The sequence below is a fragment of the Malaclemys terrapin genome, chromosome 2 (genome assembly GCF_027887155.1).
Source record: "Malaclemys terrapin pileata isolate rMalTer1 chromosome 2, rMalTer1.hap1, whole genome shotgun sequence".
NCBI classification, from domain to species: domain Eukaryota; kingdom Metazoa; phylum Chordata; order Testudines; family Emydidae; genus Malaclemys; species Malaclemys terrapin.
In genome coordinates, this window is record NC_071506.1 from 161,952,626 (window position 1) to 162,078,694 (window position 126,069).

At 44.4% G+C, this 126,069-nt stretch overlaps 1 protein-coding gene across 7 annotated transcripts; it reads right to left on the reverse strand.

Annotated features, from left to right (window-relative positions):
* Positions 1-9,414: 9,414 nt before the first annotated feature.
* On the reverse strand, positions 9,415-121,462 carry TENT4A (terminal nucleotidyltransferase 4A). 7 transcript variants are annotated; one of them, XM_054019194.1, is made up of 14 exons: positions 120,472-121,462; positions 95,774-95,897; positions 93,142-93,188; positions 91,916-92,036; positions 88,923-89,030; positions 66,092-66,220; positions 63,134-63,347; positions 51,832-51,958; positions 44,606-44,706; positions 43,853-44,022; positions 29,089-29,203; positions 28,845-28,902; positions 28,213-28,371; positions 19,007-19,095 (listed from the first exon to the last, which is right to left on the reverse strand). In XM_054019194.1, exons 1-13 carry the CDS (start codon positions 121,239-121,241, stop codon positions 28,233-28,235), a joined length of 2,223 nt encoding a protein of 740 aa, XP_053875169.1. In that variant the 5' UTR covers positions 121,242-121,462; the 3' UTR covers positions 19,007-19,095; positions 28,213-28,232. The 7 variants fall into 7 exon arrangements, with proteins under 7 accessions (XP_053875166.1, XP_053875165.1, XP_053875168.1 ...); XM_054019191.1 differs by lacking the exons at positions 28,845-28,902; positions 29,089-29,203 and adding an exon at positions 9,415-12,307 and having other exon boundaries at positions 18,931-19,095; XM_054019190.1 differs by lacking the exons at positions 28,845-28,902; positions 29,089-29,203 and adding an exon at positions 9,415-12,310 and having other exon boundaries at positions 18,931-19,095.
* Positions 121,463-126,069: the final 4,607 nt, after the last annotated feature.

The following is a 126,069-nucleotide window of genomic DNA, read 5'->3' on the forward strand; positions in this document are numbered from 1 at the left end:
TTTCTTAAGGTGCTGGACATGTTGTGAGGTGGAGAGAAGTGAAGTTTAGGTAGAAGCAACCTCCTATGTTCCTAAGAGAGCAGGTCTGGGTGGTTGGGAAACATCCATTGGGATCTTGTTGCCAAGTCCATGAGCATGCTGAACCAGTGCTGGCGAGGCCATACTGGGGCGATCATGATTACTTTGGCCCTGGGCCCTGTCCCTCCTGATTTTCAGGAGGGTCCTGCTGATAAGCAGGATTGGCAGGAAGGTGTTCGTCAGGTCACCTGTCCAAGACAAGAGAAAAGCGTCGGAGAGCGATCTGCTGTCGAGCCCTTGAAGGGAGCAGAACCGATGGCACTTCCTGTTCCGCCTGGTGGCAAACAGGTCCACTTGGGGAGTACTCCACCTCTGGAAGATCATTCTGACGACATCTGAGTAGAGGGACTACTCGTGGTGAGAAAAGAACGACCTGCTGAGGCAATCCACAAGCGTTTTTTGGATGCTGGGGAGATGTAGGACTTAGATATGTATGGTGTGCAGGACACAGAAGTCCCGCAGTCAGAAGGCTTCTTGACAGAGGGTCAAGGACCGTGCTCCTCATCTGTTCAAATAGAACATGGAGGCTGTAAAGTCCATCAACACCTGTACCACCTGATGGGATAGTTGAAGAAGGAACATGTCACAGGCCAAACAGATGGCTCTGCGCTCCCTGACATTTATTTGCAGTGCCAGCTCTTTCTGGGACCACAGTCCCTGGGTCTTGAGTGATCAGAGGTGGGCTCCCCAGCCCAGGTTAGACGCGTCTGACACTAGCACCATTGTGGGTTTTGGGATTGCAGATGGTATTCCTTTGAACATATTTACCAGGTTGGACCACTATTTCAGAGTGGTAAGTACTCGCGGCGGAATTGTGAGGACTCTGTCCAGGTGATACCTGGCTGGGGTATAGACCGACACCAGCCACATCTGGAGGGGCCTGAGATGTAGTTGTGCATGTTGAACTACATAAGTGCACGTCACCATGTGCCCTAGCAGCCTGAGGCATACTCTGGCTGTGGTGATAGGGTGGTTGGTGAGTTGGGCAACGAGACCGGCCATTACCTTGAATCTAGGTCCTGGGAGAAAGGCCCTACTTCGGGTAGACTCCAGAACTGCCCCTGATGAACTCTGCTCTTTGCACTGGGACCAATGTGGATTTTTGTTTATCAAAACAACCCAGTGCTTGGCATGTGGTTTGCACAAACCGGATACTGTGCGGGACTTGTACCCACAAACGACTCTTGATGAGCCAATTGTCTAGGTAGGGGTAGATTTGAACACCCTTGCACTTCACATAGGCTGCGACCACCGCCATGCATTTCATGTACACCCTTGGCACTGTAGCCAAACCAAATAGAAGCATTGCAAACTGGAAGTGGGTTTGTCCCACTACAAACCGCAGGAACTTTGTGTGTCTGTGGAAAATGGAAATATGAAAATACTCATCCTTCAAGTTGAGGGTGGTATGCCAGTCTCCAAGAAAGGGATAACGGAGGCCAGGGAGACCATGCGGAACTTCAACTTCTTGAGATATTTGTTGAGGCCTCACAGGTCCAATATGGGGTGCAGACCCCCCTTGCCCTTCAGTATGAAAAAGTACTGAGAGTAAAATCCTTTTCCTTTTAGATAAATCATAGAACTGGAAGGGACCTTGAGAGGTCATCTTGTCCAGTCCTTTGCACTCAAGGCAGGACTAAGTATTATCTAGACCATCCCTGACAGGTGTTTGTCCAACATGCTCTTAAAAATCCCCAATGATGGAGATTCCACAACCTCCCTAGGCAATTTACTCCAGTGCTTAACCACTCTGACGGTTAGGAAGTTTTTCCTAATGTCCAACCTAAACCACCCTTGCTGCAATTTAAGCCCATTGCTTCTTGTCCTATCCTCAAAGGTTAAGAACAACAATTTTTCTCCCTCCTCCTTGTAACAACCTTTTATGTCCCCTCTCAGTCTTCTCTTCTCCAGACTAAACAAACCCAATTTTTTCAATCTTCCTTCATAGGTCATGTTTTCTAGACCTTTAATCATTTTTGTTGCTCTTCTCTGGACTTTCTCCAATTTTCCACATCTTTCCTGAAATGCGGAGCCCAGAACTGGACACAATACTTCAGTTGAGGTCTAATCAGCGTGGAGTAGAGTGGAAGAATTACTTCTTGTGTCCTGCTTACAATACTCCTGCTAATACATCCCAGAATGATGTTTACTTTTTTGCAACAGAGTTACACTGTTGACTCATATTCAGCTTGTGATTCACTATGTCACCCAGATCCCTTTCCACAGTACTCCTTCCTAGGCAGCCATTTCCCATTTTGTATGTGTGCAACTGATTATTCTGTCCTAAGTGGAGTACTTTGAATTTGTCCTTATTGAATTTCATCCTATTTACTTCAGACCATTTATCCAGTTTGTCCAGGGCATTTTGAATTTTAATCCTATCCTCCAAAGCACTTGCCACCCCTCCCAGCATGGTATCGTCCGCAAACCTTTAAGTGTACTCTCTCTGTCATTATCTAATGTATGGGGACTTCCTGTATGGCCCCTACTTGCAGGAGGGCTTGCACGTCTTGAGCGAGAAGTTGCTTGTGAGAAGGGTCCCTGTAGAGGGAGGGGGAAGGCGGGGTGGGGGGGGTGTAGAAATAAACTGCAGGATTTACCCCACTCCCACATTGCTGAGGACACAATGGTCCGATGTTATAGCAGCCCAATCTGGGAGGAAAGGGAAAAGGCAGTTTGAAAACAAGAGGGGTGCAGGATCCTGGCTGCAGTTTGGGAGGTCACCCTTGGGTGCATCCTCAAAATGCCTGCTTGTTTCAGGCAGGTAGTGGAAAGAGCCCGAGTGGGAAGAAGGGGCTGGTTGTTGGACCTCATGGCGCTTATAGCCCTTGTCCTTCTTGTGGTAGGGCTCTGGTCACACCTGACCGCTTGGTCTTTGAGGTTGTAGCAGCTTGAACCTCTTTCTAGCATGGGCTGGTGTTTAGAGACACAGCAGCCTCACTAAGGAATGTGAGTCCTTAAGCCAGTGGTCCCCAACCTCTTTGTGGCCAGTAGCACATTTATGTTTTCAGAAGAGTGTGGCGGGTGCCAACAATTCTTCAAGGCTTATTTTGTATTTGGACATTAAATATGAAAAACATCATATATAATATTACATAATATATGAATCCAGAGAGAAGCCGCGAGGCCAGAGAACACCGGCGCCCGCAGACCCACAGTACTCTGTCTCCAGCAAGCATGGGGCCCCAGCTTCTCTCCCCTGCTGGGTACTAGGCGGGCTACACACCTGCCGGGGATAGAGAACACTGGCGCCCGTAGCCTGCAGTCCCAGAGTTCTCTGTCCCCGGCAGGCACGGGGCCGCAACTTCTCTCCCCTGTGGGGACCACTGCTTTAAGCCCCTGTAACCTTGTGTACGTTTGTTCTGCAAACAGGTATAGACCCTCGAAGGGGAGGTCCTGGATTGATTGTTGAGCCTCTGTTGACAGCCAGAAAGACAGCAGCCACAACGCTTGCCTCATTGACACTGCCGTTATGATGGACCTGGTTGCTGAGTCCACTGCGTCGGAGGTGGCCTGAAGGAAGGCCCTTGCCACATTTCTCCCTTCATCTAAAATGGCCAGGAACTCTTACCTGGAATCCTCCAGCAGCGAGTCCACCAACTTGGCCACAGACTGCCAAACATCGAAATCATACCTCCTGAGTAAAGCCTAATGGTTTTCCACTCAATAGTTGGAGGCTGGCAGATGAATAAACTTTTCTGCCAAATAAATCTAGTCTCTTTCTGTCTTTGGCCTAGTCTACAATACAGGGTTAGGTCTAATTTAGCTGTGTTAGGTCCATTTAAAAATGAATATGTCCACACAACCAACCCCATTCCGTCGACCTAAAGGGCTCTTAAAGGAAGAGGGGAGTAGTGCTAAAATGGACTTTGCTGGGTCGAATTTGGGGTAGTACGGATGCAAATCGACGGTATTGGCCTCCGGGAGCTATCCCAGAGTGCTCCATTGTGACCGCTCTGGACAGCACTTTGAACTCTAATGCATTAGACAGGTACACAGGAAAAGCCCCAGGAACTTTTGAATTTCATTTCCTGTTTGGTCAGCGTGGCGAACTCAGCAGCATAGGTGACCATGCAGTCCCACCAGAATCAGAAAGCGTAGAATGTTTCTATGCTCCCCCTATCATCTCCATCCCTGAGGTTATCGCAGATTAGAAGGCGGAAAAAACCACACTCGTGATGACATGATTTCCGAGCTCATGCAGTCCTCTTGTACTGATAGGGCACAGCTTAATGCATGGAGGCATTCAGTGGCCGAGTCCAGGAAAGAATTAAGTGAGCGCGAAGAGCTGAAGCAGGGCGCGATGCTGAGGCTAATGGAGGAGCAAACAAACACGATCAAGTGTCTGTTGGAGCTGCAGGAAAGCCAACAAAAGTACAGACCCCCGCTGCATCTACTGTGTAACCGCCTACCCTCCTCCCCATGTTCCATAGCCTCCTCACCCAGACTCCCAAGAACGCGAGGGAGCGGGGAGGCTCCAGGCACCCAGCCACTCCACTCCAGAGGATGGCCCAAGCAACAGAAGGCTGTCATTCAAACAGTTTGATTTTTAGTGTGGTTACAATAAGCAATGTGGCCTGGTCCTTCCCTCCACCCCCACCCCACCCGGGCTACTTTGTACGTTAACTAATTTTTTTTTTAATTAATAAAAAATATATCGTTTCAAAATAATAGCTACTTTATTTTGAAGGGGGGAGGGTGGTTGGCTTATAGGGAATTAAAATAAACAAAAGGGGCGAGTTTGCATCCAGGAGAATCACAAACAACTGTCACACCGAAGGCTGGCCAGTCATGAAACTGGTTTTCAAAGCCTCTCTGATGCGTAGCGCGCCTTGCTGTGCTCTTCTAATCGCCCTGGTGTCTGCCGCGAAATGATTGTCTGCCATTGCTTTCATGGAGGGGCGACTGACGATGACATGTACCCAAAACCACCCACGACAATGTTTTTGCCCCATCAGGCATTGGGAGCTTAACCCACAATTCCAACGGGCAGCAGGGACTGCAGGAAATGTGTGATAGCTACCCACAGTGCATTGCTCCGTAAGTCTGTGCTAGCCACGGTAGTGAGGATGCACTCTGCCAACTTAATGCGCCTAGTGTGGACATACACAATAGACTGTATAAAATTGATTTCTAAAAATCGACTTCTATAAAATCGACCTAATTTCGTAGTGTAGATATACCCTGTTTTTGGGAGTTGGGCTGGGTGGCCCCTGCCTATCCCTCTCGTTGGCCACAGAGACCACTAAAGAGTTTGTAGCCGGATGGGAATATAAATATTCAAACCCCTTTGCTGGGATGTAATACTTCCTCTCTGGCTGCTTGGAAATAGGCGGGAGAGAGGACAGTGTCTGCCATAAGGCTTTCACCAGCTTTACTAACCCTTTGTGTACCAGAGTGCCACCCTAGACGGGGCCACTGCAGCCAGAATGTCAAATAAGTGTCAGAGGGTTCTGCCAATTCCTCTGCTTCCAATCCCAGGTTTGCCGCCACTCGCTTTAGCAGCTCCTGGTGTGCCTTAGCATCGTCCTATAGCACTGTCTGGGACGGTCCCGCTACTGCCTCATCAGGTGAGGACGACGAGGAGATGAGGGCAGGGAGAGGGACTGGCGGCAAAATCGACCTCTGCGGCTTCTCGTCGACGGCGCTTACTCCCACCTCCACTGGTGGAGTAAGAGCGTCGATTCGGGGATCGATTGTCGCGTCCCATCGGGACGCGATAAATCGATCCCCGAGAGGTCGATTTCTACCCGCCGATTCAGGCGGATAGTGTAGACCTAGCCTTAGGGGACTATCTAATTTATCTACAGTACTATTAGGAAACTATTAAGAGAACAAAGAACTACTTACCTAAGAACTATTTACACAATGAATGATAAGAACCACTGGGTAAGAGTACTTGCTGAAGGAGACATTCCAGCACTGACTCTGGTGGTAAGAAGGAACTGGGCACCAAAGCCAATCCCTACATATACCACTGAGGGAAAAACTTACAGCATCAGTGCATATGAAGAGCACACACACCTAACGTGGAATGGACATGAGCAAGTAACTTGAAGAACTAGATGTTTCCACATTAAAACTAATTACCATTCCTTCACTTCCAAGCGATGTCTCAATTGTTTCAGCAACAGATAAGACGAGGTGTCCAAAACTGACTTGCCACATCACAGAAAAGCAATGTCCAAGTGGAACAACTGACAACTTACTTAGAAAAAAGAGAGCATGGCAACAAACTGACATATGGCAGGAAGAATTAACCAGCACTGCCATCATAGCTATCACCGTTGCTACCACCACAAGATGGGTAGATGAGATTTACTATTACATTGTAATAGTAAATAGGGGACAGGTGAGCAAAGCCCACAGGTACGTGGGGAACATGGAGACCGGGGAGACAGGTTGGAAACAAGAGGGAGTGTGGGCTATATTGTCAGAGAGAAAGGGGGGACAGGACAAAACTGGGAGGAAAGATCAAACCAGTATCTTAGATGCCTATATACAAATGCGAGAAGTATGGGGAATAAGCAGGAAGAACTGGAAGTGCTAATAAATAAATACAACTATGACATTGTTGGCATCACTGAAACTTGGTGGGATAATACACATGATTGGAATGTTGGTGTGGATGGGTACAGCTTGCTCAGGAAGGATAGACAGGGGAAAAAGGGAGGAGGTGTTGCCTTATATATTAAAAATGTACACACTTGGACTGAGGTAGAGATGGACATAGGAGACGGAAGTGTTGAGAGTCTCTGGGTTAGGCTAAAAGGGGCAAAAAACAAGGGAGATGTCATGCTAGGAGTCTACTACAGACCACCTAACCAGGTGGAAGAGGTGGATGAGGCTTTTTTCAAGCAACTAACAAAATCATCCAAAGCCCAAGATTTGGTGGTGATGGGGGACTTCAACTATCCGGATATATGTTGGGAAAACAACACAGCGGGGCACAGACTAGCCAACAAATTCTTGGACTGCATTGGAGACAACTTTTTATTTCAGAAGGTTGAAAAAGCTACTAGGGGGGAAGCTGTTCTAGACTTGATTTTAACAAATAGGGAGGAACTCATTGAGAATTTGAAAGTAGAAGGCAGCCTGGGTGAAAGTGATCATGAAATCATAGAGTTTGCAATTCTAAGGAAGGGTAGAAGGGAGAACAGAAAAATAGAGACAATGGATTTCAGGAAGGCAGATTTTGGTAAGCTCAGAGAGCTGATAGGTAAGGTCCCATGGGAATCAAGACTGAGGGGAAAAACAACTGAGGAGAGTTGGCAGTTTTTCAAAGGGACACTATTAAGGGCCCAAAAGCAAGCTATTCCGCTGGTTAGGAAAGACAGAAAATGTGGCAAAAGACCACCTTGGCTTAACCACGAGATCTTGCACGATCTAAAAAATAAAAAGGAGTCCTATAAAAAATGGAAACTAGGACAGATTACAAAGGATGAATATAGGCAAACAACACAGGAATGCAGGGGCAAGATTAGAAAGGCAAAGGCACAAAATGAGCTCAAACTAGCTACGGGAATAAAAGGAAACAAGAAGACTTTTTATCAATACATTAGAAGCAAGAGGAAGACCAAAGACAGGGTAGGCCCACTGCTTAGTGAAGAGGGAGAAACAGTAACAGGAAACTTGGAAATGGCAGAGATGCTTAATGACTTCTTTGTTTCAGTCTTCACCGAGAAGTCTGAAGGAATGCCTAACATAGTGAATGCTAATGGGAAGGGGGTAGGTTTAGCTGATAAAATAAAAAAAGAACAAGTTAAAAAATCACTTAGAAAAGTTAGATGCCTGCAAGTCACCTGGGCCTGATGAAATGCATCCTAGAATACTCAAGGAGCTAATAGAGGAAGTATCTGAGCCTCCAGCTATTATCTTTGGAAAGTCATGGGAGACGGGAGAGATTCCAGAAGACTGGAAAAGGGCAAATATAGTGCCCATCTATAAAAAGGGAAATAAAAACATCCCAGGAAACTACAGACCAGTTAGTTTAACTTCTGTGCCAGGGAAGATAATGGAGCAAGTAATTAAGGAAATCATCTGCAAACACTTGGAAGCTGGTAAGGTGATAGGGAACAGCCAGCATGGATTTGTGAAGAACAAATCATGTCAAACCAATCTGATAGCTTTCTTTGATAGGATAACGAGCCTTGTGGATAAGGGTGAAGCTGTGGATGTGGTATACCTAGACTTTAGTAAGGCATTTGATACAGTCTCGCATGATATTCTTATCGATAAACTAGGCAAATACAATTTAGATGGGGCTACTATAAGGTGGGTGCATAACTGGCTGGATAACCGTACTCAGAGAGTTGTTATTAATGGTTCCCAATCCTGCTGGAAAGGAGTAACGAGTGGGGTACCGCAGGGGTCTGTTTTGGGACCGGCTCTGTTCAATATCTTCATCAACGACTTAGATATTGGCATAGAAAGTACGCTTATTAAGTTTGCGGATGATACCAAACTGGGAGGGATTGCAACTGCTTTGGAGGACAGGGTCATAATTCAAAATGATCTGGACAAATTGGAGAAATGGTCTGAGGTAAACAGGATGAAGTTTAATAAAGACAAATGCAAAGTGCTCCACTTAGGAAGGAAAAATCAGTTTCACACATACAGAATGGGAAGAGACTGTCTAGGAAGGAGTACGGCAGAAAGGGATCTAGGGGTTATAGTGGACGACAAGCTAAATATGAGTCAACAGTGTGATGCTGTTGCAAAAAAAGCAAACATGATCCTGGGATGTATTAACAGGTGTGTTGTGAGCAAGACACGAGAAGTCATTCTTCCGCTCTACTCTGCTCTGGTTAGGCCTCAGCTGGAGTATTGTGTCCAGTTCTGGGCACCGCATTTTAAAAAAGATGTGGAGAAATTGGAGAGGGTCCAGAGAAGAGCAACAAGAATGATTAAAGGTCTTGAGAACATGACCTATGAAGGAAGGCTGAAAGAACTGGGTTTGTTTAGTTTGGAAAAGAGAAGACTGAGAGGGGACATGATAGCAGTTTTCAGGTATCTAAAAGGGTGTCATAAGGAGGAGGGAGAAAACTTGTTCACCTTAGCCTCTAAGGATAGAACCAGAAGCAATGGGTTTAAACTGCAGCAAGGGAGGTCTAGGTTGGACATTAGGAAAAAGTTCCTGTCAGGGTGGTTAAACACTGGAATAAATTGCCTAGGGAGGTGGTGGAATCTCCATCTCTGGAGATATTTAAGAGTAGGTTAGATAAATGTCTATCAGGGATGGTCTAGACAGTATTTGGTCCTGCCATGCGGGTGGGGGACTGGACTCGATGACCTCTCGAGGTCCCTTCCAGTCCTAGAATCTATTAATTGTTTTCCTGATCTCAAAAAGCGTTCTCATCTGAACAGGTGATGTGATAAACTACAACATTACCATCTCCATTAGATCAGTGGAATCTTAAGTAACACTTTGGATGAGAAACCAAGATACCTGCCATACTCCTTCCCTAAGTGTTTCATCCTTACCTTAAGCATGCTACCTCTCCTTGCCGTTTATTTTACCCTGCCAGGACAACCCTACCTTTGCACCAGTTGCTGAGAGCAAAATGGCAAGCTACAAAAAATCCTGTATGTTAGCAAGGTATTTTTCCTTTAAAATAATTCTATGAGAATGAAGTGGGACAAAGAAAACAGAGCTGAACTTTAACTGAATATTTACTTAACTGTTTGCCAAAGTTATAATATATGGTTGCTTTAATGAGAAACCATTGTCACTACAGACACTGAACTACAACTAAGTGTTCAATGCTGTAACACACCTGTTCTAGTACATTTCAGCACCTTTGAGCCAGATCTTCCCTTCCTACTGTTCTGGGAAGGTGTAAGACTTTTAAAAGACATTTAAAAGACAATAGAAATATTGTTTCATAAAAGCACTGAAGTAGATGTTAGAAATAAAGATTAAAATGTGGGGTTAAGTGTGAATTAAACCCTTGCATTAGATTTCTTGTGAATATCTATCTATCCACACAGAACAACAACTGGTCTCCAAAGTTTATTAAAAATCAAAGAATAGAAAATTTTACATAAAAATATGTCAATTTTAGCTTCCACATTGTTGTCCCCACAAAAAAATCTAAACATGATTTTTAGCACATAACCACAGCGGTAGCCAGGCCAATTTATTTGGTACACCATGACTGACATGGACCATGATACCTGTTTCTTTTTTAATGAATTTTGCTTTAAAATGGACGCTAGTTAAAACACCAACTAAAGCCTCTGAAGTTTCCATAATGTAAGTTTACGCTCAATATTGCTAGTGTGGAAAGATTAGTACTAAAGGCCTACGTATCAGCCCTTAAATATTGGTTAATGAATATGTTCACAATTTTTAAAAAATAATTTGTGGAAAATCTGGATCATTAAGTAGTGCAGACAAATGTGCTACTCTACTTTGGAATGTTGCCCCCTCTCATCTCAAGGAGATCTGTTTGCAACTGACAGACGTAGTAACAATATGGGCTAGTACTGCTTCAAAGGCATACTGCACTTTATAAAGCTTCATCATGTTAGATGCCTCATTTTTATCTTAACATTCAGATATCAGTTTTAAAATATTCCACTTCTGTACATTAGATGTCATGGTAATAGAATTTTTTCAGCTTTTTCCACTAATTGGACTTCAGATAACCAACCTGTAGTGTTCAGCAGGGTTAAGAACCCTCACTTTAAAACTGGGAAGTCAGAGGGCATATGAAATGCAGCCAACCCCCAGGACAACTGTGGTGCTCTAAAAACTCAGGGTCAGGCAGGATGTATATTTCCTTGTTCAAAAAAGTTAACAAAGACAATGGTTGTCATGGCAATACACACTTGCATAGTATACCTGTATGCATCTGTAAATTAAGTGCCAGCCACAGATTGTGTCCAACACCGGGCTGTGCTCTCCTCCAATACTTTAAAAGATGCTTCTTGCAATGCTTAGAGCAGCTGAAGTACTTTATAGATTTGCTCTTAACAGAACGAATGCATACTGCTATACAGATTCCTTAATGGAATCAACATATTTCCTTTCTCCACATTCCTCAAGCTGGGTACCTTTGTTTAATAATGATGTTCAGCCCCAACCATTAACGGGTTACATTACTAAATCTGACAGAAGCATATAGTTCACAATTCTTAAATTTCATGTCAAAACTTAACCCTTTTTCAACCTTAAGACATTATATTTCTGGCACTTTAAATGCTGGATTTGTTGTCTATTACAAGGAATAAATTAAAACCCACTGGTCAGAGCAAGACAACTGATAGAGGCCAGACAATGAGCTAAAATGCATGGTCAAAACACTTTGGAGCTTAATACCTTCATAAAACCATATGCCAAATCAGCACTTTCATTGTGAATCAAGAAGCCTCAAATAGTACCAAAAATGATGTCATGTTCGCAACACTGCTCAGACAACCTGCCAAAACTATGAACCCAACTTAGATAATACAACCTGGAAAAGGATCTGTAAATTAAAAAAAAAAAAGCCTCCTCCCTTTAGATACAACTTATGTGACAAAATGAAATTAAATTAAGAATTCTGAATTATTGCACAAATTATACTTTTTCAATATTTACAGAGCAAAAAAATTTTGAAATCTGAAATAAAAACAGGAGGGGCAGCAAAACTATTTTATCATGAATAAAAATGTCAAGGACTGAAGTTCCTTTGCTCCTCAAACAAAAAAGCGAAACAAAATCCCCACAAAGGAAGAGATGTAGCTACAGAAAAAACGCTACAGTATTTATAACGTCCTTGCAGTTCTAAGGCCAGAGCTGCTTCGGCACTGTATGAGTCGTAATGGGAAGGCAAAAAAACAAACACAAAAACCTTCCACATTTAATAAGGCTTCACAAATAAGCACAACTACTTTAAGATGGACTTGACCACCACATGAAGAAACATGCAAAAAGTCAGCTGCAGATATTTGGCAACACCCACAAACTGATGTGCTGAATGCTGGTCTCCATTCTGCCGTCTAGTATCGTTCACTCAGCTTCAATTTGTAAAATGGGAGAAGATCATCCTGGCATTAGCCATTATCTGCTGAGACTAATAGGCAAACTGTCTCTGTGTTTTTTTCTTCGCCAGATGTTACGATTATATTGGTGGTGTCCTCTGTTGCCAATTGGCTGCCTCACACCTCCACTGCTGACTGGACTGTAGCCATTCCCTTGGTTAGGATTATGAGCTCCTTTCATAGAGAACTTCATTCCATTGTGCTGCTAAAAATACAGAAGTGTTCAGTTTAGTACTACAGTCAGTTGAAACAAAGTGCATTAATTCTCTAACCAGCTGTACTTTCTCAATGTGCTACTCACTGTCAGAACATGCATCAAAACAAGTAACAATATCTTTCCACACTTGACTAAAATGTACAAGAAACATCCCATTTGAGAAACTAGCTAAGTTAACTAACTTGCACTACCACCACCATGGAAGGGAGTATGCTCCTCAAATGTAAAGGTACTAGGTCAAAGGCAAGTGTCCTAAGCACCCTTTAGTTTTGCATTAAATATATTGACTAGAGATGTAATTAATTTGTTTCACATTTAGTTAATTTTCTGAAGGGACTTAGTAGGAATACAAGTAAATGCTAAATATCGGATCAGTTACTGTTGGAGAAATGTTTACTTTTTCTAGCAGTTACCACACTGGTATCTGAGATACCACACAAGTCCTTATGCTTGGGATAGGTGTTAACTATGTTCTCAGATACCATGGCATGGTAACTGCTGGCAAAAGTTTCAATGGCAGCCAGTGTAAATCTGCTACCATCGTGGGTGACATGGGTATATTCTATTCACCTATAGACAGTGGACAGGTATCCTCCCTAGTGGGTCCAAATTAAGTGAAATACTGCTTGAATAAGGTATTTTTGTAATAACATTCAAGGTATTTTATAATAACAAAAAAGGTATTACTTTTGATAAAGGTAACTTCAGCTCAAGTCAAGTCATGAGGCCTTGGAAAGAAGTATGGTATGAAGCATGACCCGTAGCTCCATTTTATGCAGACAAATAATTTTATAGAGTATTTAAATGTCTTCAAAAGGAGGACATTATCAATCTAAGTTATCAAAACTATTCATTACCTTTTATCACCACCTATTTTAGTTCAATACCTAAAACAGAGTTTCTTAATCTTCACAACAGGCTTTCATAATTGCAGAGAATTTTATACTGGTAGTTAATCACCTGCATACATGTGTGTACAAGATCTACAAGACTTAGTCCATTAATTTCTTAGAATAATAAAGAAGTTTCTTCAACTAATTGATTATACATTTCCACATGAGTCTGAAGTAACAGCAATTGTGTAAATCTTAGAAACTGTGTCTATTTGTACAACTGAGCCCGCATCAAGTTTATCTAGCCCATATTTTATTATTCAAACAACATATTAAAATGGATGAGAGGCCAACATAACTGCATCAAGTAGAGAAAGATGAAAAAAGTGAACTTGGAAATCTGAGGGAATTAACAAGCTGAGGTTTAAAATGAGCTGCAGGATGGCAAGAAAGCAAGTGTAGCAGGAAGTACAGAGCTCATTCCATCTCCTGTTGAGGCCAATAGTAAATGGGAAGACTCCTTCAATGAATGCACAATAGGGCTCAAACAATGCCAATAGAAAACACATTTTTACCTTATCTAAATTAACTCATTTGGAACTAGTGTAGGACTATGGCGCAGCATGTATATTCCTGCCTTTATCCAGAAGTAGTCATTCAGACCACCTGCCTAGGTGCTATGATAATACAAATAATAAATCTGTGTGTCATGAAAAATTCAGAATATAAAAATGCGAGTCAACCTAACCAGGCATCTAGAAAGCTTTGTTCCTGGTGTTTGATATTACCATATTAATTTCAGCCTAAGTTAGCCAAATAAAGCCTGACCTTGATAATACACCCATTATTATTTGCACAAGACATCCTGGCAATCCAGAGACTAGAAATGGTTATACTTTATTTAAAAATAATAATAATAATAATCAGGAAAGACAGGGAGAAGAGAGGGAACACCTGAAGCACCAACTCTGAAGACTGGAGTGTCCAAATATTTACCCAAATATATTAATCACCAAAAGATCAAGTGTTTGCCAAAAGTATTTCTTCATCAATCTAAGGATTTTGGCTCAAACACTGAATGTTACCAACATACCATGTGGGATTTTGTTTTTGTTTTTAAACCAGACAACTTCTGAGACGCTAGATTTTTAGTAGTTTGCTTTTGAAGCAAAAAGTCATGCCGTTCAGTGGTGTTCTCATTAGCAGCAAACTCAAGGAAATGTTTATTAGGAATTAAGCCAACACTCTTGGCTCCTACACAGTAAATTTTCTATTCTAAACAAGTTTGTAAATAAATTAATCAGTTATTACGCAAATAATTTTACCTATGTATCAATGAAATTTAGTAAATATATTGAAAAATACAAAGGAAAACAATGAATTGTCCTTTAACATTCAAAATACCCATCAAGACCAGCAAGCAGACACATCAGCAAACAGATACACAGGTTTCTTTTGTTACTAAAGGTGCCCTCTAGACAGGACCTCAAGAAGAGAGCAGATAGCTGATCCTAGCTCTGTAAGAAATACTTCTGGTAGTGAAGCACCAAGTCTTGAGGCTGAAGGAAACACCCAAGGAATATACCATAAACCTAGCAATTCTTTTAACTGGAGAGGGGAAAAATCCTACAAAGAGTTAAGAATCAGAAGACAACTTCTAGCTGCACTTCTTGGCCTCACCTGTACAAAGCTTGCTGAATTTAAATAACAAGCTATAGATGCAAACAGATTAAAAATAGCAGTGTTTGGAGAGATCCAAGGCAGGCACAATTGTCCTTCTCACAGCATTCCCAAGATGTATGTAAAATACTAGAACTCTTATCATGGATGGATGCAAAATTAATCTAGATTTTCTGTCATGAAGAGTATTTGTATTGGACTTTTAATCGCCAAAAGCTTGCTGTCTTCAGTGTGGCTGAAGAATTAGCTTCTTACCCCTAATGAGCAAGCCTCCTAGTCTCACGATAGGGGCTGAAGAGTGATGGAAAACTTAAGAGTCGTGCGATCAGGTACTGGCTACAGAGTGACCAGAAGTCAGGAAGTAAGCCCCTTCTTTGTAGCTTGATAAAGACCAATTATCAATTTTATCTGTAATTTTGACATCTTTAGATCCACTGCCCTGGACAGAAATAATAATTCATGTTCACTTATCCAGTCTAATTGAGTGGAAGCAGAGTTCCTCTTTTTTGAAATTAAAAGCCTGTTGGTAAATATGCATGAACTGGCCACTCTCTTCCCCAGACTAATATAGCCAAAACTAAAGAGAAAACTAGAACAATTTGAGACACTATGATAGTGTGGCATTTTAACTTCAGGCTCCATCCTCTCTTGCCCCAACCGGAAGACAATCAAATCCCATGTTAAACCAAACTTAGTATTTCATATCCTGTGTGCATACATGTCTGTCTGTCTAGCATAGCAGATTTATATGGGAGTAATCAAAATTACAAGCAAACTATTATTTGTTCTCCCATGATAAATCCACTGCTCTGTACAGAAGTTCATTCTCATGAGAAGTAGTAAACAGTAACCATAGCCCACTAATCGTTTAGGGAGGATAACAGTGAACAGTCATTACAAATAAAATAAACAACAGCTTTTATCACCAAGACAGTTGCTATCCAGTTTCCAGTGAAGAGAAACTGCAAATTGAGGGCATGAATGTATAAATGCATCAGGTCAACTTGACTAACATTATGACATATTACAGTGTTTCTCAAACTGGGGTCCACGGACTCCCAGGAGTACACTCGGTTCCCTAGCGTGCAGGAGGTGCTGGGAGGGAGGGGGATGAGTGGGACAGGGTGCACTCAGGGGAGGGGGGAAGAGAGGTGCGGTAGAGCAGGAGCAGGGGTGAGGCCTTGGAGGAAGGGGTGGAGTGGGGGCTTGGGGAATCCGTGAAAAATTTAAAATCAAAATGGGGGTCCTCGGGTTGCTAAAGTTTGAGAACCGTTGACATATTAGATGACATTTATGACACTGGATGCCCTTGAAACTAGGATATGTTTCTACATCTTTTTCCTTTCCCTTCTGTCCTCCAGGTCAGCAAAATGTAAAGACTACTATATTGGAGCATTTGGAAAGCACCTATCTAAAGAGGAAGAAACTCAGAATCAGAATTTAAAAAATGATTAATTTCTTCTGATTTAGGGAATCCCAAACCAGAAGATTCACCTTGCATTCAACAAGACCACCTATCAATTCAGAGACTTTTGTAGGTCAAAGTGAAACCCTGCATTCACATGAACAAGGTGGCTGAAAGACATTGTCCTGAGAAGGTATGGGAAAGTAAAGGAAACACTAAATACTGTACAGTACTGCATGCTTTTCCAAAATCTTTAAGGAAAGGTGTGGCCTCAACTCTCTGTATTTGATCTTTTCAAAGGTGATATTTGGTACAGTAGCCCACAAAACAGTCTTGACAAACATTTAACTCATGTCTACACCATTTGAAGAGAACGACTTTACATGTATTCAATCCTAACCCAGATTATAGGCCCCAATTCAAACCTACCTTCTCTGGTATCTTTGTAGGATGTAGGATATATATATATATATATATATATATATATATTTTTTTTTTTTTAAATAAAAACTCTTGTTTGGGAGAAGCCAAAGAAAGATCAGTGGCAATGTCCACTAAAACCTGCCTTAAGAATGGAAGAGATTGGTAAAAGTAATTCTTCTCATCCGCTTCGGACTCTACTGAACTGTTGCAGAATCATTTTATTTTATCTATTTGGTTAGTCCTGATGTTTACTGCCAGTGTCTATCCTAGGGAAAAAGCAGCAATATCACTGCTGGGCTGATGGTATGAGTGACTAGCACAATGAAGCACTGGCAGATGCCAGACAAAGCCAGAATAGACTATATGAAGAAATCAATCTGCTGTTGGTCTGCGATTATAAAAGCAGTTCGATTCATTACTTCAGAATCAAGCTGAAGATATCAGTTCCTCTCCCATTTTCCTTTCTTGGGCTCAACCAGAAGACATACTAGCAACGTCCTTTCAAGTTTGTCCTTTCAAGTCATTTTGTTTGGAAAGACTGAGGCAGGCCAAATGTGAATATGGCAAAAATTAAGAGAGTTAGAGTTTTCCAAATAGTCCTGCTTCCTTTTAGGGTACTTTGAGTCTAAGATTTAGTAGGGACCTGTGGCTTTAAGGAAACCATGGAATCCTAGCTCACATCCAAGCACAGTCACATGAAGTTTCTTCCATCTCCTCATATGATTAGATTAAAGCTAGTCAGTGAGCTGTTGATTCAGGAAAGAGCACATGGAAGGCATGTGCATCTTGCCCTGGTGAGAGAAGGGCAATGTGCAGGAGCTGGGAATATGGGTTTTAGTTGTCATTGTGATGACTACTGAAGGAGTTTTCCTCCCCTGATCTGAACATGCTTGCAGGATTTTTGCTATGATGCAGATTCCATCAGGGATCAGAAAGGCAATGCTGGTTCAGAGGCTACTCTGCTGCTGTCCCCACTGCACTTCCAAACTGTTTTCCAGCAAAGTGGAATAATTACTTGCTATGGAGGCATGACTGTGTTCCTGCAAGTGAGGTAGGCCTATGTCAGGAGATAAAGCTGCCTTGCTAAATCCTTGGCATGACCCCAGTCTACAAGTAGCAAAGCTGGAGCAGTTATGCCCTTGGCTACAAGAGGAAGTGCACCAAGGTTTTTCCAAGAGGTAGTAAATGAGACAAAAGCTTTGGTGCCAAGAAAATCTGCCCCAAGGGCAGCTGCCTTCCATTCCAAGGGCAAAGTTTCTTTTGAGTACAGGAACAGTAAACCTTTGCTGCTGCTGGAGCTTATCTACTGACAAGAGCTGAGAATCTACCCTGGGGCTCCTCTACAGATGGAGGCCAAACTATACTGAGTGGGAGAAAACTGCTGAATTGGGGGGGACCCCAAAAAAATAAAGGAGTAATTTTCCACAGGAATCATTCTTTGCAAAAAGACTCATAGAACATGAGCAAACATCTGTACAGACATTCCCAAGTTAGTCAGTCTATATAGCTTTGAGTATCTGCTATTAATAGTACTTGGTCACAGGTGAAAAAGTGTAAATGCAAATTACTGCAGGAAATCCTTCAGCTCTCAATAGAATCCAGATGACAACTGCCCTCAAACTTCTCCATAAAGAAAAAAAAAGGTACAAAAAGTAGTCTCAGGATTTTATTGTCTGAACGGTTTCCTTATAATTAAGGCCCAAGGAGAAGTTACAGATCGTTTTTGAGGGGATAGCCTCGTGAATACCTGAATTACTGGAAGACATTGAGATAACTATTTACAAAATTTACAGTTGTTCTTTGCGGTCTTACACAAAATCCTTCAAGTATTTGGTAACTGAAGGATGAACTCTTATACCCCAGCCACATTTATATCACTAACTTCTCCTTTGGAAACTAGATTAAGATTTATATCCTCTGTTGGCAAGGTTAAGATGTTAAACTACCTTTATCAAAAAGGACTGTTAGGAAAAAGGTTGGTTGGATTGCAGTTTATGTATTAACCAGAATGGGCTACGTAAAAATAGCTCATTTTATTTTTTATAAATAATTTACTTTATGATCTCAGATCTCACTTGCAGTATGGGTTATCAATTATATAGTCTAATTAAAAGCAAAATATTTATTACATTCTTGCTAAGATATGAAGAATTCACCATCAGGAAAGTTGTTTACACATGCTATGACCAACACCACATAAAGGGGAGGATAGTTTAAGGAAAAAATCCATGGAATCAAATTAAAATTTAAGTAAAACAAAAGCATACCTTCTGATACAAGTGGGAGCTTGGCAGAGGATTGGGGGATGCAGAGGGAACAGCAGGAGAGGGCATGTGGTGAACAGTTTTCAGAGATGGTGCCCCTTCAGTGTCAACCTGTCTGCAGGGAAGTGGAGGACCAACGATGGTAGGCGGAGGGACAGTAAACCTTGTCTAAGTAAAAGAGGGGTGAAAAATATGTCAGTCAAGTGGCTAGGATACACTATACAGGAACTCAATGCACAAATTCTATTTAAAAAACTATGACATACTATATGTAATTATCCAATATTACTACTAACTACATTTTGCATTTAAACAAACATTTCTTGGCATTCATTCACAGTTTCCCTTAAGGCTTCCAGTGTCGAAAGGGTTGTACGTTTCTACTTTTCAATTTGCAGAAGTGTGGACATTATAGTTTCTGGACACATTACTATTGAACTTTATACAAGTCAAATTAACAGAAACAAAACCTGAAAAGAGAGTTGTCCCTTTAGCTAAATACAAAACCAAAATACTCAGGCAGTCTTTCTCAAACGGACACTGAAATAAGCCTTGCATCACACTCAGAAAATGGAGGTTACTCACCTTACACAGTAACTGTCTTTCTTCGAGATACATGTGAATCTCAAGCCCTTGATTGGAGATTTTACACTAGCAGTGTCCGTTTGGCCTGTGCATGTACTCTATACAACCTCGTGCTGCACACTGAGGCCACAGGTGGTTGCATTGGCAAATCGCTTTCAGATTCTTTATCTGAATATTCAACAAAGAACAGTTCAAAGCAGAAGGGAAGGAGGGCAGGTAGTGGAGCACTCATAGGGACACACATCTTAAAGAACCACAGTTCCTGCACATAAGGAGTAAGCTCCTCTTCTTCGAGTAGCTTCCCTATGAGTGGCTCCACCTCAAGTAGCTCCCAAGCAGTACCCCAGTAACCCAACAGGGAGAAGAGAGCTTCGGAATCAAATCCAAGATTGAGTAAGCAGAACCAAGTGCTGCATAAGATCTGATAGCATGAACCAAGGTACAGTGCTTTAGAAAAAGTATGCACTGTGGGTCATGTAGCAACTTTGCATCTCTTAGATACTGGAATGTTTTTGAGCAAAAATGTGGAAGTGTGCTATTATTCTTTGGGGAGGTAAAACACCAGCTGCATTGTAGTGAGAAAATAATTCACCCAGAGATCCCCCCTCAAAAAAATCTCTGAATAAATAGTGGGCCCATTGGATCTTTCTGTGATGGTGACAAGCAATCAGGCTTATTTCTGAAATTGTTGAGTCCTATCCAGATAAAAAGCCAATGCCTGTCTCACATCTAATTTATGAAAGGAGGTCTCATGCTGACATTTATGTGGTTTAGGGAAAAATACCAGTAGATGAATAGACTGGATAAGATGGAAATCTAAAAACACCTTAGCTAAGAATTTTGGGTGCAGCCATAAGGAGACCTTGTCCTTGAAAAATACCATAAACGGGGAGTCTGCCATCAAGACCCCAACCCTGTGACCAGACAGAATAGCTACTAGAAAGGCCATCATCACAGATAAGTGAAGCCAGGAGCAGGTTGCCATAGGCTCAATTGGAAGTCCCATTTAAGTACAAGATTGAAATCCCAAGTTGGAATAAGAATAAGATCCTCAACCTGGGGGAAAAGGTTGCCAAAACCCTTAATAAATCTAGATGACACAAGATAAGCAGATCTAGAAAACCCCTCTAAAAGAGAACGAATTGCTGATATTGCTGCCAGATGAACCTTAGAGCTTACTGATAACTCTGAATTTCATCAAGTTCAGCAGATAACTCAAGGTATCTGAGAGTGGAGACTGTTCAGGCACAAGGTGATGACACTGACGACATTAGTGGTGAAACCTTTTCCATTTCTGAAGGTAAGCAATTAGAGCTGACTCCCTTCTACTGTTTAGTAATACGTTTTGTAAGCCTGCCAAGCAGGCAGAATCTAATCCCATGAACTATCAAGGAGCCATGAGTGGAGGCAGAAGACCCCTATGTTGGGGTGAGGCACACAACCTGCATCCTGGGAGGATTGGAAGCTTGAATGCTGAATGGACACTCAGGTGAAACAGGTAAAGATACCAAGCTTGCCCCAGCCGGGTTGATACTATAAGGATAACCCTGGCCTTGGTCTGTCTGATCTTGTTCATCACTCTTACAGTTAGTGGTGTTGGAAGGAATACATAGAACAGGCCTTTCATCCAAGGAAAGAAGAAAGCATCTCCCAAAGAGTGATGACCTATGCTTTCTGTTGAACAGAATAAGGGATACTTCTTGTTGCTGAATATGGCAAATAGGTCCACCTCTGGAAGTCCTCACCTTTGGAACATCCCACGAAAAATTTGACAGTCCAAATCCCATTTGTTGTCCTGGGAGAGGCACCTGCTGAGCATATCAGATGAGACATTCTGGACGCCAGGAAGGTAAACAGCTGAGATCTGAATCTGATGGGCTATACACCAGTTCCACAACTTCATAGCTTCACCACACAGGAAGGGGTATTCTCCCTGTTTGAGGATACAAAACATGCATGTCACATTGTCCATCATGATCTTGATTGATTTGACCTTGCTAAGCGATAGGAACTGAAGGCATGTGTTCCTGACTTCCCTGAGTTGCAACAGGTTGACATGGAAACAGACTTCCTGAGGAGACAGTCTGCCCTGAGTTGTGAGGGAACTGAGGTGTGCTCCCCACCCTAACAGTGATACGTCCATTCCTACAGATACTTTTGGAGCTAGGTGGATGAAATCGACACCTGCATGTAGAGTTGATTTTTACACCAATCTAAGGAGCTCTTCATCAGAAAGGGAACTGTGACCGGTTTGTCCAAACTGTCTCTGGTTGAGAAATAGATCCTTCTGAACCAGTGGAGGTATAGTGTTGCATGCTTGATCATGAAGATGTAAGCTGCCATATGAACCAGGAGCTGCAATCACTTCCTTACTGAAGTATGAGGGGTTCCCTTTAATTGTCCCCCACCAGGTTCGCTGAAGTTATGAATCTGTCTGTGGAAAGGAATGAAGGTCCTGGCTGCCAGTGAATCAATTTATGCCCCTATTAATGGTATTCTCTGTACAGGAGCTAACGTGGACTTTTTTTTAACGTTTATCTGGAGACCCAATTCCTGGAAGAGAGAAAGGGTAATATTGGTGGAATTAAGTACTGCTTTGTAAGATCGGCCTTTGAGATACAGGAAGACTAAAATTGCTTCTCACAGAAGGTAAGCAAATACTACAGCTAGAACCTTTGAGAACACCCTTGGGGCCGAAGGCTAGTACTCAGTATAGAAAATGATCCTGGCCCATGGTGAAACGTATGCATTTCCAGTGAGCAGGACGTATTGCTATGTGGAAATAGAAATCCTGCAGGTCAAGGATTGAAAGCCAATCTCCTGCCTCTAGAGAAGGGATTATAGCTACCAGAATCACCATCCTGAACATTTGAGATTTTACAAATTTGTTCAGTTGTCTTAGATCTAAGATCCATCTCCATCCCTCTTTGGCACGAGAAAATACTTTGAGTAAAACACTTTCCCACTGTGAGGGGATGGGACCAGTTCTATCACTCCTAAACAAAGCAGAGAGTATGTTGATTTAGTATAGTCTTGTGAGAGGGGTCTCTGAAGAGCAACAGGGAAAGGGGAGGCAGGGAAGAAAAGTGGATGGTGTAGCCCAATGCTACACCCTCCATGACCCACTTGTAACATGCTGCCAGGCCTGCTGGAAATGGGAAAGGTGGTTGAAAGGCTGCAGCTTGCAAACTAGAGTTGAGGAAGGAGTTGAGGCCTCGACCAACCCATCAAAATTTTTATTTCAGTGACTAGGTACTCGCTGAAGGAAGATGAGAAGCTCTTTTCCTCTGGAATTTTTGTCTATTTCTAGCATTTTCAGTAGTTCTGTGAAATCCAGAGAACTGAGTCAGATATGATTTCTGGGCAGCTTGAAACCTGCTAAATCTCCTCTTGTTCATGGAAGTATACACCCGGAGACCTCAACGTTGCCCTATAGTCCTTTGGCATGTGCAGGGACTTAACTGTAGCCCACAAGAAGAGCTTTTGACCATGAAACATGAGGTCCTCAACAGTATTCCGAACATCTCTCAGGAACCCTGACAGCTAGAGCCACAATGCCCTGTGCATGACAACTGCTGTGGAGCTGGAGCTAGTGGCAGCGTCTGCAGCATATAAGAATGGTTGGAGTGAGGTTCTGGCTAATAAACTGACCCTCCTTAAATGAGGGCCTGGAAGTGCATTCTGTGCTCCTGTGGAAGATATTCAATAAAGGTTGTAAACTTGTTGTAATTCATGAAGTCCTACTCTGCCATGACCACCTGATAGGTTGCTATCCGAAATTGGACGGTCACAGAAGAGTGCACCTTGTGGCAAAAAAAGGCATAACCTCTTCTGGTCCTTATCATAAGGGGTATACCTGGAATAATGCTGTTTACCCCACTTGTTTACAACATCCACCAACAGGGAATTAAGCTAGGGGTGCAAAAACAAAAATTCTGAGTCCCAGGGGTGAACATAATATTTCTCATCCACCCATTTATAAGTTGTTGGTGGGAGTTTGCCACACAATCTTTGGTGGATCCAAGAGCACTTCATTAATGGGTAGTGCAAAGTGGGTATGTTGCCAACTGCAGAATGTCCAAGAGCCTGTGTTGGAAGTCTTTAACCTCCTCAAGAGATATTTGGAGAGTGTCAGGTCCTGGAATTGCCAAAAATCATCGGCCATTAATTATAGTGGACACACAATTGCCTAGTCCAGAGATGAGAACAAAGGATCCTACCATCCCTAATGTGTATGAGGATCCTTGTACAAGTATGGGTTCCTGTAATGATGTGTGAGGAACCCCACACTGATAACGAGATGATTTATTGGAGGACACTGAGGAGAATGCAGAAGTCATTCAATGGAGGAGGGGAAGAGAAAATGGCAGAGAATCTTGTGCTACAGGGACGCAATGGTAATCTGGAAACAGGGGTCTCGGCACCAAGAATCATTCAGTACCCATAAGCAGTGGGGATTATGACTCATCTATAGAGTCCTACCAAATTCATGTCACTAAAAAAAACACAACTCACAGACAGTAAAATCTGGTCACCCGCCCCCCATTAAATCTGGTCTTTTGTGAGATTTTACCCTATACCAGGGATTGGCAACCTTTGGCATGCGGCTTGCCAGGATAAGCACCCTGGCGGGCCAGGCTGGTTTGTTTACCTGCTGCGTCCAGAGGTTTGGCTGATCGCACCTCCCACTGGGATGTGCTGGCCGCCGCTTCCCGCTGCCCCCATTGGCCTGGAGCAGCGAGCCGCGGCCAGTGGAAACCGCGATCAGCCGAACCTGCGGATGCAGCAGGTAAACAAACCGGCCCGGCCCACCAGGGTGCTTAACCTGACAAGCCGCGTGCCAAAGGTTGCTGATCCCTGCCCTATACTATACAGATTTCACAGGGGAGACCAGCGTTTCTCAAATTGGGGGTCCTGACCCAAAAGGGAGCTGCGGGGGCGGGTTGCAAGGTTATTTTAGGGGGTTGCAATATTGCCACCCTTATTTCTACACTGCCTTAAGAGCTGGGAGGCTGGAGAGTGGCGGCTATCGGCTGGGCGCCCAGCTCTGAAGGAGATGCCCTACCAGCAGCAGGACAGAAGTAAGGGTAGCAATCCCATACCATGCCATCCTTACTTCTGTGCTGTTGCTGGCGGTGGCGCTGCCTTCAGAGCTGGGATCCTGGCCAGCAGCCGCTGCTTTCCAGCTGCCCAGCCCTGAAGGCAGCGCCGCCGCCAGCAGCAGTGCAGAAGTAAGGGTAGCAGTACTGCAAACCCCCACCCATCAATAATCTTGCAACCCCCCCCCCCCCACACACACACACACCCCACTGTGAAATTTCATATTTAAATAGCTGAAATCATGACATTTACAATTTTTTAAATCTTATGACTGTGAAACTGACCAAAATGGACTGTGAATTTTATAGGGCCTATAGCAGCGCCTGCTCCCGGCCCCTCCACAAACGCAGTCAGAGAACAGCTGAAGTGCAGCACCCATGTCCTTTTATTGTTTGTGTCCGTTCCCACCACCTATTATTTACAGGTATTTACAGAGACCAACACTCTGGAAGACTACTAGCTTCCCAGCCAGCAGGGATCTAGAGCCCACACTCCTCCCTTTCCCGTCTCCCCTGCTTCCTGTCTCTTAGCCAGCTTTATAGGGCAGGCTGGCTACCCAGGCCTGCAGGTGGATCCACTCTGGTAATTAGGGTGTGGCCCTTCTGCCAGCCCAACTAATACCCTTATTCCTCTGGAACAGGGCTAACAGGGGCCTGGCCTGTTTCTCCTAGCCAGCACCCTGTTACAGGGCCTTACTCATCTAACACTGAAGTATCTCTGGAGTTGCGGAATTCCTGCAGTACTCAACAGGTTGATACTAACTCAGCAGTTGAAGTGAATGGTATCAATGATCTGGAGCGTGTACGTGCCAGGTACGAAGGTATTTCGCACTTCGATTTTGCTGGTGTTGACAGAGAAGTGCAAGCAAAGCCATTGATAAGTCTGATTTAGATGTTGCCTTTCTAGAGGAGTGTATGTCCTAGGCTTTCCTGTCCTTCACAGACATTACTGGGGGTCTGCTGGAGCTTGCTTCTCTGAAATACTCTGGGATCTTGGCTGGTACCGGAAGAAAAGTCCTTCACCTCCATGGTACCAAGTTGCCAGATCGAGGCCTCCAACATCATAGACTTGGAGGGAGATCAGGAGCTTTTTGGAGGTGGTTCCTTGTGGTAGGAGATAGAGCTCCTCTTCTCTGGAGCCTTCTGAAGTCCTCCCCATCTTAGGGGAGACCTTTGCTGAGGTTGAAAGGGCACTAAATCAGCCAACTGCCAGATGTACTGGCAGGTCTCCTAACCTAGCTGGTCAAAGTGAGCACTCTATCATCAGAAGCTTCAATTTGGTCTCCTGATTCATCCATGCCCTAGATTTGACAGCCAGGCAAAAAAAGTTACACTTTTGGGAGATATGGGCCCTCCCAAGCAATGGATACACAGAATGTCCATTGCTGACCAGGTTAGCCTCCTGAAAAGAGAGGCAGCATTTGAAAATCGGCAAGCCAAGCATGCCCAGCCAGGCCAACTAAGCTCCCTAGGAAAAAGAGGAGAAAAAAGGAAGAAGGAAAAATCCAAAACCTCTCACTACTATCTAACTAATTCTATACAAACACTAAACTAATTACAGAACAACTGCAAAACATGCTAAGGCACGCACAAGGCTGACATGATAGAGCTCCACCTCAGGCCAAGGTGGTAGAGAACAGAGCTATTCGCCCACACAGCCCTCTCTACACTCAGTGTGCAACACAAGGTTATAAAGAGCACATGCATGAGCTGAACTGACACTGCTAATGGAAAATCTCTGATCAAGGGCTAGAGAGGTGAATGCATACCTGAAGTGGAGCGTCTACAGGGACACCACTCGAAGAATGTGATCTAATTACTGCCATGTGAGACCAAAAAGCAAAAGTCATTTAATTGAGAATAACTCTTGGGCATTCCAGAATCAAGGCAAAGTCTAGGGACTGCCAGCAGAATCTTTCAAGAAACTGACAAAAACAGGCTCAAGAAAAGATGGTAGTTTGGCAGTTGTTCAATCTGGAATGTGTTTGAAAGAAACTGGATCACTACATTTACTTTGGGAAATGTGCAACTATGCACAACTTTCACATTTGAGCTATGAGGGCAATGATCAATTTCACAGCTGTCTAATCTACAGAATACCTCCTACACACATCACTGCCAAGCAGGTGTACTCATTAGGTCACCCGCCATTTGAAGGAAATAATTTCAGTGTAGTTACTACAGACTCGTTATGCTCTTCCAAATCTCCAAGCTATCACAGTGATGTCAGCTCTGTCACCATGTCATGGCCACTGAAGGGCCATAAACATCACAGCTGTGGCATAACTGGGTGCACAAGTAGACTTGAAAGCATAACACATAGGCCATCTTCCCACCAGAGTCATACCAGACCAAGATATATTACACACCAGGGCCATGAAATACAAACCCGAACTGTCAGGATGAACCCAATTAAAGTCCTCAACCCTGATAAAGTTATCGTCCGACCACACACAGCAGACCTCTCATCCCTTCTAGAGAGTCAAGAAACACTATATCTAATGTGGCCTGTAACTGAGACCAGGTTTCAGAGTCTAACAAAAAACAAGTGGGGGGGTGGGGGGAGAGAATACCCTTCTTCCTTGAAAAGGAAAACTACACAGACAAATATACTACCCCTGCAGTTCACCACTCTGCAGCAGTTTCAGATTCCTCTCTCAACCACTCAACCAGCTTTCAACACAACCCATAACTATAAAATGTCAACCAGTCCATAACTGCAAGCATTAGAAGGGCAATCTTCATTTCAGCTTCTTATTAGCTCCTACTCCTTACTAGAGGGCACTGGGCTATAGGGGAGAAATAGTATGTTTTCACAAAAACAACAAAGAGTCTGGTGGCACCTTAAAGACTAACAGATTTATTTGGGCATAAGCTTTCGTGAGTAAAAACCTCACTTCTTCGGATGCATATTGTGATCATCTTCCTACATTCCAATACCTACATTTTTGGCATAGATTTAATACAAACAAGAAACAGATAAGGGTTCTACCCAGAATGTGTTTTACAAACAACCCCCTGAAGGAAGAACAGTTGACAAGCATACAACTTTGCAGTCATCTTCCAAAACTTAGTACAAAAAACATGAAGTTTGGATAGACTTGTAGTGACCCAAAATTCTCAGGAACACCAAACAAGTCCTGGATAGAACAAGCCACCAAAACTCATAGTTCTTTAGATAAGCCAAATACTAGTTTACAAAAGGTGGTATGGAGGAAAAATTCCATTTTTTAAAAACAGGAAGTTAATAAACCTTGAAAATTTGAGAGCTCATAGGTAATCCCAGATGTTGCATAAAGCAATAAAAAGTTTGACATTTTCCATTTTAGTCTTATTCTTATGAGAGTCAAACAGCATGTTGTAAGATGGGCCACATGTACTGGGATGCATCTTAAAATGATTAATTTCTTTTCATTTTGCTGTTAGAAATGCACTTTTTTGTTAACAGCTTCAGCAAGCCCAAAGAGTCTTTTTATGAAACGCTCCTACAGGTGTTCAGAGTTCTTTAAAATCAGACTAGTACAGCACAATGCAAATGGCCTATACTTGTGGTTTGAATACTACCTCATTAAAAAAGTTACTCCAATTAGTTGGCTCATACCTGATTACTGGCGGCCATTATCAAGGTTCTCGTAGGTGCAGACTGAGGTTTACCACTTGGCATAGGCAATGCTGGTGGTAAACTGGCCATAAGATGAGTCGGTGCTTGCAGATTGAACTGGTAAACATTAGGAGTTGTGCAAGGTGGCGTATCAGAATCCTTTTGGCAAAGAAAAAGGGGAAAAGAAAAGCAACTTTACAGAAAGTACAGTATACACAGACTATGCATCTGTAAATGCAATGATTCAGTAACTGATAGTGTAAATACTGTAAAATCTGGGTTAAAGCCATTTCAGTGTGAAATTAAATACACGTTGGTGCTACATTTACATTATGTAGCAGTTTTAAGAGTAAACTCTAAAAACCTGCATTGAGAAAAACAATTTAACTGTCAATCATGGTCTCAGATCAATTTCCACTCAGCTCAGACTACAGCCATATGTGAAATTAAATTCTCCACTCTCCCAAGTTAAAAGTCATGGGGACAAAGGTAGGAAAGAAGAAAACAATGAGAGTAGCATTGGTAGATACACAGGGACTGGAATTTTAAAGTTCTGATTCTATACCAACAATTGAGCAGTTTGCTGGTAATTCAAATTTATTTGTACTTATCTGTACAGAAAAGTTACTCACTGGTAATTGTTATAGTCTTCTCCCATCCTACCCAGCAACAGCAAAGTTAGGGCTCCACCTACCAAGAAACAAGGAGACAGACGATCTGCCAGTCATGACTAATATACAAGCACCAAATCATCCACTTCCTTTCTGGTTAAAGTTCTCTAATCTTATCTACTACTTTCCTTTGGAAGACAATGACACTGCACCAGGGGATGAGAGAAGGACTAAGGTTGATAGAAAGGAATACTATGACAATTACCTGTCAGTAATTTGCTTTCCATATGCCCTCTTCTCCCATCATGACCAACATCAATTAAAGACAAGCGGTGAGCCAGAGGCGGTGGTCTTACTACTATGGTGCTTGTAGCACTTAACTGCCAACAAAATAAGCAGAAAAGGACAGTTCCAGCTATTAATATCAGATGAAGATGCGAGGAGACAATCAGGTAGCTGTCTCAAATATTAATGATTGATTCTTCTACTTTGAGTCCAAGAAATTGTCATGCACCTTACAGAAGATTTTAGTCATTTGGACACAAGACTATTTTTAATCCACTGATGTCGTGACAAATATCAAAAAGAATGAATAGGTAGCTTTTCTAAAATTGTTAATGCAAGATGGTTTAATTAAGGGCTTACTTGACATCCAGGAAAAAAAAGTCTTCCTCCATTTCAAACGAGAAAACAAATATAAGTGCAACAGATACACTGATATGAAATTTATCACCAGACTAAGTGAACAAGGCAGTTGACTCCCTCTTAACATGGGTCACTATCCAGCTGTAAGCTCACATGGATGTTGTAAGAACTGAAAGGTTCCCAGGACTGAAGAATCTGTCTTATAACCAGATGTTCCAGGAGTATAATGCTAACAAATTTTCTTGGAGCGAGGAGAGGATTAGCCAGACACTCTTGATTGACAGACATGCTTACTAAAGTGAAGACTGGTGTGTGATGATTTGCTAGGAGGCAAAAATTCCATAGCAGTCTGTTTAAAAAGAATTCCCAACTGGAAAGTTATGCAAGCGGGTCAGAGATGGATCTTCTACAAATGATGAGACTTCCATAATCCAGATAGTGAAGAATCCTCTCCTTTGATTTCTGCAGTAGAGGACCTGGATGACAATGCTGTCCATGTAAGAATTAACCATTATGTTTCATTCTGTGTCAGAAGGGGATCAGCAAAGTTTACAGAACTGAGTCAAGTGTATCCCAGGGCAATACAAGGTAGTGCCAATGAGCTAGGTGGATTGGTATATAAAAATAGGCCTTCAAAACCCAACATTGGGTGGTGTAGAAATAAAGATGAGAAGCCTATCAACATCCAGAACAAGAGTACAGTCATCTCTTTATGAGAATGTATTGAACAAAGCACTTATCTAATGGGCTGCCTGTAGTGAGTCGGTGTGGCTCCCCTCCTGCCCAGAAGAGGGAGCCCACGTGCCGGCACCAGAGTGGGTGGGACCACCACCGCCTGTCCCCGCCCCCCGGAAGTCAAGGGGCGGGACAGGAAGTATAAAGGCCGGCCGCCAGAGCTCAGTTGGCGGCCAGCCACCACAGGGAGCAGACGTGCGGCCGGGAGCTCCCGGCCAGGAGACCGTCGAAGACCCTAGCTGGCCTGAGCTACCCCGGGCCCGCTACGAGGAGGAGCCGCCGGAGCCCGTTCACGCCCGCCACTGGGAGAACCCCTGGGAACCGAACCCCGCTAACCCTGAGGGTGAGACTGGACCCGAACCCCTCAGCCCCTGCTGCTATCCAGAGGAGCCGCCTGAGGACCATTGGCCGGATTTCCCGGCAGAGCTACCAGACTTGCCGCCGAGCCCGGGCAGAGAGGAGCCCATGCAGGTGGACTGGCCCGATCCCGGCGCAACGACCGAGGTAGGCTGTGAGGGGGATCACGGAAGTAGCCCGGGGGTAGCCGACCCCGGTCCGGCTGCAACTGAGTGTGAGCCTATGTCAGTGTGTTGCGGTCTGGATACCCCACTGACCAGCAGCGGCAGCAACCGCTGTTAGGGCCCCGGGCTGGAACGCAGTGGAGTGGGTGGGCCTGCGTTCCCCCCTGCCACCCTCCGTACGGGTGGCAGGCTTCCCCCTCACCCAACGCTCGGCTACAGAAGCCTGGGCCTTGAACTATTTGCCTGCTCAGCCCCTGCAACAAGGGCCTGAGCCTAACTGTGTTTGCCCCGCCCTGATCCAGGGCCTGGGCTCTGAACTATTTGCTCGCTCAGCTCCCTGCAACAAGGGCCTGAGCTTAACTGTGTTTGCCCCGCCCTGATCCAGGGCCTGGCCTCTGAACTATTTGCTCGCTCAGCCCCTGCAACAAGGGCCTGAGCTAACTGTGTTTGCCCCGCCCTGATCCAGGGCCTGGGCTCTGAACTATTGGCTCGCTCAGCTCCCTGCAACAAGGGCCTGAGCTTAACTGTGTTTGCCCCGCCCTGATCCAGGGCCTGGCCTCTGAACTATTTGCTCGCTCAGCCCCTGCAACAAGGGCCTGAGCTAACTGTGTTTGCCCCGCCCTGATCCAGGGCCTGGGCTCTGAACTATTTGCTCGCTCAGCCCCTGCAACAAGGGCCTGAGCCTAACTGTGTTTGCCCCGCCCTGATCCAGGGCCTGGGCTTTGAACTATTGACCCGCTCAGCCCCTGCCATAAGGACCTGAGCCTAACTGTGTTTGCCCCGCCCTGATCCAGGGCCTGGGCTCTGAACTATTTGCCCGCTCAGCCCAGCAAGCAAGGGTCTGAGCTAACTGTGTTTGCCCCGCCCTGATCCAGGGCCTGGGCTCCTGAGCTTTAACTGTGGTTGCTCCGACTCTGCACCAAAGAGCCGGAGTTTCAGGACTAACTGACTGCTTATTCCCAGAGTAGTGAGTCGGTGTGGCTCCCCTCCTGCCCGGAAGGGTCGAGCCCCGGCTAGGACCTACTACACTGCCACAGAAAAAGGAGAGGAAAAAAAGAGAGAAACTCCCCAAGCACCTCTGAGCAGTGGGAAGAAGTTACTGTTGCAGACTTCGGAAGGCACAGAAAATAGTTATATCTTCTGGTCTGATTGCATCTTGAGGCAAAGTGGCAGAAGGAATTCACTCATTGAAGAAAGATCTTTGTATTCCACAGGGAGATAGTTTAGTGATAAGTCAATGCACAGGTGGCTATATACCAGATCAGACACAGTAATGGATACCTGCCATACAACAAATGCAGGGTCTGAAATTCCCAGGCAGTTTTAAACATGCAACCTATGTGCTGTAGCACTATAAAACCCTAACAGGTAAGACAGCTAGACTATATGGATGGGTAGTTGAAATTTCACACACACCCCTCCCCCCAAATGCTTAGCTTTGGTGTTGGGTTAGAGGCTGTGTGTTGGGAAGTGGGGGAATTTCAATGGACAACAAGTCCAAGCAAAGACCAGAAGCTACCATAAATCACACTAATTTAGGTAGGGAGGCAGAAGCAGCAGGTGGGAGGATGGACACTGTTGGACCTGCAGCCCTTAAAAGATAGGCAGAGTTTGAACTCTGTGCTGTTGCAGTCAGTGCCAGATCATTCTAAAGAGAGGACCTGAAACAAAATTCCAAGGCAGTCAATCCACCAAGTAGGAGTAGTGGTGGACAGAGATAGCAGCCTGTTCCAGGACTAGAACACTCCTTTGAAATCCTTTTGAAGTCAGACAACCGCTGAGGGATAAGAGACCAGGGAGAGAAAAAGAGAGAGAGAGGGGAGAGCCAGTAGCAATGCCGGAATGGCTACTAAAAGGATATGTAGTTCCAGAAAAGCTGGACGAGCATAAGTCCATGGGGCCGGATGTGCTGAATCCGAGGATGCTAAAGGAGTTAGCGGATGTGATTGCAGAGCCATTGGCCGTTATCTTTGAAAACTCATGGTGATCGGGGGAGGTCCCGGATGACTGGAAAAAGGCTAATGTAGTGCCCATCTTTAAAAAGGGGAAGGAGGAGGATCCGGGGAACTACAGGCCAGTCAGCCTCACCTCAGTCCCTGGAAAAATCATGGAGCAGGTCCTCAAGGAATCAATTCTGATGCACTTCGAGGAGAGGAAAGTCATCAGGAACAGTCAGCATGGATTCATCAAGGGCAAGTCTGCCTGACTAACCTAATTGCCTTCTATGATGAGATAACTGGCTCTGTGGATGAGGGGAAAGCAGTGGACATGTTATTCCTTGACTTTAGCAAAGCTTTTGATACGGTCTCCCACAGTATTCTTGTCGGCAAGTTAAAGTAGTATGGGCTGGATGAATGGACTATAAAGGTGGATAGAAAGCTGGCTAAATCGTCGGGCTCAATGGGTAGTGATCAATGGCTCCATGTTTAGTTGGCAGCCGGTATCAAGCAGCGTGCCCCAAGGGTCAGTCCTGGGGCCAGTTTTGTTCAATATCTGCATTAATGATCTGCAGGACGGCATGGACTGCACCCTCAGCAAGTTTGCAGATGACACTAAACTGGGAGGAGTGGTAGATACGCTGGAGGGTAGGGATAGGATACAGAGGGACCTAGACAAATTAGAGGATTGGGCCAAAAGAAATCTGATGAGGTTCAACAAGGACAAGTGCAGAGTCCTGCACTTAGGACGGAAGAATCCGATGCACTACTACAGGCTAGGGACTGAATGGCTAGGCAGCAGTTCTGCAGAAAAGGACCTAGGGGTTAAGTGGATGAGAAGCTGGATATGAGTCAACAGCATGCCCTTATTGCCAAGAAAGCTAATGGCATTTTGGGCTGTATAAATAGGGGCATTGCCAGCAGATCGAGGGATGTGATCATTCCCCTCTATTCGGCACTCATGAGGCCTCATCTGGAGTACTGTGTCCAGATTTGGGCCCCACACTTCAAGAAGGATGTGGAAAAGTTGGAATGAGTCCAGCAGAGGGCAACAAAAATGATTAGTGGGCTGGAGCACATGACTTATGAGGAGAGACTGATGGAACTGGGATTGTTTAGTCTGCAGAAGAGAAGAACGAGGGGGGGATTTGATAGCTGCTTTCTACTACCTGAAAGGGGGTTTCAAAGAGGATGGATCTAGACTGTTCTCAGTGGTACCAGATGACAGAACAAGGAGTAATGGTCTCAAGTTGCAGTAGGGGAGATTTAGGTTGGATATTAATAACTTTTTCACTAGGAGGGTGGTGAACCACTGGGCTGGGTTACCTAGGGAGGTGGTGGAATCTCCTTCCTTAGAGGTTTTTAAGGTCAGGCTTGACAAAGCCCTGGCTGGGATGATTTAGTTGGGGATTGGTCCTGCTTTGAGCAGGGGGTTGTACTAGTTGACCTCCTGAGGTCTCTTCCAACCCTGATATTCTAGGATTCCATGGCCAAAAGGGGAGTTTCCCAAATTTTGGCAGCTGCTTGGCTTACAGGAATCCAAAAAGATTGCCCCGCTCTCCTGAGAGAGGCAAAAGAGACTGCAGACAACATATAGCAGAGAGGGAATCTATGGAAACACAAAGCTTCCAAAAATAGAACCATCACAGTGGGTCTTACTGGTGGCCAATACTCAAACCTATAGGCTCCAGAGGGGTCTAACCAGATGAAGAGCTCTCAGGCTATCATAGCCTATGTTACATAGGCAGAGAAACCAGACAATGCAGAAAGATGGGGCCCAAGACTCTGGAACAGTGCTTCATGAATGAGAGAGGACTGATTCTGAGCAGTCAGTTTAGAGCCCTGGGGGGTGGGAAATAAGTAACCTGAGTATTTCCCCTTTGGTATTTGCAGGAAGGCATAGCCTGAGTATTTCAAATTGGAGGAGAGATCAGTTCAGAGGCCATTCAGAATTATCCATGGGATTCTGGTGCTTGCTCACATCACTTTCACCCTCTGTGCTGAAAATAGTTATTCCAAAGCTGCATTGAAATTGTTTTAAAAAGACACTGACAACTTAACTAAATACATGGGCTGAGACCTGTAAAGTTCCTGAAGCACTTAAACTGGGTAAGGCAGACTGGAGGAGAGATTGGTCCTAGGAATGAAAATTTGTCATCTCATTTTCTTTTATCCTGACTTCTCCCCCAAACCAATATATTTGGGATGTAATAAAAGAAAGTTTAGTATGCAGAGGGAAAAAGTACCCAACCAACAAATTATCAGGCTTTAATCATGACCACTGCTTAAAGCACCTTATTACTCAGGATGCTTCTGCGAGGAATTAAAGTAAAGCCTGTAGCACTTTATTAGGGATTAGGGGATGACCAAATAGTAGCTTAATAGATTTCCTCTGTGGTGTCCAAGCCCTTTCTGCTCAGAAGGCTGCAGTTAAGTTTGTTGAACGAGGTCTTATGTCATTTGGAATGCACTGAACAGGCTTGTGACACACCACTTGACTCCGCTAGCTATGGAATATTATATGGAATATGGATATTTTCAAGCCCAGATATGTTGAACAAAATAAAGATGTTCTAATAAAATATAGCTCTCTCATAAGGTATATTTTCACTGCTTCTCATATCTAGCAAGTAACATAACATTGTGGATGTTCATGTGGAATATTCGTGTTTTTGTTCAAATTAAGTATAGAAGCAAGAGAATCTACCTTTAACAAAGAATTCTGAAGTAAGAAGAACTACCCTGTGCTCATGAAAGATGTTGTAGGGCTCAAGTCTTCTATTATCTAAAAAGACTGTCTTCAACTTAAGATGCTAGAGTTACACAGATTCCCTTCCGGCCTTATTCTGAGATCTGGGTTCAATTCCCAGCTTTGTCAGACTTCCTGTGTGACCTTGGGCAAGCCACTTTGCCTCAGCTCCTCATCTGTAAAATGGGACTATACTAAAGCTCACATAGTTGTGAAGATAAACCCATTAGTGTCAGAAGCACTCAGATATTAGGATGAGGGGCAAGAATCTAGACTGGAAGCAGAGATTTTGGAAATTCTTGCTCAAACAACTGTGACCAGGAACCACATCCTTATGGAAAGGAAGTGCAGGGAGTTAGCTGACCAATTTGCAGGGAAGAGTTCTCAAACTTCTAGCACGATAGGCAGATCCAAACCAACACACTACCCTACCAGAGGCTACCACCATATGACCTACAAGACACTTAAACAGGGCTGCACTTTTGACTTTGTTTAACAAAGGGACATAAAAAGTAGTTGCGACATGTTGCAATCCCAAGATTAGGTGATTCAGTAAGAATCTACGCTAAGAATCTACAAGAGCTGGAGCACCTGGTTTCTGATCAATGAGCTTTCTATCTTTGAGCAGAAGATGAGAAAACCCAAGCAGCAGATAGACATGTGAGTCAGAGCATCTGTTCCTTGGGGGAAAAGAATCTCACTTTTGTGAATGCAAGAAAATCTGAGGTCGCCTAGTTCCCCAGGTATCTGCTAAAACAGTTCCTCTTTCAAGGGCCGCTTCAAGTTTTCAGCTAAATGCAACAGTCTGGCCAAACAATGTCCCATTCTTATATGGATTGTGTCAACTATCATCAGCCCATGAGAAAAAAATCTCTATTGCTTTAATGTTTAGACTTCAACTTCTTGTGACTCCTTGGTGACTTATGTAAGACATGATCATATTGTGTGATTGAATTTCTTCTCAGTTGATCCTGAGTGCCAACCTGACTACTCTCTAACAGTTGTTTAAGATGCAGGCTAACATGATTTTTTTAAAAAAGCACACTTTTGTGCCTGGCAAGATGTGGCCAGGTAGTCCATAGATTCATCCCCCACCAACACAGTAATTAGAAAAAAGTTTGTCCTGGTTTTGAGAGTGTAGGCTTTTTAGTTTTTTGTACTGGGATCTTACAGTTGTGATCACGTACACTGGCAGACCAAAGCAGCTTTAAAGTCCCTTCTCAGGTGCTTTTTGCATATAGCCTTCTGGGAAGGAATGCCCTCAACAGGAATTACCATGTCTCTGAAAGGGATACCACTACTACCACCACCTTGGGTAGGACAAGAAAATCATTTGACCCTGGTACCCTGCAAGACTTATGGGCTTGAATGAGCCATCTTCTTTGGTAGGCGTGTCTCACTATTCTGAGTAACTTCTTCAAAAGATAAATGAAGGGAGGATGGCAACTTCAATTTTGGATGACAGATAGTTGCCTTGTGTGTTAGTCTGTTCAGCTATTGCCATCATCTGGCAGGCTTCTCAATGGCAATCATCCACTTTCTCCCCATGGTTTGAAACAGAGAAAAATAGTGTCTCCTGCTTCCTTGTCTCAGTGTTATTATCCAAATTTAAATGGTTTCATTTTTTCAGAGTAGCCACTAGAACTTGGTGAAATTTTTAGCTTTTGGAGATTTTTATTCCCTTGTCTTTCAAAAGGAGACGGTCATCAGCAGAAGACTAACTTTCTATCTAAAATCTGCTTTTGGGTTTTAGCCAATAGCCTAGTAAAGGGGTCCTGAATCCCAGCACTCCTCATCTAATATTTGGAGACAAAGTTAATAAGTGTTTTTCTTAAGCACTTCAGAGGTCCTCCTGTTGAGAAAGAGAAAGAAGGAAAGGATGCTTGAGTACTTGAAACATTATTTGAATACCCAGTTAAGCATGGAATGAGTTGCTGGGCCTTATCTTTAAAAGGTAAACAATACAAGTAGTTTTGAACCCAATCCTGAGAAGTCCTCAAATTGTCAAGGATAATTCTGTTTGTTGAGTCCGAAAAGATGAGGATAAATTACCATTTTATGAAGTCTCAGATGGTGTAGAAGAATACAAAAGCCCAAGCAAGCTATGCAGACCAAACCTGATCCCCTCAATATTGTGTTTTTTTGTGGTCAAGAAGTTACAGCAACACTCCCCGCTGTCACAGTTCCTGAAAGGGACTGCTTGCAGGTGAACTGATCTTTGGCTTGCTTCATTTCCCAAAAGGACTAAAATCTGGCAATTTTGGTCACTTGAAAGGAATTGGAGATTTCATGTGTTGCTGCTCCAAAAAAATCAGTTTTAAGAGCCAACATTGCAATGTATAAAACAACAGTGCTGAACTGCCAAGCTGCTTGTGCTTCCAGAGAAAAAGAATCTGGTCTGAGAGTGCAAGGAGTATGGTCAAGCCCTTGAGTCCTGTGGACTAGACGGGACTGCCTGTTTTCAGTAAAAGGGTACAGCTCATGTATGCACTTCAAGGAGAAGTCAGGATCCAGAAAAGAAGATATATTGGGGAGAATGGAATTTTCCTATGGATTCCCTGTAGGCCCTTTTTAATGGTTGAATAGGTAGGAAGTCTCTGCATCAAAGGTTTTTTCCTTGTTGCTCTTCTCCATTCTTTCCCCATTGTCCACATTACCCTGTGAACTGGACTTTTTCCCTCCCTCCCCCCCCCCCCCCCCCCTTATTTACAGGAGTGATAAGTAGTCAGAGAGGCCAAATGGGAGCTAATTGAGGCATAGGGCTGCACTACATACTTCCAACCCAGAAAGAAAAAAAAAAAAAACTGGAAAGGAAGCAAGCACACTTGTGTTTATATGTTAATACTTGGTTATTACATAGCTTTTTTCATACCAAGATCTCAGAGTGTTTGATAGAGGAAGCTAAGTATTACAAGGCAGCAATGTGAAGTAAATTGCCCAAAACTGCACAACAGTTCACTCACAAGCAGAAACAGAACTTTGGTGGCCTCACTCCTAGTTCAGTACACTAGCCACTTCACTGGATTCCGCCTTCAGATATGCTTTGAGGCATCATTTCTATGAGATATATGAATGAAGACCATCATGTCTCTTTCCTACTTGGTATGAGGAGCCATAACACTGTCTAATCATCACTTGAGCAAAGTGAGAAGGAGAGATACCCAAGAAAGCTTTTCTATCCACAGCAGCTTATGAGGTACGGATTTTATGAACATGTGCTATTTTTATTATATAGTTTTCATTATAAATGCTTTTTTTAAAAAAAAACCCAGATTTTACAAAGTCTTCATATTTAGGACTGCAACTGGCCATTTCCTCTGCCTGAAAGTGAATTTTTTAAATTATGGGAAGGATCATTGTAAGAAAAAGGTACTTTGAAAAGTAGCAGGGCTAAAACAAGAGTAGGGGACTGAAATTGGTCAGTCATTGAGGATTAGTGCCTTTACTTTGTTTGGTGGGGGAAATGTTAACAAGATTAAACTGAAAGTTTACTGAATATGCCAAGTTGGCCACTACTAAGATTTTAAAAATATGTATAATACCCTTTAATTTCACCGCACACTCTTCTGCCTGTTCTGAATGTGGGCTGTTAAGCTCATTTACTCTTTTGTTGACGTTCAACATATGTAAACAACCTTAATATTAGGAAAAGGAAAGATTTGCAGGCATGGAAAACAGTGCCCCTCAATTTTAGGATTTCTACAATTTGTTGCATTACACAATATTCTGTAACTATTATGCTTTAATTCAAGTAAATTATGTTTTATTGTGAAGACAGAGCCCAGAAAAAGCCAACAGAAAATGCATAGAGATGCCATATTCCAATATCACAGCTGTATAATTGAACTCAATTTGTTAACTTTACAACAGGTAATGCATGTATCACATTCTCCTTTTTCTGTTCAATGTTAACTTCTCATAGACTCTAAGGTCAGAAGGGACCATCATGTTCATCTAGTATCACCCTCCTGCAAATTGCAGGCTACAGAACCTTACCCATTCCTGAAATAGACCCCTAATCTATGGCTGAGTTAATGAAGTTCTCAAATCATGGTTTAAAGACTTCAAGTTACTGATAATTCACCTCTATTTTCTACCTCCTGAATGCAAGCTTTACATTAAAACAATATTAAGTATTGAAGTGTACATTTAGTGCAAATGCTTGCCCTCCCTGAACTGGACAGTGTCTTTCTCACGTGTCCTTGATACAGGGTGGAAATGAAACTAGTTTTTGCATTCAGATTACCTGAAAGACACAAAGACTTCTTATAAACTAGTGAAAAGCGACAAAGAGACCTGTGGCACCTTACAGACTAACAGAGAAGTGGGTATTCACCCACGAAAGCTTATGCTCCAATATGTCTGTTAATCTATAACGGGGTAGGCAACCTTTCAGAAGCGGTGTGCCGAGGCTTCATTTATTCACTCTAGTTTAAGGTTTCGCGTGCCGGTAATACATTTTAACGTTTTTAGAAGGTCTCTTTCTATAAGTCTATATTATTATATAACTAAACTATTGTATGTAAAGTAAACAAGGTTTTCAAAATATTTAAGAAGCGTCATTTAAAATTAAATTAAAATGCTGATCTTACGCCACCAGCCTGCTCAGCTCACTGTCAGCATGGGATTCTGTTCACCTAGGCCGGCAATGGGCTGAGTAGGGCCTGCGTCCGGGACCCCAGACCTGGGGAGTGGTGTTTCAGGGGTCAGGGCAGGGGGCTGGGGGAGGGGGTTCAGGGCAGAAGGCTGGGGTGTGTGTGTGGGGGGGGATACAGGGATCATGGCAGAGGGCTGGAGTGTGTGTGGGTGCAGGGCAGAAGGCTGGGTGTGGGGGGGGTTCAAGGATCGGGTCTGAGGGCAGGGGGGGTGCAAGGCAGAAGGCTGAGTGTGTGTGGGGGTTCAGGGCAGAGGGCTGGGGGGTGCAGAGCAGAAGACTGGGTGTGTGGGGGGGGTCAGGGCAGAGGGCTGGGGTGTTCGGCTCGTGGGGGTGCTCCCAGCCCCCTGCCCTGAGCGGCTCAAGGCAGGGGGCTGGAAGGGATATGCCCTGTTCCACCCCCTTCCCCCAGGCTCCGTCCCTACCTCTCTCTGCCTCCTCTACGGAGCAGGAAGCACGCTGCCGCTCTTCCCCCTCCCTAGGGCCATCAGCTGATTGGTGCAGGGAAGGAGAGGAGGAGGGGCAGGAAAGCACAATGCTGGGGGAAGAAGCGGGGGTGGGGGGAAGCTTGGCTGCCACAGAACCAAGCTTCTGCCCCCGCAGGGGAGAGCGGTGGGCGGGGGGGGCTGGGGCCGCGTCAGGGAGCTGCGTGCCTCTCAAAATTGGCTCGCATGCCGTCTTTGGCACACGTGCCGTAGGTTGCCAACCCCTGGTCTATAAGGTGCCACAGGACTCTGTCACTTTTTACAGACCCAGACTAACCTGGCTACCCCTTGGATATAAACTAGTAAGCTCTTCACTGCAATGGTGTTGCAACAGCCCACGATAATTCTGCTTATTGATTAACATCCCCAGAGGACAAGTGTGGTTCTCCCAACCCCTCTCCAAACCGTGACTACTATTAAGTACCCAAGATGGTTATTAGCTCAACTCCTGTGGCCAGCCACGTTCTTGATCTGTAGTGATTGGGATGGGATTGAGGTGAGGCACTTGGATTTCTTCTATGGCCTGAAGTGGTCACTACCTTCTGTTTTGAAGCTAAATCACATCTGTGTCAGGGCAGTAAACCTATTGGACAGTCTGCACTCGAAAAATGCTATGGTTTAATCACCAACAGGGACAGAGTGTTCTTTTGACAATCAATGATTTGGGTGGTCGTATAAAAAAACCTTTTGTTCTCCATCCCTAGGAGCGCTCTTCTCAGGCTCAGTCCTCACAGGTCATCTTGGTTGACAAGTTAATCTGCAACCAAGGAAGCTGAAAGGAAGGTGGGTGGAGCCAGGGTGGCAGAACTGTTTGAATCGGATCACAGACTTGCAGATAAGGCCAGAAGAGATGACTGATCATACAGGTCAGCCTACATAAGAGGCTACAGGACTTCCCCAGAGTTAATTCCTGTCCAAAATATAGCACGTCTTTTAGAAAAACATCCAATTTTGATTTGAAAATTTCCAGTGATCAATTGTTTAAAAGATCTTTAAAATTCCTATGGTTTTGTGGAAGACAAGGAGAGATATTTTGCCTTTCACCACAGCTTCTGTCAGATCTCAAATAAATATATCTCGGGTGAACAGCTTGGTTCATTGTGGATATCCATGCTCATCAGCAGATTACATTACCTCCTATTTTAAGGAAAATGCCTATTTTGCAAAGAAAAAAACTGATTGGGTTCAGACGGTCCATGAGAAGATGAAACAAATTCTTCATCTATTTTAGTTCCTGCCAGGAGTGCTCCACAGGGCTGAGGAATTTTGGTGCTACCACCTGGATCCACATCCTTCCTGGCTGGTAAACTGCTTAGCCCATTTCTACTGGAGTTTGTCAGTGCATCAAATAATGGAAGGCTGCCAACTTCTTAAGTGCGTCCTATGCTGCTGCGGAATTACCTGCTTACTTGTGAATCATGTTCTTATTTATTTTGTTTTTATTTAAAAATGGGCACTCTTGACTTCAGTCTCACATTTAAAGTAATAGACTGCACTCAGGCAAGGTAAGGGAACAGGGGAATGTGGGAGGAAACTGCGCAGAGGCAAGGTAAGGAGTAGGAGACTAAAGGGAAGAAGTGACTACACAGTCATAAGGCAGAAGAATGAGAGAAAGATAGGTATAGCAGTTCCCCCAACTCAAAATGAAAGGAATATTCCAAGCAGCCAAAGCAGGGAGATACATGTTCTGTATAAATTTAAGGTTGCATTTTGAACCACAAATTGGGGATGAGCTATTAATTGGGGATTGGTTCTGCTTTGAGCAGGGGGTTGGACTAGATGACCTCCTGAGGTCCCTTCCAACCCGGATATTCTATGATTCTATTATTCTATTTACCCTTGAGACTAAAAACAAATGAAAAACCATGTATTAACTTTTTGAAGTTTGATTTTTTGGCATCTGTTTCTGAATGCTTGTGGTTGGCACTACTGCTGAAGGGAGCCATCCATTTGATGACAACCTGACTAACTGTTCCTCTGTGCTTCATCTTTCCTGTGCTATTAAGATTGAAGATTGTGACAAGTCAGCTGTCTTAGATGCCTTACTTTCCTTGATTTGTGTTAATCTGGATAGGATACAGAAACTGCTTTAGTCTCCTAATAACAGATGAAGATCAAGTATCTGCTGATATGTAGCTCAGTTGCCTTTCATACAGCTGATAACAAGGTGATGTACCTCAAGGCAGAAGGATGGTGCTGCCTTTTGTGGCTCTTACCATTTCAGAATGCCTTCTAGAATTTCTGTTTGGCAATGGTGACTAGACGGTATAGTGAAGTCATATGAACCTCTGAGAAGTGGGGTTTGTCTGCTAGGTGTCAATTTCTTTTGCAACTTGGGAGTCTCACCACATTCCAAATTTCTTTTAGAAGCTTTTCAGGGCAGTCAGAACAGGTGCTCTTCATTTGCTTCTGGCCAAGTGCTTGACTCATCTCTCCAGATACAGATCTACAATGGTTCATTGTTTTGACACTAGTAAGACTAGATTACTGCAATGTATTTTATTTAGGCACTACATCTTTAATTCATTCAAAATCTGTACCTGGCCCAGAATGCTGCAGTAGGCTTGAGCTAAGTATCTCATTATGAGCATATTACAATGGTGCTTTATAAGCTATACTGTCCACCTGTGGGTTTTGGTGTGGAGTTTATAGGCACGGCTATTGACCTAAAGAATCATAAAAGGATGAGGGGCTACCTAATGACAAACCACCTCTTTTCACGTCATACTGTTGCAGTTAAATTCAGCAGTGGCACAAAATCTCAATATGAGAAGGTGCTGATAGCATGACTTTATTCATGAGGGCTCCTTGGCTTTGGAATTTAAACCCCACCCCTCAGTCCAAAAATAGTAAGTTTATTCACTTTCAAGGCATGATGTGAGGCTCATGTCCTCATGCAGGGCTCTATGAGGAAGATGGGCATCATCAGGATTGATGATGCCCACGCTTTTTTGCTTTACAGGTTACTGATGGATTTTGGGTTTTATATCTGCTGATGTTTTAAAGAAAACTGCAAAGAATGCCTAGAGCTTCAGATAGACTGTTTAATTCTTACAGTTACAAAGGGGGTAAGACAGCTTGTTACTGACTACTAGTTTATGTTTTAGTAAGTTTGATGAAGACACGAACACAAAAGAATATCAACTTATTATGGCAGGCTAGAATGAAATATTGAAACTTTACTTTAAAAAGTAAGTAGTGCACTAAGTGCTGCTATTTTAACTAATAGACCATTGTAGCTTTATAGAGGAACTTTCTGGTAATTTAATCTATTAAAGAAGAAGAAGAAAAAAAACAACTTACAATATCACTGCCAGAGAGCGATGATACAGAAGAGGCAGATGAACCTGAGGACAACTGTTGGGTACTAGTTAATGACAAAGCCAAGTGTTGGTTGAAGGGTGATTCAGAGCCTCTGTTCTGTTGTTCTGCACTGCATGGAGTTATGTGCTCTCTTACTTTCATTCTATTGTCTGTTGATAAAAACCATGATCATCATTTAGAAGCACATGAAACCTCATCACCTTGTAGTTTAGAAAAAAGTATTTCCCAAAGTTGCATTAACTAGCTAACGTTAAAAGTTTTCAATAGCAAGAGTCTCAGGCTACGTCTACACTGCCCTGCAGTTTGGACTATATGGGACTGAATAACTGTGTGCACCAAAGTGCTACGGTAACTCCCATATGAAGACACGGAGGGAATGAACTAAAAGGTTCCTAGCTCGTATTACCATAGTCACCTTTAACAAAGATTACAATAATGAGAACTAGAAACCTTTTAGTTCATGCCTGCAACATCCACACAGGGGAGTTTCAGTGCAACACTGTGGTGCACACGGCTATTCACACCCCCATAATCCAAACGGCAGAGCCACATATGCAAGCCCCCCATCTTGAAATTAAATTCAAGTGCATGATACCTTACTGCAGAATTTTGTGAATAGCCCAGTACAGAGAACATATTTACAACTGGATCAGTCCAAGAAAGTTCTTTTTCTGTATTTCTTGGAAAGTATTTTAGTAATTTGAAGCTTCTGAGATCAACTCCTGTACTTACCAATATCAGGTGACAGACTACTTTTGCCTCCCCATGTCTTTTTAATCCATGCTCTGTAGTCAATCACTTCCTGTGTCACTTTGATGATTCTACCTAATGTGCTAGAAACAAAGTTATATTTGTAGACCAATATAGAAACTTAGTGGGGAAACAAAGAGGTTAGATATTCAAAAACTGTATTCTACATGAACAACTATTCAAATGAACTAGATTGATGTAAGATTTAAAGAGGTGATGAAATAAACAAGGTATTATCTTAGCGTTCATGACTTTGTTTGCTTATTATTCAGTTTAAGCCACTGGCAATGCAGACTTGCTATTAAATGACGACATCTGTTGCACTTCCTACCTTTACTAGTGTTAGTGACACTATAGTTGAAATGGACTGTCAGAAACACAAGTTTCAACCAAACTTTTCTGTAGTAACACCTTTAATAATTAAAATACTTGTACTTGATAACAGCACCTCAGAGGATACAAGTATTCCCTAGGGAAACTACATAATCATGGCTTCCTTATGTCCTTCATGGAGTCTCAATTAGACTACAAATAACTCATGGAATAGAAGCCTCAGTTAATACAGGTCTTGGTCTCAGACTGACTTTGACACTGAAAGACCTTCAATCTTTTGCCATAGATTTAAAAAAATGGGGGAATTAAAGGATATTAAATCCCTACAAATAATGCATAGTATTAACGTTTAGCATACAGCTGCTGGGAGACACCAGGAATAGAGGAAAAACTGGGGCAAGTGGTGTGGGATTGCCTGGCCACTGAACTCCAAGAAGCAAAATTATATTTCTGGCAACTATACTATTTAAATTTATTAGACGCAATCCTAAATCTCAGATTTAGACTGCAGAGGTAACACCTACAAGTTTCTTTGATGACCAAGGGGATATATCAGGACCGGGACCACTTAAAGACTGAGCCCAAAGAGGGCTAGAGACACACCACCAGAAGAGTACTGAGATAGACCCTGGTAGACTGTATACCCCAGAAGAGGTCTGTTCTGGTTCACATGCAAACAGTGTGCATGACTCAGCTGGAGGGCTGAGTCGCTGAAAAAAAAAAAAAAAAAAAAAAAGCCACCTGAAAACCACTAAAAGGGGTCACCAGAACTGAAAGAATGCAGACACACTCAACCAGAGGGGGCGCTCATGAGAGGTGAGTGCCGACCCTGTTACATTTGGTACCAGCAGTGGGATTCTTCAGACCAACCCCTGATTAACAAGGGGCATGATTATGGAGGAGGTGATCCACCTGTTGGTGGCAGGCCAACAGCAGCAGACAGCTGCGGTGCAACAGCAGCGCACCCAGACCCTGCTGATAAAGAATCTGATAAAGAATCTGCAGAGGCAACAGGTAGTCAAGTTTGTGATACAACAGCAGTGGTGGGAGATCCACTCCAAGAAGCAGGAGCAGAAAGAGAGACACTTCAGTCACATCACATCTGGCAACTTAGTGGGTTTAGCAGGCGAGAGGCCTGAAGCCCAGCCACGGAGATGTTATGGGTGTGGACATTTAAGAAGGGCTTACCCTGGCAGGAACAGCAAGGTTTAATTGCTTTTATTGTGGAGAGCTGGGCCACATAAAAAGATTTTGCCTTTTAAAGGGCTGGGCTTAATGCAAGGGGAAAGGCAAGGGCCCCAAGGATAAACCAGATGAATAGAGGATGCTGGGTGCAAATCCCTATGAGTTAGGGGTAGGTGCTCCAGAACTGACAAGGGAAACAGGCAAGCAGGACAGTAGAGCTATTGCAAAGGCCCCAAGAAATACGCAGCCCATGGCCAAAGCAAGGGAAAAGGCTGTGTGTTTTGCCTGCAGGATGGCAGGGCATTTAAAGAGATATTGCCCTCTCAGAGAAAGGAGGGCAACAAGGGAAAAGATGGCTATCCCAGGCTGAGGCAAGACTGAGACAGTCAAAAGAGAGACTGGGTGGGTTTCTCGGCCTTCATGCAGGAGAGACCAAGATGGCACCCTAGGATCAGGAGGGTTTGGGACCAACTAGGTAAGGAGGCAGAGGAGCTGGGAACCAGAGGAAGGATGGCAAAAGGGGTTCAGATGGAGCTCAAGTACAGGATAGTATAGGGACCCAGACAGATTCCCAGGAACAACAGGATACAGATGGGACCCCCCCCCCAGATTGTCAAGGTCACCGGTTATGGTGGGAACCCAAGTTGGACCTCACAGTGAACAGGTTAGTACAGGGACTCAGACAGGGTCACCCTAAGGAAAGAAGGTAGAGCAGGCTGGTTCTATGAGTTCCCTCCTAAGTGTTGACAAGCTAACCAAATGGCTGGAGTCAACGGAGAGTGAAATGGAGGATCTTAAGTGCCAGAGGGAGCAACTAGCCATGGATCTCCAGTTTGCTAAGGAGGAAAAAAAGCACCTGCTCCACTTGGTAAAAGACCTCAAGACAGCTCGGCATACAGGGATGGACAAGCTGTTGCGTGCAGAGACCCTTAAGTGAAAGGATCCTTAAATACTCTCAGGTAAGAGAGACCTGGGAGAGTAGACCCTGACTAAAGGGAGCAAAAGGACACAGAAAAACACTCTCCAGATAGAGAGGTCAGGGAGAGAGAAGACCCTGCTAAAGCGGGGCAAGAGACTAGTAGAACTACCACCCCAATCCTATCAGGGAGGGGAGGGGTGAGATGAGATGGAGTGGACTAGCCCAAAGGCTCCCTGCTGGAGGCCTCATGGTTTTGCCACACCCATCCCAGCCAAGGAGCAGTGGAGAGGTCCTCCAAGCAGCCTAGAGTGGTTGAAAGGAAGCAACCAATCAGAGGGGCTGATGGAACAGCCAATCAGGGGCAAGGAGAGCCATATAAAAGGAGCAGCATAACAGCATAACAGTTAGTTGCTGTTTGGAGCTGGAGAAGAAAGGACTGAGTGCCTGGCTGGAAGAGCAGCAGGACCACAGACAGCTAAGTCGGGGCAGGGACTGGCGAAGTGAGAGAATCCTTCCTGGCTGCTAGGACTGATCCAAAGACAGTTTGCTGGCAGGGATTGGGGAAGCAATGAAGGAGCTCCTGGCAAGCTGCTGGGACTAAGTAGGGCCTGAGCCTGGGGAGGGATGCAGGAAGATAGTATCTCTGGGGAGGAAGCCCTAGGGATATGGCCCCATACCAGGACTGGGACTACTTAAAGACTGAGCTCAGGGAGGGCTAAAGAGACCCCACCAGAGGGGTGCTGAGATAGGCCCTGGTGGACTGTATACCCTGGAAGAGGTCTGTTCTGGTTGTCATGCAGACAGTGTGTGAGAGAGACTCGTCTGGAGGGCTGAGTCGCTGGGGAAAAAAAAAAGACGTGAGAACCACCGAAAGGGGTTATCACAACTGAAAGAATGCAGACACACCCAACAAGAAGGGTGCTCAAAAGAGGTGAGTGCTGACCCCATTACAGTAAGACTTTTATAGTAGGGGTCTGTGGGCCACAGGTTTAATTTCTAAAGGGGTCTGCACTGCCATTTGAAATTTCGTAGAGGTCAGCAAATGAAAAAAAGGTTGAAAAACCACTGTACTAGACAACAGGCTTGTCTTCCCTACTTCACACCTGCCCTCTATCCTCATGCCTTTTTTTATGGTAGCTTTATGGTAACTTTCCCCCTTTAAGTTTAGAGAAAAGGGGGGAAAATACATCTGAATAGCCTATCTTACTAAGAAGGCTCAGTTACCAGCAGCCCACAGTCACTTAGCCCTCTAATTTACAAGTCTGAACGGTATTTTAGAAAAGCAGACTCAAGGCACGATCTACAAACAGAACCCAAGACAAATCTTGCCTCTAGCATTAACTCCATGTGTTGCATTGGGCAAGTCGATACCTAAGGCCGTGTCTAACCTTCAGAATTATGTCAACCAACTTAAATCAGCATACAGGCCCCACAATTATAAAAATGTGTGCACGTGCACACTTGGCTCCTGGTTTCTGTGATGCACGTCCTCACCAAGAGTGTTTGTATCAAGTGTCTTCTCATTGTGAGATAGAAATATTTATCAGTTTGTGTATGGTGAAATAGACAGTTATCCACATTTACATATAAATAAATCGAATCCTTCCAAACCTAGATGTAATTAAACATTATACTTGTATAACCCAAACTCTTAAAGCAACAAATAGCAGCTTATCTTGTAATGACTGGGGAAAAGTCTAGTAACACCAATATTACTGGCATACAAACGCAGGTAATGTTGGTTCTATTATCCATCAAGTTAGAGAATAAATTGCAAGTCCTCACATCACAGGAATGCTTTTGCAAGCCTCTATTACAGTCTCCTCTCCTCAAATGGTCATCCTGAAGAATCTGTTCTCCTTCATAGCCTCTGTACTGGAGCAGATCTTATTTTCCCCCAAGACTGGTATATCCTCAGACGATTGCCCTTGGAGGGGGAGCAACTGAGTCTCAGTCATGGACAAAGGAATGTAATGTCCTTTTATCAAATGAGACCCTGAGGGCAGATATGACCACCAAAGATGTTTCCTTATAGTCATCTGAAAGGTAAAGTTAGTGTTTGAAAAACCAGGTTCACAGATCCTGTTCATGAAGCCTTCTTTTAAAAAAGTTGGATACATGAAGATTGTCCTGGCTCCTAAAAAGATAGTGTTCCCACTGCTGGTAACTTTACACAGGGTGTTGTGACTAAGGTCTTTCTGGAATTTAAAAAGTAGGGATAGGCTACCTAATGTGTGCAATATTGATATCCACTCTCCTTGCATCAGACACCATCCAGCCCTACTTGTATGTAGTAACAGAATTATGAACACTGGAGTGTCTATCAACAAAGGAATTACCTGAAGTATACTAAATTCACTCTTCTGCACTCAGTTCTACAATTAAGAAGAATTCTGGGATATAAATCAAGACTGGACTCCACACTAGGTGATCTGGAGCCACTTTTCATACATAAGCTATGGTAAAACCAGCAAGTTGGCTAGGCATACCTTGTTTAGTATGTCAAAGCACGATAATTTTTTCCCTCTATCATGGCCCAGAGAAGAGAAGTGAAGGCATACCCAGATGTCTGACCATAAAGAACTTATTTATCTTAACTAGATCTCTTCAGATATTTGGATATCTGGTAAAGTCTGGTCCAACTTTTGTGTCTCACTCCCAAGTCTGCTCAGACATTAAGCTTCCCTTCTATATAAATGGTTGACATTTGTCCTCCAATATCGAACATAGGCAAGTAAGTTTAATTCTCTGGTTGTTAATGCTGGTAAATTTTCCAAGCTTGTGTATTAATCAAATTGGGAAGATAATATGTGCGGGAGTATAGGAGAGGGAGAGTGGCCTGAATTAAGAGAACTATTGATATAGATTTGGAGAGGGAAAGAGTAGAGCACATACCATAAACAGGAGGAAAAGATAAGGCAGGAGAGAGAGAGGAAAAAAACTGTGGAACACACTAAAAACAATGCAGGAAAAACCATACTGATAATCTATCCTAGGAAAGAAAATTGGAGTGAAGCCTTAAGGAATGGAAGGTAGGACTCCAGGATAGAGAAACTGAGCTACCACCTTGTTTTTAATAGATCTTATGGACTTGAGGCTTTAGAGCTTTATGGGTCTTGTTTGAGTTTGGAGAGCCTTCATGTGCTTCCAAAATCCAAGACTTCTGTGTTCAAAGAAGTTACCCCTTCCTCAGAAGTTTCAGTTCTTCGTTTAAGAGGGATGGGTTGTGTGATTTGTTCTCTCCATCTAGGAGTTGAAAGGACCAAGAAATACAAAATGGTATCTAAAGCTTCCTTGTCTAGAGTGCCTCTATCATGTTTGACTAAGTACACTGGCAAAGTAAGAGGTTATTGGCAAGAGCTTGCAGCACAAGAACAGAACACAACTCCCTACATGACTACACAAAGGCCTAACAAACCTCCAGGACCCCTCAACTGCTCAGTCCCTTGCTACCGAAGCAGAGGGAGTGAGAGATTGTTGGATGCAGAATCTGATAGCTAGTTCCCAGAATTACCTCGAAATGCAGAGGGGTTAACTTTAGTGCATACAGGGCTATACAATCTTGTTACCTTCCCCTCCTTGACAGATTCTGCGTTAGTGATAAGGGGAAAGTCTAATCCTGAGTATCAGCTGGTCCAGTCTAGCAGCAAGTGAGCAGGGAGGTCATGACTGCGCATCAGATGACAGGAAAGAGCTGGAGATCCACAGTCACCATGTTAAAAGCAAGAATTAGGCCACTTGCAATAGGCCAGAAATGTGAAAGACTTGATTCACTTTGTTGCAGAGAGCAAAGATGCTAATACTTTCTGCTGGAAGCAGAATAGTAGAGGCATTTTGCCACATCTAGCCTTTCAGAGCATACCAACTCTGCAAACAAGTGGCTTAACTACATGGGGAAATTTTCCAGCATAGGATTCCATTTGTTATACAGGGGTAACTCCCCATATAGACACTTATTCCATAACTAGTAGCATAATTATACTCCTAATTATGCCAATAAGTTTCCCCATGTAGATAAGCCTTAAGCAAGAAACTTCAGCAGAGCTGCCTCCAATTTGGCCTGAGGGATTTAATTCAACACATTCACACATGCAATATCCATCTGGAGTTAGACAACTCATCAGCACTTTACTGTAAAATGCTATACAGGTTACATACATTATAGATATCAAACCTTGAAGCTTGACAACTTTTAAGGACAATAAAAAACAAATTAGTGCATATAAACTTATGGCCATTTGAAAATTATGTATCGAGCATGAATAGTGTCATCTTAGTGATTTATGAAAGCAATATTTAAAAATTGCGTAAACACTAGTCTGTTTTAGCCAGCACTCCTCAATCTTTGCACCTTATAGCTACACGTGCACAAATATGCCACTGAACTTAAGAAAGCAGTCCACACTTTTGAGCAATATTTAAAATAGATTGCTTGAGGAAAAGAAGAGGATGTATCCAGAACAGAGACCAGCAGATCTCCCAGAGATTCCATCCACGCTGAGGAAAGGGAGATAGAGGAATAAAAGCTCCCACCAGATTTGCTAGCCAGTCTGCTACGTTTCCCTAAACAGACACTTCAAGTCATGTGCACCGAAACATGAACTCTTACAACACAAAGTTTAGTATGAATACATCTGTGCAAATTTCAACAAAATGGCAGTATACAACAAATAAATACCCCTTCTTATATTTGAGAAGATTTTAATAAGCATTTTCAGATATTCCTATTTGATTATCTAAACATATGCATATTTAAGAAGTGGACTATTACCTCTCAGAATCTCTATTTGGATATGATCTCGCAAGCGGCGATACTGCATGACTAAGAACAATGTAGGCATAATCAAAAACTTGTTTCACTTGCATGGCGCCGTAAGAACTTCTGCCAACGTCATTTCCTGTAACAATGACAATTATCAATTAACACATTTTTAAACTAGTATCCAGAAAAATCCTGTCAGCCTGAAAGCTCAATACCAAAGAAGCTTCACCACAGATGGTGTGAGTTGATCATCTGAAAATTTGTCCTTGCACACCAAAGTGTGCTAACAAAACTACAAAGCTGAATTAGGGCCGCCAGTGTAGTCTGGCACTTTACAAATGCCAGTTTTTGTGTGTTGTGACGTAAGAAACTCAATCCCGATAAAGATATTAGAATAAAACCTATAAAACAAATTTCAAATAATCCCTGTTAAAAGTAGCTTCAATCTACCCTGCATTATTTGTACGGGGAAGGTAGCTGAAATTTTAGAATAAGTTATATATTATTGTGAATAATAAAGCACAGCAGCTCCTGTGACTGATCTCGTGTCTTTTTGAATTAACAGTTTTAGTTACTTTGGAGTTCACTGCCTCTCCTGTTCTTATCTCATCTGCATTAACCAGAAGACTCAATATGCTACATAGATTGAAAAGCAAAACATGGACAACTAGCCATAAGTTAGATGGGGAACTGCCATCACCTGTCAACTGTCATAGCAAGAAACTCAAACCAATACCACCTCAGTAATTTGTGAGCCAAAAAGGAACAATATGTACTGTAATTAGATCCTTACAAAAAGGCAGAAAGCCTGTAAACTAGCGTTGCAACTTCCGAGTTTTACTAGAAATTGCACTTCATGGACTAAATATTTCAGAATAAAAAAAAAAGGGAGAATTTATTAACATTACTTTAAGAGCAGTTGAGCTGAAGAGGTATAAAGCATCAGAGGGATGCTTGATAACCACCTCTTTTCCAAACACTTAAGAGCAAAACCTAGAACAGTTCCTCCAGTTGCCCCTAGATCCAAGACCAATCACTTTAAAGAAGACAGTAGCATGATTCATGCCAAATCCTTCTACCTGATTTCTGGTCTCCAGGTAGGTACTCAGACTAATAAAGTCACCCTTTAGCTTCTCTTTGTTAAACTAAATAGATTAAGTTGGAGTCTTACTGTAAGATGTTTTCCATTTCTTTCATCCTTTTTGTGACTTCTCTGAACCCTGTACAATTTATCAACCCCCTTCTTGAACTCTGAATACCAGAACTGGACACTGTACTCTAGTAGAGGTCACACAAGTGTCAAATACAGAGGTAATATAACCTCCCTACTCGAGATTCCAATTTTATACATCCAAGTATCACATTCTATCGGCCAGAGCACTGCATTGCATGCCCATGTTCAGCTGATTACACTGGTCTACAATTTTTGAGAAGTAGTCTGCTTCAGAGATAAAATGTGCTATTTATTATGTATTTTGATGTGCTGAATTCAAATATGACAATTAAAACAACTGGCTACTGTTTAAGATATTTAAGTTTTTACATTTTATGTCTATGTATATTGTGTAGATAGTAGAGTTTTAATCATAAATTGTAAACGTAGGTCTTTTCATGTGTTTATGGTAGCTTTATATGATAATATTTCACCTGTCCTGTTTATGTAACACTTTAAAAATCAGCAAAGGGGTTATACAAATAAAATTTATTATGAAACAAAAAGGCAAAAAACTATTATGTACATAGTTTAGTCCTATTCAGTGTCTACTCGGCGCTTCTTGGCTTGTCTCTTGTATTCATTAAATGGAGCATCTCTTGTCACTGTCCAGCAATAGTCTGCAAGCATTGATAGGCTCCATTTGCCCTGATAGCGTTTCTCCATTGTTGCAATATCCTGGTGAAATCGCTCACCGCTCACTGCTCCGCAGTTCGATGGAAAAAAAAAATCTAGATGAGAGTGCAAAAAATATATCTTTAGTTACATGTTGCAACCAAGGCTTTTGTATGCCTTGAGGAGGTTTTCCACCAACAACCTGTAGTTGTCTGCCTTGTTGTTTCCGAGAAAATGTATTGCCACTAACTGGAAGGCTTTCCATGCCGTCTTTTCCTTGCCACGCAGTGCATGGTCAAATGCATCATCTTGAAGAAGTTCACGAATCTGAGGACCAACAAAGACACCTTCCTTTCTCTTAGCTTCACTTAACCTTGGAAATTTGCCATGGAGGTACTTGAAAGCTGCTTGTGTTTTGTCAATGGCCTTGACGAAGTTCTTCATCAGACCCAGCTTGATGTGTAAAGGGTGATAACAAAATCTTCCTTGATTCAACAAGTGGTGGATGCTGAACACTTTTCCTCCCAGGCTCCAATGACTGTCGGAGTGGCCAATCTTTCTTGATGTAGTGGGAATCTCTTGCACGACTATCCCATTCACAGAGAAAACAGCAGTACTTTGTGTATCCAGTCTGCAGACCAAGCAACAGAGCAACAACTTTCAAATCACCACAAAGCTGCTACTGATGTTGGTCATAGTTTATGCAGCTCAAAAGTTGTTTCATATTGTCATAGGTTTCCTTCATATGGACAGCATGACCAACTGGAATTGATGGCAAAACATTGCCATTATGCAGTAAAACAGCTTTAAGACTCGTCTTCGATGAATCAATGAACAGTCTCCACTCACCTGGATCGTGAACGACGTTGAGGGCTGCCATCACACCATCCATGTTGTTGCAGGCTACAAGATCACCTTCCATGAAGAAGAATGGGACAAGATCCTTTTGACCGTCACGGAACTTGGAAACCCTAACATCACCTGTTAGGAGATTGCACTGCTGTAGTCTGGAGCCCAACAGCTCTGCCTTATTCTTGGGTAGTTCCAAATCCCTGACAAGGTCATTCAGTTCACCTTGTGTTATGAGGTGTGGTTCAGAGGAGGAGGATGGGAGAAAATGTGGGTCCTGTGACATGGATGGTTCAGGACCAGAAGTTTCATCCTCTTCCACTTCCTCGTCTGACTCAAGTGAGAATGATTCTGGTGCATCAGGAACCGGCGGTCCTTCTCCGTGGGGTACTGGGCGTATAGCTGATGGAATGTTTGGATAATGCACAGTCCACTTTTTCTTCTTTGACACACCTTTCCCAACTGGAGGCACCATGCAGAAGTAACAATTGCTGGTATGATCTGTTGGCTCTCTCCAAATCATTGGCACTGCAAAAGGCATAGATTTCCTTTTCCTGTTCAACCACTGGCGAAGATGTGTTGCACAAGTGTTGCAGCATGTCTGGTGGGCCCACCTCTTGTCCTGATCTCCAATTTTGCAGCCAAAAGAAAGGTGATAGGCTTTTTTAACCATAGTGGTTATACTGCGCTTTTGTGATGAGGAGGTTACTCACCCTGTGCAGTAACTGACGTTCTTTGAGATGAGTGTCCCTGTGGGTGCTCCACTCCAGGTGTTGGTGCGTCCCTGCGCCTTTGCTCGGAGATTTTTTGCAGCAGTACTCCTAGCAGCCACCCATGCTCAGAGGCTGCCCCCCATTGTGAGTCTAGGTTGACAGTACGCATGCGTGGCCGATCTCCTCAGTTCCTTCTCTACAACGGAGGCCCCCCAACTCTGAAGTAGAGGGGAGGAGAGTGGGTAGTGGAGCACCCACAGGGACATTCATCTCGAAGAACTTCAGTTACTGCACAGGGTGAGTAACCTCTTCGAGAGAGAGAGAGAGAGAGATGTCTCTGTGGGTGCTCCACTACAGGTGACTTAAAAGACGTATATCTTAGGGAGATAGGAACGCCGTAGATAGTACAGCCCTGCCCAAACGTATATCAGATAGAGGGCCTTGAGTAAGGGCATAGTGTTTAACAAATGTGTGCTCAGAGGACCAGGTGACTGCTTTACAGATATCAGCCAGGGGAACTTTGCATAAGAATGCTACAGAGGCAGCCAGAGATCTAGTGGAGCGTGTTCTGATGCCATCTGGAGGTGTAACTTTCTTCAGTTGATAGCACAACCGGATGCACTGAGAAATCCAGTTTGAAAGTCTCTGGGTAGAAATAGGCGTACCTTTGGAGCGCTCCGCGATGGAGACAAAGTCTGGAAGAATTTCTAAAAGGTTTGGTTCTAACCAAATAGAAGGACAAGGCCCTGCGTACATCTAATGTATGCATTGAGGCTTCGAACGAGTTCGCGTGTGGTTTCGGAAAAAACGTCGGTAGGTGTATTGGCTCATTAATGTGAAATGACGAGTGCACCTTTGGAAGAAATTTAGGGTGTAATCTGAGGGTAACCTTGTCTTTAAAAAATAGTGTATATGGTGGGTCTGCTATTTCTCCTGCTCGTCTGGCAGAGGTAATTGCCACTAGAAATGCGGTTTTCATCGAGAGGTGTAAAAGGAAGCATGTGGCTAGGGGTTCAAATGGTTGTTGAGTTAGGCAAGACAGTACTAGATTAAGGTCCCACAGGATGGTAGGTGGTTTAATGTCTGGGTATAGGGTTTGGAGTCCCTTGAGAAAACGCTTGGTGATAGGATGAGCAAAGACAGAAGTGTCATCAATTCTGTCGTGAAAAGTTGTAATAGCAGCTAAATAGACCCTGATGGAGCTGAGAGAGAGGCCGGATTGCTTAAGGCCCAATAGATAGTCAAGTATGAGCGAAAGAGATACCGACGTGGGACAAAGTTGTTTGGTGTTCCGCTAATGTGTGAATAGTTTCCACTTTCGTAAATAGGTGGTGCGAGTAGATTGTGTTCTGCTATGTAGGAGCACCCTTTGAACTTGTTCAGAGCAATCTAGTTCGCTTTGGGAAAACCATGTAGGAACTAGGCTTTGAGTCGAAGCATGGACAGGTTGGGGTGGAGAAAGCGGCCGTGTTGTTGTGATAGGAGGTTCGGAATGAGAGGCAAGGAGATTGGTGGTTGAATCGACATTCTGGTGAGGAATGGAAACCACGGTTGTCTGGGCCACGACGGGACAATTAGGATCACCTTGGCCCAGTCTGTTCGTATTTTTATCAGGACCCTGTTGAGAACCAGTATCGGGGGAAACGCATACAGTAGGTTTCGGTGCCATGGGATCATGAATGCGTCTCCCAGGGAATGTTTGCCTAGTCCTGCTCTGGAGCAAAAATTGGGACATTTCTTGTTTTTTGTAGTTGCAAAAAGGTCTATGGTTGGGTAACCCCAAGTGCTGAATACGTTGTGAATGGTTTTCTCGTCTATCTTCCACTCGTGGTCCCATGGGAAGCATCTGCTTAGTTTGTCTGCCGTGGTGTTCATTACTCCGGGAAGACAGGCAGCCGATACCCAGATGTTGTTCGCAATGCACCAATTCCAGAGCTTCATAGCCTCTGTGCACAGCGAATGGGATCGAGCTCCTCCCTGCCCGTTTACATAAAACATGCATGCAATGTTGTCTGTCATCATGCGTACGTGATAATTCTTGATTAGTGGCAGGAAGTGACGGCACGCATTGCGAATAGCTCGAAGTTCTAGGACATTTATGTGCAGGGAGGTCTCGGCTGACTACCAAAGCCCCTGTACTGTGTGGTGAGACATGTGTGCACCCCAACCTGTCAGAGATGCATCGGTGGTCAGTATGAGTGATGGAGCCTGCTGAAGAAAAGGGACTCCAGAACAGAGGTTGGAGTGAACTGTCCAACAGTGTAGAGAATCTTTGACTTGGACAGGTATGGAGAGAGTCTTGTTTAGAGAGTGCACATTCGGTCTGTAAACTGTGGTCAACCACACTTGGAATCGCCTCATGTAGAGGCGTGCATTCTGGACGACAAAAGTGCACAAGGCCATGTATTTGTAGGCAGTCTCGGGCAGTCACCTGGGGACTGTTGCGAATTTTTGTGGCCAGTTGGCTTATGGAGTTGAAGTGGTCGGGTGGGAGAGATGCTAACCCCGTCCGGGAGTCAAAGTCTGCACCTATGAACTCCAGGTGCTAGGTGGGGCGTAATGTGGATTTGTTTATTTGTAGGCCGAGAGATAGGAAACAATCGACGGTGAGCCGTGTGAACCGGAGAGCTTAGTCAAACGTTGAGGCTTTGAGGAGGCAATCGTCGAGGTAAGGAAAAATTATGATCCCTTGTTTCCTGAGGTAGGCAGTGACTACGGCTAGGAGCTTGGAAAAGACAAGGGGGGCTGTGGACAGTCTGAAGGGGAGAACCCTGTATTGAAAATGTGTCAAGCAGAGGGTAAATCGAAGGAAGCGTCTGTGGGCCGGATGTATAGTGACATGGAAATAGACGTCTTGTAGGTTGAGGGCAGAAAACCAATCGCCCTGCTCCAGTGCTGGGATTATGGTGGTGAGGGTAACCATCTTGAACTTCTGCTTTTTGACAAATTGGTTGAGCTGCCTGAGGTCCAGGATTGGTTGCCATCCCCCATTTTTCTTTTCTGTTAAGAAATAATGGGAGTAAAAACCCTTCCCTTTGTGTCGTGCTGGCACAATTTCTACTGCTCCCAGATGAAGGAGATGCTTGTTGCTGGAGTCTGCCAGATGGACTTAGCGGGTTCTAAAAGGGCTACGTTGATTGGTAATGCCACCCTAGAGGAAGAAGAGGGCTGTAGGATGTCAGTTAGCTCATGCTGTTGTTCAGTGACTACCTCCAAGTTAATTCTCAAGTCACTGGCAACTCTTTTAAAGAGGTCTTGGAATTTTGTGTAGTCATCCGACGGTGTTGGAGGAAGGGGAAGTAAGGCTTCCTCAGGCGTTACCTCCGGCTCTGCTGGAATAGAAGCAAGGCTAGGTTGATCCTGGAAGTGTGACTGTGCTGCCAGGTGTCTTGTGTCACTGGCAGATTCGTCAGGTGGTGGCGCTAGACCGGTGTTGCGTCTGGTCAAATTGCCATAGGCCACGTATTCTCGAGGGTACGATGCCCATGGTGTGCAATATTGCCATGGTGGCGGGTAGGGCATAGGTGGTGCCATCCAGGGGTTCACCCCCCAGGGGGCAGGATCCTGAGAGTAGGATGAGGTAGTTTTCTTATAACCTCTATTGACTGGGGTCTGGGAGTGGGATTCTTGATATGGAGAAAAAACTCCCTGTGGATCAGTTTCCTCCTCACTGGAGGAAGGCTGCTCAGATCCTGACTCATGCATTGGAGAAGAACAGGCATTCATCAGGGGAGACTGCAGGATAGGTGATACCAATAGATCTGCTGTCTGAGTAAACTGAAAAGGTGAGGCTCCTGCGTGAGGTGAAAGTTGTGCAGGGGGAGGTTGCCATGCGGGAGCATTCCTCTGAGCAGGGGTTTTGCTTGTGATCTCCCTGTCAGTCTGCTCCGCGGTTGACAGTGCCGCGGTCGGTGCCGGGCAGGTAACATCAGCCTGCAGGGGATCAGGCATGTTGTAAAATGTCGGCACCGCGTCTGTCGCCATAATAGAGGCAGGCAACTGAAAGCCTGATGCCTCAGCACCAGAGCCTTGTGCAGCCGCTGCAGCCTCAGGCGGCTTTCGCGCGGTTCCTGAGGAGCCCGGCTCAAAGTTGCTGAGGCGAGGAAACACAGGCAGGGAGACCGTTGATTTGCCTGAAGAAACCTTGTGCCTCATAACCTTCTTTGGTGAAGAAAGCTGTCCCTTCTTTGTAGATTTTTTCAGTTTTTTTGAGGCGGGGGGGCTGTGGCAGGCAGCGGAGCCGGATTCAGCGCCTGGGTCTGAAACTGACCCAATAGACTTTTGCAGGAAGAACAGTTTAAGTCTAAGCTCCCTGTCCTTCTGCGCCCTGGAACTGAGTTTACAGCAGTGGGCACATTTTTGGGGAATGTGGGCTTCCCCCAAACATTTTATACACTGAGTGGCCATCTGATAGCGGGATAGCCTCTTTACATGTAGAACAGCGCTTGAAGCCTGTGGAGCCCGGCACGGCCGAAGCGGCTGCGGCTGACAAATTTTTTTTTTTTTTTTGGTAACAGATAAGAGGTAATTAACTACACTAACAAGGAACTGACAACAAACTAACTACTAGAAGGGTAATTGTAGCAAGAGTGAGGGATTTCCTAACGAGACTGCTGAGCTCCGTCTCAGGCCGGGGACAGTAGAGAAGGAACTGAGGAGACCGGCCACGCATGCGTACTATCAACCTAGACTCACAGCGGGGGGCAGCCTCTGAGCATGCGTGGCCGCTAGGAGTACTGCTGCAAAAAATCTCCGAGCAAAGGCGCAGGGACGCACCAACACCTGGAGTGGAGCACCCACAGGGACATCTCTCGAAGAAGAAGCAAAAGTCACTTCACCACAAACATAGCAGAAGTTATCTGCACTGTTCACACAAGTACGAGGCATCTCTGCTCACTTTGGCAAAACAGAAATGTGTCCCTTTGCAAAATCAAACACTGTATGATTTCTAGGGCTGATATAGGGCAATTTGTTCAGCAGAGTGATGTAAGGTTCATTATGATTGCATCATCCATGACTTCTAGGAATAACATGATGCAATTTATATCATGTATGACGCAATACCAACTTCAGATTGCGTCATTCATTGTTTTGCCTAAAAAGCAAGTACTGTCCAAACCCAGTCAGATTTATTCATAGATCCAGTCAAAGATGTATTTTAGTCATTTCTGGTTTAAATTGAGATCCCTTCCCTTTAGAACTCACTTATCCTCCGCCATTCCCAAGTCAAGGGTCGTATATACTGACCCAATAGCATACCTTGAAAACTAGAGCCAATCAACAATTTTAAGCATCATTTTCGTTCTCAGTGACCCAGAATTAGTAAAGTTTGACTACATTTATTTCAGAAGCATTTTGGCTGTAGAGCAGTGTTATCCACCATGACCCAAGTATTTTTGTTTTGTTTTTTTCCCCCAGAGTCACAGCTTCCCTGGATAGTCCCCCCACCTCCAATCCTGTAAGTATGGCCTAAATTTTTCATTCCTAGATGTAGGATTTCAAATTTGGCTGCAATGAACTGCATATTGTTTGCTTGTGCCCAGTTTACCAAGTTACCCAGATCACTCTGCATCAGTGACCTGTCCATGTCATTATTTACCTCTGCCCCAATCTTTAGGTGATCTGCAAACTAACAATGATGATTTTATGTTGTCTTCCAGATCACTGATAAACAGTGTTAAAAGTGTAGGGTCAAGAATTGATCCCTATGAGGCTGACTAGAAATGCCCCCACTTGATTATTCCTCATTTGCAGTTATATTTTATTTACTCACTTAAATGTGCATGTTGATTTTGCATTCCAGTTTTTAATTAATGTCATGAGGTACCAAGTCAATACTTTACAGAAGTTGAAGTACATGACAACACTTTAACAAAACTTGTAATCTCATCAAAAAAGATCAAATTAGTTTGACAGGACCTATATTCCATAAACCCATATTGAGTAGCATTTATGATATTAACCTCCTTTAATTCTTTATTAATAGAGTCCCATATCAGTAATTCCATTATTTTGCTCAGGAGCAATATCAGCCTGACAGGCCTATAATTACCCATGTCATCCTATTTACCATTTTTAGATATTGGCACAACTTTACTTTGTGTTTCAAGTCTCATTAAAAGTCAACATTAAGGAGCAAGAGACTCCTCAGTCAGTTCTTTTAAAACTCTTGGATGCAACTCTTGGATGTAGAGCAGCTAGTTTTAAGATGTTTAACTTTTGTAGCTGCTGTTTAACATTCTTCCAAGTTACTGTTCAAATAAAAAGCAACAGTGTGTCCTGTGGCACCTTTAAGACTAACGGATGTATTGGAGCATAAGCTTTCGTGGGTGAATGCCCACTTCGTCAGATGCATGTATCCGACAAAGTGGGCATTCACCCACGAAAGCTTATGCTCCAATACATCCGTTAGTCTTAAAGGTGCCACAGGACTCTGTTGCTTTTTTACAGATCCAGACTAACACGGCTACCCCTCTGGTACTGTTCAAATAAAATCATGTCATACAAATATATCTGCAAAAAGAAGAACAGGAGTACTTGTGGCACCTTAGACTAACAAATTTATTAAAGAATAAGCTTTTGTGGACCCACTTCTTCGGATGCATAGTGGGCTGTAGTCCACGAAAGCTTATGCTCTAATAAATTTGTTAGTCTCTAAGGTGCCACAAGTACTACTGTTCTTCTTTTTGCGGATACAGACTAACACGGCTGCTACTCTGAAACAAATATATCTGGCTTTTTCCCCAAATTGAATCATTCTGTCTTTATTGCATTACTGACAATTGTACCATTTCCATTGAGTAATTCTACTATTCCCATTGGCTCTGTTGGCCAGAGATTTGTGGGGTTTGTTTTTTTTTTTTTTTTTTGCTTCCCTTATAACTTTCCTACAATTCCTAGCTACCAATTTATTTATTACTATCAATTTCCCCTTGCATCAATCTGTTACACATTTAATTTTTTATAGCTGCATTCACTTCCCCTCCAACCCATGTTGGTTTTTAACTAGTATGGCCTTATTTTGACAGACTTGCTAGGCATTTAGTGAAATATTCTTGAACAGTTGCTAATAATTCATAATTCATAATTTAAATCCTCACCTGGTTTGGCTCAATCATTTATAGCTTTGTGAAACTGGCCCTTTTAAAGCACCATGTACATACGTTACTGGTTTGGACTTTACTCTGTTTGCATAAAGAATGTAATGAAGTGATCATTTGTACCTAACCTACCACTATTATTTAATTCTGTGATTAATTCCTATTTATCTGTCAAGCATGGTCGAATACAAGATTCCCCTTCCCTTTTCCCCTTCCCCCAACAAAACTGGATGCAACATTTTCTGAGTTAGGAAATTGTCATCTTTAATATTTAGAAATTTCAAGAATGTTTAGCACTGGCAGCACGAGATCTCCAGCAGGTGTCATTCAGATTGAAGTCCCCCATAATCTTTTTTTCCTACATATTACAGATAGGGGCTTAAGGAACCAGTCATCTTGTTCTCTAGTGTGATCTGGTGGTATGTAGCATAGTCTTATTTGGAGTACCTTGTGCTTTTTTTTAGGACATTGATCCATAAAAATTCAAGGTCATTTTCTGATTTATCAGTGACTCAAACAGGTAAACTCAATAGACTTACATACAATAACCAAACAGATGAAGCTGGAATTCCTGTAATATTCATATGCAGGTAAGTATTTTCTTCACATATACCAACATAATTCTGAATGTTAATTTATACATTTTTCCTTGCGTGCGCTTTTAGTCTAGCACTTTGTAAACTTAACTGAATACAAGGTATGGACATCTTAAAGCAACACGATGTAGTTCCTTCACATAACAAAGAACAACTTTGATCTTTTTGTCATACTCTACATTTCTGATTTTTAAAAGAAGTATTTAAAAAGTTATGTAATCTTACCAGGGAGGAGAGGATCTTCAATGCACAACATGGATGGTCTATATCCATTGGTCATGGCTTTCATGATTTCTTCTTTGGCAATATAGGCACCTCCATTTTTTATTCTAATACCAGTTTTCAAGTAATTAAAATTTCTTCCATACAGTTCAAAAAATTCTACTAGAAGCATTCCAAGGTTTTCATCAGCTCTCCTGGCATCAATTCTTGGATGCAACTGTAAAGAAGAATGTCTGATACTTACTAAAAAAGTGAGGGTGGATTATAGGCATGTACTAGCAAACTGACAAGCCATGTACTAACGGTTAGACATAAAACTGGTCCATTATAGCCACTTCATAACCTAAAAGTTGTAATCCTATTACCTTTCCCAACTAAATTCCCCTAAGCTTTCCTTAAACTTCACTTCATGAATGTAACCAAGAGGGGGCAGCACTTGAATAGTATATGGAGCCTATAGGTACTTAACCAAATCTTTCTACTTAGTCTAGTTTTCTAGTCCAAAAGCAACACAGAAGAATTGCCACTTAGATTTGATGCCTAGATAATGAAGGAATATTGGTTTAAGTTTTCATAGGGATTCTGCAGTGGTGGCAGTTTCCTGAAGATGGAGAAAACAGAACTCAGTGTTTCCCCTACAAATGCTTGTGCATTCTAGAACAGATATGCATTGCTGGCCTCTCACCATCGTCCCCATGTTTTACCAGATGTACACAACTTGAAGACCATCTCAGACAGCCAACAACTAGCCAATAACTACCCTATATACTCATTCATAAGCTGAATTTTTTTTAGTAAAAAAGGGAAGCATCAGAGATGGGGGTCGGCTTATGAATGGGTCTAGAGAAGGAGAGGTGGGACACAGCCCCTCTCCCCAACAGAGGGAGCAAGAAGAGGCAGCACAGCCAGCAGAGACAGAGGGGAAGAGGTGGGGCCAGAGTCTCTCCATTTCTGGCCACCCTGCTCTCCCCCAGCCTCCAAAGCGGCCGCCCGGCCCGCCGGAGCGGGCTGCGGCCAGGTCAGAGACATCCTCCCCAGATAAGGTGGGAAGGGCTGGGATGGGGAGAGTGTGGGGGTCCTGGGCTAGGGGTGGGGTCATGTGGGGGGGTGGTCACAGGGATTACTCCCCTGACTCCCAGCTTCTCCCCCCCACCAAAATTTCCCCACCAGTTGCTGTCCCGGCAAGCAGCTGGTGTGCCGGGACACTTTGTTTACTTAGGTTTACCTCCGTGCCTCTGGATGCTTGAGGTAAACAAACCATCTTGGACCACCAGGGGCTTATCTTGATGGCCCGGGAGCCAAAGTTTGCTGACCCCTGAATTATAGGGTCGGCTTATGAACGGGTTATAAAAATTTTCCATTTTTACTTATCCATCTTCTGGGAGGGAGGTCAGCTTATAAACGAACTGGCTTATGATCGAGTATATATGGTAAACACCAAAGCTACTCATAAAGAACGCCTATGCTGGAGCGTATGTCTAGATCAGTGTGAGGCCCTGTTTTTAATCTGAGTTAACTGATTGCCAATTCACTGTAGTTAGGCTTTATAATAATAATCCAGACATTCCACAATCACTTACAAATGGGCCATGTGGAAAAAGTATGTAATTAAAGACTATCATAATGCATCCACAAAAAGATTAAATTATGATTTTATTTCTCCTTAGCTTTGTTCTAGGAAACTGCTCAAACCATTTTAGCTGAAATTTGCAACAAGTCAATCTGAAGGAAACACCTAGAATGGAAAAATTTCAGCCCAATCAAAGCTATAAGCAACTGAAAACAAGGTCTTATAATGGAAAGTGTTGGGCACCTAGCCTCACCTATAATATACTAAACACAAGATTCGCACATAATTTATTTTTTTAACAAGGTATCAAAATTGTGTGTGGGGTCCATAAACATACATCTTTGTAGGTCAGAAGTAGCCTTTATCACAACAGGCATTTGGGTGAGAGAACAGCCAGGCCCAGCTGTCCTGGTTCCAAGCCTACTCCCATTAGCACAGCAGGAGGTCTGCTGACAAGGGAAGCAAGCAAAGGATGCAGAGAAGATTCCAAAGGAATTCAGGGGCATGCAAGGACCCTCAGGCATAGGCACTGACTTCCCCTCTGCTCGGTGGGTGCTTGACCCCGCCCCGCCCCTGAACCCCCCTCGCCACACCCCCATTCCCCCAAGTTCCCGCCCCACTCTGCCTCCACCCCTGAGTGCACTGCACCCCCGCTCCTTCCCCTCCCTCCCGGAAAGTCCTAAGTGCTGCCAAACAGCTGTTAGGTGGCGGGGGGGGAAGAGGGTAGCACTAGAAGGGAGAGGGAGGAGCAGGGACATGGTGCGCTGGGGGGGCAGCAGGAGGCGAGGAGGGAGGAGCTTGGCTGCAGAGCACTCACTAATTTTTCCCCGTGGGTGCTCCAGCCTATGCCCTCAGAGCATCCCCTCCATCCATCCTCTATCTGGTAACAGGGAGGAAGGAGTAAAAGAGATAAGGGAGAAGTAGTCATGGAGAAATCAGTGAGGCTCTCTGACACTACCATAATTTGACAATAGTTTGTTTCCAGTGTTTCTACTGAAATGACTACCATGTTAGGTGGCCTGCTTGCTTGCAGCCCAACCAAATAGGGTGTGGGGCAGACTACTGGCAGCCTCTGCCAGAGAAAGGGACAGTTCTAGGCAGCAGGTTCGGCAAAAAGGTTGTGTGGAGCGGGCCACTATGCCATTCTCCACATTGATTATACTCATATAACACATTTTCAGAGGCCTCTGCTGCAGTTCTCATCCATACTCTGAGCAGAGCTCTCAGAGATATGAGAGGCAGACTGCCGGGGAATGGAGATCACAAAGCCTTAACAACAAAGGGAGTGCTGTGTGTCACTAAGGGAGAGAGAAGAGGAACAGCCAATTGACAATTGGAGAATTCATGGCAGAAACAAATTTAAGAACAGAGAAACAAAATAGAGAACTTACCTGCAGGAAACTAATTGCCATTAAAATTAGGCTGTAAGAGCTAATTCCACCAGTAAAAACTTCATTCAAATCCCTCTGAAGAAGGAACTGTTTTAATACTAAAATCAAGTAAGGCAGCAATGAATACTTCTGTAAATAGGAAAAATAGGTCTGTTAAAATCTTCATAGAATTTGTGAGAGATTATAAGAGGCATTAACATGTAAGATTCTCTCCTCAAAAGCATGACTATAGGACTTTTTAATCAGGCTATTTGAAATTCTTTTTACTAGCTGTTTACTCAAAGGAACAGTTAACACTTTATTTTATTTTATTTCTATGTAAGTACGGTATTTAATTTGGTATTGTATCTGCCTAACAAAAGGAAAATAAAGGTTAACACAGAAAGCTACTTTTTTAAACTCCTTCATCAGCCAAGACATTATTATCCAAGGTGATCATCAAATTATATTGCAGGAGGGATATAACCAGCAGTAACTACAACAACAGCTGTCTTCTAACTATTACTAAAATCAGCTAACACTTTGCTGTATAGGTATAATTAATAATCCAAACCAGATCTAATATATAAAAGTTTCACTAAAGCTGGTTAGTTATTATGCAAAGTTGTGAAGAAACAAATTATCACAATATACCAGCTTCACATTTATTTAAGCTTTCCAAGAAAACAGTTCAGTTCACAGAGTATAAAAGCTATTCAGGACCTGTGTTGAGACCATACAAAGGAGTGCTATATTTAAGGTAAAGACTTTAAAGCAGCATACTAGCATACTAAAGGTGCACCACAGCGGGCACACTGCTGAATTCTTTAACAGACATAGGAAGAGTACCTAGCATGCAAAAAAGTTGCTTTTCAGCACGAAAGAACTGACTTTTAGTCCCTACATATTTCATATATAGAAGCTATTCACTTCTGTAAAAGCTAGGCTTTTCACAGGTCATTCATGGAAAGGCGGGTAATAAAGTATTAAATGTTCAGAATGATGGTAGTGTTTGCTGTGCAACATGCTTAATTTAGCTAATAGTCTCTTAAGCAGTGTATTATGTGGAGCCTTGCCTCACTTAAGACAAACTTCAGTGCAGCTCACTTCAATTCTGTGTGACACACCAATCCCATTTATTTAATGGGCAAACAAAAGGTATGCTAGGATGCGGGGTGGGGGTGGGGAAATCCTGAGTTCTAGTTAAGTTCTTCAGAATTTATCAAATTCATTTTGTGTTGACGGTTTTGAATAGTTTTGAATAGACAGCTCAGCTGTTTCCGTTTTGAATGCATTAAAAAGCCTAAAGTGGTAGCTCTCATTGCGGTTTTGGTAGTTTTAACTAGAGCTGGTTAGGAAATGTTTTTCCCCTTCTTGGGAAAAACTCAATAAAAAAATGGTTTTCTAGAAACTGTTCTACAAATTAGAGAGGCTTATCAAAAACAAAAATTCATCAGAAACTGAACTCATGAAAGTTTATTTTGACAAAAAACTCAATTTTTCACTGAAACATTAAACCAAAAATGTCAAACTAACTTTTACAACAGAAATTTGCAATCAATTTTTTATATTAACCTAAAAACCTACCGGAATTTGGAATACTGGGGCAACGAACATTTAGACACAAAACACTAAGGGTATGTCTAACAGACCATGGCAGCAAGCCTCCCAGCCTGGGGCAACAGACTCAGGCTACTGAAGGTCATGCTAGTGCTCTAGAAGTAGCTGGGTGGACAACTCTTTCAAGGTTCAGCTCAGGCTCTGAAGCCTAAAGAGGTGGGTGTAAATCAGCATCCCAGGTTAAGTCAGGGGACATCACAATTCAGGTCACCAAGAAAAAAATTGAAAGCCTGATATTGTTGATATTTCAAAACTTAAAGTAAGGTACCTTCAAAGACAGAATGACTTCAAACTGGATTGTGACAAATTCTGGGTCAGAAATGTTTCTAACTTAAAAGCTACTGAGGTTTTCTACAAGTTCAGATTTTGGGGAGGGTTTTGGAGGGGGGGGGCGCTATTTATTTTTAAAGTTTTAATGAAAACTTAATCAAGCCAAATTCAAAGATATTATGTACTGCACTGCAAGTCACTGTATATCATTAAATTTTTATTTGCATAATTTGGCAAATATGTAGTACGAAGACCATATTTTAAAGCATCAGCAGAAGAGATCACAAAGGTTTAATAAACTAACACAAATTTGTCCCTCACCTTTCCAAATTACACTTCTGTACAGAATTGAGATAATGTCCCTGTTTAAATCTTTCAAGTATTGGAAATGAACAGTTTATTAGAGTGTTTCCTCTCACCAAACTTAGCTAAGCACACACGAGTACTATATATGCAAAATTTCAACAAGTGAGACTTCTTTCCACACTTGTTACTCAACCATCTAAATGTCATTTTAAAGCAGACCTTTTCAAACAAACAATTCTCCTTGCACAAGAACATAAGAATGGCCATACTGGGTCAGACCAAAGGTCCAGCTATCCTGTCTTCCAACAGTGGCCAATACCAGGTGCTCCAGAGGGAATGAACAGAACAGATACTCATCAAGCGATCCATCCCATCGCCCATTCCGAGCTTCTGACTAAGAGAGGCTAGAGATACAATCCCTGCCCATCCTGGCTAATAGCCATTGATGGACGTAGCCTCCATTAAGTTATCTAGTTCTTTTTTGAACCCTGTTATAGTCTTGGCCTTCACAGCATCCTCTGGCAAAGAATTCCACAGACTGACTGTGTGTTGTGTGAAAAAATGCTTCCTTTTGTTAGTTTTAAACCTGCTGCCTATTAATTTCATTTGGTGACCCCTAGTTCTTATGTTATAAGCAGCAGTAAATAACATGTCCTTATTTACTTTCTCCACACACGTCATGATTTTATAGACCTCTCCCCCTTAGTTGTCTCTTTTCCAAGCTGAAAAGTCCCAGCCTCATTAATCTCTCCTCATACAGAAGCTGTTCGATATTCCTAATAATTTTTGTTGCCCTTTTCTGAATCTTTTCCAATTCCAATGCATCTTTTTTGAGATGGGGGGACCACGTCTGCATGCAGTATTCAAGATGAGGGCATACCATGGATTTATATATAGAGGCAATATGATATTTTCTTACTATTTATCTCTTTCTTAATGATTCCCAACATTCTGCTTGCTTTTCTGACTGCCGCTGAACATTGAGTGGATGTTTTCAGAGAACTATCCAAAATGACTCTTTCTTGGGTAGTATGTGTATAGTTGGGATTATGTTTTCCAATGTGCATTACTTTGCATTTATCAAAATTGACATTTATCTGCCATGATGTTGCCCAGTCACCCAGTTTTGAGAGATCTTTTTGTAGCTCTTTGCAATCTGCCTGGGACTTAACTATCTTGTGCAATTTTGTATCATCTGCAAATTTTGCCACTCACTGTTTACCCCTTTTTCCAGATCATTTATGAATATATTGAATAGGACTGGCCCTGGTACAGACCCCTCAGGGATACCACTATTTACCTCTCTCCATTCTGAAAACTGACCATTTATTCCTACCCTTTGTTTCCTATCTTTTAACCAGTTACCAATCCAAGAGAGGACCTTCCCTCTTATCCCATTACAGCTTCCTTTGCTTGAGAGCCTTTGATGAGGGACCTTGTCAAAGGCTTTCTGAAAATCTAAAAACACTATATCCACTGGATCCCCCTTGTCCATATACTTGTTGATCTTCTCAAAGAATTCTAGTAGATTTGGTGAGGCACAATTTCCCTCTACTAAAATCATGTTGACTCTTCCCCAACAAATTATGTTCATCTATGTGTCTGACAATTTTGTTCTTTACTATAGTTTCAACCAGTTTGCCGGATACTGAAGTCAGGCTTACTGGCCTGTAATTGCCGGGATCACCTCTGGAGCCCTTCTTAAAAATTGGTGTCACATTAGCTATCCTCCAATCAGAAGCTGATTTAAATGATAGGTTATAGACTACAGTTAATATTTCTGCAATTTCACATTTGAGTTCTTTCAGAACTTTTGGGTGAATACCATCTGGTCCTGGTGACATATTACTGTTATGAATGTGTTCCAAAATCTCCTTTGATACCTCAATCTGGGACAGTTCCTCAGATTTGTCACCTAAAAAGAATGGCACAGGTTTGGGAATCTCCCTCACATCCTCAGTCATGAAGAGTGATGCAAGGAATTCCATTTAGTTTCTCCGCAATAGCCTTATTGTCCTTGAGTGCCCTTTAGCATTTTGATTGTCCAATGGCCCCGCTGGCTGTTTAGCAGGCTTCTTGCCTCTGAAGTACTTAAAAATTTGTTGCTATTACTTTGAGTCTTTGGCTAGCTGTTCTTCAAATTCTTTTTTGGCTTTCCTAATTATATTTTTACACTTCATTTGCCAGAGTTTATGCTCCTTTCTATTTTCCTCACTAGGATTTAACTTTTTTTTATTTTATTTTATTATTATTATTAAAAGGATGCCTTTTTGCCTCTCACTGCTTCTTTTACTTTGTTTAGCCTCAGTGGCACTTTTTTAGTTCTCCATGTTTTTTAATTTGGGATATACATTTCAGTTGAGCCTCATTATGGCATCTTGCAGAGATTTCATTTTTGGTACTGTACCTTTTAATTTCCGTTTAACTAACGTCCTCATTTTTGTGTAGCCCCCTTCCTGAAATTAAATGCTACACCCATGGGCTGCTGTGGTGTTTAATTTTAATATTATGGTCACTATTACCAAGCAGTCCAGCTATATTCACCTCTTAGACCAGATCCTGTGCTCCACTTAGGAATAAATCAAGAATTGCCTCTCCTCTGTTGCGTTCCAGGACTAGCTGCTCCAAGAAGCAGTCATTTAAGGTGTCAAGAAACAATTTCTGCACCCCTTCCTGAGGTGACATGTACCCAGTCAACATGGGGATAGTTAAAATCCCCTATTGAGTTTTTTACTTTTATAGCCTCTCTACTCTCCCTGAGCATTTCACAGTCACTATCACCATCCTGGTCAGATGGTTAGTTAGTATATCCCTACTGCTATATTCTTATTATTAGAGCATGGAATTTCTATCCATAGATTCTATGGTACAGCTTGGTTAATTAAGATTTTTACTTTATTTGATGCTATGCTTCCCCCCCCCCCCCTCCATATAGTGCCAATCCCTAACCAGCATGATCTGTTCTGTCCTTCCGATATATTTTGTACCCTGGTATACTGTGTCCCATTGATTTTCCTCATTCCACCAAGTTTCGGTGATGCCTATTATATCAATATCCTCATTTAATACAAGGCACTCTAGAGTTTACCCATCTTATTATTTAGACTTCTAGCATTTATATATAAGCACTTTAAAAACTTGTCACTTTTTAGCTGTCTGCCATTACATGATGTAATTGAATGGGACTTTTTTTTCCTCCCCATCAGATCCTACACGTATTTTATCGTCTTCCATCCTCTCCTCCTTACTAAGGCATAGAATCTCCATTAATAGATCTTCCCTTAAGGGATGTGTCTATCCGAACCACGTGCTCCTCTGCACCTGTTGGCTTTCCCCCAGCCCTTAGTTTAAAAACTGTTCTATGACTTTTTTAATTTTAAGTGCCAGCAATCTGGTTCCATTTTGATTTAGATGGAGCCCATCCTTCCTGTATAGGCTCCCCCTTTTCCAAACGTTTCCCCAATTCCTAATAAATCTAAACTTCTCCTCCCTACACCATTGTCTGATCCACGCATTGAGACCCTGCTGTTCTGCCTGTAACTGCCCCTGAGCATAGAACTGGAAGCATTTTAAAAAATGCTATCATAGAGGTCCTGGACTTCAATCTCTTACCTAGCAACCTATATTTGGCCTTCAGTACCTCTCCCCTATATCATTGCTACCTAACATGTACCACAAGCACCGTCTCCTCCCCAGCACTACACATAAGTCTAGATGTCTCCAGAGATCCACAACCTTCGCACCAGGCAGGCAAGTTACATGCGGTTTTCCTGGTCATCGCAAGCCCAGCTATTTATGTTTCTAATGATCAAATCACCCATTACTAATACCTGTTCTTCCTAATAACTAGAGTTCTCTCGCACTGAGGATTCCTCTCCAGGGGAGGGGACACCACGACATCACCTGGAAGGAGGGTCTCAACCGTGGGATCATCTCCCTCAGCTCCAGCTGCATTAAGAACCATGAAAAATTTCAGCTGAAGTTAGTTACAGAAAGTTGTTTTTAAAAGTTAAATGCTTAAAGAAGAAGGTAATCACCTTGTGCAAAAGTGATGATTCTTCGAGATGCGTCCCCCTATGGTGCTCCACTGTAAGTGTGCTAGCAGTGTCCATTGGGACTGCACATGTGCAATCTCTCCTTGTGGTACACCACAAAGCTAGACTGGTGTGTGTGTGTGTGTGTGTGTGTGTGTGTGTGTGCGCGCGCACCATCCTCAGTTCTTTCTCTACACAGAGCCAATGACAAGAACTCCAAAGTAGAGGGGAGGAGGATGGGTTGTGGAGCACCCATAGAGGGGCACCTCTCAAAGAATAATAGTTATTGCACAAGGTGAATCCTAATGAATAACCAAGGGTCCTCCACTGTAGGTGACTCCCGAGCAGTACCACTTCTGGAACGTTGGGACTTCGGATCGGGTCTGTTACATATGATAGCACTGTGGAGCAAAAGATGGAATCGGAGGCAGAGTCCCTAGTGATCACATAGTGTTCTGCAAAAATGTGGACCGACAGCCATATCGCAGCTCTACAGATTTCTGAGAGAGGGACATTCTTGAGGAAGGCGACAGATGAGGCGATAGATCTTGTGGAGTGTGTACAAATGGCATCTGGAGGGGTCACATTGTGAGTTTGGTAACAATGTCTAATGCAGTTCGAGACCCACTTGGAAAGTCTTTGGGTTGATATTGCTCAGCCCTTGGATTTTTCTGCAGTGGAGAGGAAAAGCTATGGGAACTTCCTGAAGACCTTTGTCCTGTCCAGGTAGAAGGCATGGGCTCTCCCGACATCCAGGGTATGCAATATAGCCTCCCTGTTGTCTTGGCGAGCCTTGGAGAAGAAGATGGAGATGAATCAACTGATTCAAGTGACAGTGTGAGGTTACTTAGGGATGAATTTTGGGTGCAGTCCGAGTGTAACCCTGTCCGGAAAAAATAGTGCGTAGGGAGGATGCATGATCAGAGCTGCTCTCCTATTCTCCTGGCCGAGGTAATCGTTAACAAGGTGGCCATTTTCATGGATAGGTACGTTAGTGAACAGGTGGCCGTGGGTTCAAAGGGGGGCCTACTCAGTCCTTTCAGTACAAGGTTCAGGTTCCATGTGGGGGTAGGAAGTTGAGTTAAGAGGTTTACTGTGTCCTTGAGGAACCTTTTTGTAGTTTGGTGTGACAGCACTAAGTACCCCTCTACAGGTTGGTAAAAGTCACTAATATCCGCTAGGTGGAGCCTGAGAGAGCTTAGAGATAATCCAGACCGTTTTAAGGTTAAATCATAGTCTAGGATATGTGAAAGAGTCACAGATTCTGGGGAGATTTGTTGGGACGTGCACCAAATCTGAAACCTAGACCATTTCTGCAGGTAAGGTACATCCTTTGTTCTGTGAGAGAATAGCTGGGAGAGAGATCAGCGCAAGCTTTGACAGGTAAGGGTACCAAGTCTGTCTTGGTCAAGTAGGAGCGATCAAAATTACACTAGCTCCGTCCCTTTTTATTTTCAGCAGGACCTTCTACAGTAGGGGAAATGGAGGGAAGGCACAGAGAAGATCCCCATGCCGGGGGGGAGCCTCACCTAGAGCGTTGTCCCATCTCCTCTCTAGAGCAGTAGCGTGGACACTTCTTGTTCAGGTGAGCATTGAACAGATCGGCAGACTGTGGCCCGAATCATCTGAATAGGTTGTGAAGTACTGACGAGTGTATCTCCCACTTGCAGTTGTGAGATAAAAGTGGACAGTCTGAGTCACAAATTAAGTTTTGTGTACCTGGGAGGTACGCCGCTGCCAGTGTAACATTGTGGGAGATGGCACCAATTCCATAATCTCATCACTTCTACTCATAGGGAGGGCAATCTGGCTCCCCCCTCTGACTGATGTAGTACACAGAGGCAATGCTGTCTGTCAGGATCGTTGTATGCGATCCTGTGATCAGCAGGAGGAAAGAGGCGCAGGCATTCCTGACCGTTCTCACCGAGGAGACAGATGTGGAGGAATATCTCCACAGGCAAGCATTTGCCTTATGTCTCGAGTTTGTTTAGGTGCACGCCCCACCTTATGAGTGATGCGTCAGTGGTGAGGAGCAATGACTAATGTTTACGAGAAGGGGATCCCTTTACAAACATTGGCTGCGTCCTTTCACCAGTTTAAGGAGTTTTTTTATTCCCTGGGGTTAGTGACAGATTTGTCCAACCTATCCTTGGTCAGTCTATAAACCAAGCCAAACCACAGCTGGAGGTATATCATGTGAGCCTGGCATGAGGTAGCACCACCATGCCCACTGCCATATGTCCCAATCATTGGAGGCAAAGACTGGCTGGTAGTTGTGGGCTACTTTGAACGGTGTCTGAGTGTGACTAAGGATAGCAACCTGTTTTGAGGTAAGAGGGCTTTGGCCTATAATGCAGTGAGGTTGGCCCCAATGAATTCCAGGCATTGCACTGGAGTGAGTGTTGACTTCTGTGTGTTGATCTGTAGACCCAGATCTGTGAACAAATGTATCATAGTGTTGGCTACTTGGTGAGCCTCCCAGAGGCTCTGAGGAGAAAATCATCCAGATATGGGTAAATCATTATCCCTTGAGAGAATCAATGAGCAGCCACCATTTAGAGAACCTTGGAAAATACCCTCAGGGCTGATGATAGCCTGACGGGGAGCACTCCGCTTTGGTATTGGTCATGTCCCAGAGTAAACCTGAGAAATAGTCTGTGAGCTAGTAGCATCAAGATGTGAAAATAGGCATCCTAGAGGTCCAGGGTGGAAAACCAGTCTCCCTGTTCCTGTGCTGGAATGAGCATTGATAAGGTAACCATCTAGACTTTTTGAGCCTTGACAAACTTGTTGAGAGCTCTGAGGTCTAGTATGGGTCTCCAACCTCATTTCCTTTTGGGTATTAGGAAATAACGAGAGTAGAACCTCTTGCCTCATAGATGTGGAGGTACTGGTTTTATGGCTCCCAGCTGGAGGAGGCGATCCACCTTGTCGCATAGTGAAGTCTCATGAGGAAGATCCCTGAAACAGTATCAGGAAGGATGCTGTGGCGGGAGTAGGGAGGTAAGCTGAATGGAACACTGGGTTTGGACAATCTCTAGGACCCACTGGTCCGATGTTATGCATTCCCAGATACTGCGGAACATTGCCAAATCAGTGGCCAAATGGATGTGGTACGATGGTTGCTTGTGTCAGTCAGAGGGAGTGGTCTAATGATGCCTTGACCTGCCCGTCAAAAGTGGTGTTTAGACGTAGAGGGCTGGGACAAAGATTGTGAGCAAGACCATTTTCATTTAGGGAATTTCCCTTTCTTTGTGGCTCGTAGTGGTGCTGAGGTTGGTACTGAGACCTGTATGATCTATTCTGGGGTTGGGGGACTAGATCTTTGATCTGATGTATAAATACCCAGTGACCCAGAGGATAGCCCTGGAAGCCTTCAGGGTGTGAAGAGAGGTGTCAGTCTTCTCGGCGAAGAACTTCGTTCCCTCAAAGGGAAGGTCCACAATCGCAGACTGCACCTTTTTCGGGAATCCTGACAAATGAAGCCATGATGTTGTAGCATCACCACAGCCGTGGAGATGGATCTAGCAGCCATGTCGAGGGCAGACTGAATCAATATCTTCGCTTTGAATGACTCACGATGTACTTCTGGCATCCTTTTCAATAAAGTCATTCAGCTTTGAGTAGTTTTATATAATAGTATTTAGCTATGAGGGTCTAGTAGTTGGCAATACAAACTTGCAGAGTGGCTGAGGAGTAAGCTTTTCTGCTCAACAGATCAAGGCGCTTCCAATCCCTATTGTAGGAGAAACCCTGGATTGATATGTGCCACAAGAGTTGACAGCTTCCACTATGATAGTGTTTGAGTGGCAGGTGGGAGAATAGAAATTCAGATTCTTTAGCAGGGACAAGGTATTTTTTATCTATCTGCTTGCAGGTCAGGGTCACTGATGCTGGGGTTTGCCACAAGGTCTTTGCCATGTCTAAAATGGCCTCATTAATCGGGAGGGTGATCTTTGAGGAGGTCGAAGAATGGAGGATATCAAGGAGTTGATGATAGGTATCCCTGACTTCCTCCACTGGAATCTGGAATGTACCTGCCACCCTCTTTTCTAGTTCCTGAAAGAGATCAAAGTCATCCCCCAAAGTTGGTGGAGAATGGCAGCTTCTTCTGGAAGAAGACAATACGGTCCTCAAAGTCACTTCCTCCTTGGTACCGACTTCCTGATCCTCAGTCTCAAGGCGGCTCCAAAGCCCTGGATGGTGTAGCCAAGGGAGTGTGCCACCCCACGGTGGAGCCCATAGGTGGACATACCAGGATGGTGGTGGTTGGGCTATCTGTGGGTATAACCTTGGGCTCTGTTGGTAGTGAGTACCATGTGGAGTTTGGGAGGAGTACGGCAACACTACATCTTCAGGCTCACTGCCTGAACCCTCGCTAAAGAGCGGAGGGGCATAGCATGGCAATAGGGATATTTCCTGTGCTTGGTAGTGGCTTGGTGCAGAGGTCTCGGTACTGACATTCTGAGGTCTTTTGAATAGCAGAGTTCCGATTGTCCCAGCGTCGGTGGCGGTGCCAGAGAGATAGGAATCTTGTACATATTGGTCACTCTTGCACCGGTTGAGCCACCACAGGCAGTAACGATGCAGGCTCGTGTACCGTGAACGTCTTTTTAGAGGAGTGCTTACTCCAGTCCTTCGGTTCTGAACTCAGTGTCCATCCGGTCCATAGGCACATCAGTGGTATTGGTTACTGTCGGTTTCTGTGAGTCATGGATGCCAGACTGAGATGGCCTCAGTGCCAAAGATTCTAAGTGAGATTGTGATTGCTTGCAGCTATCTCAGGGCTCACTAGGGGGGCTTCCCACTCTCTTCTGAGAAGATTTGTGAGACGGATCTGCAGCCTGCTTCTTCAACCCACAGGACTTAGACATAGAAGGCTGTAGGGAAAACTCACGTCTATCTGGCGACTGGGGTCGAAGAGCTGCCTCCATGAAGATAATCGTCTGGCAGAGCGTGATCTTGGGCGGAGCTGTGGGCAAAGACCACACTTCTGTTGTATGCGGCCTTCACCAACGCAAATGCACTGAGTACTTATCCACAATCAGGATTGCCTTTTTACATTTCTTGAAGCCTGGGAACCAAGCATACTCTACTGGGGGAAAGGGTCCCCGACGGGGAGGCGGGGGGGGGAAGGAGGGGGGGAAGAGAGAAAAAGGTGGGAAGAAAAAAAGTTGTTTTATTATTAGAAACAAAAAAGGAGGGGAGAGAACTACAACTGTAACTCGGAGGCTAACTATAGGTAAGTAGATTAAGATGATACTCTTTACAGACTGCTAATGGTTCAGTCTCTAGCCAGGGTGGTTCAGAAGAAACTGAGGACAGTTTGCCCACGCGTACTGACTAGCCTTGTGGCACAACACAAGGAGACAGCACATGTGCAGGCCCAATGGACCCTGCTACCGAAGTTCTCCGATCAATAGTGCAGGGATGCAAGAGATTACTTACTGTAACTGGAAGTTCTTTAAGATGTGTGATCTCCATCTGGATTCCAAACATGGGTGTACATGCACGCCATGTGCCGGAAGCAGAACTGTTCATAGTAATGTCTGTTGACCCGCACATGCATCGACTGTGTGGCGTGTCCAAGGCTTTAAGAGGCTGATTCCAAAGGTGGGAGAGTATCAGTGAGAAGATGGGTACAAGGGCTCATGAGAAGAGAGTCTGTAGGAGAGCATGACCAACTGCCACATCCATTGCAGTGGCGGGGCGATAGCCTAATGGGCAGAAAAGGTGTGGACAGAGGTCCAGGTGGCCACCCTACAAATCTCATGCCACGGGAAATCTGCGAGGAAGGCCAACATAGCACTGCCCACATAGAGTGGGTCGAGACCCTCTGGGGGGTCTGGGGGTGGTAGGAGAGCACATAGCCATCAGCAAATCACTGGGTGATCCATTTAGAGCGGGGCAGTCAATAGGCGGACCATGGGCCAAATCTGGACCAGCAGAGGCTTCTGAATGAACCCCAGAAAATTTATTTATTTTAATTTCTTCTCTGGTGGACCTTGGCTATACCTTGACCAAGAAATTTGGACCTGGACAAAATAGAATTGACTACCCCTATTTAGAGCGAGTCACTGTGAAGAGTGTGGCAGGTACGCTGAAGATAAAAGGCCACTGCCTGCCAAACATCAAGTGTGGAGTGCATGTTCTCGAGAGGGACATGTGGCAGGTTTGGGGTAGAAAGTTGGGAGGTGCATGCACTAATTAAGGTGGAAGGACACGACCACATTGGGCAAAAATTTGGGATGGAGACATAGGGAGACCTTGTCCTCGTGGAAGACAGTGAAAAGGTTATCTGCCATCATTGCAGTCAGTTAGCGAACGCTTCTCACGGATGTGATGGCCACCAAAAACATCACCTTCATGGAAAGATGAGCAAAGTAGCAGGTGGAAAGTGGTTCAAAGGATGGCTTGGTGAGGGCGGAAAGGGCGAGGTTAAGGTCCCAGGAAGGAGTAGGCTTCTGGACGGCAGGAAAAGCATTGAGGAAGCCACAAAAGTAGCCGGAACTAGTAGTGCGGGTGAAGATGGAAAACCCATCCAGAGGTAAAAGAAAGACACTAAGCGCGGCCAGGTTGAGGTGTATGGAGGAATGGATGAGGCCTGATCTTCGGCGAGAGATCAGATAGTCGAGGATGACGGGAATGGAGACAGAGTGCAGGTGGTGTCAGTGGCACTGCAAAGTGATGCCATTTGGCTCAGTAACACATGAGTGGACAGGCACCAGCTATAGGTAAGAATGTCGTGGACGGGGAGGAGCATGCAATATCTATGCATGAGCCCCATCCAAATACCAGGCTGCGAGCTGGAGAGGGCCCGGATTGGGGTGTCACAGCTGGGCGCTAGCTTGCATAAGAGGATCCAGGAGACTGAGCAGAAGGCAAGTGGAGAGATGTAGTGGATCTGTGTACCAGTACCAGCGAGGCCAGCTGATGGCAATCAGGAGAAGAGTCACATCATCACACCGCACTTTGTGCAGGACCTGGGAAAGCAGGGGAATGGACGGGACTGCTTAGCGGATGCTGATGGTCCAGGACAAGAGGGGAGTGTCATGTCGCCCCGGAAGCCCCAGCTTGTGGTTCTCCAGTGTGGCAAAAGAATTCTCAACACAGCGTGCCCCAGAGACAGAAAAGAATCCAGAGAGTGGGGTTGTGAAGTTCCCATTCGTGGTTGGCATGGAAGGAGCGACTGAGCATGTCCACCATGGAGTTGGTGGTGCCTCGAAGGTGAATGGCATGTAGTGTAAATTTGCGTTGGAGGCACCAGTTCCAAAGAAGGATGGTCTCTGCACAAAGAGAGGGGGATGGAGCACTACTTTGTTTATACAGATGACTGCCACCATGTTGTAGGACAACAGCTGGACATGGTAAGAGTGGAGAAAAGCTTGGCAGACAAGGTGGACGGCCTGCAGTTCCAGGACGTTGATGGTCATCCCTGGATGACCAGAGGCCTTGAGCTGTGTGGCCGTCCAGATGAGCTCCCCAGTCAATGAGGGAGACGTCCATTGTGAGGCTGCTGTAAGATGTGGGAGGCATGAAAAGAATGCCAGCCAGGACTGTGGATGGGTTGCGCCATCAGGTGAGAGAGGGACAAGGACAGATGGGGGTGAAAAGACCCAGCTTGCTGAGATGGTCTGACTGTGGGTTGTTAACAGAGCGGAGCCACAGCTGCAGGCAGTGCATATGGAGGTGGGCATACGGCAGAACCGAGGTGCATACTGTCATATGGCCCAGAAAGGAAAGGCACTGATGCATGTGCAGGCAGCGGCGGAGTTGCGCAATGAGTGTGAGGGCAGTACGAAGGAAGACAGATGCTGCGACAAAGTCCAGACGACCTCCTATGAAGGTAAGAAGGTGGGTAGGGATGAGGACAGATTTGTCCTCATTGATGATGATTCCTAGGGCATTGAGGAGGGAACGTAGGGTTTGAATGGTAGGCAGAAGGCCAGTTTGGGACAGTGCTACAAGGAGCCAATCGTCCCAATAAGGAAACAACAATTGAATCAGTCACCACATGTATGCTGCCACGACAACAAAGACCTTTGTGAACACGCAGGGGGCGGTAGCAATCCCGAAGGGGAGGACCCAGAACTGACAGTGGGAATGACCCACTGTGAATTGAAGGAACTTGCGACAAGCGGGGTAGATGTTGATATGGAAGTAGGCATCCTTCATATCGAGAGCCGCAAACCAGGTTCCACGGAAGAGGGAAGGGAGAATGAGGGGGAAGGGTGACCATCTGGAAATGGAATCTGCGGATAAATTTGTTCAAGATTTCGAGATCCAGAATAGGGCGTAGGCCACCCCCTTACTTTGGTATGAGAAAATAGAAGCCCCGGCCCCGATAGCGGTGCAGGACGAGTTCTATGGTGCCTTTCCACAGGAGGGTATCTGCTTCCTCTTTGAAAAGGTGGCACTGCGAGGGAGTGTCCAGGAACTGCCGTGGCGGGGTAGTGGGACAGAAAGGAGAAGTATTCGATAAGATAGCCTTGCTGGACAATGTCCAGCAGCCAGCAGTTGGTGGTAATCTGGCCCCAGTTGCAAGCAAAGGGGGAGAGGCAACCTCTGAAAACCACTTGTGGTAAGAAGGATGGAGGAAGGTTCGCAGGTCTTGAGTAAGGAGTCAAAAGGGTTGCTTGGGAGGATGATGCAGGAAGATAGACGTGGAAGAAGTAGCTGTGGCGGAGGAGTGTCTGAAGGACGACCATTTTTGGTGGCAAGCTGTGGTGGATGGGGAAGTTCGGTAGAGGCCCAGGGACTGGAGCAGGCAAGAGTCCTTGAAAGAATGCATTTAATCCATTTGGTCACTGAACAGTTTATTGTTCTCAAAGGGAAGGTCCTCCAGAGTAGTCTGGACTGTGATGTTGTACCCCATAAATGCTTTATAAAAATATGCTTAGGGGTGTAAATATGACAAAACTGGAATATGTTTTACGCTAGATATGCCATGTAACATATCTTTGCAAAGGTTATGTTCTACTGAATGTATTCATCTTATTTGTATGCATGTATCATTTTTATATCTGAAGTTATGAGTGTTGGCTCTATGTTTGTATTTAAAGTGTTTGCTGTAGGAAGCACATAAGGCAGATTTGGTCAACATAGCGTGAAGGGGTTATTCAAGTAATTGGGAGTACTTAACTAACAATGGAATTTGAGAGATGCCAATCCACATCTGAGCTTTCCTGGGAATGTTCAAACTAACATGTAAACAATGGTGTCGGCCTGCAAAAAGCTGAATCATTCATAGACATGTGACTTGCCCAGGTGGCTAGAGACCTCATCTTGTGGCTGTGATGTTGCACAAGAGAGACTATCTAAGACCCTGGAAGCCCCTCCATTTTGTCTTCAGATGGTTCTCCACCCCAAAGAGATTCCTGAAAGAAAGTGGAACAAAGGACATTAACTAAGGGGGTGTGAGTGATTGCTGGACCCAGACTAGGAAGGAGTCTAGTCTGTCAAAGAAGCTTATTGGAACATCTCTGAGGGTGAGATTTACCTGCATTTAGTTTCCTACTGTATTAGGCTAAGACTTGCATGTTTTATTTTATTTTGTTTGGTAATTTACTTTGTTCTGTCTGTTATTACTTGGAACCACTTAAATCCTACTTTTTATATTTAATAAAACCACTTTTTTAATTATTAAATTAACCCAGAGCAAGTATTGTACTTGGTCCTGCTAGTGAAGGTAGGGGGCTAGACTCTATGACCTTTCGGGATCCCTTACAGTTCTATGAGATAGGTATATCTCCATATATTAATACCTGGGGGCACAAACAGCTGTGCATCTCTCTCTATCAATGTTATAGAGGGCAAACAATTTATGAGTTAACCCTGTATAAGCTTTATACAGAGTAAAACTGATTTATTTGGGGTTTGGATCCCATTGGGAACTGGGTATCTGGGTGTTAGAGACGGGAGCACTTCTTAAGATGTTTTCAGTTAAGCATGCAGCTTTTGGGGGACATGGTTCAAACCTGGGTTTGTAGCAGGCTAGTATATCTGGCACAACCAGGCAGGGTACTGAAGTCCCAACCTGCCAGGGAAAATGGGCTTGGAGGTAGTCTCAAGCACATCAGGTGGCAGTCCCAAAAGGGTTTCTGTGACCCAACCCATCACATGGACCTCCTTCGGAAAGCAGTTGGACTAGAGCCAGGAATCTCAGCAGATGACGACCCCAGATGCCAAGGAGCAGGAGGCTGTCAGTGGCATAAACTGCAGCCTAGAAAGCCACTTTAGCTACCAGCCTGCCCTCGTCCACAAGAAGCTGGAAGTCCTGCTGTTTTTCCAGGGAAAGAAAGGCCTGAAAGTCTGCCAGCTTAGAGTATGAAAGGAAGTCGTACTTGGCCAGGATGGCCCGGTAGCTGGCAATATGAAATTGGAGGCTTGGCAGATGAGTAGACCTTGCGTCCCACAGGTCCAGTTTCTTAGCAGCCAGGTTGGGCAGCGTGGAGCAGAAATGTTGTTGGCAGGCACACTCAGTCACAGCTTGCAACACCAGCAAGTTTGGAGGGGGGGGGGGGGAGAGAGAGAAGGAGAGAAAAGTGGTATGCGTTAGAGAAGGGCGATGATGCAGGTGAAGCAATAGGACGCAGTCATGGTAGAGATCCCAAGTGGTCCAGTAGAGCCAAGCATAGGGGTCATCAGGCATTGACAGGGCTCGCAGGTAGCAGAACCATGGATCAGCCAGCAGAGCATACATTGGATGATACGTTTGGTGCCGGGGATTCGGGCTGTACAATTAGGCCGGCGTGAAGGGAGTGTCTGGTTTAGAGGACCACTCAGAGTCTGAAGACCAGTCAGGTAAGGGTGGGGCTACTGGAGCCGGTGGCACCATTGGTGCAGTGAAGGATGCACGGTCCGAGAGAAGAAAGGGTGCGTCTGAAGGCAACTGTGGAGAAAGGTGGCGCGGAGCTGGAGCAGGAGCAGGAGCGTCTCATCCTCGGGAGACAGCAGATGAAAGATACCTGAAGGGCTGGGACAGAGATGCCCCAGCATATGGAAGCATGAACTCAGCTGTGGGCCTAAGAAGGGAGAGAGAGCCTGGTGTATGCAGAGCCGTAAGTCCCAATGGTCCTGACGGTGGATCAGTCACCGAGGCCAGCAGTGGCACCGGTGGGGCATAGTGCTTGGACTTATGCTCCATGCGAGGCTTCTTTGGAGCATCTGGGTCAATGCACAATTTCTCACCCAACCTGGCATGGCTCAGGGAGGCAACACTGCCCTTATAGGTAGTCCCCGTCAGGGAGCTGCCTTTATGCCCATGAGCATGCTTCTTGTGCAGTGTGGGCTTTGGCCGGATGGGCCGATGCCACCAGTGCCAGGCGGGAAAGGCCCAGGGTGGTGCTGACTGCCGGTACCGGGCATCGCTGACAGATCCATGGTCGCCAGAGCCAATTGTGCACATGGGTGCACAGCCTCCTCCATAAGCAATTTGCAGAGGTGAAATTCTCTGGCTTCCCAGGTATGTGGCGGGAATGAGCGACAGATTAGCAGCAGGCAGCGATGTGATTCTCACCAAGACAAGAGATTGAGTGCTGGTGCTAGTCGCTCACAGAGAAGGAGCATGGGTAGGAAGCACAGTATTTAAAACCAGCGTACTGGGGCACAGTCCCTGATCCGGGGAAAGAGCCCTGGAGGGAAGAAGTCCAACAGAAACCTAAGAACTAAGGGGAAAACTATATACAACGAAAAGAGTAGTTCTCTTAGCAAGCTAAGAGCACCAAGGAACAGTGGTTCCAACTCTGGCCATTCAGAGGTAAGAAGGAACTAGAGTGGTGTTGACCTGCACAGCCTCTTAAAGCCGTGCAGGTCAACGGACACTACTATGAACAGTTACGGCTGTGGCGCATGGCACTCATGCGTACCCATATTTGGAATCCACATAGGGACCAGCACTCGAAGAAGCCACACCAACAGTGGAGCACCCACAGGGACACTATTTGAAGAAAATAAGGTTTGGCAAGGAAGTACTTTCTTAACCTTCATGGGGAGTGCTATTACAATGATATTCTAATATGTGATTTTAGAATCCAAGATATAATAGTCAAGTATTTTAGTGAGATTCAAGTTGTCTAATGTTTTTAAACAAAGTCAAAAAATGACTACAGATCACAATGTGACCATGCAAATCTCTTCAGCGTATGTATTTTCCCCTCTAGCTAACCTAATACCTCCTACCATTAATACTCCAGTTGGCACAGTCCCTTCAAATCATCAGTTAAAAAAAAAAAAATCTGATTTCTGATAAGATGGTATAAAGTGTTAAACTTTTCAAAACAAAAGGTGTTTCTTTTTTAAAAAAGAAAAAGTGGAGCAGAAAGTCTTTATGTTTAAGGTTTCAGAGTGGTAGCCGTGGTAGCCTGTATCAGCAAAAACAATGAGAAGTCCTTGTGGCATTTATTTGTCTCGTTAGACTGACCTCACACTTGGTAAGGCAACTCCCATCCTTTCATGTATTTATACCTGCTCCTGTATTTTCCACTCCATGCATCTGATGAAGTGGGTTATAGCCCACGAAAGCTTATGCCTGTGACGTTATGCAGTCTATATGGTTTTATAAAAACTTGATAATAAGTCAATATAATGTAACTGAGATGGTTTTAGAGAAAATACGGTAATAAGTGAATGTAAGTAACTGGGATATGCCTCATGCAAAAGGTCTCTTGTAAGGTATCATTACAAAGCTTATAATCTACTAAGTGTGATCATCTGATTTGTATAAATGTACCACTCTTGTATCTAAAACTAGAAATATAAAATGTAACTCTGAGGGCCTATTGTAATTGTCTAAAGTGTGGACCATTAATGATGGTTTGGAATCTTGATGACTCCCATTGTCTGCAGATGGCTGTATTTACCTGTGAGTCTTCCTGTATATGTGTGTGCTGGCAAGCGAGTAATGAAGTCTTGCAGTGACATGTGATCATGTCACCTGAACTGGAATCCATCTTTAACCTGGTGCTTTTCCAGTGAGGGGGGGTGGAAACCCAGAGAGACAAAGAGTTCCCGCCTTATGCAAAAGATATATAAAGGGGGGAAGAGAACAGAGAGGGAGAGAAGCCATCATGAAGAATCCCCTAGCTATCACCTGAGCTGCAACAAGAGCTGCACCAGGGGAAAGAATTGTGCCCAGGCCTGGAAGGTGTCCAGTCTGAGAAAAACTTACTGAAGCATCTCTGAGGGTGAGATTATCTGTATTCAGTTTGATTAGGCATAGATTTGCGCATTTTATTTTATTTTGCTTGGTGACTTACTTTGTTCTGTCTGTTACTACTTTGAACCACTTAAATCCTACTGTCTGTATTTAATAAAATCACTTTCTATTTAGTAATTTACTCAGAGTATGTATTAATACCTGGGGGAGCAAACAGCTGTGCATATCTCTCTATCAGTGTTATAGAGGGCGAACAATTTATGAGTTTGCCCTGCATAAGCTTTATGCAGGGTAAAACGGATTTATCTGGGTTTAGACCCCATTGGGAGTTGGGCATCTGAGTGCTAAAGACAAGCACGCTACTGCGAGCTGTTTTCAGGTAAACTTGCAGCTTTGGGACAAGTGATTCAGACCCTGGGTCTGTGTCTGGAGCCAGACGGGAGTGTCTGGCTCAGCAAGACAGGGTGCTGGAGTCCTGAGCTGGCAGGGAAAACAGAAGCAGGGGTAGTCTTTGCACATTGGGTGGCAGCTCCCAAGGGGGTTTCTGTGATCCAACCCGTCACAATGCCCAAATAAATTTGTTAGTCTCTAAGGTGCCACAAGGACTCCTTGTTGTTTTTATGTTTAAGGGTCCGTCTGCAATGGAGACACTGACTATACAGGAGCAAATAACTACCTAACATGAAGTGCTGTCAAAGCACAGCAAAACAGAATGGGAAAGATATTTCATTTTCTTTTTATAGTAGTCATACGTGTTACATGTAACCATAGGGGGTACAAAACTTTCAAATAAGTACACTATTCATATTGGCTACTTTTTCAGTGTGATAGAAGTCTTATTCTACTATACTGAAACTTTCTGATAAGGTTAAGGTAGCTCTTAGTTCTTACAAGCCAATTAGGACATCTTATTTTAAAAGTTATAGTAGAATCTTGTTACACAACTATAAAGGAACTGGTTTGATAGTCTTACGTCAGAGTCTTGTGCTTCTATATTATATGAAGGATGAGTGTGTGTGGACAGCCCTCCTAGCCCCTGGTCCTCTCATGGATCAGTAAGTAGTTCAAAGACAGTAAACAAAGGGTAGGAATAAATGGTCATTTTTGTACTGGGACCTGTGCTGTTCAACACATTCATAAGTGATCTGGAAAAGGGGGTATACAGCAAGATGGCAAAGTCTGCACACAATACAAAATTACTCAATATATTTAAGTCTAAAGCAGACTGCGAAGAATTACAAAGTAATCTCACAAAACTGGGTGGCTGGATAACAAAATGGCAGATGAAATTCAATGTTGATAAGTGCAAAGTAATGCACATTGCAAAATAATTCCAACTACACATTAAAATGATGGGTTCTAATTAGCTCTTACCACTCAGAGACCTTGGAGTCAATGGGGATAATTCTCTCGAAATGTCTACTCAATGTGCAGCAATAATCAAAAAAGCTAATGTTAGGAGTCATTAGGAAAGATAGATACAACATAAAATATCACAATGCCATTATATAATCATGATCATATACCAAATGAGGAGATCAAAAGATGTACAGAGGTGATCGATGTAGCGCAGGCGATGTACAACACAAAGTGGAGATGGGCGGGCCATGTAGTCCTCAGGCAAGACAATAGGTGGACAACCTGCATCAGTGACTGGATCCCCAGAGATCACAAGTGACTGCTGGGCAGACTGAAATCGCGCTGGGCAGATCGCGTGACAAAACTCTTTGACCAGAAATGGAAAGAACGTGCTCACAACGAAACAGAATGGTGTAGCATCAACTTGCATTCATGAAGGGATGGATGAGGACAAGTCAGATTATATAAATCCATGGCATGCCCACATTTTAAATATTGTGTGCAGCTCTGGTCACCCCATCTCAAAAAAGATATATTAGTATTGGAAAAGGTACAGAGAAAGGCAACAAAAAGGATTAGGGGTATGGAGCAGCGTACATACGAGGAGAGATTTAAAAGATTGGAAAAGTTCATCTTAGAGAAGAGATGATTAAGGGTGGGGGATATGACAGAGGTCTATAAAATCATAAATGGTATGGAGAAAGCGAATAGGGAAAGTGTTATGTGAAGGGGTAACAAAAATCAGGGATCACACAATGACGTTAATAGACAGCAGGTTGAAACTAATGCAAGGAAGTACTTCACACAATGAACAATCAACCTGTGGAACTTGTTGCGAGGTAATGTTGTGAAGGCCAAAAGTGAAACTGGGTTCAAAAAATAATTAGGTCAGTTCATAGAGGAGAGGTCCATCAGTGGCTATTAGCCATGATGGTCAGAAATGCAAACCCATGCTCTGGGTGTCCCTAAACCTCCAACTGCCAGGACTGGACAACAGAGGTTAGATCACTCAATAATTGCCCTGTTCTGTTCATTCCCTTGAAGCATCTGGAAGTGGTCACTGTTGGAAGCCGGGATACTGGGCTAGATGCTCCATTGGTCTGACACAGAGTTTCCTCTAATTTTTACCACACATGTGCAGACTGAATTTTGTTATATGCATCAATATGGAAGTGATGTGACACATATCACCTTCATATTGGCGCACATAACAAAATGCATGGGGGGGAGGGCGCCGAGGGGTTTGGCGTGTGGAAGGGGGGCTCAGGGCTGGGGCAGAAGGTTGGAGTACAGGGATGTGAGGGCTCCGGCTGGCGGTCCAGGTTCTGGGGTGGGGACAGGGATGAGCGGTTCAGGGCTGGGGCCGGGGTGCAGGGGATGAGGGCTCCAGCTGGGGGTGCAGGAGAGTGCCCCGGGGTTACATCAGGGAGAAAGGACTCCTCCTAGCTCTCTCTTCCCGCAGCAGCACCTGGGCCGCGGCAGCTCCAGGGCTGGGGGCACAGGATAAGCTTCCCGGCGTGGGGCTAAGTTGGGGCTGGGAAAGGAGCGCCCCGGGTGCAGCTGGTCCAGGCTGGGGCTCAGTTCAGGCCACCCCTTCCCCGGCCGCAGCAGGTTGGGGGCCGAGCTAGGTCCTGGCCAGAAGAATGGTGCCTCTCCCCCAGCCGCGGCAAGTCCCAGCCAGGTGGGTTCCCTGAGTGCCTGTGCAGTGCGAAATAGGCTGCTGTGTAGCCGCGCAGCTTACAGGGAACTTAGATCTGACAGTATGGATATTCTTATGTTCTTAACCACCTCTGGCAAATCCTAACAAGAACACTGCCAGAAAACTAAAGCAAACCGTTTCTAGTCCAATTTTATTAGGGCCTCTTCAGAAAACCCATTGCCCTTCAAAAGTTTAACTGTTTCCGCAGCTGGTCTCCAATATGCAAAATATAAGACTGGTTAAAGTTAACGGAATTTAATCTTATTCTCTTCCAGGTAGAGACCCATAACATTTCCCTGTCTCTAAATATTTTAGAGCTAAGACATAAATTTACATGCCTTAGAGTAAAGGACAAAAGTAGTAATACTGATGTTTATTGATTAGTGGCATCAATTATGCAGTTTGTACCTTCATGTACTCCTTGATAAATCGAGCTGCCTTCACACCAGTTTCCACATTAAAACTTATGTCAACTTTCACTTCTGTCTCCTGGTCAGTAAGTTTTATTATTGGTACCTGCAAATATTTATAGAAGAGATACATTTTATACATACCAAACAGTAGGCTGAAGCTTTTCTACATTTGATTAGTCAGACATTTCCTTAATTTAAGGCCTCCAGACACAACTGGCCTATAGTGACACTATATTACTGAACATCAGATGGATGTCTTCAAGAGGCTGATTTAGGGTATGTCTGCATTGCAATTACAGGCATGAATGCAGCACATGTAAAAATTACCAAGTAACAGTGAAGCCCTGGCAGCACAGGCTGTACAACTCCACCTAGTTCCCTGGGTACCTAGTGGTAACTCAAGATATGGCAGCTTCAATGCTATTGTGATTTAAACTAGCTATATTATGCCTACATCTCCTAGTCCCACCTCTGACTGCAGTGCAGACACACCCATAGAGAACGATTATCTTTAATTTAAGTGGACAATTACGTCTTGAAGTGACTGGATTAGAAAACCAAGTAAATCCAGACCAACACAAAACATTCCTATACTAAAATGGATATTTTTTTTGCATGTGTTCATTTTCAATTAGAGCTTTATCATTTTCCAGTTTTCAATTATAACCTCATTAATCCACACTAGTAGTAGAAGGAAGTGATTAAGGAAGGGCTCATACAGATTAGAATGGCTTCTAGACTAATAAAAGCCAAGCAGTGGAGGAGCTTTAGCACCTCTAACCACCAAAAGGAGTCCTAACAGTTTCCAAAATGTTTCAAAGTACTAAGATAATATGCAACAACCTCAGTGGACTACACTAGCTCTGCCATCAGTACAGTAATAACACTTTTCTGGGCATTTGCTTTTGACATTGCCAACTCATTCATTTTCAGAGGGGATTTAGGAGTTCATATTTTATCCACTGGAAAATTAATCTATACTTCTGTACAGCATCTCCCTAAAGTCAGTCCAATCATGCAATTACATAATTTCCATCAGAAAGTCTCTTTGCATGCATGACACCTGTTTCATCAGGGTTGTAAGAAAGGTGTGAGACACATGCCTTGTAAACGAGTGGTTGCTAGAAATTATCATGCACTGAAATGCTAAACCATCACTATGGAACACCTGTCTATTCCATAGGTATTAGGAAGCCTTCTGAAAAATAAGTTGTTGATTTCAGTGTTTTCACCTGGAATTACAAGATTGCTAAGTGTCCTTGCTTAAGGCCTCTCTACAGTCCTGCATAAATAGCAAAGACACAACAATCACTGCTTCTAAAACTGAGTGGCCTCAAATCTGCTACACAAAATCTAAACAAATATTATTACATGTTTAGGTGTTTTCCAGTAAGTATAGATCTCCTGAAAGGCACTAGATACACAAGCCCTGTAGACCAGGGGTGGGCAAACTACGGCCTGTGGACCACGTCCGGCCCATCAGAACCAGGAAGCGGAGTCAGGGGGCTTTCCTCATGGCTCCCGGAAGCAGCAGCATGTCCCCCCGCCGGCTCCTATGAGTAGGGGCAGCCAGGGGGCTCCACACGCTGCCCCCGCCCTAAGCGCCACCCCTGTAGCTCCCATTGGCCAGGAACTGCGGCCAATGGGAGCTGCAGAGGTAGCATCTGTGGACAGGGCAGCATGCAGAGCCACCTGTCCGTGCCTCCACGTAGGAGCCAGAGGGGGACATGCCGCTGCTTCCAGGAGCTGCTTGAAGTAAGCGTCGCCCAGAGCCTGCATCCCTGATCTTCCCCCCCCTTGCACCCCAACTCCCTGCCCTGATCCCCCTCCCACCCTCCAAACCCCTTGGTCCCAGCCTGGAGCACCCTCCTACACCCCAAACCCCTCATTCCCAGCCCCACCCCAGAGCCCGCTCCCCCAGCCAGAGCCCTCATCCCCCTCCCCCGCACCCCAACCCTCAATTTTGTGAGCATTCATGGCCCGCCATACACTTTCTATACCCAGATGTGGCCCTCGGGCCACAAAGTTTGCCCATCCCTGTTGTAGACCATACCACTATCCACAAACAGGGAACATTTGAGTGGCAACAAGTTACGTTTCTCAAATCAATTCAAGAAATCACATCCCATGCCATAGCAACTGTACCAAAGATTCAATCTTTAGCTTAAGTCACACTTGTGAAAGCTTTCAAAGCTTAGGCAAGCTGCCCACAATGAAGAACTAGTGTTTAGAGTTGTTTACAGAGACAAAAGGTTGGACCGGTAAGAGAACATCTCACCTATGTCTCTCTGGTTTGCAAGAGACAGCTATACTAAAACCAAACTACACTGGAAAAGAACTGAGCCTTTGGGTTATCCACATCCAGGGTACTCTGAGTTGCTTACTAAGTGCTGCACAACCAATGTAGTAGTGCTAAAAAGGTTTAATCAGCACCTAGAACCATTATCACATTTCTCTTTGTCTAGTTTCCCCTCTGCCCACAAAGGCAAGGTTGTATAGTCTATAGGATCAAGGTTCTCTGAATTCTAGAAGACTTAACAGATTAGTTAGCCAAGTAGTTCTGACCAGAGACAAGGTGGTTGCTGAAGTAAAAGAGCATTATGCAATCAGCACACAAGATTCCATTTTCAGAGACAGGGAGTTTAACAAAGTGCAACATGATAGCAAGCCAAACTGCAAGCAGTAATTGAGGAAGTCCTTTAACAACTTTCAGCACTGTAAATAAAATTCGTAAGAAGCTACATCTCTGGATCAGTGATTATGAACATCATTATTAGCTGATTCTGTCAAACCACATACCCTACGAAAGTGTTATCCAGAAAACAGGAAAACATGGGATAAAAGAACACAGCAAGTCAACATGCATGAAGCACCAAAATAGCTACGTGTGCCATCTTTAACAAGTTTTTTCTTTACATTGTATTTATGCCACCTTATTCTCAAAGCAGTTTATTTTTCCAAATAGGAATTTTGTTTCTCATTACTTACCGTAGCTTTGTCAAGTACTTTAATGGAATATGGCTCAGCCACATTGTGTTTCCTTAGTGCTTGTTCCAGCAGTTGTAGAGGTGGGCGTTCCCATTTTCCAAAAACAACTAAATCAATATCACTATAGACAGGAAACAAAATATAACAATAAAGTCCACTGAAATGAGAGAGTAATATTCCCCTGTAGATAAATGGTAACACTAATCTTCTGCACAATACTTCGAAAGAGCTCCCAAAAAGCTCAAATCTTTAAGTATGGTAGTTCTGCCATACTTTCTAGCATACTGTAACTTAAGCCGATATAGGAATGGTCAATGAAGTCTATAGAAATAATTAAGTCAATTTCTCCAATGTTTTCCTACTGAAGCCTAGTTCAAATCAAGAAACAATACGGTTCTACAAAAATGACATGGTTCATTACTGCTGCAGACTGAGGTTTAATTATGCTGTTGATCAAGCAAGCAGTTTACAGAATTGTGGAGTCCAAAATGTTTTCAAGAACTAATGTGATTTTATTAAAAAAAAAAAAAAAATGAATACAATAGGTTTTAAACAAACACTAGAAGAAGCAGCTTTGGAAGTATGCAGGAGCCTGCAATATTGTAAATAAAGATACAAGTACACTGTGCAAGTGACTCACAGTGAAACTAACTAGACAATTTTAAACACTGAGTTGACTGAATTGCAAAAGATAAATGGCATAATTTGTAAACACTAAATTTCAGTTCTAAAAAGATTTATATGTTGGTAAGAGGTAGGGAAATTAATTTTCAGTGGTTGTCTGTTTAATGATTAATGTTCAATGATTACCTCAGTTATTATATGGCTTAGATAGTAAATATTAGCTATCCCACCAAGTATGAAATATTTCACAATACTGTTCAATTTGTATGGGTAAGTGACATGAATTATCTCAAAAGATAACAAGTTTTATCCCCAAGTGCATCTAGAAGAAGCTATTTAAATCAAGAGTCAGCAATCAGTGGAGGGTATGGATGGTGGCACAAAGATTATTAAAATATTTATGTACTTCCAAAAGTTCATAGTATGTTCAGTGGCTCTTCCCCTGCTTAGGTGAGACATTAGATACAAACTTTCAGTAATATTACATTTTCACATTCTGGTTTGCAAATATTTGAAAATAAACCAATTCTCTTCTAGAGGTTTATCACCACTTTCATAAGACAGACCAAAAAGGTTATGTACCAAAGTAACTTGCTACTTACCTAGTTGGAAGGTAAAGCCCTGTACTAAAGCTGCCAAATATCTGAACCTGAAAGGAAAAGTTAAATACTAAAACATATCCTGCAATTATTAATATTAAAGCAAAATGTAGCCAAACAAGTCTTACTGTTAATAGGTCCAGAAAAACATGAGTTTACTTAAACTATTCCTTAAGACTCCATCTGACTAATGTAAACAAATGTTATCCCACCTCAGCTCAAATTCTGTCAAGTTTAGATTAATACATCATAAAGGAAGAGGTGGTGTGAAGTTAGCCTCACTCTGCCCCCCAACCCCTCAAGTGTTGAGAGAAGTTTGGAGTTTAATACAGTAAGTCTAAAAATGTTATTTTTGATATTATCTTTAGACTTAAAAGTAAGGAGACTTAACAGGAAAGGGTGGTCACTTCTCTTCAGGGAAACCATGCCTAGCACCATAAGCAGCAGAACAAAGACTAGTGCAAGCAAGGCCATGCCTACTCTAGGAGTATACTACACCAGCAAAGCTTTCCTAGTGTGCTTACAGCTATACTGGCAAAGCTGCACTTTGTATCACTACAGTAAAGCCAATCATTACAGGCAAAGTAAGCTATACTTGTAAAAGTGTGGCTTTGCCAGTATTATTGTAAAAACAGTAGAGACTACTGCTATAATGGCTACATCAGACAGAGGTCACTTCTTCACACCCCTGAGGAACACCATGCCAGTAGAAGTCTGTAGTGTAGACCTGGCCTAAGTCATTTACCGCATTAACTCTCAACCCCACTTGGAGATGTTTACGCTAATGAAGAACAATCCCTTCCTCTTAGAAAAGCATAATTGGACAGTCAGGGGAAAACCGTTCTCAGGGATAGCTTTACTTTTTAAAATCAGTGATGCTAGAATCTGAAGACAGTAGCAACGAATTTTAAAGACAAGAGAAGAAGCCAGTCTTGGAATAGATATTAAAAATACCTTGAGCAAAGTAAATACATTAATCCTATAGCCAGTGAACTGTAGAAAGACTTCAAACATCCACATTATAGCTCCATATTTATTGGCTGAAATATGGAAACCACCCCATTAGAATCTCGAGCAAGGCAAGACTAGATTAGGTGGACCACCGATCTGGCAATTCCTGTGGTTGAACTAATCAACTGGATAGGTTACTGGTTATTCTTGGTAAATGGGGTTACTTCAATATACTTTAAGTGAAACCAATGAAGAACATAGTAGCCAAGACCTAACTTTCACCAGGATTTCTTTTGAAACTACTCTAAGGATCATATTTCTTCTGTGTAAAGCTAATTCAGGATGCTGCAGACATGCTGAAAACACAACCAATTTAAACAGACATTAAAAACAAGTCCTTGTCCAATAAGTCATTGTGTCCAAGTTTTATGCATACATGAGTATTAAGTAGGAAACACAATACATGAATGCTAACAGTTTAATAGAAACATAAATCACCTATAATGCAAGACTGACTTATCAAATTTGGTTGTTGTATGCAATGTAGTTGTAGCTGTGTCAGTGCCAGGATATTAGAGACACAAGGTGTGTGGGGTAATGTCTCACTCACCAACAGAAGTAGGTCCAATCAAATTCAAAAGAGTCAACAGCGGTTAAATTTTCTCCATATGTTTACAGAGATAATTAACTTAGACAAACAGTAGATGTGTAATACCATTTCTGAGACAAGCTTCTCTCATACGTATGCCACTTAACTTTCCCTGCATTCCCTATTACACTAATGTATTTTATATAAATGTGTCTCTCTGCTTCATGTTTGGTCATTTCAGCGGACCATCACAGCTGCAAATAAATCTGATTAAAGGCTGCTGACTAGAAGAGTCACCGATAGTATGCAAAAGTAACAGCAAAAGGAACCACCAAAAGTAAGAACAGTCTTCCAGAAAGGGGTTGTAAAAATTTGGAGGTTATACATTGTGATTTAGTTCCTCTGACCCACTTTTCCCTCAATAATCCTTAAACATATTTTAGTCATACTTTTGTATCACGTTTTTCCCCACAGGATATTGATATCCTATTGATTCCATAATGTAGGAAGATCTGTATGGATCTTCAAGGCATAGTGTTTTAAAAGTATCTGCCTACCTATCAGTGCTTGGTTTTACATGTTTCTTTTATAGTTTACAATACCAATCCCGCAAAAATTAAAAAGTTCTAAAAAACAGATGTCCAACATTTAGCTAGTGTTGCTAAAGCAAGTCTACACTCTAATATCAGGAATTAAGTTCATATGTCAGTAATCAACTTAATCATAAGCTATTACTCAAGAAATGATATATACAAGAATTTCTAATTTGGCTGTAATTTTGCTTTAGTCAGTTTTGGCTATTGTTGAAGATTTAGAGAGCAAGATAACTACTAGGCTTCAGCAACCTGAAGCCTAGATTTGAAATTCTTGTATTAAGCTTCTACTCCTTTGATTGTTTCAATTAAGAGTAGCTTGTTGTAAGAGCCAGCAATGGTTATTATATTATAATGCAAGAGTTGTGACAAGTTCATTTTTAAAAAGTTAAATGGAGAGAGAACTCAGAAAAAGTTGCATTAGGAAGACAAAATGGAACTTAAACGAACTCTGTTCTACAGTGTACTAGTAAATTTGATTTGAAACTTGAGATGTACTCACATCAGCTGTAGGCCAAAGATCTTTGATGACTGTCTCTATTCTTTTCACCACTTCTCTTCTCATAGTTGCTTCTTCAGGACGAGGGGACATGAAGTCATAAAAGTCAATTATTTCTTCATGGAGCCTACAGGTGGGGGTGGGGAATAAAATAGTAGCATCAGCAATGACTGTGGTGATGGAACTTTTCTATCCAATACAAACAAACAAAATGGTTTCTACCCTAACACCATATACATGTATGCATATATGTTGCCTTTCAACCAAACATCATTTTTAGAAATTAAGTTTTATGATACTACTCTACAAAAAAGATTCCTTGTTTCAAAAATAGTTTATCTAAATTGATATATATTTTATCATCTTAATTATGTGCGCTAACAGTCTAGAGACAAGGTATTGGTACTTTATAGATTATATAGCAGGGGTGGCCAACCTGAGCATGAGAAGGAGCCAGAATTTACCAATGTACATTGCCAAAGAGCCACAGTAATCTCAGCAGCCCCCCGCTTCCAGTGCCTCCCGGCCACCGACAGCCCATTAGCGCCTCCCCCGCTCTCCCCGCACATCCTGATCAGCTGTTTTGTGGCGTGCATGAGGCTCTGGGGGGAGGGGGAGGAGCGAGGACAGGGCAGGCTCAGGGGAGTAGGCAGGAAGGGGTGGAGTAGGGGCAGGGCCTGTAGCAGAGCCAGAGGTTGAGCAGTGAGAACCCTCTGGCCCATTGGAAAGTTAGCAACTGTAGGTCCAGCCCCGGAGTCAGTGTCTATACAAGGAGCCACATATTAGCTTCCGAAGAGCTGCATGTGGCTCCGGAGCCACAGCTTGGCCACCCGTTATATAGCCTCCATACATTCAGAATAGAAATACGTACAAGTTTAACTGAAGCAAGTTCCAACAAATACTTTTGTTAGTAGACATTCCGATTTCTATCCCCCTTAGCCCACTAATTTAAGCCTGATCAACTTTGGCTAGTTATTTCCAAAGTAAAGAAGCTATTTCAAAATAATGAGGGGGAAATGGCAAGATGCATAAAATCCTGAGTATTAGACAATGGTGTTCTTAAATGGTGAGCTCCACAGAGTTTAAGCTAGTTTTAGTCTTAGAGATTCTAATTTGTGCATAAGAAATATAAATTTCTTGTAAATTCTGCTTCTCTGAAGGCATCTAGCAGGATTCTTATCAGGATGGATAAGAATCAAAGATTTAAAAAAAAAAAAAAACGGATTTTTTGATCAAATGCTTTTTGAGGAAAAAACCTATCTAAAGATAGTTTTAATTAAGATATATTTGAGCTATAATGTATCTCACCATGGAATAGGGATTATAAATTCCAAATCTATAGTACGAGACAATATATTCATTTAATGTTTAAAATAAGTTTTGTAAGTGAGTGCCAGTAGTTCATGGATTAGGGACCCAATTTTATGGGTTCCAGGGGATTCGGTATAGATTATTTAGGTTAATCTTTCTATCTACCCAACGGGACTCAGTGCTCAGTCTAGAAGATACCATCAGAGGTGCTTAGTTTTGCAGTTTTCAAACTATGGATTTGTGTCTCCAGAGATAACATGCTTGTTAACAGCAAAAATGTTCATGAATGAATGAATGAATGAATGGAGATGAGAAATAACAGACCTCAACCCTATTGTCCCTCTGCAAATTTGTGTACACAGAGTCAATCTCTTACCTCTCTCTAAAAGTGAAAAGTTTCAAAAAGTTTAGTGAATAGAAGATTGTTGGAGGCGGAACAGATCTGGACAAAGAGAAGAAGTCTGGACATAAATGTGAGAAGGGAGGAATAGGTAATAGAAACAAAAATGAAACTGTTTGAGCACCACATTCCAGAAGTCTTGATTTGAGATCTACCATACTATTCTCTCACTAAAAGGGAAAACCTAGAATGGCAGCAGGCCACATGAGACCCAGTTTGGGAATATTTTAATGAAGTTCCTCTACCTGTGGGTAAGACAGGCATGCGTGCAAAATGCAAAGAGTGCAACAAAGAAATGCAAGGCCTGGTTGCCCAAATGAAACAACATAATGAGAAGTGTTCCTTCTCAGGAGGAAGTTGCATTGAAGATGATGAAAGGAACATGTCTGAACATGCAGGATCTTCAGGTTGGTAAACTTTTTTATTTCACACTTTTCGTAAGGACTGCCTGTCTTCCTTCTGGACTATTCTTGAATTCTCATCTTTGAGCAAAAATATAGTTGTTACTGAATGGTACTATCATTTTAGATGCAGTTGTGATAAAAAAATAAATAGCTGAAATAGGCAGACCTTCCTTTTACAATTTTACCTTAAAGTAGTACAGAGTGTCAGTGAACGCAATGAGTAATACTAAATGAGCAGTATGGTAATAATTAAAGAATTGCATTGACTTATTTTGTTTAGGAGAATCCATCCTCAACCTACAGGATCCTGAAGACTATCCACCTTCAAGATCACCATCATTTTCTATAGTTTCAGAGTATCTGCCAATAATAGTGTTTCAAGTCACATCATGTATGTTACATAGCCATAGTATATCACCTGTGGCAAAAAGAAAAAATCTCCATCATCCAGAAGCAACCATAGGTAAGTTTGTGATAAGAACCAACAGATTACAAAAAGAGATAATTGATGAAAAAACTGCCCCGTTTGTTTATGCAACAAACTCTCCTTTTCGTATGACTGAGAACCCACACTTCAACATGGTTCTGTCATTAAGACCAGGATACAGTCCACCCAACAGAGCAGATGTCGCAAGCAAATTGCTGGATAAAGTGTATGAAAGAGAAATTGAGCAGTGTGCAAAAGGTCGAGAGGTTAAAATTGTTAACTTGAGTCTTGATGGGTGGAGCAATGTTCACAATGATCCTGTTGAATGTGCTTGTGTGACAACAGAAGAAGGACAACAGAAGAACAGAATTGTTTCCTTACAGAAAGGATTGATACATCAGGAAACGCACACACAGCAGAACACTTACAATAAATAGCAGTAAAAGCTACAACAAACTGTGAAAAAAAAATTCAAATGTCTAGTACACAGTTTGGTCACAGGCAATGCTGCAAATGTATTCAAGATGAGAAGAAATTATTTAGAAGACAGTGAAGAGAGTAATAAAGTACGGTTGCAGTGCTCATTTGATACATCTCCTAGCCAAAGACTTCAGTGTTCCAGAAATAAAGGCTAACGTTGTTGAAATTGCAGAATACTTCCGTATTCTTTGCAGCAGCTGCTCTGAAAAAAGTGGGAAGAACCAAGCTAACTCTCCCACAAGATGTGCGATGGAATGCAGTAGTAGACTGTTTTGAGCACTATATCAAGAATTGGCCTAATCTGATGACAGTTTGTGAACAAAATAGTGAAAAAAAATAGATGGCACTGTCACAGCCAAAGTTCTCAACATTCGGCTTAAGAGAAATGTTGAACACATGCTGAGTACACCCTGAAGTCCATTTCTGTATCCTTGAACAAAATGCAGGGAAATAGCTGTTTTATTGCTGACACTTTTGAAATTTGGAAGGAACTGAGTTAGATCTTAAAAAGGGATCGCTGCAATGACAGAGATAAATTACAAACATTAAAAAAAATGAATAGGACAAGTTCTACCTCCAGCTCATTTTCTTGCAAATATTCTCAATACTCGGTACCAAGGTCAAACCATAACTGATGAAGAAGAGGAGTTGGCTATGACATGGACATCCAGCAATCATCCCTCCATAATGCCAACTATAATAAACTTCAGAGCTAAAGGTGAAACATTCAAGAAATATATGTTTGCTGATGATGCTTTAAAGAAAGTCACACCAGTGAACTAGTGGAAGTCACTTAAGCACTTGGATTCAGAGACTGTTGAAGTGATAATCTCACTTTTAACAGCAGTAGCTTCTTCTGCCAGTGTAGAAAGAGTATTTTCTTCCTTTGGACTAATTCATTACAAATTGAGAAATTGTTTGGGTTCTGAAAAAGCAGGAAAGCTTGTTTTTCTTTTCCAGATGATGAACAAACAGGAAAATGAAAGTGAAGACGACTGAGTTAGCTGCAGAAGCCAATATTTTAAGTTTCTCATGTTGACCTGGCTGACATAGTGGAGTTAATTTTTTTTTTTTAATAATTTCATTTAATTATTTTAGTTAAAAACAATTTTAACACAAACAAACCTGATTTTAAAAAACTTGTATGTTTAACTAAATGCAAATGCTTGTTTTCTTAAAATATTATATGTTTGCTGTTGAAGAAAAAAATCCAGAATATAACACGTTGTTGTTTTAGTTAAATAAAAATTTAAATGTCTGTTTGGTGATGTTCTCCACCTAATACAGCATGGCAAAAAAATCCTCCAAATATTAATGGATTAACCTGTTGAATTTGAGAGATTTCACTTCCCAATGACTTCATAAATATCTGCTTCAATTACCTTTGGTAAATGAAATAACCAAACAACCATTCATTTTCTGATATAGCTGTAAAATTACGGTAATCTGAAAAGTTTTCAAAATAAATCACTTTAAAAACGTATATTGTGACCCTTCTAAAAATGAAACCTACATCTATCTGAGTTGTGAAGAATATATATTAATGTTATAACAACAAATAAGAATGCACTTTTATGTTGAAATCCATGATGAAATTGAGTCTTCCTGACTACTGATTTAAATCATGATTTAAATCAGATCCACCCTGATAACAGTTTAGCACCAGGTTAATACATCACAAAATGGAAAATATGCTTCCATTTAAGATCTTCCTATGTGTTTGTACACTATGCCTAGTATTATGGGTTCCTGATTGAAGCGGTTGAGCTCTATTGCAATGCCTATGGAAAAAAAAGATAATGGCTCTACTGCAAGAAGAGGTGTACACCAATCATTCAATTAACCAAAAACTGAGCTCTTCATCTTGCTGCACCGTCTACTACCACACCCTCCTTTCTCCATCACCAACTAGAACATGGCCTTAGTGACTGGGAAGATATTTCTTAACCCAGGCATTATCTATGACTTTGCCTTCCCTAAGCACTCATTCCAAACAAGCATGTTTCCTGTCCACACAGCTACAACTCACCCAAGGCCCCCTCGTTTCATGTTCTCAACTACTCATCCTCTTTTACAGTCTTTACTACTACCAAGTTATTTCTCTCAAGTCTATTCAAAATGCTGCTAACAAACATCATCTTCCTGGTTCATAGCTCAGAGTGCTTCAGCCCCCTCTCGGCCCCTACGTGGGCTGCCCCTTCACTTCTACAATACAAGGTTGGCTAGGTAAGATTGATGGTAAAGAATCTAATGAGTTACCACCAAACCAAATGCCATCTTTGCTCTACCAGTGTTCCCAGCCTTTCCTACCTACCAATCAGTTTCCCCCTCAGACAGTGTGTGCTTTTTCCCATACCACCTGTAACACCTGGGAAAGACTCAGACAAAATCTGTTCAGCCACTACCTCAGCACACTGCCTCCAAGTCCCTCTTAAAAATTCATCTCTGCCAAGGCACCTACAAAACAAAACAAAAAAAAACAAAAACAAACCTTACCTGCTGATCCTGACAAGGGAGGTGGCTAGCTATGACTGTCCCTTCTTTGCCTCCCTTCCCCTACTTCATCACTTACTAATTATCCCATTCCTACCCCCAAAATAATGCATACGCCAACAAAATATATAACAAGGCTGTACTAACGCTTCACCATATTCAACAACTCACACTATATCCCCATTTCCAATCCACTGTTTGCCTGTAAGGGCTATGACTACACTACCACTTATGTCAGCAAACCTTACGTTGCTCAGGGAGGGGTGGAATATTCACACCTCTGAGCAAGATAAGTGGGCTGTAGTCCACGAAAGCTTATGCTCTAATAAATTTGTTAGTCTCTAAGGTGCCACAAGTACTCCTGTTCTTCTATAAGCGCTAACACGCACAGAGCTATGTCAGTGGGAGAGCTTCTCCCACCAACATAGCTTCTGCCACTCAAAGGGATGGTTTTGCAGACAGAAAAGCTCTTGCATTGGCATAGAGAGTCTTCACCACATACACTGCAGCAGCGCAGCTGTATCAGTACAGCTCATTGCTGCAGCACTGAAAGTATAGACATGCCCTTAGACTAGGGCAGGGGTCCGCAACCTTTCAGAAGTGGTGTGCAGAGTCTTCATTAATTCACTCTAATTTAAGGTTTCCAGTGCCAGTAATACATTTTAATGTTTTTAGAAGGTCTCTTTCTATAAGTCTATAATATATAATTAAACTATAGTTGTATGTAAAGTAAATAAGGTTTTTAAAATGTTTAAGAAGCTTCATTTAAAATTAAAATGCAGAGCCCCCCGGACTGGTGGCCAGGACGGGCAGTGTGAGTGCCACTTAAAATCAGCACGTGTGCCGCCTTCGGCACATGTGCCATAGGTTGCCTACCCCTGGACTAGGGCCTAAAAGCATAGGGACCCTCTCTATATAAAACAACAGGACCCCACTCCTGGTGTGTCAACATCATCATAACAACGAAGCCATCATGTTAATGAACTGTTGTCCATAGAAAAAACAACAATAAGTACTTGTGGCATCGTAGAGACCAACAAATTTATTTGGGCATAAGCTTTCGTGTACCAATGTGATATATGCCATCATGTGCCAGCAATGCCCCTCTGCCATGCACACTGGCCAAACCGGACAGTCTCTACGCAAAAGAATAAATGGACACAAATCAAACGTCAAAAATTAGAACATTCAAAAACCAGTCGGAGAACACTTCAACTTCTCTGGTCACTCAATTACAGACCTAAAAGTCGCAATTCTCCAACAAAAAAAACACTTCAAAAACAGACTCCAACGAGAAACTGCAGAACTGGAATTAATTTGAAAACTGGACACCATTAAATTAGGCTTAAATATAGACTGGGAGTAGATGGGTCATTATGCAAAGTAAAAACTATTTCCCTATGCTAATTTTTCCCCTGTTACTCACACCTTCTTGTCAACTATTTGAAATGAGCCATCCTGATTATCACTATAAAAGATATTTTCCCCTCCTGCTGCTAATATCCCACCTTAATTGAGTTGGTATGGCAACACCTATTTTTTCAGAGACAGAGAGAGAGAGAGAGAGAGAGAGAGAGTGTGTCTTCCTACTGTATGTTCCTCTGCATGCATCCAATGAAGTGGGTTTTAGCCCATGAAAGCTTATGCCCAAATAAATGTGTTAGTCTCCAAGGTGCCACAAGTACTCCTTGTTCTTTTTGCTGATACAGACTAACACAGCTACCACTCTGAAACCTGTTGTCCATAGAGTTATTTCTGATTATTCACACTTGTGGAATACACACAACTGTGCTGTTGTGCTCTAGGAAAACTGCCCTTTGGAGGTGAAAAAGTACCCTTAAGGCACTGAATGAATGTTCAGCACAGATGTTAAACAGATCATGCAGACCCCAAACCTGCAATTTCTTCAGTCAAACCCCAGAGTCCTATGAAAGCAAAACTGAGGCAGAGGGGAAGCTAAGGTAATACCATGAATATGCAGAAGAAACACTTCAAGAACCATAGCTGCTGTTAAGTAGCTTCTCTTTAACGTAGCTTCTGCATAATCTTACTTGCAGGCAACTAGTAAACAGCACAATTAGATCAAGGAGGATATATCTCATAGTTAGGTGTCACAGAAGTTGGCACTATTGGCATTGCAAAGGAGAGCAGCAAAGTAATAAAAGTGGGTTGATAAGTAGAGAAGGACAGAGTTAGGCTGGATCTTGAAAGCAAGAACATAAAGCAAAGAAATTGGTATGGTGGAAAAGAAGGCAATAGAGAATTTTAAACAGAGTGACATGGTTAAAGTAACCACATAGGAAAAAAAATCTGGACCCAGATCCACAACAGGACTTCGGTGTTACTACACCTAACCTTTAGGTCCCTTGCCACAAAGTGGAATCTACATCCTGATTTAGGCACTCTGGATCCCTCTGTAGTGCATGGAGATAGGTGCCCAAGAAGGGATCCACAAAAGCCAGTATGCTAAGTGGAGAGTCACCTAAGACAGCCAATAGGAAAAACCAAGGTACAGCCTAAGCTCCACCTCTCTTAGGAAGTTGGGTACCTAAATCCAAGCAGAAGGGAGGTGCCTACCTCTGCTTGGTATTCTTAACCATGGAACCTCTCCTGGAGTTCAGCATCCAAGCCATTTTTTGCAATAAATGTGAGGGGGGGTGGGAAGGAGCTTCTCTCAACTTTTTGCACAGTGCTCACCAGGCATGCAGGAAACCCGGATTCATTTCCCCGATTATGTGGAGAAGGGATTTTACCTTGGTTTCCCACCTCATGGGAGCGCCCTAACCACTGTGCTACTGGATATTCTTGTGTGGGTTTCTCGCTCTACTGCTGAAGCTGTTCCACTCTGTAGAATTAACTAGCTTAAGTGGAGACTGAGGTAATTGTACATGTGCTCACTGGCAAGAACACAAGCATCTAGGGATTTTAGGCACTTCTAGGGTTGGGTGGCAGCTGAGCAAAGGTTTTTTGGGATTTCACTGGCACCTAAAGACTGGACATAGACATCTTAAATGGCCAGTAAGCACTTAAGTCCTTCTATGGATCTGGCCCCTTAGCAATTGTGCCTCAAGCAAACTGGGGAGATGTCAGGGAAGCCAAGATGAGGTTAGAATAATCAAAATAGGAAATTAAGGTCTGACACAAATTTCAACAGTATAAAAATGGAGAGAATGGTAGTTATCTTGGAAGCGCAATGTGTGGGGAAAAAAGGAACCTAACTCCTCCCTGGTTACTAAACTAAGTGACAGCAGAGATGGTATGTTCCAACATTGGCAGAACTGGGTTTAGAGGGAAGAGGTTTTGGGAAGATTATTTAATATTAAAAAATAAATAAATAAAATAAATAAAGCCAAAAGGTTTTAGCTTAATATGTCACATGAGATAAGGTGGGTAAGATAATTTTTATTTGGCCAACTTGATGACAGATACAAGCTTTTGAGATACACATAGCTCTGAAGAAGCAGCTGAAGAGCTCTGTGTAGCTCAAAAGCTTGTCTTACGCCAACAGAAGTTGGCCCAATAAAAGATATTACCTCACTCACCTTGCCACACTAAAAAGTTGTCAAAGACAGGCTGAAATGTGGGATTAATTGGAAGGAGATAAATTGAAGTGCCAAGATAGATTTGAGTGGTCAGACACTGAGTTCTATCTTAATTCAAAGGACTAAAGCATAATGTGAATTTAGTTTCTAGAGGAATTAGATAGTAAATTAAAGTCAGAGTTATAGTTTAAAAGTTACCTTAGTTCACTTAAGTTTAAACTAAATGTTATATTTACTATTGGATTGTGTAAACAGCATTAAATCTTTAAAATCCACACCTATTAAAATCAGTTCACCGTTCAGAAGACAGAGACTCTGAAAAGAAAATTGATTTATTCATTCAAGTTTACTCTTTCTTGCAGCAGACACCATCAAAATCTGGCATTAAAATTATCAATAAGGAAACAATGAGCCAATTTGATTACATGTTACAAGAGAATCCTCCTAACTGGGACATCTTGTGGAGAGCATATCATCCTACTTTAAGTTCTAAATAAAGGGAAAAGACCATTTTAAAACTCTTCAGACACTTTAAAGATTAAATTCTGTGAACTGTCAACTTATTTTATCTATTAATGCATTAGAATACAAGATCTTAAGATTCAAGAGCTGTTTAAACACTACATAACCCTTTGGCACTGGCTAAGCGTGTCCTATGAAAGTGTAGTTTTTGCAACTACTGTCCTGAACATATCTTAATGGTATTAAAAGGCAGAAATGCCCTAGGGCACATCCCAATAAAGTGGTTTCAGTTAGACATGTCTGTATTAAGTGGCATATATTGCATTTTTCTCCACAATTGTAGTAACGGCTTAAAGTAACACTGTCAAATATGAAGGCACATGGGAAACTGGGTAAAGAACTCATTCGCTATTGCCACACGAGTCAGTTAAAGATCTATAATTAGAAAGATATGCTTCCATCCTTCTCCTCATCCCACCCCACTCTGGACACCCAACCACTCTGGAAAAGGGAGAAGGCAAACATTGATCAACCTCAGGCAAAGGATACCAATATCTTAAATCAGAAAGCTGTTTTTAAGAAGAAATGAACCGGTGAAGAAAAAAGTTTAACCTTGATCTAAGATGAATAGGAGACAACTCTCCACACTAGTTTGTTACATCAATTGCTTTTAATCCCGTTAGAGCATACTGTACCAACTGCTTGGAAGGGATTGCTTTAGAGTAGTTAGCATGCATAGGTTCCAGTCAGGTGGTGCATAACTGATGCTCTTGGGCCTCCCGCCCAGAAGAGTCCTAGAGCCTAGGCTCTAGCCTCAGTCCACAGGTCTACACAACAATGAAACAGCCCAACAGCCTGAACCCAGCAAGTCCAAGGGTTTTTCTTTGTTGTGCAGACATACCCTGAAGGGCAACACATCCTTAGGAGTGAAGTTAGGCCATGATCTGGCACAGCACTTACATATGTGCATAATATTCAGCACCTGAGTATCCCCATCGAAACTAATGCTTTGTCAGATTGGGGCTTTAGTGAATGCATGGCTAAGTAGTAATCTGCAATGACACTGTATAGTCACTGGACTAGAATGAAAATTGTTACAGACAGTGGGTCATAAGGGCAATGGGAGTGGAGGCTCCAGCATGGCAATGGGGAGCCACTGGCTGCACAGAGTCAGTGGGATCACCCTGCAGCCCCCTTCCCCGCCCCAGGACACAGGCTCGGCAGTGAGGCTGCACCCAACCCTGACACAGCACTATGGCCAGGCCTACCCCAGAAACATCCCAGGGCTCTGCCCCTCCACACAGGGTACACAATAGCGAGGACAGAGTCTCCCAGCCCGGGCCCCCCTCATCCCAATCCAGATGTGGGGCAAGCAAGCAAGCTCAGCCCAACAGGATCCAAGTGTGGAAGGGCTTAGTGTAGGGGGTATCCACATGTGGGGTCAGAAAGTTCTGTGGGGGGCAATCTGGGTGTGGGCGGGTCAGCGGGGGGACAAGAGTCTGAATACGAAGGGGTTTGTTGAAACGTCCAGGGGAATAGGATTCTGCGGGGGGGGGGGGGGGGGTGTCCAAGTAAAGGTGACAGGGGCTCAGCAGGAGACTTTGGGTGAAACTGGTTGGGGCTTAGTGGGGTTGGGGTTTGAATGCAGGGGGTGGGGCTCAGTGAACAGCTCTCCATACAATGACCCCTCTCCCTGTGGCTGGGGATCAAAGTGGAGGAGGGGGAGTGCAGAGCTTTCTGCAACCAGGAGAGGTTTCTGGGGGTGGGTCTGACCCAGCCAGGACTAGCGGCTGGAGCCTGGTGCACTTTAGGAGCCACTGGTTGGGGCATCCCCAGCCCTGTTTTTCCCAGCTCAGACCACACCGCAATAGTGAGCCAAAAGGATAGTCTCTCACACGCGCACCCAGCCAGCCCTGTCTCCCAAAGCAGTGATTTACATTTCCCCTGGCTGCTCCTGACACCAGAAGCAGACACGTGCTTATGACCACTGCCCATGAGAGGCATGTGAATCATTTCTTCTGCAGGGATTGAGTAAAATAAGCAGGGAGCATTAATTCTGCACTTGTGCAGAATTCCCCCAGGACTAATACTGGTTGAGAGAATTGTTAATAGGTCTGAGGGAAAGCACTGGTGGTTCTTGTCTACTCAGTAGCTGCTTTCCATTAACTAAAGCTAAGCCTGTAAAAGCAGACAGCAACTTAGTGCCTATTTTAAACTACAAGCCAAATATGTAGGCTTAGGCTTCAAAAGTGGTCCAAAACAGATTTTTCTCAGCTCTAAAGTTGCAGCTTGTGTTTCTAGGAACCATGGTGATCCTTGTTTTCAAGACTTCTACACTAGACTACCACCACAGCCTCTACCAGGTGCTCCAATTATCTACGTATTATAAAGTTAAATAAAATGCCTTGAAAATTAGTTGTAGATGCCATTGCGTTGTGCAAAAGCTGAGTTTCTCTCATGCTTATGAAGGGCAGGACTCTACATTCAGTGCACTAGAGCAGTGGTTTTAAAACTTTTTTTCTGGCAACCCAGTTGAAGGAAACTGTTGATGCCCGCAACCCAACGGAGCTGAGGATGAGGGGTTTGGGTTGTGGGAGGGAGCTCTAGGCTGGGGCAGGGGTATGGGTGGGGGCTGAGGGATTTGGGGTGCAGGAGGGGGGTCCAGATTTGGGGGTACTCAGGGCTGGGGTGCACCCTCTTGGATGGGCCCAGAGATGAGGGGGCTGGGGTGCAGGAAGTGGGGCTCAGGGCTGGGGCAGGGGATTGGGGCACAGGGTTGAGGCACGGGGTTACCACCAGCAGCTCCTGGTCAGCAGCGCAACCGGGGTGCAGAGGCAGGCTTCCTGCCTGTCCTGGCACTGCAAACCGCACTGCATGTCGGAAGCAGCCGGTAGGTCCGGATCCTAGGCAGAGGCGTGCAAGCGGCTCCCCCTCGCAGTCACCACCACCCCCAGCTTCCCCAGAGTGCGGAGCCGGTGCTCGGGGTGGGAGCAGCACGTGGAGCCCCATGGCCCTCCTGCCTACGAGCCGGACATGCTGCTGGCCACTTCCGGGTAGGAAAAGACGGTTACTCACCGTTGTAACTGTTGTTCTTCGAGATGTGTTGCTCATATCCATTCCATTAGGTGTGTGCGCGCCGCGTGCACGATCGTCGGAAGATTTTCTACCCTAGCAACACCGGCGGGTCGGCTGTGGAGCCCCCTAGAGTGGCGCCTTCATGGCGCTGAATATATACCCCAGCCGACCCGGCGCCCCCTCAGTTCCTTCTTGCCGGCTACTCCGACAGTGGGGACGGGGGGCGGGTTTGGAATGGATATGAGCAACACATCTCGAAGAACAACAGTTACAACGGTGAGTAACCGTCTTTTCTTCTTCGAGTGCTTGCTCATATCCATTCCATTAGGTGACTCCCAAGCCCAACTTAGGTGGTGGGGTCGGAGTGAGACATTGCTGTGTGCAAAACCGCTGATCCGAAAGCAGCATCGTCTCTGGACTGCTGCACTAGTGCATAGTGAGCTGTAAATGTGTGGACTGATGACCAAACCGCTGCTCTACAAATGTCCTGGATCGGAACTTGTGCCAGGAAAGCCGTCGAGGAAGCCTGGGCCCTCGTGGAGTGAGCGGTGAGGTGCGGTGCTGAGACACCTGCCAGGTCATAGCAAGTCCGGATGCAAGACGTAATCCAGGAGGATAGGCGTTGTGAGGAGACCGGTGAGCCTTTCATTCGGTCGGCCACTGCAACGAAGAGTTGCGTCGTCTTTCTAAAGTGCTTTGTGCGGTCAATATAGAAGGCCAGGGCCCTTCGTACGTCCAGGGAATGCAAACGTTGATCCTGGCGAGTGGCATGTGGTTTGGGATGAAAGACCGGGAGAAAGATGTCCTGGTTGATATGAAAAGGAGAAACCACCTTAGGGAGAAAGGCAAGATGTGGACGAAGCTGCACTTTATCCTTATGGAAAACTGTATAAGGGGGCTCGGATGTAAGCGCCCTGAGTTCAGAAACGCGCCTTGCTGAGGTGATGGCTACAAGGAAGGCTGTCTTCCAGGATAGGTACAAAAGTGAACAGGTGGCCAGTGGCTCGAATGGAGGACCTGTGAGCTTGGAGAGAACCAGGTTGAGGTCCCACGTCTGAACGGGCCGACGTTGTTGTGGGTACATCCGGTCTAAGCCCTTGAGGAATCTAACGACCATCGGGTTAGAGAATACCGAGGACGCAAGTTCCCCTGGGTGAAAGGCCGATATAGCGGCCAGGTGAACTCTAATTGAAGATATCGCCAACCCCTGCTGTTTTAGGGAGAGGAGATATTCCAAAATGAGAGGAATGGGTGCCTGCAACGGGGACATGGCTCGTTGTTCGCACCAACAGGAGAACCGCTTCCACTTGGCCAGGTACGTGGTGCGTGTTGAGGGCTTCCTACTGCTCAGCAGAATCTGTTGGACAGAGTGTGAGCATTGCTGCTCTGCCTGGGTGAACCATGGAGCAGCCACGCCGTGAGGTGGAGTGATTGCAGGTCGGGGTGACGCAGCCGGCCGTGGTCCTGAGAGATGAGATCCGGACACAACGGAAGCGGGATCGGTGTCTGAACCGAGAGTTCCAACAGTGTGGTGTACCAATGTTGTCTCGGCCACGCTGGAGCGACCAGAATTACCTGTGCCTGGTCTCTGCGCAATTTTAACAGTACCTTGTGGACCAGAGGAAACGGAGGGAAGGCATAAAACAGGTGGTCTTTCCAGGGAAGGAGAAACGCATCCGAGAGGGAGCCCGGAGCTCGACCTTGCAGGGAGCAGAACACATGGCACTTCCTGTTGTCTCGAGATGCAAACAGGTCTATCTGGGGAAACCCCCACCTCCGGAAGATGGAATGTATGATGTCCGGACGGATAGATCACTCGTGCGTCTGGAAGGACCTGCTGAGTCGGTCCGCTAGAGTGTTCTGGACTCCAGGGAGGAACGATGCCGTGAGATGGATTGAGTGGGCGATGCAGAAGTCCCACAGGCGAATGGCCTCTTGGCATAGAATTGACGAACGTGCTCCTCCTTGCTTGTTGATGTAAAACATGGCCGTGGTGTTGTCGATGAGAACTAACACACATCGGCCACGTAGGAGGTTGAGAAATGCCTGGCACGCCAGGCGCACCGCCATCAGTTCCCGAACATTGATGTGCAGGGCTAGCTGGGGTGCAGTCCACAGGCCCTGGGTATGGTGTTCGTTGAGATGGGCGCCCCAACCCAGAGATGAAGCGTCTGTGACCAGGTGCAGAGAGGGTTGTGGGGCGTGAAATGGCATCCCCTCGCAGACCACATTGTGATCTAGCCACCAGGTGAGGGAGGTCAGGACCGAGATCGGGACCGTGACCACCATGTTCAGGCTGTCCCGATTTGGTCGATATATTGACGACACCCAGGTCTGGAGTGGGCGAAGCCGAAGTCTGGCATGCCTGGTTACGTACGTGCAGGAGGCCATGTGACCCAGCAGGGTAAGGCACGACCTCACCGTGGTAGTTGGGAACGCCTGGAGCCCTTGAATGAGGCTCGTGATGGTGCCAAATCGGTTGTCTGGCAGGATGGCTTGTGCACGTCTGGAGTCTAGAACTGCGCCTATGAATTCTATTCTCTGGGTAGGTTCTAGAGTGGATTTGTCCTTGTTGAGTAGGATGCTCAACTCGTTGAATGTGTGCACTATTATGTGGACGTGAGCTTGAACTTGCTCCTTGGTGCGACCGCGTACCAGCCAGTCGTCTAGGTACGGGAACACCTGTATCCCTTGCCGACGAAGGTACGCTGCCACGACAGCCATACATTTCGTGAACACTCTTGGGGCCGAGGATAGGCCGAAGGGAAGGACTGCAAATTGGTAGTGCACCATGTTTACCACGAATCGCAGGAAGCGTCTGTGAGGTGGGTAAATTGAGATGTGAAAGTATGTGTCTTTCATGTCGAGGGCGGCGAACCAGTCTCCAGGATCGAGGGAAGGGATAATGGCCCCCAAAGAGACCATGCGGAACTTCAACTTTACTACGAATTTGTTGAGTCCGCGCAAGTCCAAGATGGGCCGCAGACCTCCTTTGGACTTGGGGATCAGGAAGTAACGGGAATAAAATCCCCTGCCCCTTAATTCTACTGGAACCTCCTCTATGGCCCCCATAGCAAGGAGCGTGGAAACCTCCTGTATAAGAAGTTGCTCGTGAGAAGGGTCCCTGAAGAGGGACGGGGAAGGGGGGTGGGAGGGGGGGATAGAAGAAAACTGGATAGTGTATCCCCTCTCCACTGTGCGGAGGACCCAACGGTCCGAAGTTATAAGGGACCAAGCACGGTGGAAGTGGGAGAGACGATCCCGAAAGGAGGGGGCTGGATCCTGGGGGATGACTGGGGCGCCGTCCTCGACCGCACCTTCAAAAGTTCTGCCTGGGGCCTGAAGGTGGTCTAGGTGGCCCCTGGTTCTGGCCGGGTTGAGGGCCGGCCCACCTTCTTCTACCACCTCGCCCTCGCCTCCGGGTCGAGTCCTGTCTCTGACGAGGCGGGGGGGGGGGGGTAGAAGCGCTGAGGATGCGGCCTAAATGGTCTGCGCTGAGGGCCCACAACATGCATCCCCAGGGAGCGCATGATTGTTCTCGAGTCCTTGAGGCTCTGCAGGCGAGAGTCCGTCTTGTCCGAGAACAATCCATGTCCCTCAAAGGGCAGATCCTGTAGGGTTTGCTGTAGCTCCGGAGGCAAACCCGAAACTTGAAGCCAGGAGATCCTCCGCATAGCGATACCCGAAGCCAGGGTCCTCGCAGCTGAGTCTGCTATGTCCAAGGAGGCCTGCAAGGAGGTCCGAGCCACCTTCTTACCCTCCTCTACCATGGCTCCAAACTCTTCCCTGGACTCTTGGGGAATCAACTCCTTAAACTTCCCCATAGAGTTCCAGGAGTTAAAATTGTAACGGCTCAATAGCGCCTGTTGGTTCGCCGCTCTAAGCTGCAGCCCTCCGGCTGAGTAAACCTTACGGCCAAACAAATCGAGCCGCTTAGCCTCTTTTGATTTAGGCGCTGCAGCCTGCTGGCCGTGGCGCTCTCGTGCGTTCACTGATTCCACCACCAGTGAACACGGTTGAGGGTGGGTATACAAGTACCTGTAGTCCTTAGACGGGACAAAGTACTTCCTTTCCACCCCTCTCGCTGTGGGTGGGATAGAGGCAGGAGTTTGCCATATCGTATCCGCATTGGTTTGTATCGTGCGGATCAGGGGTAGCGCCACCCTCGATGGGGCATCCGCTCCGAGGATGTTCACGATAGGGTCCTGTACTTCCACTATCTCCTCCGCCTGCAGGTCCATATTACGGGCCATCCTACGCAGGAGATCCTGGTGAGCCCGAAGATCTATCGGAGGGGGACCCGTACATGAAGTGCCCGCCACTGCCTCATCCGGAGAGGAGGAGGAAGACGCCTCCGGTGGTACTGGATCCAAGGGGGGGTCCTGATCCCCCTGCTCTTGGGCCGGAGCATCACCTGTACTCGGGTCTATGGTGTCAGGTGGCGTGGACACGGAAGCCTCCATGCCCCCTGGCGGAGGCCGAGAGATGGTGGATTCTGGGGCCCTTCTAACCGAGTGACCCGAGCGAGAGGTCGATGGTATTGGAGCCCCTTGCTCCTGGTGGTACGCCCACGGGGTCCAAAATGACCAGTGAGATGGTCCATGAGAGTGGTCCTCTGCCATCTCCTGCCAATGGCCCAAGTTCCGTTCCTCGGCTTGCCCTTGAGGGGGGTATGCCGATCTCGACAGGTCCTCCGAGGAGCGAGACACCGATCTTGACGGCCATGGCGGTGCCGAGAGAGATTAAACGACCCCCGTGGGCTGCGGTGCCGCACGGTACCGGTCCGGAGATGATCTATCTCTGCGCGGTGCCGGCGAACGGTGCCGGGACCGCGATCGGTGCTGATGACCTCGTCGGTGCCGGGAGCCGGATCTGGACCTCGACGAGGACCTGGAGTATGCCCAGTGCCGGGAGCGGCCTCTCGACGTCGAGCGTCGACCGTAGCGGTGCCGAGAACTACGTCTCGACGTTGATCGGTGCCGACGATCATAGCGGTGCCGAGACGTAGACCGGTGCCGCGACGAAGATCTTGGCCGCGAGTACGACCGGTGCCGAGGTGATATTCGGTGCCGGGACTGCGAGCGGCGTGGGGACCTGCTTCTGGACCTGGACCGGTGCCGAGGTTCCAGCCCTTGTGATGGAGGGCGCATCAAGGCAGGTTTCCCCCTTGACTGGACCGGGCGGGTCAACGGTGCCGTCGGTGCCAGTGGTTGAGGCGGTGCCGGCTCCGTGAGAGCTATCAAGTCTCTCGCCGCCACGAAGGTCTCCGGAGTCGACGGGAGTTGTATTACCGCCGGTCTCGGTGGAGACGCTATCTGCACCGGACTCAACGGCCTCGGTGCCGGAGTCGACTGTGCTGGAGGCACCTGTTTCCGGTGCTCCACCGGCGCACTCGGCTCTACCCCCGGCACTGGGGGAGCCGGCGTCTTCGGTACAGAGGTCCCCGTCTTATGGGCTTTTTTATGCCCCGGGGATAATGACCGGCGCCGAGGTGCCTGCTGCGGTGCCGACGAGGTCCGGTGCCGGGGAGGTTTGTCCGACACCGCCCGCGTTGTCGGCATTGCCGGTGCTGCTGGGGCACTGCGCACCGAGGCGCTAGGTGCCTGGGCCTGGCTCGTAGAAGGAGTGTCCGGGCTAAGTGCCGCCTCCATCAGGAGTTGCCGGAGCCGAAAGTCCCGCTCTTTCTTGGTCCTTGGTCTGAAGGCCTTACAGATCTTGCACTTATCTGTTTGGTGGGACTCTCCCAGGCACTTCAGACAGGAGTCGTGCGGGTCGCTCGTGGGCATAGGTTTAGCGCAGGAGGCGCACTGCTTGAAGCCGGGAGCTCTGGGCATGAGCCCGGGCCCGCGGCCGGGGGAGAAAGGGGGCGACGACCCCCTTAGTCCCCTGGACTATTATAACAAATCTAACAACTTTAAAAAAACTATTTAACTATTAAACTACAAACACTAGAACTATAACTATAACTACAACTGCGAATAACTAACTAAGCTAGGGAGAGTGGAGAACAGCTATGCCGCGCTCCACAGTTCCAACGACCGTCAGGGGCGGTAAGAAGGAACTGAGGGGGCGCCGGGTCGGCTGGGGTATATATTCAGCGCCATGAAGGCGCCACTCTAGGGGGCTCCACAGCCGACCCGCCGGTGTTGCTAGGGTAGAAAATCTTCCGACGACCGTGCACGCGGCGCGCACACACCTAATGGAATGGATATGAGCAAGCACTCGAAGAAGAACTACTAGTTTTACTATAAGTTTTTACTGCCCAACCTCTAGTGTCCCTGGGTGCTAAGGAAGGCGACCCAGTGCCTTGCATTCCATGATCCAGTATTGGGTCACGATCCAAACTTTGAAAACCACTGCACTAGAGGCCTCATAATGTCTTAAACAGTAGGAGACTAACCTATGTAAGGAACCACCGTCCTCCTGTCAATAGTATTTGGACAATTTGATCATCCCCACAAAAAGTACCAAGGCAGTTGAGGGCCCAATGACTCTGGAGTGTTCTCACAAGAAAAGGAATATTGTGACACCTTCTGCATGTTGAAGATATTCTTTTTGAGCTTTTAAGGGATAAGTAACTAGACAGGGCTCTTTTAGGCCATGTCTTTTTTTATTTTTTTAGCTTTTCTGATTAACTGAAAAGCCTCTCGGCCTTGCCATGTAATATTTTAGTTAACAATTCAATTCGTCTGACTAGAACACTACAATCTGAGAAATGCAACTGAATATTTTTACAAGCTTTAGTTAGGCCAATTTACTGTATACTTTACATGAATTCTCTTTAAACACAAATTTGATAAATGGTACAAATAAATCCTATTAAATGCAAACCAATGAAGTGTAACAATAGATGATTAAAATACTAAAACAGAAAACTGAACACTTTTTCCATCACCAGAACTTCAATGTCATCACTAGAAGTTCTTACAATGTTACAAGTAAGTTTGCTGGAATACTTTCACTTAAATTCTGATCTTACTGGTTAACTAGCAATCTTTAAATGACCAAGGACTACCATTATAAATAGGGCCCTACCAAATTCATGATCCATTTTGGTCAATTTCAGTCATAGGATTTGTAAAATGATAAATTTCATGATTTCAGCTATTTAAATCTGAAATTTCAAAGTATTGTAATTGTAGGGGTCCTGATTAAAAAAGGAGTTGTGGGGAGGTGGCAAGGTTATTGGGGGGGGAGCATTTGCAGTACTGCTACCCTTACTTCTGTGCTGCTGCTGGCTGTGGCTCCTCTGCCTTCAGAGATGAGCAGCTGGAGAGCGGCAGCTGCTGACTGAGGGCCCAGCTCTGCAGGCAGCAGCACAGAAGAAAAGGTGGCAATACTATACCATTCCATACCATACCATCCTTACTTCTGTGCATCACTGCTAGCAGCAGCACAGAAGTAAGGGTGACATGGTTATGGTATTGCTGCCCTTACCTTTAGATTTGGGAAACGCCCCCAATTTGAGAAAAGCTGGTCTCCCCTGTGAAATATGTATAGTATAGGATAAAAGCACACAAAAGACCAGATTTCACAGGGGGAGACTAGATTTCACTGTACTTGACATGTTTTTCATGGCCGTTAATTTGGTAAGGCCCTAATTATAAACAGTTAAAAATAATAATGTAATGGCATCTGAATTAATAGGACCCTACCTAATGGACCTTTCATTCCAATAAGGAGTGGCAGAGTACACCGAAAGACTTTTGGCTTTTCCTTGGGCAGTCTACTAGATCTTTTTCAGTCTGGTGAGAACATTATGCCTATCCTTATAAATGAGGTACCAAATGTTATTTTAAAAGAGCGATTATGAAATTGCAAGAATTGTTGCTAGGCCTTTACTACTTTTAAGTTACTAGTAATGAGATTATTCCAAATAAAATACATGGACATAAATTTAAAATTTCAGAGCATGTTTAATTTAGTTTTAGAGTTTACATTTCACTGTATTGTTTCATAAATCGAATATGATTGTGTACTGCTTTTCACAAGACCTGTGGCTGCATCACCTGCAGGGATTCCATTCTCCATTTATGAAAACAAACATGAAGTAGGCAGATTGGCTGTTCAATATTTAGATAGTAAAATGTTACTATTCCCAAAATAGGTCCAGTCTATCACTGCAATGCTTTAAAGAGATTAAAGGACAAATTCTACCTTCAGATACGTAGCATGCAACACACACTGAATTCAATGGCTTTGTCTCCACAGCAAATGTTAGTACCTGTCGTGCAGCTGCACCGATCATGGGAACTGTATAAGCAATAGTAGAGACAGGGTTCAGGTATTTTTTACTTGGGCAGCATTTTTATTGTATTGGTAAAAATACTTGATTTCCATCTACACTAGACTTTAGCACCAACCCTACTTCACTCTTGCTGTAAGACAAATACAGTAAAAGCTCTTATCTGGCACTTCACCAACCGGCAAGCTCTATAAACCGGCATTTCTGATCTGCACTGAAAGCTTGGTTTATAGTGCGGTTGAAGTGGGGCCGGCAGAGGGCTGGGGCATGGGAAGGGCTGCAGGTCGTGCTCTGGAAGGGAGTTTGGATCCAGGAGGGAGCTTGGGGTAGAGGGTTGCAGTGTGGGAGGGGCTCAGGGTGCTGGATGGGGGGGGGGGGGGCGCTCACCTCCAGCAGCTCCCTACAAGCAGCTCCCCGACCCAGCTGCTGCGGACAGAGGCGTGACCAGGCGGCTCTGCAGGAATGCTGCCTCTGTCCTCCCTCCCCAAGCACTGACTCCGTGGCTCCCAGCCCATTGGCCGAGAACTGCAGCTAATGGGAGCTGCGGGGGGTGGTGCCTGCAGATGGAGGCAGCATGCCTGCGTGCAGAGCTGCCTGGCTGTGCCTCCGCCAGGAGCAGCAGGGACAGGGAGCCACTGTAGGTAAGTGACCCCCCACCCATCTGGCACCCTGAGCCCCCTCCCACAACTCAACCCCCTGCCCCAAGCTCCCTCCCAGACCCAAACTCCCTCCCAGAGCCCATGTCCCACAGCCCATGACCTGCACCCCCCCCCCATACACACTCCAAACTCCTCCCTCCGAGTTAACCGGCATTTTTAACTTACTGGCACCCCCAGTTGCCCCAGCATGCCGGTTAAATAAAAGCTTTTACTGTAGCTTTACTGTTTTTCTCTATTTACAATGAGAACTGACCGCCTGTCAAAACTATTCCTAATTAAGAAATTATGTTGATAGAAGTTAACAAGTTTTTATAGACATCCTATATTACATTAACATGACTATTCAAATCTGTGGAATGCCTACTTACCAGCACAGTATTCACAGTAAGTCTACAGAGACAGGCACAAAGGATGTTACAATATATCTCATCCATCCTTTTAAGAATCAATGTCAACTTAACATGGTTCTTCCAAAAAACACACAACACACACACACAAAAACACCCACTGCACAGAATAAAAGTGAATTACCCAGAAGAGAGGGAAAGAAGAGTATAAGGCAGTTAACACTAATGGTATGTCTACATTTGCAGAGTTTTTGCACTGTAAGTTTCACTGGTGATAGAGAACCAGTGAAAGTACAGCACTGGTTTGTGTATTCACTTAAATCCTCAGCCATCAGACTGTGTTTACATTAGCAGCACTTCCATCGCTGATGAGAGTAGCCGTTCTAGGGCAGCTATCCCACAGTGCAGCTCTCTACATTTTGAGGATGAGTCTTGTGGGAAGGGGGGGGCGTGATTGGGGGCATCCTGATCCCTGCACAGCCTCCTCTCCCCAAACACCGATCAGCTCCAGTAGCTCAACATTGCTCCAAGCAGGGGATCATTTGCTCAGTGGAGCAGGATTTGTCACCTGGCCAAATGATAAGTGAGCACTTGTCAAAAAAACATGAAGGGGAGTTTCAAAGTTCCAGGGGCTTTACAGAGGGAGGGAGGGATATCTGTTTACCTGGCATCAGAGCAGCAGAGCTGATGGCCAGAGTGGTCACCAAGGCACTATGAGATATCCTCCAGAGGCTAAAAGCCGTGTAAACAGAAAGGATGGGTCTTCACTTGCACACATCACCACAAAAGCATCACAGGTAAGAGCTGTACGCCTCTTGTGGAGGTAGGTTTGTTTTTTTTTGTTTTTTTTTTTTGCACTGTAACACTTCTGAGTTTCACCTCAAAAAGTCATTGACAAGTGTTTTTGCACAAAAAGGGACTTTTTCCGCTTTAAATGGCAAGTGTAGACATGCCCAAAGACAGAAAAAACAGTTAATGGTGAGACTGAGTAAAAAGAAATACTGAAATAGAAGCTAATTGCATTTGCAATATGAAGAAAGTTTAAACTAAATTCAAAGCACTAACACTGAACACAACTGAATACTTTCTGAAACACCCTTATCTGTTTTCAGTGCATGCAATGAATTTTTATTTTTCAAGTGTCAGTGTGGGTGGTGCAGAGAAAGAACATGTTTTAGAAACATTGACAAACACCTCACTTCTTCATTGCATGTATCTGAAGAAGTGAGGTTTTTTACCCACGAAAGCTTATGCCCAAATAAATCTGTTAGTCTTTAAGGTGCCACCGGACTCCTTGTTGTTTTTGTGGATACAGACGAACACGGCTACCTCCTGATACCATTCAGCAGAAATCTGAAATTGGCCCAGAAAATTAAATAAGTGAAACTATTTCAATTTAATTAAGTTGTATGGCTCTTTTTTAAAGTTACAAGAAATAACACTCTTAATATTGTTCTTTCACAATTTTTGACAAGCACTATAGCACTATGAAAACCTGCTGCTTTGAGTCATAGTATCACAGGGTTAGAAAGAACCCAGGGCAATCTAGTCCAACCCCTGCCAAGATACAGAATTTGTTGAGTCATAACACAACCAAGGAAATGTTATTCTTGTTGCTAGATTAATTTGATCTTGCTAACTTTACTAATGTGTAATCTTTTGTACCTCTAGAAATTGTATTCAGCCACCCCTTCCTTGTCTCATTGTATACTAACCACAGTAAGAGATATTTATGTATTTTCTAAGTCTTCTGTAAAAATGAATTGCATCTGTTACTTCTATCTACATTCAACAGCTCTGGATTTCATATGTTCCAAAAATAAGTTTATGAAAAACTATTCATGCCCTTTCTCCAAACTAATATGAAAAAAGCGTGTTCAATACTTTTTGTACAAATACATTTTTTTTTTCTGATTGGAGAGAAGGAAAGCTGAGTAAATGAAGTGAAAAATTAATTTATTTGCATTATATGCTTTAATTCAAAAGGTAACTGGGCTCAGTGCAAGGGTAACTAGGTGAAATTCTACAGCTTGTTATGCAGGAGCCCAGACTATCTAATGGTCCCTTTCTAGCCTTAAAGCCGATCAATGGCAATATCAACCTATTAAGAGAAATATGCATTATGGAGTAGTAGAGACTTCTCTAGTTAAAGTGTTTTCCTATTTTTGAGAAAAGAGAACTCCATTCAAACATTCATCAATTCAACTCTTCAAGCAATGTAATGAATTATTTTATATCATCTACAACTGTTTTTCATAACCGAGAATGGCTTTTCAAATCATTCAGTAGTACACTGGAATTATTTCCTTACAATGACCCTTTAATCCAAAAGTGTCTTTGACATGACATTTCAATCTCAACCTTCCCTTCAAGCATTTGGAAAACAGGGCCCACCTTCTAGTGTGACAGATCTTCTCATTGGCTGCCAATACGCAGGTTGGCTGCCAATGCCCACTCTACAATATTCATGTCTACGGCCAAAGAAGGCCATACAAATTTAATTCTGCCTCCTCTCAGGGCCTGTCCTGCCAGCATGGAGCTACCCGAATCCGTATGATCGCAGTACAGGGCCCAAAGCAGTGATTTATGTAAATACTTTTTATAAGAGGCTCATTTAAATCCTCCTGCCCTTTTACTATTTTTACAGCCGGCTCGGAGCCCGCTCCAGACTAGTTTGTGCCTCCCAAACCTACCCCTGGCAGGAGCCAACACTCTTCCCCCCTGAATTGGCTATAACAGGGGAAGAGGACATTTCCTACAGTTTATGGCTACAAGAGGCAGAGCCCCGCTTCTCCACCACTCCATGCTCGCCCCTCTAGGGGAGCTGCTCACCCTCCCCCGGATGGGGGTACTCACCCCTGTACCCCCAAGCTGTATTGCCTGGTTTTCCAGGGTGTGCCGGGGCTCTGCGGCGCTTGCTGCGGCGGCTGCCGAAGCGCCTGCTGGCGGGGACAGTTGTTCAGCGCGGCCCCCCGGCTGCCGGATAGCAGGTAATTCATCCCATACGTGCTAGCTTTATTCTCCCGTTTCCTACGGCCAGGATGATACTGATGCTGTTGCTGCGGGGAGGCGGGCGGAGGTTGGTGCGGGCTGCTCGCCGCGGGCTGCGGGGGCTGGTGCGCGGGGCGCTGGCCGCTCACGCTGTTCACTTTGCTCTCGCTGAAGTTAAAAAACTCCCCGGGTCCAGCCCCGCTGCCGCGAGCCCCGGCCCGGCCACAGGAGGAGCCGCTGCTGCAGGAGCCCGAGGAGGAGAAGCCGGGGCTCTCGGTGCCGGACTCCACAGAGGAGCAGGAGGACGAGGAGGACACGGAGGGGGATTTCTGTAGCCGCCTCCCTCCCTCGCTGCTGCCCCCCACGGAGCCCGCGGCGGGGACTAGCTCAGTCAGCAGGTCCGGGGGCGAGGGCGGCGGGGAGCAGCACAGGCCGTCGCCCCCGGGCGGCCCAAGCCTGGCGTGGCCGCGGGCGGTGGGCGGGGAGGCGGCGGGGTCCAGCGCCGGGGAGTTGAGACAGAGGTAATGCGGAAAGCCGCGGCCGCCCGCGCCCTGCGAGGTCTCCCAGATCTGCATCCACAGCGCATTGGCGGGGCCTTTCTGCTCGGGCTGGATCCAGGCCACGCGGGGATCCATCCACCCCGCCCGCGCCCCCGGCCGGCCCCGCTCGCCGCGGCTCCTCCGCCCGGCGCCGGATCCGGAGCGGCGCTAGACACGCGCCGCGGGCAGCGGCATCAGGAGGGAGGCTCGGCAGGGAGAGCCCGGCTCTGGCGCCCCGTGCTCGGGGTAGGGGAGGCCGCGCGGAGTGGCCCAGCCCGGCTTTGCCTGAAGCGCGGCGGTCGCTGCCCTAATGTGGCGTCCCCTCGCTGGAGCCAGAACCAGAAGTGCGCATGCGCCGCAGATTTTAAACCTTTACTGGATACGGCCGCCCTGGCAACCGCCCATGCGCACTGCGAGCGGTGCTGCCTCGCTGGGGGAGGTGGCTCGGAACGTTCCTTCGGCATCTCCTCGCGCGCTCCCGGCGCGTGGAATTTTGGAACCGTTCAGAAAATCCGAGGGGGGGGGTCTTTGCCTTAGTACGCTTGCGCACTGCCGCGTGGAACTGTCGGTAGGTCCGGAGGGAGCCCGGCCCGTGGGGCTGCTGCTGCGGGGTTGGTTTCCCCTGCCCCAGCCGTGCGCTCCCGACACCCTGAGGGGCAGCGGCGTGGGGCGCCCCAGCAGAGCCAGCCCCTCCGCAGTGTTGAGCAAGGGCAGACCCTAGCAGCAGCAGCCTCGGCGTGGCTGGTCCATGCGCCCTACTCACGAGAGCCTTTCTGCAGCATCTCCACCAAGCGCTCTAACAGTCCCAGTGTAGCCCGTGCTGCCGGTGTAGTGTGTAGGATACCGCTCCGTAACACTTATTGATACGTGGAGATTGTACTACGCAGAGCAGTATCCTACACTACACCGGCCCAAGACAGCCCGGGCTGTCGGCGCTATGTTGCACTTCCCACACACAAGGACTATTTTTCACTCACCTCCTGTGAGTAAAGGAAGGTGCATGGGCTGGTACGTTGGAGAGAGCTCTCAGGTTAACCCCACTCTGAGATTTGGATAAATAAAGGCGCACCCCCACCCCAGATAAAACAGTTGCAAACATTCCTTTGGCTTTAAGGAAGTAGGTCCCTTTCTTTGGTGAGATCTTAAGTGCTTTGTCTTGAATGTACCAAACCACGTGTTTACTTATGCTGAAGTCTTTCAATGGCATAGTAGCTGTTTAAGCATCTAATGGCGTGCAGCTATACAGAGTTACTACTGTAAGTCAAACAGCCTGTTAAGCTGCAGCCTGCAGTCAGGGGTGATGACCCTTCAGCACCAGCTCTTGGAGGCACTGAGCCTCCCACCGTCACAATGGGCTGGTTTGCAGAGGTCTGCAGCACTTCTGAAAGGTAGGCTCAATGTTCCCACAGTCCTCAGGGAGTTCAGATGCTGTACAAATCTCATAGGGACAACATGTAGTAAGTGTATTCATGGCCCCAAACCAGCTTTTGCTAGCTGAGGTGCAGGGCCAGAGCCCCCGGAAGAGACTGGTGCATTAGCCAGGAGCAGGTTCCTCATGCCTTTCTCCTGCATTGCACCATAGTAAGCATAAATGAGCCCTTCCTTTAACTCAGAAGTTGTAATTATGGTATCAGTCTAAATTTATATTTAAAACAATTTGCTGACCTAATGTCACTGTCCTTACTAATGCAAAACTTTTACTAACTTTAAGGGGCTAGCTAGACCATGGCTCATACCATGGGGGATGGGGAAGCAATCTTTGCAGAGTGGTGACACACACAGGTGGGTGGGAGGAGCCTTGACTTCTTTCAGCCTTATTGAAATTCTGGGAGGCGGGCAGGTGCGAGCCTGCCTATGTCTAAAGGCCCCTCCCCCAGCCGTGTGGGAGGAGCCACTGGACCTGGGAATCAACTGATGATGGGGCAATAACTAAGGAATAACAGGTTCAGGAGTGGGGGGTCATAGGTTCCAAACTAGGGATCCAGAGTGTTAACCCTGCAATGTTAACTATGATAGTGAGGATGGTATAGGCCAGCTATAATTTGCAGCTAATTAGCAGGATTTTGGACCCTTATCTATCACCCAGGTATTAGAAGGGAAAGATAGTGTGCCTCCCTATCCCATGATGCAAATGGATAAAGAAGAGAGAAGAATAAAGTAAACAAATAACAGCTTTTATTTAAACAGATAACTTAATAAGAAACAACAGTGAGATGTGGTTAGACAGTTTGAGTTTAAAACCCAGGCCCAACCAAATAGGTACTCTGGCAATAAACAAGTAAACCTAAAACAAAAATATCCCAGATACTGCACCATTTCTAGGTGTTGATAGGCAGTAGATGGTACGACACCATTGTCATAGGCAGCTGATGGACCCTGGCTCTCAACCACTTCTTAGAGAGAGATCAAGAGGATATGCTGATACTGATGAGAGGCCTGGCTCTGCAATCACCCAAGGGTGAGCGATCAACAGGACCTCTATTCCTTTCTCAGAAAATGATGTGGAATTCAGAGGTAAGCACAATCACAGTTCTTAATGCTGATGTCTTCCTTTACTTTGCAGGTGATGATCTTCTGATCTTCTGGTCCATGTCGCCACACAAACACAACGGTACTGTGGCTGCCTCCAGGACAGATGGCAACTGGGCAGCGGGTGCTCACAGTTTATCTAGGCACATGCGCACCAAGGTTCTGAGGTAAAATTGGCACCTCCCTTGCTGGAACCTGTTTGAGCCAGGTCTGTGCTGACCGTTAACTGCTTTTCCCGACAAAATTCCAAAAGGGTGCAAAAACGTCGACTCCATCTTTGTTTAGCTTCTTGTTGAACTGTTGTTTGTCAGGCACGCCATTTTGAATTTCAGACTCCATATCTAATACATGGTCAAATACCTTAATCAAATGTAAAGGCATAAAGAATAACTTATTTTAAAGCACAAAACAACTCATAATCTCTATTTAATATACAAAACCATGTTATATTTCCTCTCCTTGATAGTCCTGAGGAAATTCCAAAGGTACTATCATTACACAGACACATAAAGGTGGAAAGTGCTATAACAATAAAGCAATTTAAATAACCTTAAGATCATACAAAACTGTCATTTAACAAAGTGCAATATAACTGTGCAATACAATGATTATTACAATGCATGTAAAGTGCAAACCTTAGCAATTGAGCTTTGTTAAATCAAAAGGCATAATAACAACTTTCTTTTTACGAGAGCAACAAGAGTATATGGTCAAACCCATGAGGTAGAAGATTATTAATGTTTGAGTGATCGGTACCACTATGATGGGGTGCATCATTATTTCCCACGCTTGCCTAATATCCCCTGAATTGGTACTGAAAATATTCTCCCACCAATGCGAAGGATGAGTTTCTTCCTCCACTCATTTTATTGCTGCTACAGAGTGATACACCGTTAGTAAAGTGCTCATTCCCTCTACCTGCAATCGTTGCATATAATATCCCAAATGCTTATGGTGCATTAGGTGCTTTAAGGCATTAAGATCTGCCCCTATATGCACCAGTTCAATATGTTGGTACGCGGCATAATGAGTCCTAAACGTTTCCGATTGCACATTATGTAATGTAATGTTGGATAGAAAATATTGAACAAAGACACAGATTGAAACTAGAGTTATGTACACTTTCTTGGAACATGTTGACAATAAAGCACTTACATAAACTATGCATACATATGCAATGTCTGGCTACTTGAACTACCACTGAGTCGTTAAACAGTGAAGAATGGTGCCATTGATAATGACATTTTCCATATTGAGGGTTAAGACACACATGTGACTCTTCCCATACTCCTGTGGTACAAGTGAAACCCATTCCTTTCTGTTCTGTGCATGCTTCCATATTGAGGGTAAAATATTGTTTTCCCCTAACATGAACCCACTTGCTGGATTCCATTGGCATGGGCATTGATTCATTAACATACATGCCCAAAGGGATTATCAGATAGATTGTTTCCTTAATTGCATTCTTTAGGGTTATCACAGAAGCAACTATGGTCTTGTTAAGGTGGAGATACGTGAAGTTTACAAGCTTCCACCATTGCTGGTGCTCTTTTTCAAAATTACGTACATTAGTCCACATAATTTGTTTTAATTCTATAGGTAAGACACCATTAAGACCATCTCTCACAATAGACTTAGCTATGTCCAATAGCCACTGTTGAGCCTGGACACAGGCTAAAGCCTCGGACATATTGGACTGGAGGATATCTAATGCTCTAATGCTAAAAGGTTCCCTCCCCACTCTGAACTCTGGGGTACAGATATGAGGACCCCTGTGAAAGACCCCCTAATCTTATATTCCACCAGCTTAGGTTAAAAACTTCCCCAAGACATAAATTCCTTTCCTTGTCCTTGGATGGTATTGCTGCCACCACCAAGTGATTTAAAGAAACATTCAGGGAGGGGCCACTTGGAGCCCTAACCCCACCCAAAATATCCCCCCAAACCCCTTCACCCCCTTTCCTGGGGAGGCTTGAGAATAATATACCAACCAATTGCCTTTAATAAAAGTACAGACCAGACCCTTTATGTTTAGGACACTAAAATCAATCAGGTACAAATTGCCTGTAATATCCGGCCAAGCCTAAGAAGGATTGGACCTGTTTCTATGACTTTGGGACAGGCCACTTTTGGATAGCATTCACTTGGCCTGTAAGGAGTTGATAGTTCCTTGACCCACCTGGTGTCCAAGGTAAGTCACTCTGTTTAGGCCTGTGTTGCGGGGTGGTCACCTGCTCCGGCTCAGAAAGGGTTAAAGCCAGCCCTGGGAGAGGGCTGAGGCTGGGAAGGAAAGCTTGGGCTGATTGGGGAAGGCAGTAACAGCTGGGGCCACGCCCCAATCAGGCCCAGCTGGTCCCTATAAGAGACTGCGAGCCAGAAGCCCAAACAGTCTCTC

Excerpts from the sequence above, each read along its gene's own strand:
- TENT4A (XM_054019190.1), bottom strand. The coding sequence starts at position 121,241 with ATGGATCCCCGCGTGGCCTGGATCCAGCCCGAGCAGAAAGGCCCCGCC. Across the intron at positions 51,959-63,133 it reads TGAAGATCCTCTCCTCCCTG|GAAATGACGTTGGCAGAAGT; the intron begins GTAAGATTACAT and ends TCATTGTTACAG. Across the intron at positions 28,372-43,852 it reads CGCTCTCTGGCAGTGATATT|GATTCTGATACGCCACCTTG; the intron begins GTAAGTTGTTTT and ends CTTTGCCAAAAG.